Below are 123,246 nucleotides of genomic sequence, written 5' to 3' on the forward strand. Positions count from 1 at the left end.
CAGGGGCCTAATGCACTAATCAGCAGTAATATTGCCATGCAGAGACCGTGCACGGCAATATTACCGCTACTACACTCTCGACATTTTCACTACCACTCACTGGCTGCAGGGAGCACAAGCTGCAGAACTCCAGTAACGTGAGGACTGCTAATAGCGTAACTCGCATTTCTGGCGGTAGTATTAGTAATATAGTCAAGTGCTGTCTCCGCACACCAATATCACTACTAATTAGTGTATCAGGCCCCATGCATAGTGAAATATGATCAATATTGAGTAGTGCAAGGCAATAATCCAGGGGTTTGTGTGGCATCTTTACAGAAAAGATGTAAAGCCTGGGGCCCTTATGCAATTAACTTTTTCTCCAGAGTTTTCTCCTGAGTTTTCTCCTTGGTGATAATTTTTCCACTTCTTTTTAAAATAACTTTTCAGCATTTGCCAATGGAAAAAGTACCAAAAAGTAGCTAAAAAAAGTACTATCAAAATTATTTTGAGTATGTTCATGCTTGCTGGTGGCTTAAAATGTAGTTTATTGACAAGTTGTGAAAATATTACCTAGAAGAAAACTCAGGAGAAAAAGTGAATTGCTTATGGCCCAGAGTCTTTGCAGGTCAGAATATTGCCAGAATATCAACACGGTCCAAATCTACGTCAATTATGGCTGAATTAGCATATTAATGGCTGTCCTATCATTGTAAAGCTATCCAGACCTCCTTTGTTCTGCTAATCATCAATGCTCATTTATGTGTTAAGATTACTTATCACCCCTTTCCAAATTGAACTTGCACAGTGTGCTTTGTGGTTCCCCTATTTGTTTATGCACTTTACCCTTCATTAGTTAATCCCTCTACTTTTTTTTTCATGTTTTCTGTTTAAAAGTCCACCACTAATAACCTCTTATTTAGGTGTAGCATAGATGTGGAGTCTGTTTGGGTAAATATTCATGGTGGAAATAACTGTTACCAATTGCTTATTGGGGTGTGCTACAGGCCACCACGTATTTACGAAGCTGCAGAACTGCAATTACTACAGCAGATTGAAAAAGCTGCAAGTAAAAATGAGGTCATAGTTATGGGTGACTTCAACTTTCCAGACAATCACTGGAGTATTGAGGCTACCCATTATGGTAAAAACGGCAGATTTCTGGCAACACTTCAGGACAGTTACCTGACTCAAATGGTAAGTGATCCAACTAGGGGAAATGCTTTACTGGATTTGATCATTTCAAATAGACCAGATATTGTATCAAATGTGCAGGTTCAAGAACATTTGGGAAATAGTAATCACAACATGATAACGTTTGCTGTAGCCACGCCCCTTGAGAAAGCCGGAAGCCGGCGAAACGTCGGGGAGGCTACAGGCCTACTGCATGAGACGCCACGCCGTCCCGACCCCGCTCTGACCACACACTGAGGCCCTTCATCTAGGTCTCTGGATCCACAGCTCGGCCGGTGAGATCAATCCCTCTGTGGATATCATCCAGCCAAGGACCATAAAAGGCTGCACTGACAAGAACAGGCATATGCCAGCGTCTATGTGACCATGCCATTTGAACTGCTCCTATGAGATGTTATGGTGACATGGGGAGATTCAACATCCTGTTACGTTTGGAGGTGGTGAGATCCAACCTATGCTGACAACCTTGAGCATTATGTTTGCAACATGAACAGTGATCCCATATGTGATATTTGGCATATGGCAGCCATCTAGAGGAATAGAGAATACTGCAGTGTTTATGTGCAAGTTGGGATAGTCACCAGAGACTGGGACTTATTGTGTGGTGCTCGATGTGATACGCTTGGATGAGCTATTCAAGCTTACTGCTTCCTTTTGGACTGCTGCACTTCCTATATGCTTCTACTTACCTTAACTGCTGCTTGCCACATGCCTTTCGCATGAAGCGTGATGTCGCTTGCTGTTCTGCTCACTGACCTCTACAGGGGACCATGCTTACCAGTCTATCCCCATATCTTTATTAAGACATCATCATAGTTAGATGCCGGTGTATGCATGTGGTACTGCGTGGTGTGTCAGGTGGATGTGTCATGACGGGGTGGCCATCCCATGTGAATTTTAACTATTGTTACGGATACTGTTCAATAAATTTTGATATTACTTTTGCTAAATTGTTAGAGTTGAGATTTGTTTATTGCTTCTTTAGTGTGGTTATATGAGTAGGGGTTGTATGTCCCACCATTTTCAAATCACTGCCGACCCTTGTGATTATTATATGATAACGTTTGATCTAGTGACAGGCCGCTGGGCAGCGGTACAACTAAAACTATGAATTTTAGAAAAGCAAAGTTCAATCAACTCAGGCAGGCACAAAGTTTGGTGAACTGTGATAGTGTACTACAAGGGAAGGACACTATAGGGAAATGGCAAACTTTTAAAATTATTCTCAGTATTGTAGTAAATATATCTCATATGGAAACAAAACATCTAGGAATAAAAAAAGGCCTCTGTACATGAATAGAAAGGTTAGAAATAAAATGAAGCAGAAAAAGACTGCCTATAAGGTCCTAAAACAGGAGTGGACCAAGGCTGTATTAAAGTGAACCTCCAGACTAAAAATCTACTCAGCAGCACTTAAAAGGCTTGGTGTTTCTTTAACAGTTTCATAACATCAGAAGTTTGTTTTTCTTATCAAAGCCTTAATTTTAGCTGCACAGAAGCTAAGCTCCACACTATCAAAGAAAACTGTCCGGGCATTTTTCCCCTGATGCTGTGCAAAGCATGATGGGATTTCTGATGTTGTGTTCTCATTGCCTAGCAACTGGGAGGGGTGATCAGGACACAGGGCAGTTGGAACTGTGTCTCATGCTCCCTGTCACTTCCTTTCAACCAAAAAGATGGCTGGCCTCCTAAAATCACAAACATTTGCCTGTTCTTTTAAAGCAGGGTGGGTAAGAGATTATATTACCTATCTATTTTAATTAACATAACTAATGTAACTTAATGACAGTAGTTTTGTTTAGGCTGAAGTTCCTCTTTAAGCAATTATAATAAGGAGTGCAATAAAAGTTGTAAAAAATAAATTAGGCTGGCAAAGATTGAAGCTGAAAATCAAATCACTAGGGATATCAAATCTAACCCAAAAAAGTTTTACAAGTACATCAACTCTAAAAAAAAAAAAAGAAAGGTTGACTGTACTGGACTCTTAAAGGATGAGGGTGGGAATTCAATTGTGGATGACCAAGGTAAGGCGGAGTTATTAACCACCTTAGCAGTAATGACGAGCTCAGCTTACTGACGCGGTGGATTTTACAAAATTTTCGGAGGAGGTGCAGCTAGCACTTGGCTAGCTACATCACTCCTCCGATCACCGCCGCCCCTCTATGATCCCCCGATCGCCGCTGATTTATACATACCCCTCGGAGCCCGCACAGCCTCTCCATAGCCTCCAGGAGTCGCTATGGCGGCGATCGGAACTGCGCATGATGTCGATGACGTCATGCCCGATCATCGCAATAGCAACGCCTGAAGCTACGGCGGAAGTCTCGGCCATCGCGGGATTGCGGCCAGGTAAATATCACCGGCGGCGATCAGAGGGGGGTGGGGAACATTGCCGGGGGACTTGGGGGGGGGGGGGTAGTGTAGCTAGTCTAGTGCTAGCTACACTAATTAATTTAAACCAATTTTTTTTTTAAAAAGCCATGGAACGCCAAGGTGGTTAAACGCTTTCTTTGCTTCTGTCTTCACAAGGGAAACATCGCTGTTGCAAATTACAGATGCAGAAGAGTCTAAGGCTAATTTCACACCAGGACGTTGCGTTAGAGGGGGCGTTAAGGTCGCATAACGTCCCCCTAACACAACGCCTGGTGGTGCTGGATCTGGACGTCAGAGTGAGCCGCGTTGTGCAGCTCACTCTGGCGTCAGTGATGCCGTGATGCGCACTCTTGTGCGCATGCGGCATCACATGGTCCCGCCGGCCAATCGCCGCACAGAGCGGCCGCTCCAGGAAGTAAACACTGCACGTCACAACGTGCAGTGCATATTAATTAGCCATGTGCCTGGCCGCTCTCCACTCCTCCACAACATTACTGAGCATGTGCAAGCAGTGTAACGTCTAAAGTACTGCATGCAGTACGTTGTCTTGTGACGCAGCGTTACAATGTAACGCAACGTGGGCACTGTGAACAGCCCCATTGATTTTTCATTACTGTGCGGTGGGCTGCGTTACAGGCTGCTCTAACGTGCGCCTGTAACGTCCCACTGTGAAACCAGCCTAAATCTTCGAATTGTAATTTTAAATACTTAAATGCAGGAAGAAGTGAAGGCAAGACTAAATAAATGAAAACTAGACAAGGCACCTGGCCCGGATGGCATACATCCTCGGGTCCTAAGAGAATTAAGTTCAGTTATCGATAAACCCCTTTATCTTATCTTTTGTGACTCTTTTTTTAACTGGCAGAGATCCAGTAGATTGGTGAACAGCCCACATTTTCCCATTATTTAAGAAACGCAAAAAATCAGATCCAGGAAATTTTAGACCTGTAAGCCTAACGAGAGTTGTGTGCGAACATTTTGAGGGGTTACTAAGAGATACTATACAAGACTTCATAGTAGAAAATAATCTTATTTCTCAGCAAAGGCATGGGTTTACTGAAGACAGGTCCTGTTTGACTAACATGCTCAGCTTTTATGAAGTAGTGAACGCTAATGTGGATATTGGGAATGCTGTAGATATTTTGCAAAGGCCTTCAACACTGTTCCCTACAAAAGTCTTGTGCAAAAGTTGAGGATGCAAGGACTGGGGAAGAGTATGTGTGCATGGATAGGGAACTAACTAATTGACAGAAAACAAAGAGTTGTGATCACTGTATCTTATTTAAAATGGGTGACTGTTAGCAGTGAGGTTCCACAGGGGTCAGTACTGGGTCCAGTACTCTTCAATTTATTTATTAATGACCTAGTAGATGCAGTAGAAAGCAATGTTGCTATTTTTGCAGATAATACAAAATTGTTCAGAATCATCAACTCTCATATTGCAACAGGATCTGGATAGGATGGCTATATGGGCACATAAATATTGAAAAATGTAAAGCCATGCATTTTGGTCGTACCAGTGGTCTAGCACCATACAAAATAAATGGGATACAGATGGGGACATCAAACTTGGAGAAGGACTTAGGAGTACTCATCGACAACAAGTTAAATAATCGTACTCAATTCCAAGCCGCTGCAGCTAAAGCGAATACAATTTTGGGATGCATTAAAAGGGAAATAAAACTCGAGATGCTAGCATAATATTGCCCCTGTTTAACTCTCTAGTAAGGCCACATCTGGAATATGGAATTCAGTTCTGGGCACCACATTACAGGAAAGATATTGCAGTTTTAGAGCAGGTGCAGAGACGGGCAACAAAATTGATACGAGGGATGGAAGGTCTCACTTACCAAGAAAGGTTAGATAAACTGGGTTTATTTAGTCTAGAGAAAAGACGCCTTAGAGGGGATCTAATTAACATGTATAAATACATCAGAGGGCAATATAAAAGCTTGGCGGATGAGCTTTTTGTCCCAAGGCCTCCACAAAGGACTAGAGGACATGATCCGCGCATGGAGGAAAAACGTTTTAGACATTTATTTAGGAAAGGGTTCTTAACAGTAAGAGTAATTAAGATGTGGAATGCATTGCCACAGGAAGTAGTTAAGGCAAATTCTATATCTGCATTTAAAGGGGGCTTAGATGCTTTCCTTGCGTTGAAAGAAATCCATGGCTATAATTACTAGGTAATATCCAGTTGTGTTGATCCAGGGATTTTATCTGATTGCCATCTGGAGTCGGGAAGGAATTTTTTCCCTTTTGGGGCGAATTGTACCATGCCTTGTAAGGGTTTTTCACCTTCCTCTAAATCAACCGTGAAATGTGAAAGAACAGGCTGTTGTTGTACTTTATTTTCTGGTTGAACTCAATGGACGTATGTCTTTTTTCAACCCAAATAACTATGTAACTATGTAACTATCAACATGCATAAGCTTGCATTTTGTAATCTTCTAGTGTTATTCTTTGTTTTAGGACCAAGAAAAGCAGAATGCTCAAATAGGAATCACCCTTGAATTTGCATTAGCTCTAATGCAGAAGTTAGATGGGATCAATAGACATTCCTTCAATAATTTCCGGCTTCGTGTTGGTGAGTTGCTATGTGCTACTGAATCTTGACATTACAAGTCACTAGCTACATTGGTGCTTGAACATATGAGAACCCGTTAACATAGACTATATATTTTTATGAAAGTCACCTAAAACCTCATCTGATTTTCTAAAAGTAGATGAAGGCAACATGGTTGACAAATTAAATTAAAAATATTTCCGTATATTTGGTTATGTACTGTATTTATTTAAAAAAAATAACATACAGTCAGGTCCATAAATATTGGGACATCGACACAATTTTAACATTTTTTGTTAAAGTTATTAGAATCTAAAATAGGGGTGCCCACACTTTTTCGGCTCGTGAGTTCCTTTGAAATTTGCCATGACCAAGAGATCTACCAGTACAGGTAGCTAAGTATAGATGCTCAGTATAGGTAAGTATAGGTGCCCAGTATAAGTAGCTAAGTATAGGTGCCCAGTATAGATAGCTAAGTATAGGTGCGCAGTATAGATAGTTAAGTATAGGTGCCCCCAGTATAGATAGCTAAGTGTAGGTGCCCAGTATAGATAGCTAAGTATAGGTGCCCAGTACAGGTAGCTAAGTATGGGTACCCAGTATAAGTAGCTAAGTATAGGTGCTTAGTTTAGGTGCCCAGTACATGTAGCTAAGTATAGGTGCCTAGTATAGATAGCAAAGTATAGGTGCTTAGGATAGGTGCTCAGTAAATGTAGCTAAGTATAGGTGCCCAGTATAGATAGCTAAGTATAGGTGCTTAGTATAGGTGCCCAGTGCATGTAGCTAAGTATAGGTGCCCAGGCAGTACAGGTAGCTAAGTATGGGTGCCAAATACGTACAGTAATCACTTACCTCCATCCAGTTCCAGCGTTTGTGTCTGCAACCTGATCTCTCCTCCTTCAGGCACGTCTCCTTCTACACAGAGGGCAGACAAAACATCGGCCATTCGTTCCAGTGGGTGTCAAATGTGGCTGCGTCCCATCAGATTCTGCTGCCGCAGGGAAGGGATGGGGAAGGGAGATGCGCGACTGAACAGAGAGGCCCTCCCCTTTAGCCACACATCTCCCCTCCCCATTCCTTCACTGATTAGCCGCGTGCAGCGGCAGCAGAATCTGATGGGACGCGGCCAAACAGCTGCGATCTACAGCAGCCTGCTGCCAAATTATATGGGACGCAGCCACGTGGCCGCGATTTACTCATCAGTCGGTCACAATCTACCGGTAGATCGTGATTGACCTATTGGGCAGCCCTGATCTAAAACATGAAAAGACGAAAAAAAAGCCTTTGTATTGCTATTTGCTAGTAATTACTGGAAATATATGCAGCATTCAGAATTTTAGATAACTTTGATAGTTGTCTTTTAACTCTGCCATCCCAGAACATTCACCTTATTGTCCTTTATCCATTCTTTGCTAGAGCAACTTGCATTTTTAGGTAGAGATAGCCCGAACGGTTCGCCGGCGAACTTCCGTGGTTCGCGGAGAGCCGCAAACATTTCCCGAAGTTCGATTCGCCCCCATAGTGCATCATTGGGTCAACTTTGACCCTCTACATCACAGTCAGCAGGCACATTGTAGGCAATCAGGCTACACTTCCTCCTGGAGCCATCCCCCCCCCCCCCCCTTATAAAAGGCAGGCAGCATCAGGCATTGGACTCACTCGTGTGCCTGCAGTAATTAGAGAAGGGAGAGCTACTGCAGACTCTCATAGGGAAAGCTTAGTTAGGCTCTTGTAGGCTTGTTAGCTTGCTCCTTGCTGATTCTTATTGTTAAAAAAGCACCCCTCAACAGCTCTTTTGAGAACTAATCTTGTTCTTGTGATTTGTTTGTTTGTTTTTTTGTGTGTGGCCCACTTGCATTATACACAGCCCTGTCAGTCAGTCGCAGCTGGCCTTTGGCCCCTTGGTGGTAATTACTACTGTGCCATGTGCAGATTTGTAATACCCATCACTGCATATAACTATCTGTTGTTCACAGTGCACCCACCTACCTACGTGAGCGCACGCAGTGTCACTGTGCCTGTCTGGTACCTGTCTGTGTGTGACAGGTGCACATTATAATACCCATCACTGCATATACCTACCTGTTGTTCACTTCAGTGCACCCACCTACCTACGTGAGCGCACGCAGTGTCACTGAGCCTGTCCGGTACTCGTGTGTGTGTGTGTGTGTGTGACAGGTGCACATTTGTAATACCAGTCATTGCATAATTGTTCACAGTACCTGTGTGACCGCACGCTGTGTAATATACCACTCCGAGCATACCTTTTAACTGCCCCTGTGTGACAGCTGCACATTGTATTGTAATACCAGTCACTGCATACCTTTCACTGCATCTGTGACTGCACATTGTATTATACCTGGCAGTCAGTGCATACCTTTCACTTAAATGGATGGCAGACTTGCCCTCCATAACAGATTCTCGTTAAAGGATTTAAAATGGATTCATCTCATATACAGCAGGGCTTCGAAAGTCCTCCTGTATTGTTATTTTTTGTCACTACCTCGGGACTTGCATGCCATGCCTGCTGCCTTCCTTGGATGTGTGGTGGTAGCTGTTTATGAGGCTCCAACTCCGGACCGGAATTGAACCCTGACTCCCCGGCCTTACGCTTTCTTTAACAATGATAGAGAAAGAACCATTGACAGTATGTGCAGCGATGGATTACTGGGTGCGCAGGCTTGACCCGTGGCCAGAGCTGTCACAATTTGCCATCCAACTTCTGTCTTGCCCTGCCTCAACCGTCCTGTCAGAAAGGACCTTCAGCGCAGCTGGAGGCATTGTCATTGAGAAGAGAAGTCGCCTAAGTCACAAAAGTGTTCAGTACCTCACCTTTATCAAAATGAATGAGGCATGGATCCCGGAGGGCTACTGCCCGCCCGAAGACTAAGTCAGTCCCCACACACAGCATCTCTGCCTGCACGCCGTGTGGCTGCCTGCCCTAAGACTAAGTCACTCCCCACACAGCATCTCTGCCTGCAGGCTGCTTGACTTCCTTCTCCGCCACCACCAAAAGGGTCAAGGACTCCAGGCGGATTCCTGAATTTTTAAGGCGTCTATCCCACTCATCCATGCAAAAACTCAGATGTTAGACCCCTTGAAACATCTTTTCCTCACTTTTCTGGCCAGCATAAGTGTTTCTAGTTTTGAAAGTTCGCCTCCCCATTGAAGTCTATTGCAGTTTGCGAAAGTTCGCGCGAACCGAACTTTCGCGGAACTTCGCGTTTGCGGTTCGTGAACCGAAAATCGGAGGTTCGGGCCATCTCTATTTTTAGGATCTTTGAGTCCTGTGGAAGAAAAGCGCTTTACAAATGTTATTGTATTGTATCATTGTCCTGCTGTGTGATCCACTTGGCCCTATGCAATTCCCTAACTATTCCCTAAAATTAGGCAACGTTCAAATCCACTTAGCACTTGGTCAGGTGGAAAAGAACTCGATTGGGCAATTTTATTGCCCAGTGAGTTCTCTCCCCCCTTTGCAATTCAATGTTTTGTAAGCGAGGAAGTGATGCTTTGCAAGAACTGTTCTCCTGCAAGAACATGGGCAAGAACTTTTCTTCTGCTCAGAGCAGGTGAAAAGTCTCTATCGTCCATGTTCTGCCGGCTTCTTTTGGCATCTGGCTGTCTCTTTTACTAAAGAGATGGCACATGTCCATCTTGTGAAAAAGTAAAGGTAGCCATATTTGACTCCCTACCTATTTAGTGAAGAAGAAAAAAGAAAAATCAGTACTACTTCTGCTGTGTTGCCAGGCACCCCGGCCCCATTGCTCCTGCAGTGCTGCTCTTTTGCTGAGGCACCTTTACTACCACTAGGAGCGGACGACGGGTGACAGTGGCAAGCAATAAATCTTCCCAGGGAGTAAGGCAGCGGTGCCATGGTGCTGAAGGATAGAACAATAGCACCAAACCTTGCTACACATCGCCTGGCATATAGGAGCATCACTCAGGTGAATGGCTATTATTTGCCTGAGTAATTCTCTTTACACTCGGACAACGCTTAAGGCTCATACACATGTCCAACATAATACACAACCAACCGCACAACAAGTTATTTAAACGTCAAGTACATACACACACGCCAACCAGCTAAACAAACAATTCACTTAAAGGGAACCTAAACTGAGAAGGATATGGATTTTTCCTTTTAAAATAATACCAGTTGCCTGACACTCCTGCTGATCCTGTGTCTCTAATACTTTCAGCCACAGCCCCTGAACAAGCATGCAGATCAGGAGCTCTGACTGAAGTCAGACTGGATTAGCTGCATGCTTGTTTCAGGTCTGTGATTCAGCCACTACTGCAGCCAGAGATCAGCAGGACTGCCAAGCAACTGGTATTGTGTAAAAGGAAACATCCATATCCCTCTCAGTTTAGGTTCCCTTTAAATACTATGCGCGCAAGCGACCGTATTTTTCGGACTATAAGACGCACTTTTTCTCCCCTAAAATTGGGGGGGGCATTCAGTGCGTCTTACAGTCCAAATGTACGGACCAGTGCCTATGTTTGTTATAGTCCCCCTGTATCTGGCGTCCCCTCCCTTTGTGTGGTGTGTCCCCCTGTGTGCGGTGTCTGCATGTACCATATCACTATCTGGGGGTCTTCTCCTTCACTGATGTTAATGGTACATGCAGACACCGCATACAGGGGGACACAAAGACACAGGGGGACAGAAAATGACCCAGGGGGACACCAGAGGACACAGGGGGAAAGAATGACATGGGGGGACACCAGATGAGACACACACAAAGAATGACACAGGAGGACATACAAGGACACCAGAGGACACAGGGGGACAGAAAATGACAGGGGGACAACAGCAGACACAGGGGGATAGAGAATGACACACGGGGACAACAGAGGACACGGGGATAGAGAATGACACAGAGGGACACCAAAGAACACTGGGACATAAGAGGACATGGGAACACCATAGGACACAGGGGGACAGAGAAAGAATGACACGGGGACACCAGAGAACACATAAGGCACAGGGGAAACATAATGGGAGGGAGGAAGGGCCATAAGATGCCCCTGCATTATAGACGTTCCAGGTTTAGTATATATATCTTTTCCCTGGATTTTGTCAGGTGCGTCTTATAGTCCGGAGCATCTTAGTCCGAAAAATACTGTAAATGATAAACAGCACAACATGTTTGCATTCAAAAACAACAAAGTTAATCAAAAGACTTATACACACATTCCAACCTGCATGATAGTTGGGTGTAAAATACTATTCACTTTGATTTTTCATACTTGAATTATATTAAAATGACTTGTTATATTTTCAGGAATAAATCATGGTCCAGTTATTGCTGGAGTTATTGGAGCCAGGAAGCCTCAATATGACATCTGGGGCAATACTGTGAATGTGGCCAGTAGGATGGAGAGCACTGGAGAGCTTGGGAAAATTCAGGTAATTCTTAAAACTAGGAATAATCTGTGCTCAGGATTGTTAAAGGCAGAATACAGGGAAACATAGGATACATTGAGATCTGTGCCAACTTGTCTGTTCTGTCTAGTGTCTGTTGCAGTAATGCAATGCATAGTCCCGACCTGCACGACTTTTCCAGACACCAGGCGAAAGTTGGACATATATGATGGCTGATGCAATGGAGATACTATGATGAAAGCATTCCTGCCGTGGGTGTGCTTTCACCAATAGGTGCTGGGTGAAGCCATTAGTTAAATATTAGTAATGTGCATTACCAAAATTTTACTATAGACTTACCTGGCCCCTGTTCTCACACTATCCCCCCAAATGCCTAACACTATCATCTCTTGCCCGAACAGCTGAAAGTACGGTAACCAAACAGCTAGAAAGAGTCTACAAATACTTACCCCTCTTTGTGCCATGTGCCCAAATCACCAACTCTGCGCCCGTTATTTGCATTGGTGTCCACAAGATGCCTGCCATAAAGGGTGTCCAATCGACCTGATCTGGTGGTCCGAGCATAACTGTAGTCCCCAATGGATGGGCAGACATTTGCCCAGATCATCCATCCTTCCCTTTCTATTGAAAATGAAAGACCTCCTGAGCACAAACAAAGAGCTACAGATGAGATTGTACACTGTGCTGGGTGGCGATATATTGTTAACCAATCTCACGCACGCCTCCACTGTGGATCGCAATAAACTCTTGGGGTGTTCCCCCGTTCAACATATGTCACTAGGGCAATAGCCAGTAGATTGTGATCAAATATTAGAAAAAGTCAATGTTAATTGGACATATAACGTCCTGATCCCAGAGTCATCAGCACTGTCCAATTCCACTATGTGCTATTTCTTCACTCCAAACTATCAGTATAAACCAGTATTGTATTGGGGTCCCCCCGATACAGGGTGACTCACCATTTTGTTGGACTCTTGCCCCATTTTGTTAGGGCACTTGTGGAGGCCCTCAGACCTTCATCGATCATAAGACCTCTCGTCCAGCAGCATACCAACAATTTCAAGCAATGGGCACTTTAAAGAGAAGGGGCCTCTTATAGTGTAAGTCCGTTTTATTAAGTAAAAATACATTAAAATCAAAGCTAAAATCCAATTGGGCATAGGCGGTGTTACACTTTGGCAATTATCTGTGGCAGAGAACAGGCAGCTGCGCCCCGGGTGCCGCTCCAGCCCGCCTCACGCAGTTCAGACACGTGCATACACCTCCCGTCTATACTTCCTAGTTCCTGTTGATGATGTCAGCCTGTAGCTCCACCCTACGCGTTCTGTTTCAAATGAAACTCATCAGGGGCTCACGGGTGCGTCATCTCCTGGCTCTAAAATAGTGCAAGTAACCCCCCCAATACGCTCGGCTCTATTGCCCATAGTGCCCATACTTCACCATATTAGCTACTGGCATCTGGGATGCAGCTACCTGCCTTTAACAATAAAAATCAAAATCCCTCTCTCCCCCAAAAAAGGTGCACAATCTATCTAGCACACATTCAGTTTGAAAAGAGCATTTTAAAAAAGCATTATCTCATGTAGGTTGTGTATACTATCATGTTACATTTCTCTCAATTGCCATCTTGGGGCAAGAAAGAAGAATACTATCCTAGCATGTTCATACACAAACTTCTTAGGAGACACTACATCAAGACTATCAGAAATTCACAGGGGATAAATAAGTTATACTAAAAATGCATAAATTCTAAAATAAAATAAAATGAAAATGCAAAAAAAAAAATAATCATGGAAACCCTTAGAGCCGTAAACCATATTTATTTATTTATATAACACCAACACTTTATGCTGCGCTGTACAGAGTATATTGTCATGTCACTAACTGTCCCTCAGAGGGGCTCACAATCTAATCCCTACCATAGTCATAGGTCTATGTATGTATCGTGCAGTGCATACATCATAGTTTAGGGCCAATTTAGGGGGAAGCAAATTAACTTATCTGTATGTTTTTTTTTGGGATGTGGGAGGAAACAGGAGTGCCCGGATGAAACCCACGCAGACACGGGGAGAACATACAAACTCCTTGCAGAGGTTGACCTGGTTGGGATTCGAACCGGGGACCCAGCACTGCAAGGCGAGTGCGCTAACCACTACGCCACCATGCTGCCCATAAATAAGTAAATAAAGCCTTTCTTTAAGTGATCTAGTGGTCCTGACAATATACTGTAAACCACAACTACACCATAATAGAGAGGTTACAAACTTTGTGGCACATGTAATGAACTCCTTGATTTTAAAGTTATTTCCATTGGTAAATGAAGTTACACTATTCACCCTCTTGATAATTCCTAATTTACACTGGTTACATCCCCTTCATGGAAAAAACCCGGTTGTTGCCAGGGATTACTAATCCTAGCAGGGGGTGACACGCAACTCGGTCATAGCTCCCAACTGTCCCTCTTTCGGAGGGACAGTCCCTTTTTGGGAGCCCTGTCCCTCTGTCCCTCTTTCCCCCTCATTTGTCCCTCTTTCAGGACTTTGTCCCTCTTTCTATATAAATATATATAATTCTATACTAAAAATGTGTGTGATTGATTTTAAACTTTATTCCCATCCTTTAAATATATATAATAATAATTTTAAAATGTTACTATGAAGGAAAATGAACCAGGATAGAAAGGATCAGTGGGGTTTGAATTATAAAACAACATATTTTTCTTATGAAATCTTTATGGTATGTGTGATTAGGGGCATGGCCAGGGGTGTGTCAGGGGCGTGGCCTAAGTGTCCCTTTTTCTCATATTAAAAAGTTGGGAGGTATGAACTCGGTGCCAGTAGGTTCTTAAGGTTGGGGGCCCTACGGTAAATGAAATTCGGTTTGTCGGGAATGTGGTTTTTGAGTACACCATCTTCCTGCAGTATAGGCCAATACTGATATATAATACGTTCTAGTTGTCTAATTCAATACAACCAGTCTACTTGGCTGTTGTAGTTAGTGATAAAAGACAGTGTAGGGGCCCTGTTTACGGACCCTCTACTTTCTAGTAGCCTAGATCTATTAATATTGCTGAACTCATTTCTTAACCTCTCAAGGTGTTCAGCCTTATATCCCTTTTGCAACAATCTTTGCGTCAAGACCCCAGACTGAAAGTCAAAATCCCCCAGTTCACTACAGTTGGAACAAGTAATGTGAGCCAATAAATATAAATAATTGGATCCCTGGATCTATAAAACCAATTATCTACAAGAAAATATATCCATAAGGCAAAACTAATAAAGAATCACCAGAAACTCCAATATAACAAACAAATATCAATCCTTATTAGTACAGGGATGTATCCCATAGTCAGCATGCACAGATGGCTAACATATGAAAACTATGTATACAAAAATCAAATATAAATCTCACAGGACACTATGGTGAGCATATACTGATAATATTCCCTGCTACTACACCTGCATCAATCTAATGGGAAACAATACATGCTGTATGCAATCCATATAAGATAATAGTCAAAGAGGAGGGAAAATAGAAGTAAGATGCCTCCCATGAATCTGCTGTCCAGTACAGATAATCTAGTATAGCGCAAGGAGCCTCTAAGGATGATAAAAGATAAACTGCAACTCACCACCGCAACCCAGCCGCCGGAGAGATACGCTGATAGCGCACTTCTCTTGCGTCAGACCAGGTATCGGTAACGGAGAAGGCTGAGGATGGCGGCGTGGGAGCGATCCGTGCGTATGGGGCTGGAGGAAGCCCCAGGTATGTATAAGACTTTTTTCGTTTTTTTTTAGTCTCTGGTTTCCTTTAAGATCATTAGCATTCAAACTGTCAATAAACATGAAAATCTCATACCTATCTCCTTTCCATACTGAGAAAAGGGATCATCTGTGTACCTCCTTCATTGATGCTCTTTCCCATCCTTGTTTTGTTCCAACACCCCCTCCTCCCACCTAGCCATGAAGAAATTTGCCAGGGAGGGTGCAAAGCCACCCCCCATAGCACAACCTCTCTTCTGCAACTAATATTCACCCTTATGCCAAAAGTAGTTATGAGTGATAGCAAACAACAAAAGTTTCAAAGTGAAGTCCACCTGTTCCTCACATAAGTCAGTTTTTCTAAAAAAACAACTGGGGAATGGGGAATGTTGGAGGGGCAGACATTTGCATAGATTATCCAACATTCCTTTCTATTGCAGGGGTATCATCACCTGAAAACAGGCAAAAAGATCAAATGGGAAGTAACTAGCTAATAACAGAGTTGTCGGCATGTTTTGTAGTTTATGAAGAGGAGCAGCTTCCCAATTCACAATGCAAAATAATTGATTCAGAATAGGGAATATGATACCCCCCTCCCCCCAAAAAAGGAAACTTGTCTAAGAATTCATTAGGCTTACCCGAAATCCTAATGTCAGGCAGTGAAGTTGGATGGAAGGGGTAATGAACATATGAATATATAGTCATATGTCTAATAAGTATAAGATTAAAAGAGCTGTGCCATTTTCTACAGTGGAAAAAGATGGGTAAAAGGAAAGCAGGCAGCAAGTTCAGTAATGCCATGTACATGAGCAGTAGCAGTTTGCATCAGTAGTATCCACGGTTATCAGAATCAGAATCCATTTATTTCGCCTAGTAAGTTTGCTCTTACAAGGAATTTGTCTTGGCAGTTGCTTAAAAAACACAAACAAAAGAAATAGGCAAGGATAATATGTAAGTATAGTGGCAGTAAGCAAGGTGAGAATTGTTCATTTTCAGTTCTGTGCTGATTACTTTCAAGTCCTAGCAGCTCTAATGTGGTTCAGCATTAAGTATGGCTACTGCCTGAAGAAAAAAGCTTTTCCTGTGTCTAGAGGTTTTAGTTGCGATTGACTGGAATCTTACTCCTGAAGGCATGAGCTGGAAGATGGAGTGAGCTGGGTGAGAGGAGTCAGAGGCAATTTTGGTTGCTCTGTTTCTGCACCTGCCAGCGTAAAGATCCTTCAGGGAAGGTAAGCTACAGCCAATTATCCTCTCCGCTGTTCGGAGGCTGTGCTGCAGCCTCCCCTTTTCTAATGCTGAGCATGAGCCGAACCATACAGTCATAGATGATGTCATGGTGGATTCAATTTTTTTTATGGTATCCACTATATCAAAGGCTCAAAAGGGGAACACACACGGCCGGCCTTTGACCTGAGCGACCAGAGCGGTCGTTTAGGGCGCCAGCTTCCAGGGGGGCGTTCTTGCCGTTCTGGCGAATATGTACTTGTCTGCGGGCTCTGGCAGGTCCATCTTCCGTGGTAGCTCCGCCCAAGTTCGTACTCAGTGTTCGTCAATACTGAGCTGCTGATTAGCAGTAGAAGGACCAGTGCCCCGCCTACCCCTCCTCCTGCTTCCTCCCCCCTTGATGTCTCTTCAGCTGCGTGATGCGTGTAGCGTTCAGCAGCTACTGTGGCGCGAAATTTGTACTAAGAGGAGTGAGGAGCAGTGGAGGAAGACGAGCACTGGGAGCTGTACCAGGAGGAGAGAGGAAGATCAGAGACGCAGGCAGACCCAGCCAGCAGCTGTACACGAAGGGGGAGATCGGAGACAGATAACAACTAGATACTAGCCTGCAAGCCATACATGGAGGTGGGAGCAGAGACACAGCCAAACTGAGGGACACTCAGCCAGGGAGGAGGTGATATATTCTGGCTGCCTATTTCTGTCATTTGATCTCTAGTCTTGTGTCCATCTCTGTCTCTATCCTGTGTTCACCCTCTCTCCCTGTGCATTTTTCTGTGTGACTACTCTCCTGGCATCCTACTGTGCCCACCTTCCTTGCATGCTGTGCTGTGCCCACCTTCTCATGCATCCCCTGTGCCCACCTTCTCCATGCAGCCCCCCTGTGCCAACCTTCCATGTATCCCCCCTGTGCCCACCTTCCATGCGTCCTCCCTGTGCCCACCTTCCATGCGTCCTCCCTGTGCCCACCTTCCATGCGTCCCCCCTGTGCCCACCTTCCATGCGTCCCCCCCTGTGCCCACCTTCCACCCTCTTTGCCTAAGTCTATGTGCATCCCTATAATGTCCTACCATATTATTATTATTATTATTATTATCATCATTCATTTATATAACACTGACATGATCTTCTGCAGCACATTACAGAGTACATAGTCATGTCACTGACTGTCCTCAGAGGAGCTCACAATCTAATCCTACTATAACCATAGCCCAATGTCATCCCATATTATTATGATGTATTTATATAGCACTGACCTCTCCTGCAGCACTTTACAGAGTACATAGTCATGTCACGGACTGTCTTCAGAGGAGCCCACACTCTAATCCTATCATTTTTTTTATTATAAATTTTATTTAGTGCTGACATTTTCGGCAGCACTGTACAGAGTACATAGTCTTGCCACTAACTCCCTCAGAGGAGCTCACAATCTAATCCCTACCATACTCCTACTATGTCTATGTATGTATCAGTGTAGTGTATGTATTCCTGTCTAGGGCCAATTTAGGGGAAAGCGAATTAACTTATCTGTATGTTTTTGGGATGCAGGAGGAATCCAGAGTGCCCAGAGGAAACCCACGCAGATGGGGGGGGGGCATACAAGCTCCATGCAGATGTTGGCCTGACTGGGATTTGAATCAGGGACCCAGCGCTGCAAGGCGAGAGTGCTAACCACTACGCGACCGTGCTGTTCTAACATAGTCATAGCCCAATGTGCTACCATTTATCATTTATTTACACAGCACTGGCATCTTCTGCAGCACTTTACAGAGTACATAGTCATGTCACTGTCCTCAGAGCAGCTCACATTCTAATCCTACCATAGTCATAGTCTACTGTCCTACCATATTATTATTATGCATTTATACAGCACTGACCTCTCCTGCAGCACTTTACATAGTACATAGTCATGTCACTGACTGTCCTCAGAGGAGCTCACAATCTAATCCCCACCATAGTCGAAGTCTAATGTCCTACCATATTGTTATTATGCATTTATATAGCACTGACCTCTTCTGCAGCACATTACAGAGTACATAGTCATGTCACTGACTGTCCTCAGCGAAACTCACAAGCTAATCCTACCATAGTCATAGTCTTGGATCTGCCTATATACACTAAAAGAGGATCTGCAAGCCTAGCCTATACATACACTAAAGGGGGTTATCTGCCTTTATATAATAAAGGGGGGATCTGCCTACGTGTGTGTGTGTGTGCGCGCGTGAAGAGGATGAATGGGGGGGCACCAAAATCAGGTTTCGCTCAGGGCGCCGTGAAACCTAAGGCCGGCCCTGGGAACGCACATCCCTATTATAGCAAACTGTTAGGTCAAATAACCTAGTATTCTCTATAACTAGTATTCTCTATAATATAAAGAAAAGTCAGCGCTTCCCAGTCATGGCCCACTCTTGCCCCACACCACAAAACATTACAGCATCATTGTCAAAGGCAGCCTAGGCTGGTGGGACTCTGCTGGGGAGAGGGGTGTCTGTGTTTTCTAGGGAGAGGTCTGCCTTCCAGGGCTGCTTCTGATTATAGTCAGTTAAGCACCACTTCCTTGCTCAACAGCCTGTTAGTGCCCTGTTACAATAGCCACTGCACCTCAATAGTCACTGCACTGCATCCTCCCCTCATATTTCAAACAGCAGAGCAGAAGCTACCTGTTCCAGCTTCCCTGACAACACTACTTCTTATGCCATTGGGACTTATAATGTGGTGCACTTAATACTGAGAATACTAATCATAGTAGCACTTGGTACACAAGGGCATACAATAGAGTGACTTGTTAAATGGGAAAAAATAATGGGGAAGCAAGTTATGTGGGGGCATATGAACACTTGCTATATGGGAGGGGGGAAAAGCAGAGGCACTTATTAGATAGAGTGGACCTAATGGGAATGAGGAGGCATAGTGGATCCATTGTTATATGGGAAATATTGGGGCTTTAGAAAAGGGAACAAGGGTGTCTCTTTTTATAACTGGAAATGTTTACACTTCTTATGGTATATGTACATATTTTAGTGTCACAAGAAAACAGGGGCCCATTACTGGGACATTGGAAAACGGGGACACACTACAGGGGCTCTACTACCTTATTTATTAACCACTTTATACCATGGGCTGAAGGGTATAAATGTGTGTGCATGTGCGCTCTCGTGACGCCCGTGCACTTTGGTGTGTACATGCAAGTGCGACACTTCTTCCAAGCAATGGCAAACAACTGAACTAAACCTCTGATTAATTTTGAGAACTTAGCACTGAGTTCAGGCCCTAGGCATCTAATACCCCTGATATATCGTATGCTTATTCTTGCTAATTGGCAGGGTACTACTAGGTTTCAGAAGAGAAATGGGACTGAGACCTGGGACAGACATTTGAGGGGGAACGGTGGCAGAAGGTTCTCCTCCTTAACCACAAGGGCTCTCTGAATACTAATACTAAAGAGTTGGGGTATAAATCCTATCACATTGGTATAAAACCCTGTGAGTTATCCACAATATGTTTCCCCTTAGTTTCAAATCAATGTTGGAGGTGTGGAAGTACGGGAGGCTCTTTTTTGCATATTTTTTGGGACTGTCTGAACATTCAACAATTTTGGAGACAGATCCAGAGATTCATCGAACAGATCTCCAAGGAAAAGGTGCCGCTTAGTCTGGGTAGGTTTCTGCTGCATGCTTCCTCCATGAAACTGTATAAGGGGTCTCTTATATTACACATGATTAATGCTGCAAGGGCTCTTATCCCTGTGCATCAGTAATCACCTGATCCTCCATCGACACTGGAATGGTTTTGTAGGATTGACCTTATTGCTGACCTGGAGGAATTGGTTCTACAGTATCTGCTTAGGATTGCCTAGACCGTTAAAGGGGAACTGAAGTAAGAGGTATACGGAGGCTGCCATATTTATTTCCTTTTAATCAATACCAGTTGCCTGGCAGCCCTGCTGGTCTATTTCTCTGCAGTAGTATCTGAATAACACCAGAAACAAGCATGCAGCTATTCTTGTCAGATCTGACTTTAAAGTCTGAAACACCTGATCTGCTGCATGCTTGTTCAGGGGCTATGGCTAATAGTATTAGAGGCAGAGGATCAGCAGGGCTGCCAGGCAACTGGTGCTTAAAAGGAAATAAACATGGCAGCCTCCATATACCTCTCTCTTCAGTTCCCCTTTAAATACTCACATGGTCGGTGTGAGAGGATTTAGAAGATTCTGATACCTATCATGGGCTCTCTTATTTATCTCGCTACTTCATTTTTTTTCCTTTATACTGTTTATCATCCACACTCTGAGGGAGATGCACAGGTGTGGACAGGAGTTCATAGAAACTTTGAGACCTATAGTTATAGTCCTACAGATAATGTAAAAACTGCTAAATGAGGTTGTTCTATCTACTGCTAATGATAGGTCTGACCTGAAGTTGATGTTACTTTATTTTGTGTGAAATTGTATGCAGAGATGTTTTACTGCTCAGTCTTGTGACATGATATCCACTGTTCATTTGATATGCTAAAGAGCTGTATGTATATCTAGAAGCATTAGCCGTATGTTTATTCTTTGCTTTACCACTTGAGTTGATTTCATTGACTCCTGACCCTGTGATCTCATAGTGACGGCAGAGCGAGTGGGTTACAGCGGCAGGGGAGCGGCGCGATCGGTGGTAGCGGCAGGTCCATGCAGGGTGTCAATTGAAATCTATGCCCTGGAAGGGATAACAGTCCCAAACAGGGAATAGATTTCAATTACCAAGGTCCAGCAGCAGTTAATAAAGCAGTAACAGTAAAAAACAAAACCAAAACAAAACAATGATGCTTTGATGGAATATCGTTTCCCTTGTGTGCCAAATGGCCAAAGGCTCTTAGATAACTGCCTTTTGTAAGCTCCCAAACTGCTGTGCTTCATCTTTTTTAGAAGAGACACACGATTGTGCTTGCTTTTGTCATATCTTTTAATGATCAGTTGTGAAAAGTAAACCCTTAGCTAAAAACAACTTCAATAAGACATTTCATTTATCTGCATATTGGTCTCTGGAATTGATTGGAAGGGTTTCTCCTCACTACACTTTTCACCTGTGAGATGTTTGAGGTCTTTCTTGCATGCACAGCCAATATCTGATCAACCCAGAGCATCTTGTTCGGATTTAGCTCTTTTCTTTCACTTGGCAATTCCAAAGCCGAGCATTCCCTTTTCATAGCCATTCCTTGGTGGATTTACTGGATGTTTAGGATCATTGTCCTGTTGCAAGGACCACTTTCTTTCTAGTTTAAATTTTCTAATGCAAAGGTGTTGAACTCCTCGACAGCCATATCTATGCCTGTGTTTAGGATGGTGTGAGAAATGGAGTTCTACTTGATGAACCCCACCTTTTCTGATTCAGTCCCATTGTAACGGTCTTGTGTCGTAGCTCAGATGTCCGATTATGTGGTGATCTGCAGAATCACCAATAATGCAGACGCTATACCTGATTATGTATGATCTACAGAATCACCAATAATACCAGTATAGCAGACAAGGAGCTGATTGTGTAGTGATATGGTGCAACCGTAACTTTAATAGTTTAATGAGACCTCACCAGAGGGGCTGGTGAGGTATATCAGTACACTGACTGTGCACTAAGGTACAAGCTCCAGCAAGCTGGAGAAACAATACTGAAGAGGATGAATCTCCCGAGGAGCGGGTGATTCAGAATGTACTGCAGCCAAGTGAACACCCGAGGAGCGGGTGATTAAGGCTGTACTGCAGCCTAGCAGATCCGCTTCACCAGAGGAGCTGGTGGAGCTCACACCTCACCAGTGGCGAGGACCCACCGGTGAGTAGAGTGGTCAGGCAGGCAAGGTACGGCAACAGAGAGGTAAGTATCGGTACAGAATCGTGAGGCGGGAGAGTAAACGGTAATCAGGCAGAGGTTCAGCAACGAGGAGGCAGATAGGCAAAAGTACAGGATCAGAAAACAGGATCAGGGTCAGAGTAATAGCTAAGAGTCATACATAGGAGATCAATATAATAAGCAATATCCTAGTCTAGATGTGAAGTCCTTGGCATCAACACCTCGGAACTAGCCTAACAAATAAACAGTAACAAAGTAGCAATATCCTAGACTAGGTGTGAAATCCTTAGCATCAACACCTGGGATCTAGTCTAAGGTCTGAGCGCTAACACGCAAGTATTTACGACAACAGACAGCGTGTGAATGAAGCCCGGAGGCTTAAGAAGCAGAGGAGACCCCACTGGCACGCCCCCTACCATCAGCCAATCCTGGGTGCCGTGGGACTCCTCTGACGTCAGCCGACCAGCAGGTCAGCTGACGGGCTTCCTTCCCTCATAAAGGTCCCGTCTGTGCGCGCGCCCGTGCGAGACGGCGACCCCCTGCACGATTGAACGTTCCGTCTTCGGCGTCCTAGACGCCGGACGGATGGATAGCCGCATGGAGGCAGCTGCGGCGGTGGTGCTGTTCGCCGCAGCTGCCCCGTGTATTACACCCATCAATTAATTTGAGCCATGCCAAAAATGTGTGAGGACCTCAGCCCTGCATACAGCGGTGGCTCCAGCTTCAGATTTTTGGGGGGCTCAAAAGGGGCACAATGGCTGGCCGACGGGGCTCACGGGGGAAATTTGCGGCGTGCAAAAATGGGCGTGGTCATGATGTCGTGTGGGCGGGGCTAACTGTAATGTAGTTGTACCAGCTAATGTAGTTACATAAAAAAAGTAAATGCACATAATGACAGACAGCGTTTCCCCAGTAAATGCACGTAATGAGAGACAGAGTTTCCCCAGTAAATGCACGTAATGAGAGACAGCGTTTCCCAGTAAATGCACTTAATGAGAGACAGCGTTTCACAAGTAAATGCACGTAATGAGAGACAGCGCGTTTCACCACTAAATGCACATAAGAGACAGCATTTCACCAGTAAATGCACGTAATGACAGACAGCGTTTCCCCAGTAAATGCACGTAATGAGAGACATCGTTTCCCCAGTAAATGCACATAATGACAGACAGCGTTTTCCCCAGTAAATGCACGTAATGAGAGACAGCGTTTCACCTCTAAATGCACATAAGAGACAGCCTTTCACCAGTAAATGCATGTAATGAGAGACAGTGTTTCACCAGTAATGCACATAATGACAGACAGCGTTTCCCCAGTAAATGCATATAATAACAGACAGCGTTTCACCAGTAAATGCACATAAGAGACAGGGTGGGCTGGGCGGAAGGACTCAGGCCTGGCTGTTGCTGGTGGGCTGGGGGCCCCAGGGCAGCTCAGGCCCAGCTGTTGGTGATGGGCTGGGGGCCCCAGGGCAGCTCAGGCCTCGCTGGTGGTGGTGGTGGTGGGCTGGGCGGAAGGAAGGACTCAGGCCATGCTGGTGGTGGTGGGCTGGGGGCCCCAGGGCAGCTCAGGCCCTGCTGGTGGTGGTGGTGGTGGGCTGGGCGGAAGGACTCGGGCCCTGCTGGTGGTGGTGGGCTGGGGGCCCAAGGGCAGCTCAGGCCCTGCTGGTGGTGGTGGGCTGGGGGCCCAAGGGCAGCTCGGGCCTGGCTGGTGGTGGTGGGCTGGGGGCCCCAGGGCAGCTCAGGCCTTGCTGGTGGTGGTGGGCTGGGCGGAAGGACTCCGGCCTGCCTGGTGGTGGTGGGTTGAGGGCCCTAGGGCAGCTCAGGCCCTGATGGTGGTGGTGGGCTGGGGGCCCCAGGGCAGCTCAGGCCTGGCTGGTGGTGGTGGGCTGGGGGCCCCAGGGCAGCTCAGGCCTGGCTGGTGGTGGTGGGCTGGGGGCCCCAGGGCAGCTCAGGCCTGGCTGGTGGTGGTGGGCTGGGCGGAAGGACTCCGGCCTGGCTGGTGGTGGTGGGTTGGGGGCCCCAGGGCAGCTCAGGCCCTGCTGGTGGTGGTGGGCTGGGGGCCCCAGGGCAGCTCAGGCCTGGCTGGTGGTGGTGGGCTGGGGGCCCCAGGGCAGCTCAGGCCTGGCTGGTGGTGGTGGGCTGGGGGCCCCAGGGCAGCTCAGGCCTGGCTGGTGGTGGTGGGCTGGGGGCCCCAGGGCAGCTCAGGCCTGGCTGGTGGTGGGCTGGGGGCCCCAGGGCAGCTCAGGCCTGGCTGGTGCCAGCATCTCATCACATGTAAAAAAAAAAATCATTCAAGTTGGCTTGACTGCCCACCCCACCCACCTTGAGTCCTCGTCCTCCTGCTGCTGCCTGCTGAGCTGTCTATGTCTGTGGCTGGCTGCCCTCGGACACTTGGGTGCTGTCCAGAGTGACACAGTCTCTGGTGGTCTGGTGGTGGCTGCAGAGTCCCCAGTCCCCACTTTGCTGCTGCCAGCCTGCTGACACAACGGCCGTCGGAGCGGCAAGCCTCTCTGAAGCTGGGTGGGCGTGCGGTCCAGGCGCGCTACATACTGGCTGCATGCGTGTCACGTGACGGACGTTGTTTAAACGCCAGGCAGGAACGTTCCCTTGTTGGATGCTCTCTGCCTGCGTGGCTGCCCGTGTCTCTGACTCTATTACCTGAGGTGGGGTTATGTCACGTGACTGATCTGACAGCCAGGCCAGCCCTCCTCCAGTTCCAGTCCTCCTCCTTCCTTTCTGAACTTGTGGCAGCCGCGTCCCGCAGCCATGGGGGGGCTGATTAGTTTACAGCTGAAGCCTGGGTACGCCCCAGCGTGACACCGCCACTGCCTGCAAACATTTGAAATCAGAGCGGGAAGACTTGGGCGCAGGATACAGATGGTATATGGCTGATCCTGCTGCTGCACAAGTCCTGGCCGTGTTAATTACTATTCCCCCTCCAGGCCACCATGGATGGTGGGGAATTATATAATTCGGCTTCCAGCAATTGCTGGAGGCCAAATTATTGTGGTTTAAAAGCAACTTCAGCTCCTTCTTTTGACGGCGCCGACGTTGCTCATTGAGCGCCGCTATAGATGTAATTCCTATTATAGTCTATGGTGGCGCCGGCTTCGCCCCAACTCTTCCTGCGCTGAAAAGGACTGCTCCGTCAGCCCTAGAGGACTGGAGTTCAACATCCCTGTTGTAATGAATAATCTCATATTATCCCCATGCACTAGTACAATAATGAACATTAAAGAATTAATAGTCGATTCTACAGCTGTAGGTAGGGATGGTCAATGAGATGCAGATAATTCAGAGTTTATGAAAATGTAATCGTGTGCAAATGTTTACAGCTTGAATGTGAATGTAAACCACTGAAATGCAGCAGCAGTGTCATTGTTACGTCTTATTCTCTCTCTTTTCAGGTAACAGAAGAGACTTGTCATATTTTGGAAGGATTAGGATATTCCTGTGAGTGCCGAGGACTAATCAATGTTAAAGGAAAGGGAGAGCTGAGGACTTACTTTGTGTCTACAGACAAATTCCAAAGCACTGCCATGAACTAAACCTGCTCTAGAAAGAGACTCAATTCCTACTCCAGATATTAACAAATGTGTTGATGAAGTTCCTGCCCAACAGTATTGTAGGACATCCTGTCTTACATGTAGTGCCATTACTCTGCCTGCTTGTATCAGAATACATACTGAGCGTTTTCATGCAGCAGACATATGGAGAACGTGCAAAGAAGGCCATGAGTGCCAGAAGATGAGCTGGCCCATAACATGAGTCTACTCGGAGGGACATTGAGCTATGTATCCTGCAAAAATGGACAGTCTCTACAAAATGTGCCTCAGGTGGTAAAAAAGCAGCGATGGAGGCATAAAAACTATAATGTACTGCCACCAATACCACTGCTGTAACCAGAAAAGATGCCTGAAAGTGTAGATGAATCAGGAAGATGATAAAGATATTTGTTCTCCAGGCACTATAAACAGAAATGACTTATTTCTGCAATTGTGTAAGTTTTGTACACAAGTATTACAGAAAACCTCTATTAATTCATACAGTATAGTAATTTGGCTATAGCGCTGTCAGTGCTGAGGCTGCTGTGTGCCTTCAAATTTATTTTTTGTACATCCACAGATAAACTGAATTCCTCAGACACTTGTGATTCGGACTGTCTATTTGTATTGCATATGTGACATTCAAAACACAGTTGGTTAGTACAACTGCAGAATACATTTGGCAAATAACACTCTAGCAGGGGTCCCCAACCTTTGCCGGCCTGGGGACCTCTTTCTGACCAAATTTTCATCCGGGAGGGGGGGGGGGGGGGTGGAGGTAGAGGTGCGCAACCTAGTGGACAGTGTTGTGCGCAGCGGGTTACTGGGGGGGGGGGCTGGGGTGCGGCAGCATAGTTAGCATAGTTGCCCCAGTATAAGGAGTTTAGTTGCCCCAGTATGGCTAGTATAGTTACCCCAGCATAGCTAGTATAGTGCCCCAGTATAGCTAGCATAGTGCCCCAGTATAGCTAGGATAGTGTCCCAGTATAGCTAGTATAGTGACCAGTATAGCTAGTATAGTCCCAGTATGGGTAGGTAGTGCCCCAGTATAGCTAGTATAGTGCCCAGTATAGCTGGTATAGTCCCAGTATGGGTAGGTAGTGCCCCAGTATAGCTAGTAAAGTGCACAGTATAGCTAGTATAGTGCCCAGTATAGCTAGTATAGTCCCAGTATGGGTAGGTAGTGCCCCAGTATAGCTAGTAAAGTGGCCAGTATAGCTACACCCCCCAAACCGTCCCCCCCTCCCCCCCGCGCGGCCGCCACTCCAGTTAACTTATGAGCGGGCGGCCGCTTGTTCTCTTATATTCCCCCATAACCGCTCTCCTCTTAGCAGCACCTCGTATTACAGCTGCGCGTATTGCGGCTGCTGTAAGGAAGTGAAGGAAGCGGGGCAGCGGCTTCCTGTAGCGACGATATGCATTGCCGTTACCATGGGAACCGCTGCCCCGTTTCCTTCCCTTCCTTACAGCAGCCGCAATACGCGTAGCTGTAATACGAGATGCTGCTAAGAGGAGATCGGCTACGGGGGAATATAAGAGAACAAGCGGCCGCCCGCTCATAAGGTAACAGGAGGGGGGAGAGGGGCGAGATGGCAGACCCACCGCGGCCCGGTGGAAAACTGCCAACGGACCGGCAGTGGGCCGCAGCCCGGTGGTTGGGGACCCCTGCTCTACAGGATAAAGTTAAAGTCTATTATGGATTAGTCACTGAGTCACTCACCTGTCCATGATCCAGCACCACACCTCCCTGCTCTGCCGCATAGCGTCCGGTTTCCATGGTCACTGCCGGTGCCACTTATGTCATGAGAGAGACGCCGGCTGTGACCATGGAAACAGGATGCTAAAGGGCAGAGCAGGGTGATGCGGCGATGGATCATGGACAAATGAGTGACTTAGTGACCCATCTATTTGCTCCACTTGCGACAGTTAGCATGGGAGCCAGGAAGGGGGCTGGAGCATTTGTTCTGGATGGGCGGCTGTGGGAGGGGGGCCAGATTTACTGGGCGGACGAGGACACGCTACGGCGTATCATCACTAAAGTTCGGGGGGCTCACTGCAGGACTTCAAGAGACCCCGGCAGGTCCCCTTTCGCAGGACATTCCCTTGGGCCCTAGGCATGAAATTCATTTGTGTGTGTCCTCTCTCATATATCCCTAACTTTGCCTTGAGGGTAGAGGTAAGTTCAGTGGTGGCTCCAACTTCAAATTTTGGGGGGATACATTTGGGCGATTGAAATCAATGTTTATATGGCGATCTTTCCCGTTCGTTGATCTCTGCCCCCCGCAATGATCAGCTGCTTCTACGAGAAGCATCGATCATTGTGAGAAAAAAAACAGTGTCCCAGCCTCCTAACTCTTCCTGCAAGCGTACTTCCTGTACGCTTGCAGATCGCATAAACAAAAACTCACTGTGGCCAAATAGTAAAACTACACCCCAAAGCATTTTTCATATACAAATACATTACTTTTACACTAAAAATTAACTCATTACCTCCTACACTCCCCAATTTTTTCTTTTTTGTAATTAAAAAAAAAATTACAATTAAAAAAAAAAAATACATAAATAGTTACCTTAGGGACTGAACTTTTTAAATATTTATGTCAAGAGGGTATAACACTGTTACTTTATAAACTATGGGCTTGTAATTAGGGATGGACGCAAAACTGAAAAAAATGCACCTTTATTTCCAAATAAAATATTGGCGCCAAACATTGTGATAGGGACATAATTTAAACGGTTTTATAACCGGGACAAAATGGCAAATACATTTCATGGGATTAATTACAGTAGCATGCATTATTTAAACTATAAAGGCCGAAAACTGAAAAATAATTTTTTCCCACATTTTATCCTATTTTCCCATTAAAACACATTTAGAATAAAATAATTCTTGGCATAATGTCCCACCTAAAGAAAGCCTAATTGGTGGCGAAAAGAACAAGATATAGTTCATTTCATTGTGATAAGTAATGATAAAGTTATAATGAATGGAAGGAGCGCTGAAAGGTGAAAATTGCTCTGGTGCTCAAGGGGTAAAACCCCTCAGTTGTGAAGTGGTTAAGGACCAGAGACTGCTGATACAAAAAAACAGGGCTTCCCGACGTCACGCCGCATGAACCCGACACTACTGCCGATCATGCCGCTCTCCCGTTGCTAAACCTCACTCACTCTGCCATCACTATGACAGCAGAGCACTGTGAGCCGGGTCTGTGACCAATGTGAGCCAATGAGATTGGCTCACAGTGATCACTAGAGGTGTACCGAACGGTTCGCCGGCGAATGGTTCCAGGCGAACATTGGGGGTTCGCGTTCGCCTGCGCCAGGCGAACTTTTCCGGAAGTTCGATTCGCCCCATAATGCACTATGAGGGTCAACTTTGACCCTCTGCATCACAGTCAGCAGGCACATTGTAGCCATTCAGGCTACAGTAAGCCCTGGAGCCCCACCCCCCCTTATATAAGGCAGCCTCCGGCGGCCATTACAGTCACTCGTGTGCCTGCTAGAGAGAGGAAAGGGACAGCTGCTGCAGACTTTTTCTCTTAGGGACAAATTAGTTAGGTTCTAGGCTGCTTTGCTTGTTCCTGACTGATTAATATTGCTTTTAAAGCACCCAGCAACAGCTCTTTTCAGAGCTCAACCTGTACATTTTTTTTTTTCTGACACTTTTGTTGCATGCACAGCCTTGCTAATTGATAGTGTGTGTGCCACTGCCAGCAGCCCAGCACATTCAGTGACTGACTGCCTGTGTGTGTGACAGGGAGCTGCACATTGTACTACCCAGTACTGCATATACCCCAGTACCTGTTGTGTTTACTTAACCCACCTCATCACTGCATATACCTAGCGTTGTGTTGAGTGAACCCAGCTCACTGCATCTAAGTCTAACTACCTGTTGTGTTGAGTGAGAACCCACCTCACTGCATTTTAAGTACCTTTACTGTATACTGTTCAGTGAACCCAGCTCACTGCATCTAACTACCCAGTACCTGTTGTGTTTACTTAACCCACCTCATCACTGCATATACCTAGCCTTGTGTTGAGTGAACCCACCTCACTGCATCTTAAGTACCTTTACTGTTGAGTGAACCCAGCTCACTGCATCTAACTACCCAGTACCTGTTGTGTTTACTTAACCCACCTCATCACTGCATATTCCTAGCCTTGTGTTGAGTGAACCCAGCTCACTGCATCTAATTACCTGTTGTGTTGAGTGTGAGCCCACCTGGCCACCTCACTGCATCTAACTACCTGTTGTGTTGAGTGAGAACCCACCTCACTGCATCTTAAGTACCTTTACTGTTTAGTGAACCCAGCTCACTGCATCTAACTACCTGTTGTGTTGAGTGTGAACCCACCTGGCCACCTCACTGCATCTAACTACCTGTTGTGTTGAGTGAGAACCCACCTCACTGCATATAGCTAGCATACCCCCGAGATGGACAAAATGGACAAACCAGGTACAGGAAGAGGTGGAGGCAGACCCAGAGGAAGGCCACCAGGCACCGGCAGGTCTGTGGCTGTGCGAGGTGGTGTTGCTGTGATTTCATGCGGACCTGCCCCAAAATACAGTGCTCAGAAGAAGGCACGTGCCATCACTTCCCAAAATCGTGAGGAGGTGATTGAGTATTTAACACAGAACACCTCATCTCCCGCAGCCACCAGCGCTACAACAAGCACCACATCCGCTGCATTTGACACTTCGCAGGAGTTATTTGGTGGTGGTGGTGAAATCACTGATTCCCAGCCACTACTGCAACAACAACAAGAAGGCGCAGGTACACCACCTCATACGTCTGAGTTAGGTGGCGATAGTATGGACGTAACGTGTGTGGATGGGGATGATGGTGGACCACCTGAAGTTGGTGCACTTGAGGAGGTGTCTGAGGAAAGCGCAGCTGGCCAGGAGGATTATGATGACGATTATACGGATAGCACATATGTTCCCGGTAGAGGAGATGACCAGGGGGACAGTTCAGAGGAGGAGTCAGAGAGGAGTAGGAGGAGACGACTCCATGATAGAAGCAGAGGGAGCTCGTCCTCAGAAACAGCTGGGGGCAGTGTCCGGTGCCATGTATCGCCAGCTATGGCCAGGGAGCACACATGCCCTTCAATGTCAGCTGCTGCTGATGCCACCGTAGCGCCATCACCTCAGGGGGCCTCAGCGGTTTGGAAATTTTTTCACGTGTGTGTCTCAGATCGGAGCAAAGCCATCTGTTGTCTCTGCCAGCAAAAATTGAGCCGTGGAAAGGCCAACTGTCACGTAGGGACAAGTTCTTTACGAAGGCACCTGGAGAGAAGGCATAAACAGCTATGGCAAGAACACCTGAGGAAAAGAAGCACCCCTCAAAAGACAAGCAGCGGAGAACAACCGTGGCAGCCGTCACAGGGGGCTTCTGCTGCTCCACGTTCCCATGGTATTGTTCGTGGCTGGGGGGGAGGAAGAATGGATACACTTTTAAACAATTTAAAAATACAACCATCTAAACTTTAAAACAATTTAAAAATACAACCATCTAAACTTTAAAACAATTTAAAAATACAACCATCTATCATTTTCAAAAAATTTAAAAAAAGGGCAAAAAAACTTGCCCTCTGTAAAACATTCTTGGCAAATGCTTTCGACTTGGTTTGTCTTCCGCTGGCTCAAGGGTCCATCTGACCACAGATGCCTGGTCTGCAAAGCACGGTCAGGGCAGCTACAGCATGGGTCTCAGCAGGCTCCCACTTCGGGCCGCAATCCAACCTTCATTCCCCGCGGCGACAATGGCAGACTTGCCCTCCATAACGGATTCCCGTTAAAGGATTTAAAGTTAATTCATTTCAAATACACAGCAGGGCCTCGAAAGTCCGCCTCCTGTATTGTTATTTTTGATCACTACCTCGGGGCGGGCGTGCATGCCTACCTGCTGCCCTCCTTAGATGTGTAGTGGTAGCCGTTTCTCAGGCTCCACACCGGATTCCATCCCTCATTTCCCGGCCATTACCCGGGGTCACAAATGACAGACTTGCCCGCCTCCATATGATTCTCGTGAAAGGAATGTGGTGTCATCTTTGCCCGCCATAACTGGTTCTCGTTAAAGGATTTAAAGTACATTCATTTCAAATACACAGCAGGGCCTCGAAAGTCCTCCTCCTGTATTGTTATTTTTGGTCACTACCTCGGGGCGGGCGGGCGTGCATGCCTGCCCGCTGCCCTCCTTGGATGTGTAGTGGTAGCCGTTGCTTAGGCTCCACACCGGATTCAAACCTCTCATTCCCCGGCCATTACCCGGGGTCACAATGGCAGACTTGCCCGCCTCCACAGGATTCTCATTGTAGCGGTACTGAACAAGTACACAGCAAGTAGAAAATGTAAATTAAAAACAAAACGTAAGCTTTTTAACAATGCCATGGAAAGTTGAGAAGGAAGTCACACATTACCTGACATCACTGAGTGAGGAAGAGCAATCACGCCATGTTGCGCAGTAGTCCAGCATGGCCGTCACTACACAAACAGCTGTTTGCGGTGCGTTACACAGTGAGTTTGGTGTGTCAGTGTGAAGCAGTACTCTAATTACACTCCCTGTTTGATGTATACACATGCAAGATGTTGTAAAGCACTTTATGCCTCCAATTTAGCATTCAATGTGATTTCTGCCCTTAAAACGCTGCTTTGCGCCACATCCAGATTTTTCACCGGGACTTTTGTCATGTATCCCACTCCGCCATGCCCCCCTCCAGGTGTTAGACCCCTTGAAACATCTTTTCCATCACTTTTGTGGCCAGCATAATTTTTTCTATTTTTCAAAGTTCGCCTCCCCATTGAAGTCTATTGCGGTTCGCGAATTTTTCCGCGAACCGAACCTTCTGCGGAAGTTCGCGAACCCGGTTCGCGAACCGAAAATCGGAGGTTCGCGACATCTCTAGTGATCACTGGGTCATTGGCTCCTGACCGGCTAACTGAGCTCTGCTGCCATACCCACAGCAGGGGGAGTGGGCTGCAAATCTATGACCTGGCAGGGATAACAGGTCCCAAACAGGGTGTAGATTTCAATTAGCGCGGTCTGGAAGCAGTAAATCAAGCGCTCACTGCAAAGGGAAATACAGAGGCTAGAATGGAAATTGCAAGGAAAACGGAAGTGAGAGGGACATGGCAGCTACCATGTTTATCTCCCTTTAAACAATACCAGTTGCCTGGCAGCCCTGCTGACCTTTCTTGCCTCAGTAGTGTTTCAATCACACACCTGAAACAAGCATGGGGCTAATCCAGTCAGACTTCAGTCAGAATCATCTGATCTGCATGCTTGTTCAGGGTTTGTGGCTGTGAGTATTAGGGGCAGAAGATCAGCGGAACAAGCAGTCGGGTAATTAGCATTGTTTAAAAGGAAATAAATATGTTGGCCTTTATATCCTTCTCACTTCAGGTGTGCTATTTATATGATGAAAACATCTTCCCAGTACTTTCACTGAGTATATAGTCTTGTCACTGTCACTCAGTGACAAGACTATATACTCAGAGGGGCTCACAATCTAACCTCTATCACATTCATATATCTATCATAGTCTAGGGTCAATTTTAGGGGGGGAGCCAATTAACTTATCTGTATGTTTTTGGGAGGAAACCCATGCAGACAAGGGGAGAACATACAAACTGCATGCCGGTAGTCCCTGATTCAAACCAGGAACCCAGCGGTGCCAGTCAATAGTACTTTCCACTACACCACCCATCCACTAAGCCCAGAGCCGTAACAGAGGGGGCCCCAACTACTACTTCACTACCTCCCAGAAAGGGGTCAATTCTTCAGATCGGGTGTTTTTGAGGCTATGGGTGTGACAATTATGATGTCCACACTTGTTTAATGGCCATTATAAGATGGGCCTCCAGGCTGCAAGGACCACCAAGGGAAAAGATGAGAACATTGAGGTAGCAGCTAAGGTTTTGGTGGCCCCAAGCAGTCCATAACTTGAGGCCCCCATCCATGAAAGAAAAAGCGCGCCGCGGCGAAAAATGGGCGAAAAATGGTCAAAACAAAGCGTGGTCAAAACATAATGTGAGTGGAGCCAAATACTAGCAGTTTCTAGGCTAAATTGCACCCAGGGTGAGGGCGTAAAATGCGCCCCCAAGGTGATGACAGGTAAAGGTACCCCCAGTATAGGTAGCCCACATGGGCATAACAATAGGGGGGGGGGGTTCCTGCTCAGAATTTCTGCAGGGGGGCCTGGCGATTCCTAGTTACGCCCCTGGTAGCCCATATAGTTGCTCCCAGTATAGGTTAGATAGGTAGGTGCCCCCAAGTAGGTTAGATAGGTAGGTGCCCCCGTATAGGTTAGATGGGCAGGTGCCTCTAATATAGGAAGCCAGTATATTTGCTCCAGTATAGGTTAGATAGGTAGGTGCCCCCATATAGGTTAGATTGGTAGGTGCCTCCTGTATAGGTTATATAGATAGGTAGGTGCCTCCAATATAGGTAGCCAGCATAGTTGCTCACAGTATAGGTTAGATAGGTAGGTTCCCCCCCAGTATAGGGTAGCTAGTATAGTTGCTCCCAGTATAGATTAGATAGGTAGGTAGGTGCCCCCAGTATAGGTTAGATAAGTATATGCCCCCAGTATAGTTTAGATGGGTATATGCCCCCAGTATAGGTTAGATAATTAGGTTCTCCCAGTATAGGTTAGATAGGTATATGCCCCCAGTATAGGTTAGATAGGTATATGCCTTCAGTATAGGTTAGATAGGTATATGTCCCCAGTATAGGTTAAATAGGTATATTCCCCCAGTATAGGTTAGATAGGTATATGCCCCCAGTATAGGTTAGATAGGAATATGCCCCGAGTATAGGTTATATAGGAATATGCCCCCAGTATAGGTTAGATAGGTATATGCCCCAAGTATAGGTTAGATAGGAATATGCCCCGAGTATAGGTTATATAGGAATATGCCCCCAGTATAGGTTAGATGGGTATATGCCCCCCAGTATAGGTTAGATAAGTATATGCCTTCAGTATAGGTTAGATAGGTATATGTCCCCAGTATAGGTTAAATAGGTATATTCCCCCAGTATAGGTTAGAAAGGTATATGCCCCCAGTATAGGTTATATAGGAATATGCCCCCAGTATAGGTTAGAATGGAGGCTGTGTGCAGCGCCGGGGGGAGAGAGAAGTTTACACTTACCTGCCTCAGTCGATCCTGCACACAGCTTCTATCCTCAACCTCTCCTGGCGCGCCTCGCATCGGTAAGAGCTCCCCCTGTGATGACATGCGGTCACGACATCACAGGGGGTGCTGTTACCATCGCGACAGACGTCGGGACAGCAGTGTTGCCAACTTAGCAACTTTGTCGCTATATTTAACGACTTTTCAAATCCCTCTAGCGACAATTTTTTTAAAAAGCGACTAGCGACAAATCTGGCGACTTTTTCTTGTGTTACTGGAGACTTTTGAAGACTCTGATGTGTCTGTACTGACTTCTTAACTTGCCACAGCAGCAGCCGCTGCCGGCCCCTCCCCCTTTCCAAAGCACTCACAGACAGGCCCGTCCTCTCGCAGGAGCCCCCTCCCCCCCCCCCCCCCCCCCCCCAGCTGCAGTTCCAGCAGGAGAAGAATAAACTCAATGTTATGAGATAAAAGTCGAAATCTTACAAATGGGTTTGTCCGATACAAATACGCATTCTTACCATATTTCAAGCTTCCAATAAGTGTCACATAACTTTATGAAAGCCATATGACAGAATTGTCTCTTACTTTCGGTCTCTGAATTTGCAAATAACTTGCATGTGTGCAGCGTGCATTATGCAAATTACGTGATTATTATTATTTATTGTTATTATTTATTGTATTTATAAAGCGCCAACATATTACGCAGCGCTGGACATTAATTTAGGTTACAGACAATATTTAAAGCGAACCTTAAGTCACCTAAAAAAAATGAGATGAACTCACCTGGGGCTTCCCTCAGCCCCCAGCAGACGATCGGTGCCCTCGCAGCTCCGCTCCGATGTCCCAGGACCCGCCGGCGACGACTTCCGGTTTCGCCGTCACCGGCCGACAGGCATGGGAATGCGAGTGATTGTTCGCGTTCCCAGCCTGTATATCGCCCCCTATGCTGCTATTGCGGCCTCCTGGTGTTCGCTTTAACGGTGAAATACAGCAATATGACAATACAGGAATACAAGAAAACCAGATCACACAGCACAGTATGAGTACAAGGTAATGCTTAGTCAGTCACTGGATGGAGCATGGAGATTAGGCAAGTTAGGTTCACTCAAATGCATAGCATGGGTGCACAGTAATGGAGGTGCATGATCAGGTAGGATCATCTAGCGACTTCTACGACAGCCAATAGCTACGTTCCTTACTGACGAGTTGGCAACACTGCGGGACAGAAAGTACATAGAAGCTGTGCAGAATCCAGGCAGGTAAGTGGAAACTTCTCTCTCCCCCGGCGCTGCACACAGCCTCCTGCCGCTCCGCTTGGTGGCCGCACACCCGCCACCAGCAGCAGAGCGAGGCCCCCTGCAGTGTGAGTCCCCAAGTGGTGGCGTGCCTCGCCTGTATGCTGGCGGCGCTCATCAAAGGTTTAATAGCAAAAGAGTGCAGAAAACGGCACTACCTGTGATCGATGTGTTTCATATAAAAGGCCTGCTTCCAGCAAGTGTGCTCAATACTGTGAAATGACAGTCTGTATATCACATGAAGAGAGGCATGCACGGCACTCCTGTAAAATGCAATGTATTATCCAAGGGTACATTGGTGAAGGACATTCTGTTGTGAACAACAGTGTACCTGCTGGGTGTGCAAGTGGGCGGTGGATGCAAATGTTACCTGCCGGCAGCATCTGTGCCCTGCACCCACCACCTGAACATCCAACAGGTTTGCAGAGGGGACCCATGATTTGTTCTTCAAACAGTGGATTGCAAGGAAGCATGTTTCAGTCTATAGACTTGATTCACAAAGCCGTGCTAAACAGCATGTGAAGTGCCGCTTGCGGACTTTTGCGCGCGCAAAAGTCCGTGAGCACCACTTCACGTGCTAACTGTTTAGCACGGCTTTGTGAATCAAGCCCTTTGTGTCCAAAATAACAGTTATGGACCGAGTAGAATTCTACTAACAATGCAATGCGAAATCATTATTTAGTTTAACTGGAGCTTTACTATAAATTGGAACAGTTTATTTTTGAATGGCTTGTGCCTGGTACATAACATGCAATTTCCCATCAGATAGACGGGTTGAATCGATTATTTACGACAGGTCCAATCTGATTTCTGATCGTTTTTCTGATCAATTTCCCAATCACTTCTATACAAAATCGATCAAAAAAAACAATCGGAAATCAGATCAAACCTGTGGGAAATATCTGAATCAACTAATCTATCTGACGGGAAATTGCATGGGTGTATCAGGCATTATGCTAGGCATACACGGCTAGATAGTGCGCCGGTATCGACCCACCGGCTCGATGCCGGCGCGTCACCGCTCGTCCGCGCCTGCGCGTGGTTCGATTCCTGCTTGTCCCCGCGGGCACTTTCTCATCAGCGCTTCGTTTTTTCTATTGTTCTGCCCGCCGATATCGAGTGCGGAATCGATCCGACGGGCAATCGGACCTGTTGGAAATTATCAATCGAGCCATCAGGGGCTCGATTGATAAGACAAAACGAGACGTGTATGCCCAGCATTATGCTAGGTACACACCATACAATTTTCAGTTAAATTTACCTGCCAGATAGATAATTTCCAACATGTTGGAAATTATCTATCTAACCATCTATCTGTCTAGCAATTAGGCATTATTCTACTCAGCAGGAGATGACCAGAAGACAATGCACCAGAGATAATGACCAGTTTCTATCAGTACTTAAAGGGAACCAGAGAGGAAGCACCCTTGTGTATTTTACCATGTATATCAGTAAGAACATTAGAGAAAACACTTACCATGCTCTCTGTTTCCTCCTCACTGCTAAAAGTGTCTGTTAACAGCAGTCACAAGAATCCCAGACTGAGCAATTAAATCTGGCTTTGCTGGGAATGATTATTGCTGAGTCATTATAGCAAAGCCACAAGGGGGCAGGCTTGGGCTTGAAATAACACCACAGAAGACAGACTTAGCTATAATCTTTCTGTAGCAAAGCTAGACGGAGCAGCCTGACATCTCAGTTGGGGATTCTTATCAGACGTGATAACAGTCAGATTACACAGAGAACAATGAAACAAAGGGCAGATTAGGTGTTTACTGTCATGTTCCCACTGATTTATAAGGTAAAATACAAGAGGGTGCTTCATCTCTGGTTCTCTTTAACAGAAAATAATCTAACAGAAAATTGTATGCTATGTACTAGGCATTATGTGGAGCTTGTAAGATTTCCTAGGTTTAGGGGTGACACCTAGTGGTGTTTTAAGAGTATACACCTTTCATCACTGACCTTGTGTGTATCAGGTATCAATGATACTGTATCATGCTTGTAGATGGGAAGTAAAAGAATCCCTGACTAGGTTTCATTGCCATCCCCCAATTCTTGTCCCTGAGACTACCAATATTTTTAATAATAAAGGGGCAATGATGGATCCCTAAAACATTTTTTACCCCAATATCTTCCCATTGCTGATAATAAACAATTGGGGCAAATCATGCCCCAAACCTAGTGAAACTTTGATGGTGCCCTCCCAATGTTCACTCCCCTTTGTGTCCTCCACAGCCATGGATCCATCTCACTAGGGTCATAAAACAAGTGTGGCCATCATGATCTTCATACCTATAACAAGTGTAGCCACAAAAACACCTAATCTGAAGCATTGTTCCCTGTATCAGAGGAGGGGAAGGTCAAGGTTCACAGGCAAAGAACTAGTCAGGAAAATACCCGACCTACTAAAGAAGCCTTTAGAGGCAATCCGCATGCAATAATATCATCTGAGCTGAAAATCTGATTTGGAGCTACAGAATGCCTTCCATCTCCCCGGCATCACACATACCAGAAAGAGCACTACTTGTAACTGCTGACATGATTTACTGATCTGCGTAATAGGTAGAAGGCGCAGCAGAGATCCTAGTCACACATAAAATACACACTACAGACAGAGCAATGTGAGGCCCGCTTCACACGGGGGCGATTGTGGGTCCTTTTTCACCGGCCATGGCATTCGTCATTAACCACTTAACATCTCAGTCGTTTTCAGCTTATGCATCCGAGCAATGTTCACCTCCCATTCATTAGCCTATAACTTTATCACTACTTATCACAATGAACTGATCTATATCTTGTTTTTTCCGCCACCAATTCGGCTTTCTTTGGGGGGTACATTTTGCGAAGAGCCACTTTACTGTAAATGCATTTTAACAGGAAGAATAAGAAAAAAAATGAAAAAATTCATTATTTGTCAGTTTTCGGCCATTATAGTTTTAAAATAATACATGCCTCCATAATTAAAACCCACGTATTGTTATTGCCCATTTGTCACGGTTATTTCACCATTTAAATTATGTCCCTATCACAATGTATCGCGACAATATTTTATTTGGAAATAAAAGAGCATTTTTTCCGTTTTGCATACATCACTATTTACAAGCTTATAAAAAAAAAATAGAGAGAAATATTTCATCTTTACATAGATATTTAAAAAGTTTAGACCCTTAGGTAAATATTTGTTTTTTTTTTTTATAGTAATGGTTTTTTTTTGTTTTTTTTTTATTAAACATTTTATGTGGGCATTTTTGGGAGGGTGGGGTATAAAAGTGTTTAATTTGGGGAAATATTAGTGTATTGTAATGTTTTTGAGGATTTTCTTGTAGTTTTACTTTTTGGCCACAAGATGGCAATCTCGATTTTTTTTACATGACGTCACTCTAAGCGTACAATGTACGCTTAGAGAGACACAGCTTCAGAAAGAGCGAAGCTTCCGAGAGAAGCTGTCGCTTTTTCAGCGGGGGAGAGGAATCAATGATCGGGCTCCATAGCCCGATAAATTGATTCCGTGGCTACCGTCTCCGCGGCCGGGAGTGCGCGTGCACGCGCGCGATCGGCCGCGGGAGCGCGCCTGTCCTCCTTGACGTTTTTATACGTCAAGGAGGACAAAGTGGTTAAAGTACTGTCCTTTCACGTGAGGAGGCAGCGCCTGTACTGTAGTTTGCTACCGTTTACTGTTGTTTGCACGAATGCTGCATTCTGAGGGGAGGAAAACCACTGAAAACTGCATTTGTCCGACAAGCCGGCAGATGACCATGTGAACCGGCCCTAACAGAGCAGCTACACTAGATGGCTGACAGGAATACAACATCCAGGAAACTACTCACGAAACTCAGGTAAAATGGGCCTTAGGTACGCCTGTTGATTTGGACGCCACCACAGTCCGATTGCGATTTGCGGTTATAGCGGCGGCGAGTATGTAATTTGGGCACCAGCTATGTGGTGTGAGGATCTCCAGTTATTTAGCGGTGTTTTTTCTCTAACTCTAGTGGTAGTGCATTGATATAGTTTAGCCTAGCGCTGTTCAACTCTGGCGCCTATGGTTTGGTTGCTATAGTACAGCTAAGCACTGGGGATGGGCAGGTTGTGGAGATATATTGGGGTGCTGATGATGTTAGGAATACAGGAACATATTTCTTTCATTTTTCTGTCTACTAAGTCTGCTAACAGCTAGGCTGGCTCTTGAAGGTGTCACCTAGCTCCAGGAAATGGTTAATGGGAGCCTGTATGTACATGTAAATTCTGTATGCCTGTTACAAGCAATTCTGGCTTTGGGGAAAGCTGTGTGTACTATAGGACAATAGGAAGGGCTTTTGAGTCTGTATGCAGTTCCTCTGAGAGTGGGTAACTGCTAATTGGGTTGTCTGCATAGGTTCTGAACTCTTTGACATGGAGACACCCAATTGTCCCAAAAGACAATCGGACTAATTGAATCTGCCAACTTCATAGGCTATCAGGAAACTCGGTAATTTACATAGCACAGCCTGATGCAATGTTGAAAAGCCTCACTACAATCTTGTGATGTATAGACTTTTTTACCTGCGGGAATGTTGAGGAAGCGTTAATCAATTGTCACCTGCCGTGGGGGAAGTCCTTTTTGATGATCTGAGAACTGAGACAGGAAAGGATATGACGCGCGTTATGTAGGAAATTGAATTATTCCTGGATATGGACATGTGAGTGGCCTCAGGCCATCCAGGGGACTATATAATCCCAGCTTGGGGCTGTCACAAATCGTAGTTCTTGGAGGTAGCTCACACGGCTAGAACTAACCTGGTTCCTGACCAGAAGTGCGTACCCCCCGCAACAACGCCAGATCGATACGCTGGTACGTTTATTTCCTCGTTTATTTTGGTAAGCAAAATCGCTTTGTGTGTATCTTTGTAACTCTTAATTTTGTAACTTTTTTACTTTGTTTTTTGGAATCTTTTGTATATATTCTGTTCTGCATTTTTCCATGTTTTTCTGGAATATTAAATTATTATTTAATAAGCTTGACTTCTGCCGTACTAAACTAACACTCATAGCCTAGAGGAGACTGCAGTGTAGCTGTGTATAAGTCCGTGCCTAATTGTATGTTTGAGCAACATTACCATATGAAATTGTAATTGCATTGTGTGTATGGGGCACTTCTGCGCTCGACAGCCGAGTGGGAAGTCTAACGGTATCGTTTGGAACGACTGTTAGTGGTTTTGCTGCACGACAGTGTAACTTGCATTACAAATCATTGTCTGATTGTGCTGTGTTACTGTACAACTGTACTGTGTGTGTGGGTGCGTGGCGTTCTCGTATCCGGCCTAAGCGCAAAGCTGACCTAAATACGAAAATGCAGATTGCGTGTTTAGCCCTCGACAGCTGAGGGGACGTGTCTAGCAACGCTAGTGGTGGCAGTAGGAAGTGTTTGAGGGGTTCCAGCCTTGTTTGTAGCTTGAATAAGGCTGTTCCCCGCTTAATCTGGTCAAACCCGCAGTCGGGAACCGTATACGCAGGCGTGCGGCGGGCCGGTTCCTGACACAGGTGTTTAGTTTGGTAGCCGGCATCTGTCTGCAGTGGACACCAAGCCTGATATTATAGCTGTGGGCACTCGGCAATAATATAGCTGAGCGTCGAGAGCAAAGTTACTAGTGTTAGGTGTAAATAGGGGGAGCTTAGTGTTTGGCATAGGTAGGGGTGGTTAGGGTTAAGGGTAGGTACTGGGGAAATTGGTGTGAGTTTCTGTTAGAGAAGGTTATAGTAAAATATTGGTGGCATTACCAATGTTCTACTATCTTGTGACCATTTTAACAGGTAACCTTTTAAATGTATGCAACTACTCACTCTTAATCCTCATAGTCAACCAGTATGCGATATATCATTTCTGACTACACCGCCTTCCATGTCCCCTGCCATCATACATGCCAACGAGAGCACCATTACTGGCTGCTGAGATGCTCTTATTAATCTGTATGAGAAATGGATGGCGTGGTAGTGCTCCAAGCCACAGCTAAAATCAAGACTCCTGGTAAAGTAGTGAATCCGGGCCACTGAACTGACATGAAACTACCCACCATTCTGCTGAAACATTCACAGACCACCAGCATGTAAGCATGTGGTTTCAACTTCACATTTCACTTGAAGCTACATAATGATTTCTACTTCCCTTCACATGACTCAAAGCAACTATACTGGCTGCTGAGCTGCTCCTATTCCTTTATGTGACAAGCTGAGGAGGAATATAATTGCAAAAGCATCAATGTTTCTCCCCATTCCTCACCCCATCCTGGAAAGTTGAAGGACTTCACAGCTGATTCCTAGCAGGCTTACTGAGCCTAAATCACTACCTCTCATACCCTTAGAGAAGTTAGCATCTCAGTAGCTTCAGGTTCCCAATGTGTTCCCACATGATGACGCAATGATGTCATTATGTGCAGTGAGTCCCCGGCTGTTCATGTTAGCAAAAAATAGGAAAAAAGGGTGCATGTGGCAAGTGGTCTAGCTGGGTGGCGCCATAGGCACCAATACAAAATATTGGTATTTAGTTGTTGGAGAGGACATTTGGGTGCCCACTATATATCAGTAATGCGGGTGCCCAAATGCCAATATTTTGCAGCGCCTGACCAATATTAAAGTAAATGTAGCTAGGCTGTAATATATCGATGTGTTCTGTCACTTTGAGGAGGGCCGGCGGAGTGGTGCGGTGGAGTGGCAAGAACAAAGCTCTAAGCTAGCAGTTGGCCGAATCAATCTGCCTGGCTGGTCGCTGGCTAAAGCCTTGGGGCCTACTGTACACACGCTATATTTTCAGTAGAGGCGGTCGTTATCAGGTGAACCTGATGGGCAAACTTCTTGTGTTGCAGTTTTCTGGCCAACCAGCAAACTTGTGAGCTACTTTACAGCGTTGGTGTGGTCATCTCCATGTGGCCTTCAGTTCTCTGGCTGTCACCTTTTTGCCCTTCCCCTGGCTGGTGGGACCGTGTTTCACTCACCTCACAGTTGGTCTGGGCTGGCGTCACTGTCGGTGGAGCACTAAGACTGCAAATGAGCCAATCAGAGACTCTGCTACACACGATCCTGTCCACCCATCCAGCTTTTTATGTGCCCTCGGTGGTGACGTCAGCCCTGCACCACTGTGAGGTGAGTAACAAACTGGCATACCAGCCAGGGGCAGAGAGGTGCTGGCTGGAGGTGGAAACAGCTAACATACTATGGCCTCAATTCACTAAGCTTTATCAAACACTTCATCGAACGTTTGATAATTTACCTCATGGCTAAAATCTAATTTTGAATTCACTACGGTGTTATATATATATCGAATGTTTTATCGATAAAACGTTCAATAAATCTATAACACCTTAGTGAATTCAAAATTAGATTTTACCCATGACGTAAATAATGAAGCGTTGATAAAGTGTTTGATAAAGCTTAGTGAATTGATATTGGTATGATGGGCAAACCCACAATCAGAGACAAGTACCTGCCAGTCTCGACGAAGATTCAGGTTTGCAAACTCATTCACAGCAGCAAGCACCAACACTGAAGGGAACTTTTGAAAGAATCCTTTAGAGAACCTTTACAAGCTGTCTGAAGAACTACAGTTACCAGCATTTTCATGTGAACATGAGCTACAATGCCATACATGCCACATATTAATCACATGATGGTACCTGTAGTTCCCCAGTGTAGTTTATGATCGTTACAATGCTCCTTTCACAGATTCCAGAACCAAGGGACCACAATAAAGTTGGTGGGCCCGGGCTGGCAGACAGCTGGTGGGCCCTGGGTAATTTCCAATGTTGCCTTTATGTAAGCACTTCGGATTCCTTTTAATCATGTTCATGTTAATTTACATTTTGTTTTAAAGCCAACCAATAGAACTATACACATTCAGTAGACTCGGCTGCAGCAAGGCACCCAGTAATGGTAGCGTGCCTTATTCCATGCTTTAGAACCATCTGAGATCCTCTATTTTGCTAGTAATTTACAGCTAGGGATATGGATTGCAAGATATAGGTCTTACCCATCTTGCTGCAGCATATACACATTCCTCAGTGCTGCAGCACACCATTACTCCATTATATTTATAGCCTCAATGATTCCTTTCTAAAAGAGCAACTTTACCGAATACAGTGAATACATTTGCTTATTTTTTTATTTTTTTTTACCAAATCACACTGTAAGTTATTTAGTCAGTGTTTGTCCATTTTTAAATCTTTCATCACTCTAATTCACTTTCTTAAATTTTCTCACAGGTGGCCACATTTGTACTGCTTGCAGGTGCATCAAAATAGAATGGTTGTTTGCTGTGAGTTCCGAATCCATCAGAAAAAACACCTGGCCCCATATGCAATTACTTTTTTCTCCTGATTTTTCTCCTAGGAGATAATTTTTCATCTTTAAATAATTTTGAAAGTTCTTTTTCAATTGCAAAGTGCTGAATATTTACTATTTTCTTGCTTGCTGGTGGTTTAAAAGGCATTTAATTAAAATTAAAATATCACCTAGCAGAAAATTCAGGAGAAAAAGTGAATTGCATATGGGCCCTGGTCTTCCAAAGTGCTCTGGGAGGAGAATTCTGCATAATTAACAGCCTAGGCCAAACATCACTGGGATGTTTGGCCTAGAAGGGGGGCAGCGGGAGGAGCCAGAGCCGAGGAGCCGGCTTCATTTCTCACATTGCCGCACGGAAATCTAATTCATTTATGCCGCCGGTAATCCAGTAATATAATTCACTCTGCCGGATGTAATTCATTTCTCACATTGCCACCGGAAAATCGAATTCATTCATGCCGCCGGGAATCTGGTAATGTCATTAATTTCTGACATTAGCCGCAGTGAGACGGACACTTCTAGTTTTGACCGGCCAGAACCCGAAGTTCTGGCCATAACATATATATTTATTGTCGTAAATGCATGCTAACCTGTCTCCCCCTCAAATAAGCCCTACTGTAAAAATAAGCCCTAGATGCTATTTAGGGCATGCTTGAAATATAAGCCCTACCCTGAAATTAAGCCCTAGTGGTGCAGCGGTGCAGTGCCGGTCAAGCACTGGTCCTGTCATCCCGGGACACAGAAAGCTTACCAGTTGTGTACAGGGGTGTCTGATCTGTACCATATAACGCAAGAGGTGGCCAGCAAGCGGGTACACACCGGTGCAGTGCGATCGGGCACCAGTCTTTTCATCCCAGCACACAGCAAGGTTATCAGGTTAGCAAGGTTCATAGAAATACAAGACACCCTCTGAAAATAAGCCCTAGCACAGCGATGGCGAACCTATGGCACGCGTGCCAGACCCGGCATGCATAGCCGAATCTGCTGGCACGCCATCGCTGCTGCGCTATGTCCCATCCGATTGCATGAACTGGCCGCGGAGTCTATCAGACGCCACGCCAGTTCATAGCCCGCAGCCCTGCTCCAGCCTGCATAGTCTTCCGGCAAGCATAGCAGGGCTACGGGAAGATGGCGTCTGAAGCCCTGTACTGGAGACTATTTGTGTCTCCAGTACAGGGCTTCGGGCTCCATCTTCCCGTAGCCCTGCTATTGCATTCAGCGTGAGAGATATGCAGGAGCAATATCTCCGGGGGAGCTGCGCGCCAGAGGCTGGCCGGGAGAGGAGACTTCTGTCAGGTGAGTAAATTCCTTTTTTTGCAGGTGAAATGTTGCCCACTGCATTATTTTCTGCTGAAATGTTGTCCACTGCGTTACTTTCTGCTGAAATGTTGCCCACTGCGTTACTTTCTGCTGAAATGTTGCCCACTGCGTTATTTTCTGCTGAAATGTTGCCCACTGCATTATTTTCTGCTGAAATGTTGCCCACTGCGTTACTTTCTGCTGAAATGTTGCCCACTGCGTTACTTTCTGCTAAAATGTTGCCCACTGCGTTACTTTCTGCAGAAATGTTGCCCACTGCGTTACTTTCTGCTGAAATGTTGCACACTGCGTTATTTTCTGCTGAAATGTTGCCCACTGCATTATTTTCTGCTAAAAAGTTGCCCACTGCGTTATTTTCTGCTGAAATGTTGCCCACTGCGTTACTTTCTGCAGAAATGTTGCCCACTGCGTTACTTTCTGCTGAAATGTTGCACACTGCGTTATTTTCTGCTGAAATGTTGCCCACTGCGTTATTTTCTGCTAAAAAGTTGCCCACTGCGTTATTTTCTGCTGAAATGTTGCCCACTGCGTTACTTTCTGCTGAAATGTTGCCCACTGCGTTATTTTCTGCTGAAATGTTGCCCACTGCGTTATTTTCTGCTGAAATGTTGCCCACTGCGTTATTTTCTGCTGAAATGTTGCCCATTGCGTTATTTTCTGCTGAAATGTTGCCCACTGCGTTATTTTCTGCTGAAATGTTGCCCACTGCGTTATTTTCTGCTGAAATGTTGCCCATTGCGTTTTTTTCTGCTGAAATGTTGCCCACTGCGTTACTTTCTGCTGAAATGTTGCCCACTGCGTTACTTTCTGCTGAAATGTTGCCCCTGCATTATTTTCTGCTAAAATGTTGCCCACTGCATTATTTTCTGCTGGAATGTTGCCCACTGCGTTACTTTCTGCTGAAATGTTGCCCACTGCATTACTTTCTGCTGAAATGTTGCACACTGCGTTATTTTCTGCTGAAATGTTGCCCACTGCGTTACTTTCTGCTGAAATGTTGCCCACTGCATTATTTTCTGCTAAAATGTTGCCCACTGCATTATTTTCTGCAGGAATGTTGCCCACTGCGTTACTTTCTGCTGAAATGTTGCCCACTGCGTTACTTTCTGCTGAAATGTTGCCCACTGTGTTATTTTCTGCTGATATGTTGCCCACTGCGTTACTTTCTGCTGAAATGTTGCCTACTGCATTACTTTCTGATGAAATGTTGCCCACTGTGTTATTTTCTGCTGATATGTTGCCCACTGCGTTACTGTCTGCTGAAATGTTGCCCACTGCGTTATTTTCTGCTGAAATGTTGCCTACTGCGCTATTTTCTGCTGAAATGTTGCCCACTGCATTACTTTCTGCTGAAATGTTGCCCACTGCGTTACTTTCTGCTGAAATGTTGCACACTGCGTTATTTTCTGCTGAAATGTTGCCCACTGCGTTACTTTCTGCTGAAATGTTGCCCACTGCGTTACTTTCTGCTGAAATGTTGCCCACTACGTTACTTTCTGCTGAAATGTTGCACACTGCGTTACTTTCTGCTGAAATGCTGCCCACTGCTTTTCGCAGACCTATGCTGTGGAGCGGGCTAACGGAGTGCCAGCAACCCCTTTACCACCAGGGCGCCCTGCGACACTTCCTGGCTAGACTCCTCAAAAAGCGGCGTTGCTAGCCCTATTTTAGGGGGGCCTGTGCCCCCAACATGTCAGCAAGTGCCCCCAATCTATTTGCAGGGGTGCCCGCTGCTCCCCGCTGGCCACTGCTGCTGTCAGACCTCGATCAGCCGGCGACCACTAGTGCGTGCGCTAGGACCTAGCACACCGCACTGATATGCCAAAGTGACATCACTTCCGCATATAGAGCTTGGTGCATCCGTGCGCCCGCTCTAACTGGTCGGGTCGCAGGCTGATACTGAGGTCTGACGCTGCTGCTGGGAGGTGAGTATCTGTCACTACCTAACCTGGGGGGCGCCGCCTGTCACTACCTAACCTAAGGGTCCCTGTCACTCACTACCTAACCTGGGGGGTCCCTGTCACTCACTACCTAACCTGGGGGGCGGCTCCTGTCACTCACTACCTAACCTGGGCAGCCCTGTCAGTCACTACTTAACCTGGGGGGTCCCTGTCACTCACTACCTAACCTGGGGGTCCCTGTCACTCACTTCCTAACCTGGGGGGCGCCACCTGTCACTCACTACCTAACCTGGGGGGTCCCTGTCACTCACTACCTAACCTGGGGGGACCCTGTCACTCACTACCTAACCTTGGGGTCCCTGTCACTCACTACGTAACCTGGGGGGCGCCTGTCACTCACTACCTAACTTGGGGGGTCCCTGTCACTCACTACCTAACCTGAGGGGTCCCTGTCACTCACTACCTAACCTGGGGGGTCCCTGTCACTCACTACCTAACCTGGGGGTTGTCTGTCACTCACTACCTAACCTGGGGGTCCCTATCACTCTCTACCTAACCAGGCGACAGCATCACTGCCAGGCCTTTCAGCCCACACATCTTCCCCAATCCAGCCCTGGGGGGCGCCTGTCGCTCACTTCCTAACCTGGGGGGTCCCTGTCACTCACTACCTAACCTGAGTGGTCCCTGTCACTCACTACCTAACCTGGGGGGTCCCTGTCACTCACTACCTAACCTGGGGGTTGTCTGTCACTCACTACCTAACCTGGGGGTCCCTATCACTCTCTACCTAACCAGGCGACAGCATCACTGCCTGGCCTTTCAGCCCACACATCTTCCCCAATCCAGCCAAAAACAGTATTGCCAGGCACAGCAGCCAGTAGAGGAGAATTCAGAAGCCAGGGGAGAGGGTTCTACCATATTAAGGGGGCATTCTGCCTAGTTATGTGAAATGCTGTCTATTTATGTTCCTCATGACTACTGAATTTGGTCTTGATAGGAGCCTCACGATTGCTGAATTTGTCTTAATGGGGGGGCCTCATGATTGCTGAATTTGTCTTGTTGGGGGTCACATGATTGCTAACTGCGAGACTATGGGAAAAGCTGAATCATCATCATATGAGACAATAGCATTAAACCTACTTTTTTAGCTTTTCAAATCAGAAAATAAAACTGGGAGGTTCTAAAAAAAAATGAATACATTTTTCAGGAGTAGGATAGATGAAATTGTTTATCTTCACAGTTTACTTTCAACTTGGATTTTCCATAATGTTCATGTATGAGTTAAAACATTTGTACAGTATTTAGTTTAAATTTCTGTTGCCACTTTGCGATAGATAAGTGACTTTTGGGTTGCAGTTTGGGCACTCGGCCTCCAAAAGCGTCGCCATCACTGTCCTAATCTAATGTCCCACCATTGCTAAGTTCATGTAAATTTGTCTCCACCTGTGACCACACCCACATTCTGGTCCATGGCCGCACACAGTATGTACAGTATAAGCTGTTCTCTAGTGCCTGCACTGTGTGCTGATTTACCTCCAGTGTGTACAGTATAAGGTGTTACTCTGTGCCTTTACTGATTGTAAACCAGCTGTATTGTATGCTGATCCCTGCTACTTTCAGTATGTACAGTATTATCAGTAAAGCTGGGTACACACATACAATTTTGATTAGCCAATTTTAGCTCTGGTTATCAAATTCATTGTCTGGCCCACTTACTGCTTGGGGGTGGTAAAATTGGGCAGTGATTGACCAATCAAAATTGTATGTGCGTATACATCTTTGATCTATGCCTATACTGATTGTAAATTATCTAAATAAAGGACAGGGGGCTCCATCCAATATTTTGATGGGCAGGCCCGTTGTCTGTAGCTTACACCGCTGCTAAGTTCATGTACATTTGGCCCCACCCAAGGCCATGCCCACTCACTGCATGGCAATGCTCATTTTTTTGCTGTGGTGCAAAATGTAAAGCTGGAAAAGGCTTCACTAAGGCATCTTTCCTGATTTCTCTATGGAGTTGCAGAAAATATGTGCATCTTCCATTGAAATTCATTGAAACAGCAATTGAAAGCAAAGGAATATACTTACTCAGCCTGCCTGCAGGTAGTTGATGGAGCAAAGGTCTTATCTTTGCCACTCCGCAATATGCTGCAGATTGATTATCAAACAAGGGACCAATTCAGAGACAGAGATTAACACTTTGCCGTTATAAGAGCACCAGAGTTTGTGTGATTTAAAGCGCCAGATCAACATTTCTGCCTTTTCATTATGTTATTGTAGGTATATTTGTGTGATATTAATATGGAGTTTTGCCTCCAATAATTACAACACTGCTGTAAAGTCTCTCCTGGGCTGTTGCCGGCTGGGACACCCAGGATCAAGCGGTTCCACCAGCTGATATTTCCTAAGCACGCCATACTGCTGGGACTTATTATTTAGTATGGATGTGAGTGTTTAGAGGAGCATGACTCCCACCTCCCTAACACGAGCTGATTTGCTGCCATAGGAGCGGATTTGCAGTGGCAGACAGATTTTTGTCTCCGAGCAAATATTTCCTTGACAAAGGGGCCCTACGTGGTTCAGAAACGTTGGCCATATGCTTTTACATGGAACCAATAAAGATTTTCTTTGGATGCGCCAGCTCTTTACTTTGTTGAATATTGCATAGAGGGTGTCATCCCCCTTTTTTAGCTGTTGCACTCCCTCTAGAGATAATGGGTTTGGTCCTTCAGTGTGCAGGACAACACTAAACCTAGGCGCGTCTTATGGTCCGAAAAATGCAGTAAATGTGAACAATGTCTGCTTGTCACAGTTGCAGAACACTGCTGCTGATGTGGTGAATAAAAAGTACAATCGAAGTGTAGCATCAATGTAAAATGATCCTACAGTCACCGCAAAGCCTGATGGTGTGCTTCAGGATATAGCAAAGTAAGGACTGCTGTTGTATGGAGCGGCAAACTGTATAGTACAAAGAGCAGCGTGCTCCGGTATTTCTTCAAGTAATCTCGATACCTCCTTAGCGAGCGGCAGCTCACGCGTACAGCGAGAGTGTATCCTGGGCCTGTGGCCAGTGCCTCCTGCATTCCACTTGCGTCTTACCCTGGATGAACAGTAGGGGGCCATCATTCTCAGGAGAGTGCTTCACAGCAGACTAAGGGCTGGTTCACATGGGCTTCTGCTTAGCGTTTTGTTCAAATGCTGTGTTTTTTTTTTTTCAAGAATGTCAGCATTTAACAGCGTAGCTTTTGAAGGCTTTTAATGGCTTTCAGGAGAGCGTTGCATTTCCTGGGCTTTTGCAGGAAGTATATGGAAAGGCTGGGCTTTTATGGGCTTTCTTTGGCTTTTATGGGCTTTCACTGGCTTTTGCTGGCTTTCAAACGCCCTCTAGAAGCTGCATGTTGCTTTTGAGATGAGATGAGACGCTGGGATCAACTGCCAGGCTTTCATGAAAGCCTGCAAAAGCTTGTACTAAACGCTCCCATTCACCTGCATGGGAGGGCGGTAGATCCCTAAAAATGTTACTTTTAAAACGCTACGTTTAATGCCAGCAAAACGTCTGTTTGAACCAGCCCTAATTGCTCTGTGGTCAGAAAACAGCTTATAGGCTCAGCTAAGGAGCCCACCTGTGCTCAGGGGGAGAGAACTCCCAAAATGCAGTAGTAGGGATGGGCGAAGCAGGTCCGATCCTCAACAGGCGACATCAGTTGGGCATGTGTATGCACCCTAAGCTATTTGAAGACAGGACTGTGTTCCACTAAGTTGGTCGAATAGCTCAGAAAAGCTCTTTGTCATACATAAAAGTCAAGTGTTTTAACTCTTCCTGTACTGGAAAACCACATGAGACTTTTTTCTTTGCTACTAATGTTCTTTTTGTTATCTGTACTCACATATAAATCATGATCTTTAGATTGTAAGCTCGCAAGGGCAGGGCTCTCTCTCCCCCTTTTGTGTCTTGGAAATCATTATACATTTTATTCATCATGTTACTTTTATCACTGTCATTACCACTTCTGTATTTTGTATTCTGTATGCTGTATCATTTATTGTATTTTGTCACTAATTATGTATCTTGTATATTAGTGTACACCGTTGTCTGTATTATGTACCCCATGTTTGTTTCTTACTTTGTACAGCGCCACGGAACATGTTGGCGCTTTATAAATCAATAATAATAATAATAATAATTATCTCATAATTTTATTTTTGCTTCAAATTGGTTTTAGTTTTCAATATTTTTTATTGGAATTTCAAATTTTTAACAAATATGCCATTGACATATCATGTATAAAAGACAGAGATAAACTTTATACATAACATTCTTTGTTTAACCACCTTAGCGGTATGGACGAGCTCAGCTCGTCCATTACCGCCAGAGGGTGCCGCTCAGGCCCTGCTGGGCCGATTTTGATCAAATAAAGAGCAGCACACGCAGCCGGCACTTTGCCAGCCGCGTGTGCTGCCCGATCGCCGCCGCTCTGCGGCGATCCGCCGCGAGCAGCGGCGAAAGAGGGTCCCCCCAGCCGCCTGAGCCCTGCGCAGCCGGAACAAATAGTTCCGGCCAGCGCTAAGGGCTGGATCGGAGGCGGCAGACGTCAGGACGTCGGCTGACGTCCATGACGTCACTCCGCTCGTCGCCATGGCGACGTAGTAAACAAAACACGGAAGGCCGCTCATTGCGGCCTTCCGTGTTACTTTTGGCCGCCGGAGGCGATCAGAAGAACGCCTCCGGAGCGCCATCTAGTGGGCTTTCATGCAGCCAACTTTCAGTTGGCTGCATGAAATAGTTTTTTTTTAATTTAAAAAAAACCCTCATGCAGCTGCCCTGGCGATCTTAATAGAACGCCAGGGTGGTTAAACAAATAATATAAAATAACCTGTACAAAAGATTATATAAATAAAAAAAAAAAATCTGAATATAAATTACAGAAACATTACTGTAGTATTACCTATATCACTGTCATTAATACAATGATCAGTACTATAAAATTTTGTTGCTCATAGACCGTGTATAAAACGCGTATAAATGTGCGAAAAATGCACCTACAGCGCTTATCAAATTTATTCAAAACGTGTGTGTGTGTGTGTATATGTATATGTATATATATATATATATATATATATATATATATATATATATATATATATATATATATATATATATATATATATATGTATATATCTATCACATAAAACACAGAATAACATTCAAAGCATATGTTCACTTGAAATGATGCGAATAAACGCGTTAGGCCTAAATAGGCAAAAGAAGCCTATAAACTTATCAAAATTTACTTATTTTTAAAACCAGATCCAATATTTGTTGAAATTTGAACAGAAATACCTTTAGTACATGACATAGCTTGAAATAGATACATCATAAATGTAGAGTTTCAAAAAATTATAATTAAACTAGGGGTGGGACGACGAATCCGGCGAATCCACGAATCCCTCGAATATTGAGAAATATTCGAGATTCGTGGATTCGAATCCCGACGCCATTTTTCACTTTTCGAATCCGCCGAATCCCGACGCTGCATCGCCGCATACGCCGCTCCCCCCCCCCGCCCCGCTCCGCTCGCACTCGTCCTCCCCCGACCTCCTCCGACCCCCCCGCGCCTCCTCCATTCGCCAGCATCAACTCACCTGAGCGGAGTGCAGAGCGGCAGACCTCTCGCCGACTTCCTGGTTCCCCCTAGTGACCGGCTTTTACAATGATGTCATCAGTAAGAGCCGGTCCGGCCACTAGAGGGAACAGGGAAGTATCGAAGAGGTCTGCCGCTCTGCGCTCCATGGAAAGGTGAGTAGATACTCATGCAGGGGTGAGCGGAGGAGGCACGGGGGACGGAGGGGGCCGCGGGGGGGTTGGCAGTGAGCGGAGGAGGCACGGGGAGGGGGGTTGGCGGTGAGCGGAGGAGGCATGGGGAAGGCCCCTATACCTACCTACAGGCCCCTATACCTACCTACCTAAAGGCCCGTATACCTACCTACCCATCTACCTGCCTACAGGCCCCTATACCTACCTACCCACCTACAGGCCCCTATACCTACCTACCTACAGGCCCCTATACCTACCTACCTACCTAAAGGCCCCTATACCTACCTACCTAAAGTCCCGTATACCTACCTACCCATCTACCTACCTACAGGCCCCTATACCTACCTACCCACCTACAGGCCCATATACCTACCTACCTAAAGGCCCGTATACCTACCTACAGGCCCCTATACCTACCCACCTACCTACCTAAAGGCCCCTATACCTACCCACCCTTCTACCTACCTACAGGCCCCCCTACCTACCTAAAGGCCCCTATACCTACCTACCTACCTACCTAAAGGCCCCTATACCTACCTACCTACCTAAAGGCCCCTTCACCTACCTACCCACCTACCTAAAGGCCCCTACATCTACCTACCTAAAGGCCCCTATACCTACCTACCTACCTAAAGGCCCCTATACCTACCTACCTACAGGCCCCTACACCTACCTACCCACCTACCTAAAGGCCCCTACACCCACCTACCTAAAGGCCCCTATACCTACCTACCTAAAGGCCCATATACCTACCTACCTACCTAAAGGCCCCTATACCTACCTACCTACAGGCCCCTACACCTACCTACCCACCTACCTAAAGGCCCCTATACCTACCTACCTACATACCTACCTAAAGGTCCCTATACCTACCTACATACCTACCTATACTTAAGGCCCTATACCCTGCTACCTATACTGAAGGTCCCTTTACCTACCTACCTAAAGGCCCCTATACCTACCTACATACCTACCTATACTTAAGGCCCTATACCCTGCTACCTATACTGAAGGTCCCTTTACCTACCTACCTACCTAAAGGCCCCTATACCTACCTACCTAAAGGCCCCTATACCTACCTACCTAAAGGCCCCTATACCTACCTACATACCTACCTATACTTAAGGCCCTATACCCTATATACCTATACTGAAGGTCACTTTACCTACCTACCTATACTGAAGGCCCCTATACCTAGTTAACTACCAATACTGAAGGCCCATATACCCTGCTACCTTTACTGAAGGCCCATATACCCTGCTACCTATACTGAAGGCCCATATACCCTGCTACCTATACTGAAGGCCCATATACCCTGCTACCTATACTTAGGGCCCCTATACCTTGCTACCTATACTGAAGGCCCCTATACCTTGCTACCTGTACTGAAAGCTACCCATATTGAAGGCACCCATACCTAGCTAGTTATACTGAAGGCACCTTTACCTCGCTACCTATGCCTGGGTACCTATACTGCGGGCAACTATACCATGGATCGCACAATTCTTATGTGCAGGATTCGTTAGATTCGGGATTCGAAAGGTTCGAGATATTCGAGAACCTTTTTAGATTTGGATCCGGATTCGGATTCGAAGAAATTGTGGATTCGTCCCATCCCTAAATTAAACTATATCAGACAATTTCCCTTTGGTCTTTTATTATACCCAATATTATATATATATAAATATTAATCATATCTTACATTTATGCTACCTTAGTGTGAAGTGATCCTGTAATGGTGTAAAATTTTAAGATCTTGTTTATAGAGATTTCCCAAGGAACAGAACCTCTGGAGAATGGGGGCATCAACTAGCCTCCCTACTGAGACTCCAGAGGACGCATCCTTGTTCTATCTCCATGGTTCACTTATGTTACAACACCATCACTATATAGATCCAAGACACTAATTCAAAATAACCAATAAACAAGATATGATCCAATAATTATGAATGTCTTATACATTACAAGATTCCAATATTCCTGTGCTATATTCTTACTGAACTAATTTAAACTAAACTAACAAAATTAGACTAAACTAATTTAAACTAAAATGCGCTGTTGTCTTGTGTTAAGTTCTTGGTCTTTATATATCAAGGATATGTATACTTCGCTTTGAATTAATTGGCAAATGATCCTTAGAAAATTACTTCCAGGAGTTTAGAGTTTTTTGAGGTTTAGAGTCATCTTTAATAATACATGAGTTTCCAGCTAGTTATTGGAGTTCCATATATCTATATTTCTGTGTGTCTATGTGAGGAGGCTCAATCAACCCAGGCATTAAACATCATGGAGCCTTGATTCTTTGAAAATATTAGGCCACAGATGTGCTTTTTTTCCAGAAAGCATGAATATTTCCATTTTTTATTGCCCATGACCTTTCGGCCATTAAATTTTCATCAACCTTTCTCAAGATGTCTTCCAAAGTTGGAACATAATAAGATTTCCAGTTGTCAGCTATATTCAATTTAGCCACAACACACACATGATTGAAGATATATCTCTCACTTGGAGGAAGGTCAGATGTTTTTAGATACAATAAAGCCATATCAGGAGTTATAGTAGTGAGAAATACAGGTAATTTTTTAAAGAATGTTTCTATACTCTTCCAGAGATTTACAATTTTTGGACAATACCAGAAAATATGAACCAAGGAACCAACATCGTTACAGTTCCTCCAGCACAAAGGTAAAGTTTTACTGTCAAATTTAGATATCTTTTCCGGAGTTAAATACCAGTGTAAATTGGTTTTAAAGGGTACCTAAAGTGGGCACAAAAAAATAATAAGCCTAACTCGTGTCTATGAGACTTCTATAGCAATCTCAGTGCTCCAGGGTGTGCCAGTCCCCCCATCTGTAATTTTCCAACTGGGAACCAGTCAAATGGAAGCACCAGCTGCCATAGACAAGGACATTTGAACTAGGCATGCATGAGTTCCTGGATTGTGCATGTTCCGTGCACCTTAATGAGTGCATTTGAACTGGGCATATGCAAGTTCATGAACTGTGTATGGCCAGTAAAAGGAAAGCCTCATTCACAAACATTTGCAAACACTCATTGGACCCATCCAATTCACTTTTTCTCCTAGGAGATAATTTTTCATCTTCTGGTTAAAATGACTTTTCAGCGCTCTGCAATTGAAAAAGTACCAAAACGTAGGTGAAAATGGACTGTCAAAATGATTCTTATTTCTTGCTTATGCTGGCTTAAAAGGCATTTTATTGATAAATATCACCTAGGAGAAAACGTAGGAGAAAGAATAGATGGGATCTGGCCACTGGCGTCACAAGGGGGGGGGGGGGGGGGGGGGGTGTGAGGGTGTGAGTTGCACCTGTATGCCACTGCCGAAGGGGTGAAAACCCAACAGAGGCATTTTCCCCTGCTCGGCTGAGGGGGTGGAGCTACGGTAAAAGGGGCGGAGCCACGGGAGAGGGTGCGGAGCCGCGGGTGTGAACTAAGTCCAACAGCCAGCCGGGCAAAGAGGCGGAGTAGCTGCCGAGAGGGCCGTTGTACAGAGTGCAGTGGACATTGGGGGAAGTCACCTCTCCAGGATCGTCTTTCTGTGCATGATACATGATACATGACACTGACAGAGAGCCTAGTAGGAGTAAGAGGATTCTGGAGAGGTGAATTCTGCTTCAGCTGCAAACTCTGGGGTTGGGGGCACACTCTATACTTGGTGGGGGTCACCTGGCTACCTATACTGGGGGGAGGGGTCATCTGCTTACTGGAGGAGGGGTATTTTGGCTAACTATAATGGGAAGGTCATCCGGCTACCTAAGCTAACACCCAGTGTCACCCTCCCCACCCAGTGTCACCCTCCTCACCCAGTGTCACTCTTCTCTAGCAATGTCACCCTCTTTCCACACTCAGTGTCACCCTCCTCCCACTCAGTTTCAGGCACCTACCACCCAGTGTCACCCTCCTCACTCAGTGTCACCCTCCTCCCAGCCAATGTCACCCTCCTCCCCACCCAGTGTCACCTCCCACCAGTGTCACTCTCCCCACCCACTGTCATCCTCCTCCCACTCAATGTCACCTACCTACCATCCAGTGTCACCCACTTACCACCCAGCGTCACCCTCCTCCCACCCAGTGCCACCCTCCTCCCACCTAGTGTCAACCTCCCCACCCAGCGTCACATTCCACACTCAGTGTCACCCACGTCCTACCAGTGTCACCCTCCCCACCCAGTGTTACCCTCCTCCCACCCAGTGTCACTCACCTACCACACACGCAGTGTCACCCTCCCCATGCAGTGTCACCCTCCTTCCACACTCAGTATCACCCTCCTCCCACTCACCCACCTACCACCCAGTGTCACCCTCTTCCCACCTAGTGTCACCCTTTCACCCACCCAGTGTCACCTTACACACTGTGTCACCCTCCCCACTCAGTGTCACCCTCCTGCCACCCAGTATTACCCTCCTCCCACCCAGTGTCACCTTCCACACTCAGTGTCACCCTCCACCCACCCAGTGTCACCCTTCCCACTCCGTTTCATGCTCCTCCCACTCAGTGTCACCCTCCCCCAATGTCACCCTCCCAGCAGCATCCAGTGTCCCCCTCCCACTCCACTCAGCAGCTCCATCCTACCCCACCAGCACCCAGTGGGGGAAACATTTAATGGATTTTGTTTGTCTGAGATAAAATTTGCTGCATTTCATATATGTAGGGTAAAGTATGTGTATTTTGCATATCAGAGGTGCTGTTTGCCGTATTTTACATTTTTGCTGCATTTCATGTGTAGGAGGTAATGTTTACTGCATTTTAACATGTGCGTGAGGCAATGTTTGCTGCATTTCATGTGTTGGAGGTAACGTTTGCCTCTATGCATGTGCGGGAGGTAAAGCTTGCTGCATTTCATGTGTCAGAGGTAACGTTTTCCTCATTGCATGTGTTGGAGGTACAGTATATTTTGCTGAATTTCATGTGTCAGAGGTAACGTTTGCCTCATTGCAAGTGTAAGAGGTGAAATTTGCAGCATTTCATGTGTTGGAGGTAACATTTGCCTCATTGTGCATGTGTGGGAGGTAAAGTTTGCTGCATTTCATGTAATAGAGGTAATGTTTGCCTCATTGCATGTATTGGAGGTATCTTTTGCTGAATTTCATGTTTCTGAGTTAACCTTTGCATCATTGCATGTGTAGGAGGTAATGTTTGCTGCATTTCATGTGTCGGAGGTAACGTTTGCCTCCTTGCATGTGTGGTATGTAAAGTTTGCTTCATTGCATGCAATGGAAGTAATGTTTAGTTCATTGCATGTCAGAGGTAACGTTTGCCTCTTTGTATGTGTCGGAGGGAACATTTGCACACAGTTTCTGCAGATTTATTGTCTGCCCATCCATGATGAGAATCTCCAATTTCACCCCATCATGGGAGAAACACTGCTTTCTTATGTGTTTGGATAATATTGTCCAATTACCATTATGGTCACTTTGCCCAACTGTGTTTTGGGAGTTAGCTCTGCCCATGTTATGATATGGCCACACCCATTTTCACTGCAGTGTGCTGTTGCACTCACTCCTTTTTTTTGGGGGGGGGGGGGGGAGGGGTGTCTGTAAATGACCCGCACCGGATGTCAAATACCCTAGCTACGCCACTCGATCTGGCCCATAGTGTTGCCACACCTGCTGTACCTCTCCCACACTACCCATTTGTCTATGTACCATTTATGTGGTCAACACTGGAGTAAGGCTCTGTTCCCACTTACCGTATTAAAAAAAGTACCCATTCGGTATGTTTTCTAAGCTCTGCTCAATACAGCAAGCAAATTCTAATGTTAAAAATAGGATCCGCTTCCACTTATTAAAATAAAACTGATCGGTTTTCTTAGATTGCCGCCATCAAGCAAATACTCATGTGGTCCCCGGTTTTGTCATTGCTGATTCCTCTGCTTGGGCCCGGGAAACAGATCAGTGGCTGGCAGAAGCATGGGGATCCCCATTGAGTTAAAAAAAGACCAATGGTAATAGTCAAACAGGGAGGAATCTCAATGGTTGCTAGGTAGAATTGGTCTATTATAATCCTATGGAAAGCCCCATAGTAGCCTCCGGTCTTTTTACCGGCTTTGGGGCTGAGAAGAGTCTGCAGCAGCAAAACCGAGGGACACATAAGTATCAGACGGATGGGCCAATGAGCACAGCAGATGCAAAGCAGTCTGCTTGGACGTGTGACAGAACAAAGCACTTACTTCCGGGTTTTGCTTCCGCTGCAAGTGTGAACCTATCCTTAGTGCAACACTGTGTCCATGTACATGCTTGTATGCAGGATATAAAAGTTCAAGGTGATGTCCGCTCTACCTTTTGCTAGGAACAGGGCTGGAACCAGGTGCCTTAATCCCCAATAGACAGATTTAGAAGAAGTGGAGTTCCGCTCAATGTTCCACATGTTTTACTATATTCGTGTTCAATAAAGGCTACAATTCTATGTGGAACATTGAGAGAAACTCCACTTCTTCTCAACTTGTACGCAGGATGTCAGGAACAAGTTGGTGGAAATCTGTCGCTCACAGGTATGGCTGCATACACTATGTTTACTATAACAAGATTGTACTGTGCTGTTTATTCGATATGTACTGACTGTATATTCCATTCTTCAAAGAGTTTAGCGAGTTTTAGGATAATTAGCCTCAAATACAGTGAACCTCTAACTTTGTTTGAAAACTTTCACAAACAATTATCAGTCTAATTATGTCAGGATTGTTGCTACTAAAATCAATGTATTGTTTCCGCATGCAACAGATTAATCAAAGGTTATATTCTGTGATATCTTTGCCTACAAGATTTTAAATTACTGAATAAAAAAATCCTTTAGTTACAGCTCCGTCACTTGGAATATTTTTTCTTAAACCAAGAATGGTACAAAGTCAAATTCCAGTTATGATTTTTGAATGAATACTTCTCCCTTCCAGTGCAGTGACATTGCCTGCAGCTAAAAAGTGTCCTGATCAAGCATGACTCAGCACTATCCTGCCCAGTTTCCTAGGTCAGCCGGATTTACAAGCCCAGCCTAGTTTTGTAGCCCAGCCCAGTCGGTCTTTGTCCCAGAAATCTTATATACTGTCAGAAAAAGCATTCCATTTAAAAATGCACCTGAGTATGAATATTGATTACAAACTAGAGCCTATACAACAGTGGTCCTCAAACTAAGGCCGGCGGGCCGAATGTGGCCCCCCTGAGGCTTTTTTACCGGCCCTCCACACACACAAAATGTATTACTTATAGATACGGTCAGCTACATATTTAAATATTGGTGGTCCGTATATAGAATAGCAGTGATAGCACCACCAATCCACATGGAAGCCAGAAAGCAGTAATTTGCTGGTTTCCACTCAAATTCCACATCAGGTGACACGGCTGTCCAATTGGACTGCAGGTTGTCACCTGGGTATGCTTCACTGTTTGGCCCGCAAAGACTTCTACATCATTTTATGTATACTCCAGCCCCCGAGCAGTCTGAAGTATGTTGACCCGGCCCTCGACCCAAAACGTTTGGGGACCCATGCTATACAAGAATATTTTCCAGCTACAGCTATGCTGCATCATCAGGGTGTTTCCTCCTTATACCATGATTATGGTGCAGAGTGCCAACATTTCAGGTTCTACAAGTCTGGTTTTCCATTCTGATGCCTCATTGTCAGTAGCCAGATCAAATCAAATTTGCCAGATTATAATTACTGCAGCACCATTGTCTATAGTAATAGATTCTCCAATCCTCACTACGTGCCCTCCACAGCCTTATCTAGATCCTGCTCCTGACATGGAAAACGTCAAGACCAGTATCTTCGACTCATCAAGTCTCTAGTACCCCAGTCAGTGCTGTGTTCTGACTTCAAAAGTGGACTCACGTTTATCCAGGACAATTAATTTATCTTTGTGTAAAAGTCAGGGCCGGAGCTACCATAGGAAAAAATGGGCAATTGCCCCAGGGCCCCAGAGCCTGTAGGGGCCCCTAAGGTGTCCCTCCCCAGCTTAACTGTTGCTCCCCAGGGACTCTGCAAAGTCTGTTAAGTTGGGAGGTGATTGGGGGAGGGTCAGCAGCCAGCTCTTGGGCCCAGGAGGAAAATTTGGCTGCAACAAAGGGCCTCTAATGAAGCTTTTTGGTCAGGGGGTGTCTGTTGGGGGGTCCCCAGGCTAATTTTGCCCTAGGGCCCAATTGTTACTTGAACCGGCCCTGGTAAAAGTTGTATCATCTATAACTATTGTCTCCCAAGAGGCGCTATCCGTCATTGTTCTGACCTTTTATCACAGTCCAAATTTGGACCAAAGACAATTCCTGTCAAGTCTACAAACTCCTTTACCTGACTAAGTGTCAGTCCACTGCCAAGTGTCAGTCCACTGCCCAGCATGCCTCTGCTGATTGCCTCTGCAAAGTGTCAGACCACCACCCAGCATACCTCTGCTGATTGCCTCTGCAAAGTGTCAGACCACTGCCCGGCAGCATACCTCTGCTGATTGCCTCTGCGAAGTGTCAGACCACCGCTCAGCATGCCTCTGCTGATTGCCTCTGCGAAGTGTCAGACCACCACCCAGCATACCTCTGCTGATTGCCTCTGCGAATGGTCAGTCCACTGCCCAGCATAACTCTGTTGAAAGCCTCTGCCAAGAATCAGTTCATAACCTAGCATGCCTCTGCTGAGTGCCTCTTCCATTTGTCAGTCTGCTGCCCCGCATATCTCTGCTGAGTGCCTCTGCCAAGTGTCAGTCCACTGCGCAGCATGCCTCTACCAAGGACCTATGCCAAGTGTCAGTCCATTGCTCAATATGCCTCTGCTGATTACCTCTGCCAAGTGACAGTCCACTGCCCATCATGCCTCTGCCATTTGTCAGTCCACTGCCCATCATGCATCTGCGAAGTGCCTCTGCCATGTGTCAGTCCACTGCCCATCATGTGTCTGCCGAGTGCCTCTGCCAGGTGTCAATCCACTGCCCAGTATAGACCTGCCTCTGAATTCTAATTTTGTACTTCACCAGTATTTGATCTCGTGTATGAACCTGTGTTTGCACCTGGCAACCCCTATAAAAGTTTACTGCAGTAGTATGCCTTTTTTTTTTTTTTTTTTTTACAAAAACAGGCTTTATTGTAAAGATTAGGCAATGCAATTGCAACCAGCATGGGGTATTACAAATTGCCGATTAAATACATCAAGCATTGACATAAAAAGAGGCATGGTATCGAATTTTATATAAGTTGTACAGACAACAAGCATCTTGGTACACCTAGGTTTAGCAGGAAAAAAAATACTAAACCTGGTACGTCTATTTTGTAGGGACGCACCCCCCCCCCCCCCCAAAAAAAACCTACACTGACCAGCTACACTAAACTAAACCCTACTGCACCCACCAGCTAAGCTGCACTACACTACACTAATCCCTGCTGCCCCACCAGCAAAGCTACACTACACTACAGACTACACTACACACTACAGATTGCATTACACTAGCCCCTGCTGCACCCACCAGCAAAGCTACACTACACTACAGACTACACTACACACTACAGATTGCATTACACTAGCCCCTGCTGCACCCACCAGCAAAGCTACACTACACTACAGACTACACTACACACTACAGATTGCATTACACTAGCTCCTGCTGGACCCACCGGCTAACAGGGGTGCTCGGATACCCCTTTTCAAAATCCGAATTTATCCGGATCCGGATACCCAGATATCCGGATCCGGATCGGATATCCGAATCCGAACTTTCAGATATCCGCGTTCATGCGGATATCCAAACGCATTATCCGGGCTATCCAGGTGGATTCGGATATCCGGATAGAAAAAAACGGAAGTGCCCTTTAAATTGCTTTAAAAACGTTTTTTTAGGGTAAATGAGGCACGTAGCATCATTATTTTTTAAAGGGGAACACTAATTGATGATGTGGGGACTTAAAATCCCACCCCCCCCCCCTTCCAAAAAAATGGCTGTCAATTAACATTAGGCCTAGGTTCCAGACAGCGGTCGTGCAGCCCACATTGTGTTCAAAGTCCAACCGCACAACTGGGACATGATAGTTTTCAGCCAAGACACCTCCAAAAAATTATGCAGCAATTGTGTTTTGGGTTAAATATAGGTGGTATCAGTGACCTGTGGCACCCTGGCCTGGCGGTGGGAGCTGCACAGGCAGCAGGAGCAGGGCAATGCTGCAGCAGCAGGTGTAACGTGTGTCAGGAGCATGCCGGACGTGGCATGTGGCAACTGGCACTTAGCATGTGGCACTACCGTGTTAGCTTTCTACAGATCTACTGTGCTGTGAGCAGTGCCAGTGTGACAGTTAGTGTGCACTAGTGTCTTCTCCTCTGCTGTCTGACTGTCACTCGGCATGTGGCACTTGCCAAGTGTTACGTGCCACGTGGCAAGTGCCAAGTGCCACGTGACACATAGCAAGTGACACGTGCCAAGTGCCACATGACACGTGACACGTGTCAAGTGCCACTTGCCGAGTGACAGTCAGACAGAAGAGGAGAAGACACTAGTGCACACTAACTGTCGCACTGGAACTGCTCATAGCACAGCAGATCTGTAGAAAGCTTGCACAGTAGTACTACTACTCTAACAACTACTAGCACTGACTGCAGTACTACAGTACTAACTACACAATAACACAGAAATCCTATCCCCTAATCCCTAACCTATACCTAAGGCTAATAGCTGGCCAGCAGGCAGCAGCTGGCCTGGTCTGTGCACAGCACACACACAGACACATAGCAGCTGCCTGCAGCACAGACTCTGGCTGTCACACAAATGACATCAAGCTAATTAATAATTTAACAATAGTGTAGTGATAGTGAAGGGGCTAATCACTGAACAGCTTTCGGTTTATCACTGCTAGGCCATCAGCACTGGAGCACACACTCTGACTGTCATACAATGACATCAATCAAGCTAATTAACGATTTAACAATAGTGTAGTGATAGTAGTGAAGGGGTTAATCACTGAACAGCTTATCACTGTGTACAGCCCTTGATACTAGTCCCAGCAGCACTGGAGCACACACTCTGACTGTCACACTATGACATCAATCAAGCTAATTAACGATTTAGCAATAGTGTAGTGATAGTAGTGAAGATAGTAACTTTGCCTATTGCACAATATTTTTTACATTGCACGTGCACGTTTGGCAATTAATATATTATAAATTACTGCAATATCCAGTTGCTCCTTCCTGCACAAAGGAGTGGGGGATCCTTTACCAGTACAATAGATCACCTGACAAGTATAATGAAGCATTTATACATGTTCACATTCGCAAGGTGTATTTATAATATGTGAGGCTAACACTATGGGAGGTTAGTAAGGTAGTATGCCTATGGGGCCGGGGTTAGGGGGAGCACCATTATTTACCTATGGGGGGGGGGGTCTGCTCCTGTAGCCCCCATGTCCATGTAGAGGGCGCCATCACCTCTGCATTATCGCCAAAACCCCGATGGATTGGTGCACACGCGTGCTCATGCGCAGAAGATGTCAACCCATTGGGGGCCGGGGATACTGCAGAGGCTGTCAGTGTGACCGGGAGAAGACCGGAGCTGCGGCAAGGGACACTTGTGACTCCTTGGGGCTCGAAGAAGCCCCAGGTGCATAAAGATAGATTTTATTACCTGCCTTGGATATTCTTTAAAAGATGCCAGAGCTGAAAAGATTAGGAGAAATGGGGGGAGCAGGCATGTACAGGGAGCTGTCCCGATGGCCACTGCTCCTCTCATTCTCCCCATCAGCAGCCTCTTCCGGAGTTGGGCATCAGTGTGTAGGTGCGGGCCCGACTGCGCACATCCTACAGTGCGCGACCATATGACCTAATAATGATGTCATGCGCAGTGCTGTAGGATGCGCGTGGCCGGCCCAGCACTGATGCCCACTTCCAGGGGGCATTTAGCTACGAAAGGAGAGGGACATAGGAGAACGGGGTGGGGGGGAAGCGGTGACCATTAGGACAGCTCCCCGTACATGCCAGCTCCCCCTGTATCTCCTAATCTTTTCAGCTCTGTTATCCTTCAATGTCTTGTTGCCCTGTGTATTATCTGACTGTTTTCCAGTATAAATAAAAAGCATAAAGAGATGTGCAGTCCATCAGCTCCAGCGTTAGGAACGGTTTCAGCAGGAAAGTGTTAATCCCTTTCCATATCCACCAAGGGTCATGGTTTGTTTACTTTCTGTTATGTGACAGAATAGATTCAGAGAGACATATAAATACAGCTGTTGGCTTGAAAAACGAGTCAGAAAGGCAGCAGACTGTTGCTTTAAAGAAGAGATTGTTTCACCACAGGAGACTATTTCACAAACAGGCAAGAAGAAGCCATGTCTGAATTCAAAATCCACTCTGTGCTGATCACTGGCTCAAGCAGGGGGCTGGGGTTGGAATTTATACAGCAGTTTCTGAAGAGCTCAAATCCCCCAGAAAAAATCTTTGCAACCTGCCGAGATCCAGAGGGGCCACAAAGCAAGGTAACATTACAACTCTCAGGCGCCACATTCACAGGGCTAGGCAATGAGTTTTGTAAAGCAATAAGCAAACAGCGAAGCGCAATGAGTTATCACTATGGAAATTGATCTTTAATTAATAATTGACCAGGCAAAATAAAGATCAAGTTACTATTTGCTTCTCTTTGCATTCCCTTATAAAATTAGTTATTTGTATGTGTTAGCTGTTAAAGAACATGAGAAGAGAGAGGGATATGGAGGCTGCTATATTTATTTCCTTTAAACAATGCAAATTACGTGGCTGTCTTGTTGACCGTCGGCCCCTAATTCTATTAGCCATAGTCCCTGAACAAGCATGCAGATCAGATATTTGACTTAAAGGAATACTGTAGGGGGTCGGGGGAAAATGAGTTGAACTTACTCGGGGCTTCTAATGGTCCCCCGCAGACATCCTGTGCCCGCGCAGCCACTCCCCAATGCTCCAGCCCCGCCTCTGGTTCACTTCTGGAATTTCAGACTTCAAAGTCTGAAAACCACTGCGCCTGCGTTGCCGTGTCCTCGCTCCCGCTCATGTCACCAGGAGTGTACTGCACAGGCCCAGTATGGTCTGTGCCTACGCAGTACGCTCCTGGGGACATCAGCGTGAGCGAGGACACAGCAACGCAGGCGCAGTGGTTTTCAGACTTTAAAGTCTGAAATTCCAGAAGTGAACCAGAGGCGGGGCTGGAGCATTGTGGAGTGGCTGCGCGGGCACAGGATGTCTGCAGGGGACCATTAGAAGCCCCGGGTAAGTTCAACTCATTTTCCCCCGACCCCCCTACAGTATTCCTTTAAGTTTGACTGGATTTGTGGCATGCTGGTTTCAGGTTTCATACGGACACTACTGATGCACAAAACATCAGCAGGACACCAGTCAACTGGTATTGTTTAATAGGAAATAAATATGGCAGCCGCCATATAGCTCTCACTTCAGGTGTACTTTAAGCTGAAAGCATATTTCTGTAATTAGTGCTGTTTCCATACAAAACACATAGCTCCCAGCTGTCCCTCTTTTGGAGGGACAGTCCCACTTTGGGAACCCTGTCCCGCTTTCCCTCTTTCTTCCACATGTGTCCCTCATTCAGCACTGATGTACAGATCTATGTAAATACATATATTTTTACACTTAAAAATGTGTTGACTCTAAACTTTATTCCCATCCTTTTAATTGATATCTTTCTTATTTTCAAATGTTAAAATGAAGAAAAATGAAGTAGGATAGAAAGGACCAGTGTGGTTTGCATTATAAAATAACATATTTTTTTTAATGAAATCTTTATAGAATGCGTGAATAGGGCTGTGGTTAAGGGTGTGACAGTGGCATGGCTTAAGTCCCCTCTTTCTGATCTCAAAAAGTTGGGGGGTATGCAGAGCAGGGACAAGGTCCTCCAGCACCCAAGGCTGAGACACCAAAGTGCGCCCCTCCACCCCTCCCACCCCAGCTGTCACACACTGATTGCTATTAGAGTAAGAGGTGCCACAGGGCCCACAACCTCCCCAACACCTTAATATCTAGTTATCTGGCTTGCAGTCACTGCTATGCATCCCTTTTTCTTATTTATTTCTGCTTCATACACAATTAGGAATGACAGCTGAATGAATTGTGCGCCCCCTCCTACACTGCTCCCTGAGGCTGGAGCCTCTACCGCCTATGCCTCGGCCCGGCCCTGGGGGTATGCTCAACATATTACTGCAAAAGTAGGCATATACACTGTTATCTGGATCAAATAAATGATAAACCTCCACCAGGGAATATCTGTCGTTTTACTGCCTTCTACTCAGTGTTGCCACTTCATCCCTTTAAATACTGACACATATGAAGTATACAGGTCTTGAGGGTAGGTAGATGCAGCTTAGGTACTGATTATGTGTAAGTAGCCCTAGAACCTGCATAATTCAAATGTGTGTGTGTGGGTGTGTGCTTTGAGAAAAGATATTCTTTATCAGTTTCTTATTTACCGTATGTATTGAAAAAGCAAGCTTGCTAGTTCTCCACCATTCAACATATTTTTTCAGTTTAATGTTGTTATCAAATCAAATACCAGGCACAGCATGTACACTCCCTGCATTATGTGGCTGTTTATTATCCTTTTATCTGAAATATTGCTCTCCATAGACATTCTCAGAGGAAGGAGATACAATTCATGCATGTTTTCTCTCTTGGCTATTTCCTCTAACCCCCCCCCCCCTAAAAACAAAAAAGAAAAACATTGTAAGGATAAGAATTTAAAACAAGAATATGAAAGGGGGACAGGTGGATTAATTTCCAAATAGAGCAGTTGTGAGCTTTGTGCCACAGTGACAGTGCTGTCAGGAGGAGACAGGAGTATTCCAGTTCAGTTAAATTGGCCATCTTAGAACAAGAGTTCATAGGTTATTTCGCATTGGACCCCATGATAGTGACGGTCATGTCTAGAACTCATGGAGAAGCATGTGATCAGTTTGGTCAGGTGATAGATATGTAAGTCTCTGATTTGCTAGTCATGATCATGTGCTAAAGCAGGATGTGATCACAGCAAATCTATCAGCTAATGAAACAAATCACATGCCTACCCATGCGTTCCCCATAGACATGACCATCACTACCACATGATCTGGAAGAAGATGGTTCATATGTTTAAATGTGTACATTAGGGATGGGACCAGTGAGGCTCCACATAGTGAGGAGAGTATAAATTCTTCTCATAATGGGTTATTTTGTCTAGAGTTAAACACTTCTCACATTGGGGTTGATTCACTAACAAAAATAGCACAAGTAACCTCCTGTTGAGTGCTAGTGGCCGCGTATTGCGTGTAATTGCCCTCAGTGACAGGAGCGCACGCTATGTTGCGGGTAGTGCAGCATAGCTAGCGCTAGTAACTTACGCCTGCTATTTGCCAATAACGGGTGCTCTACTCGTCCCGCCCTGAGAACCTTCGGGTCCAGTCACTTTAAAGGACGTGATCCCTGCACTTTGGCCCAATAGGCTGCCTATCAAGAATTTTAGTTACGGTAACTTTGATAGTTGTCCCTTAAAGAGACACTGAAGCGAAAAAAAAAAATATGATATAGTGAATTGGTTGTGTACTATGAATAATTACTAGAAGATTAGCAGAAAAGAAAATATTCTCATACTTTTATTTTCAGGTATATAGTGTTTTTTCTAACATTGCATCATTCTATAATATGTGCACATTACACAACACTCAGCATTCAAAATGAGTCTTTCAGAGCAGTCTGTGAACTTATGACCTCTCTAATTTTTTTTTCGCTTCAGTGTCTCTTTAAATATATTACAAGTGTGTCCTCAATACTTAGTGAGAATCCTCTGTTTCTATGCTTGAAAGGAGATTTTGCGTGTTTTAAGCATTACGTTTCCTGAATTGTGATATTTACCTCTTAAAGGACAGAAGAGATTACCATATTTTTTTCCTCTTAAAGGAATCCCGAGGCGAACTCTTATAATCTATTATAATCTATCATCTATAATCTTATAATCTATTTTTACTCACCTGGGGCTTCTTCCAGCCCCTCGCTGCGGTCTCAGTCCCTTGCTGCAGTCCTCCTCGGTGTCCCCGATGGCCACCTGTAATGATCGCGACCAACCGGCGGGGTCGGCTCTTCTGCGCCTGCACTGGGCCACGTCATCTGATGCGCGCTGCGCCTGCACAGTAGTTGTGAATACAAATATTAGAGGCAGAGAATCAGCAGGACAGCCAGGCAACTGGCATTGCTTAAAAATAAATAAATATGGCATATCCCTCTCATTACATTTGCCGTTTAAATCAAAACAATTAAAATTTTCTGTCTGTTCCAATAGATCAGCCTCTCTCAACCTTTTTACTTTGGAGGAACCCCGCGAATAACTGTTGGATCTTAAAGAACCCCTGCAAGTAATTTTTTGATCTCAAGGAACCCCTGCATTTATTTTGCAGGAGGCAACTTCTGCTACCCCCTATCAGGGCCGGTTTACCGACCAGGCAAATCAAGCATTAGCTTGGGGCCCCAGTAAGAGTCTAAGGGCCCCGTCTAAGGGCCCCATCAGCCAACCGAGGAGCCAGCATCTTACATTCTATCAGCCGCTCCCTGGCTGGAGCCCCTCCGTGCCTCAACTCCTCTCTGCACTCTGCTGACGATGCAGCAGCATGTGATCCAGCCAAGACGAATGAGCGAGCAAGCAGCAGCCATTGCTATGGTGATGTGGCCGTGTGCCAGCTCTGCTCACTCCAGCCCAGTCTGTGCAGTCAGACGTAGACTGATGTCAGCAGCGTGCGTCACGCTGCTGACATCATCAGTCTGCGTCTGACTGCACAGGCTGGGCTGGCATGCGGCCACATCACCATAGCAACGGCCGCTGTTTGTTCGCTCGTTCATCTGGGCTGGATCACATGCTGCTGCATTGTCAGCAGAGTGCTGAGAGGAGTTGTAGGGGCTCCAGCCAGGGAGCGGCTGATAGTAGGTAAGATGCTGGCTCCTCGGTTGGCTGCATGTGGGGGAGGGGGCGGCCGGGGCGGGGCCCAGGGGGGGCCCAATCTGTAAGTCCGCTTAGGGCCCCATTCAGCCTTAATCCGGCTCTGCCCCCTATTACACAGCCACTCATTATACTGTCTACTTAGCCTAGTGCTTTTTATTAATGTGCTCATCATAATTCTGACCCCCAATTTAGTGCTTCTTTTTAGAGTACCCTCTATTAAACTGTGCCCTATTATACTTCACCCACGATGCCAAGGAACCCCTTCAGAGTACTCAAGGAACCCTGGTTGAGAAAGCCTACAATAGACTAACCACACTAATATACCGTAATTAACTACATTGTAGGGCCAAACATTGTTAAAAGGGTTAAAAAAAAGTTTACCAGTAGCAAAGTGATGGAGGTTACCTCCACAGAATGTATCTGTATTTTAAAAGAGTTTATTGTAGCTCAGACAATGTGTCTCGTGAGACCACATGGCTACTTCATCAGGTCAAATCAGAGCCAATCAATCATGTGTCGACACACCAAGTGCCTCTATCACACTCCTATAAGCTCAAAAACAATCTGTTTTTTATGCCTGAAAGGGTTTTATTTTTATTACTTTTACTTTCATTTTCTGCTGGGAGCCTTAAGAGTGTTTCGTATCACGTTCTCGAGGCTGCTGGAGGTTGTTAATTTTAACTCTGACTCCAGAAAATAAGGATGATTTTTAGCATATAGTTTAGGTGTATATAGGGATAAGGTGTATAAGGCAAACTAATGAAGAAGCTGTACATTTTAGGAAAATGGTACTGTGGTGCTTTTAAATGGAACTGGATAATACATTATTGTGCAAGATGGTTGCTTCCACTCTAGTTTCTGAGATTGGGTGAGCCCAATCTCATTTGGTCAAAGGCAGGTATTCTAACTATGTAAGCAGTAAGGAACTGGGAGACATGATATTTATCTGCTTTGCACAATAACCTTTGTGAACTGACTTTTCTATCAATAATTGATAATGCGGAACTACTTTTCAGATATTGTACTTTAACACAAGTTGTATTTCTTTGTGAAAATAGCAAAGTCAATATTAAATTGCATATTTTAAAGTGACACTGAAGCGAAAAAAAAAAACAAACGTATGATATAATTGTTTGTCTAGTACGGATAAGGAATAGAACATTATTAGCAAATAAAAGTCTTATATTTTAATTTTCAGTTATATAGCTTTTTTCATATAACATTGCATCATTCTGTCATATTTGCAGTTTACAAACCACACTCTAATTTAAACAAATAAATAATACAACAAATCAGAGCGACCCTTTGAACTTCCCTGCAGTAAAACCTTATCTAAGCTGTCTCTCACTGTCTCTTTGATGTATTTGTGCTTCAGAATACAGAACTGCCTTTGACCCAAATTGGGTCCAGAGTTTAGAGAAGCTCATTTGCATAGATAACAACTGAAGTTTGTTAACTCTTCCTGTACCGAAAAACAATATGAGACTATTTTCTTTGCTACTAATGTTCTTTTTTGTAGCTGTATTACACATATTATTCATTATCTCATAAGTTTATTTTTGCTTCAGGTTTGCTTTAAAATCCATAGATGATAACTGTTCTGTTTCAGGTTTTTTGGAAATGTCCATAAAATGGCATTTAGCCCTTAAATACTTCTATTGTTAGCAGATGTGAATAAGATGAATCTTTAAAATCTTCTTTAGTTTTAGGGTAAGTTCACATTGAATCCATTGCAATGTGCATGCGGCACAAGGACAGGTTACAGAATGTTATGGGTTAACAATAATTGCCCTTTAAACTATATTTTTAAAGAGACCCAGAGATGAAGAAAGGGGCTGTTTTTTTTACTTACCCGGGGCTTCCCCCAGGCCCATAAGCATTAATGCGTCCCTTGCAGTCCCCCCGCATGCCTCTATTAAGCCGCAATCTTCTCTGGTATTCGGCTCAGTGACATCAGCAGGGGGCCTTCTGCGCATGCGCTGACCTTCTGTGCAAGCGCAGAAGACCCCGACTGATGTCCTTCAGTCAGACTGAGCCCGACTGAGCCGAGTACCGGGGGTTGATTGCGGCTGAATGGAGGATTCCTTGAGGACTGCGGGAAGACAGTGAGGGATGCATTCACGCTTATGGGGCATGAGGAAGCCCCAAGTAAGTAATAAAACAGCCCCTTTCTTCATCTCAGGTCTCTTTAAAGCTAATGTTCACTTTCTAACTTCCCTAACTACACTGTTGCGTTCCAGTGCTAAGGTGTCCATTAACGATACAATCTTGATTGTACAAACGTACTGCTTGTACAGTATGTAATATGAGAGACTACCCAAAGTATCAGATCAAAGTGATACGTGTAATGATCTGCTCTGCTGTCTGCAGAGTGCTGCAGGTCCCTGAAAAAGAGACCTGTCTTCACTCTGCAAGTTTCAGAGTTGCTGTTCTGGTAAGGAATTTGCATCCACTTATCATGCAAATTGCTTAGCTGCTTCCTTTGATGGCTTGCAGTATAAATACCATTTCCTCCCAGAATTCCTTGCTGGTCATGATGGTTTGTTCCTGCTAACTTGCCTGGAGTCTTAGCCCTCTGCTCATTGTTGGCTATTATTGCTATCTTAGAGTAGTTATCCTTGGGAGTGCACTAGCATTCCATCTAGCTTAGTGAGGTCGTTATTATCTGTTTTGCCTTGTTCTGTCTTTCTGTTGCGATTGTTCTGTCGCCAGCGGCGGCTGACAGGAAATCGCTCTGTCTGTTTGGATTGCATTAGCGTTAGAGGCGGTGGATCTCTCTGTATTCTGTCTAGGAGTGTAGCCAGAGCTGCGGTTGCTACTGGCTACTCCTTCTGTCTGTCTTGTTGTGCGGATCGCACTCGCTCTTGCGGAAGAGCAGTGGATCCTTTCAGTCCTGTTCCCGTGTACGAATCGCACTCGCTCTTGCGGAAGAGTAGTGGATCCTATCTGACCTGTTCCTGTTGTCTGTTTATCTGTCGGTCTGGAGCAAACGCTTGCTGTTGCCTGAGGTAGGCAATCGATTCGCAAGCGTTTCTGTTATATGTTTGTTTGTGTTTTCTGTGTTCATTTGTTAGTCAGGGTTGGCGCGTTTTGTCTCTGTTGCGCTCCTCGTGTGGAGACCGCGCCATTAACGTGTTTTGTCGCTGTTGCACTTCTCGTACGGCGACCGCGTTTAGCTAGTGCGTTTGTTATTTTCCTTGGCGTTCTTATTATTGTTGTTTGCTGTGTCTTTCTTACTACACCTATGCTCTGTCTTTACTCAGTCTTGTGTCGCTATTAGCAATCGACATTCTTGCGATTGCTTCCCACTTGGTCTTCGCTGTTGTGTGTTCACCGTCGCCAGGTGGCGACTAGATTGGTGGACATACATACATTCTGTCTCTGTGCTCACTCTCTCTCACTAGGGGCTAGCTTGCCTTGTATTGCTTCCCCTCGTACAATTCCTATCTGGCAAAAGTGGCAATGCAGAGGGTTTATTCCTCTGCACTCTACAGCTCCATCTGCTGGTGGGAATTCCCCTCTACAGGTGCATTGCACCAAAGCTGGGTTCTGTTATTCAGACGCTTGTGGAGGATTTCCGCAGTGTCAGCGCACATCTTGTGCGCTGACCACGGAGATAATTCCTCAACGTTACAGTATGACCAGCCAAACCGAAATTCCCAGTGTAGAGGGAATTTTCGATTTGTACGATCTTGTCGATTATGGTTCTTATACCTTTAAGAGGTTTAAAAAAACTAGACTCTGAAACCAAAGAGGACTTCCTGTCTGAAGGTGTAAGATTCTTTCTGAATCCTACTGTAACGATTGTGGAATTCTCTCCGTGGTCAGCGCACTGGACGTGCACTGACACTGCGGAAATCCTCCACAAGCGTATAATTTGAGAGAACCCAGCAAAAGGTGCAAGGCACCTGTAGAGGGAAATTCCTGTTGGTAGATGGAGCTGTGGAGTGCAGAGGAACAGCTCCTCTGCCCTGCCACAGACGCCAGACAGGAATAGTACGAAGGGAAGAAACGCAGGGCAAGATAGCCCTGAAAGAGAGAAATCAAAGTGACAGAGGGTATGTGTGTCCACCAATCTAGTCACCACCCTGCGACGATGAACACACAACCATGAAGATCAGGTGAGAAGGCAATCGCCAGAGATGGCGATTGCTAACAGCGACACAAGACCGAATAAGCACAGATGAGGAATGTATGTATGTCCACCAATCTAGCCGCCAACCTGCGACGGTGAACACACAACAGAGGAAACCAAGTGAGAACGCAATCGCAAGGGAAGCGATTGCGAATGAGAATGAGCACAGGGACAGAATGTATGTATGTGCACCAATCTAGTCGCCAACCCGCGACGGTGCACACACAACAGCAGAAACAAAGTAGGAATGCAATCGCGAGAGAGGCGATTGCCAGAGGTGACACAAGGCTTAAACAAGACAGGGCATGGGAGGAGCAAAGGCACAGCAAATCATACAATGAGAAGATAAGGAAAACAACAAACGCTAACTAAATGCGAACACCGCACTCATTCGCAACAGCGACGGCGTTTACAGCGCGGTCTCCGCGTGTTAAGCACAACAGAGACAAGCACGCCTAACTAACCCCCACCACACAAACATGAAACAGAATTAGCAGGATCCACTGCTCTTACCACCAGAGCGAGTGCGATCCAAGTATAGAAACAGAGCGAGCTGGATCCACTGCTCTTTCCGCCAGAGCAAGTGCGATCCAAGTACAGCAAGAGAGTTGTAGATCAGAAGGATCCACAGCCGCTACCGCTAGAGGCTAGTGCGATCCAAGCACGACAGACAGATGAACAGAAGGGCCTACCAGTAACAACCGCTGCTCTGGTTAGCACCCCTACAGACAGACAGAACAGGCAATACAAATAATACAATCCTGACTGCTCTAGCAAGGATGCCTAGTGCAGTCCCCAGAATTACTCTAAGCTAATCTTTAAACAATAAGCATGGCTGACACTCCAGGAGTGTTTTCACAGGACAAACCCTTATGACCAGCCAAGGACTGTGGGTGATCCCAACCTTTATACTGCCAGCAGCTAGATGATTTGCATAACCAATGTATGCAAATCCCTTAGCAGCAGAGCAGGTCTGGAACTTGCAAGACAAAGCCAGGTCTCTTATCCAGAGACCTGCATCCCTCAGACACAAGGAATGGTCAAACAGCTGGCTGCCTGTGCAGCCAGCTGAGCGGATCATTACACCTACCTTTCAAATTACTGATCCGTCCACAAGGGCTCTCCAATTGGCTTGTGTTCTATTGCAGGGGGATCTGTTTTCGTGGGCTTATTAAGTTTTGAAAAATCATTCCTGGAATGATAATCCTTATCAGTTTCTTACATTGATTTTTTCCCATTGGTTTAAACTGCCTTGTTTGCCATCTGTTCTTGATGTGTGTACCTGCTAATCAGTCAGCTGTTCTATCCCTTCCATGCAAAACCATTCAGTGTGACAATCCGTTTAATGTCCCTGTATCTAAAGCAACTGAATGTGATAAATCCAGAGAGACTTCCCAGTCTCAGGTTTTGTTGCCCCAAGCAAAATCATATGTGGATCCGGTGATAGGCAGAATTATTCAGTATATTAACCTTCCTGGCGGTAAGCCCGAACTGAGTTCGGGCTATGCCGCCGGAAGGCACCGCTCAGGCCCCGCTGGGCCGATTTGCATAATTTTTTTTTTGCTGCACGCAGCTAGCACTTTGCTAGCTGCGTGCAGTGCCCAATCGCCACCGCTACCCGCCGATCCGCCGCAATTCCTCTCGCCGCGGCCGCCCCCCCCCCAGACCCCGTGCGCTGCCTGGCCAATCAGTGCCAGGCAGCGCTATGGGGCAGATCGGAGTCCCCTCTGACGTCACGACGTCGATGACGTCGGTGACGTCATCCCGCCCGTCGCCATGGCGACGGGGGAAGCCCTCCAGGAGATCCCGTTCTTTGAACGGGATCTCCGGATCTCCGATCGCCGCCGGCGATCGGAGGGGCTGGGGGGATGCCGCTGAGCAGCGGCTATCATGTAGCGAGACTTTGTCTCGCTACATGAAAAAAATAAAAAAAAATTTTAAAAAAAAGATTTGCTGCCCCCTGGCGATTTTTTTGCAAACCGCCAGGAGGGTTAAAGGAGTAAGAAAATCTATGCATGTTCCTGATTCCAACCCGTATGAGTGTTACCTTGATACAGGGTTGTTTGAGCCTCCATTTGCTCCGTGGGAGATTGGGGCTTTGATTGAGGAGTTTGAGATTGATTGGAAGGCGTTTTGCGATTTTTACATCGCAGAAAGCGAAGAGATTCTTAATGCTTGTGTTAATTCTGTGTACACTTTGATTGAATCTGATGAGTGTGACGAATGTTTTGTGGATCCGGTGATTCGTGTGTGGCAGACGATTTTGGATGCACCACCACACACACCAACCAATTGACTCCAATAAAGAGACACCGTTATCAGATGATTGTTCCTGCCTTTCTGGGGTAAAGCAAGTGAGTTTAGACACTGTGCAATCTGAAATGAGTGGGTGTACTACTGTTGTTGACACCTGTGTGAATTCTGAAAGATTCTCGCCTGCTTGTGTGGAGTTTGAATCTGTGCGATCTAATGCCTGTTTCTCAGGCGTTCCTGCAGATTATGATCAACATGAATGTGTCAGTTTTGTCAAAGATGTGTGGGATCACTTGTCATTTAAAAACAGACCCTTTTCTCCCAGTAATTCTTTAAGATCTTCCATCTATGATCCTGCTATGGGGAAAATTCCTAAACTTTGCAGCCTCAAGAGTAATGTTAATATGACCAATAAAATTCCTCATGTTGTTGTCACAACTTCTTCTGCAAATAAATCTATGTCTCACTCTGTACACTCCGTTGAAAGCTCGTTGCCAGATGAAAATTGTTCCAATATTTCTGTCCTGAACACCTTACAGGTTGGTCCTCAGATTGCGGAAGCTTGCACTTTAGAAGCTTCAGCTTCACAACAAAAAACAATGCGCAAATTTTGCGTTTTGACTCCTCGGATTCGACATTGTTAGCCGAGTCTAAGGGTGAGACAGCGCTTTGGTTGTGCGAATCTGATACTGAGGGATCTTTGCTTTGTCCAGAGAATATTTCTGTGAGCCTACCCTGTACCATGAATGAATCTATGATGTCCACTCGCATTGACGTTTGTGAGTCCCTTTCTTGCTCTGAAGAAAGTACTGACTTCCCACCCTGTACTTTGGATGAGTCAATGTTACCTTGCATAAAATCTCCTGCAGAGAGCCCAGAGGCTTGTCTAGGTATTACAACTAGTCTCATCTGTTTTTCTGTCATTCCAGCATTGCAGTCTGGTTTGACTGCTATGAAGGATTCTGCCTGCAGTGAAACTAGACTCAGGGAGTCAGTGTTGGTTTCACTAGATATTCCTGTGCATCCTGTTCATGAAGATGAAATTCAGTCCCAGCGTATGGTAAAAACATCCCTGGGACATCTGCCCTGTCCGCAGAATGTATTTGATATTCGGCCCTTTGTCAGAAAACTTGGGAAATGATGCTCCTGAGGTTTTGTTTGATGTGCTGGAGGTTTCCGAGTTTTTCCCAAAGGGTGCAGAACTTGTAGGAGATGCCTCCTGCCCCACACCGTCTGAGGTATTGCCCACTTCAGTAGGCATTGCTGTTATGCTGACTACTTTTGCAGCTCTTGTGGAGCTTCAGTCATGCGTAGTCAATGATGAGTTCTGGTTGGATGCTATTACAGTCACAGAAACTACTAAGTCTGAGTCCAAGTCTTCTTTTGAAAGACCACTACTCGTGATGTTTCTCTGCCCGGTCCTGGTTTTGGTCTTGTTGTGACTGGCTCTGAGGTTTGCAGTTCCTTGACATGTCCTGAAGTTTCTCTTGTACTAGTGTACCCCGATGCGCTCTGTGAGCCAGAATGCACAAGTGTGTCTCTGTTACCAGCATGCTCAGATGCTTCCTCGGTGGAGACATGTTCTGATATTGCCTGCCTGCCTGCATGCCCAGAAGTGGTCCCTGAAAGCCCTGATTTTGATGGTTGTCCTGGTAATCTTGAATCCGGAATTGTCATGGGTTCCATAGGGGTTCTTGATAGTTCTCCATGTGAGCCTAATGAGCATTCTGGCCTCTTGGGATCTCTGCGGAGCTTCAAAGTGTTCTGGGAGATTCTGGGAGAAATTTTTCTTGGTACCCTGGATGGGATCAACAGTGGCTTTTGTGTTGATAGGGACACTTCGAATAGGTATTGTGGGAGGTTTGGTATTTTTGGACGGTCCCTGGAAGGTGGTGGGTATTGCTCAGAGAGTTTCGATGGGTCCTTCTCTGGCACTCACAGTTCTGATGGGTGTTACGCTGAGGCTTGTAGTACTGATGGGCATGTTTCGGTGGTTCCTGCTACTGATGAGTTCGGTTTCGGGAGGATTGATTCTGGAATTGGGCCTTGTCGGGCTGCCCCGACCTTCATGAGTGTTCAGTCAGATTGTTTTGCTGGAAATATCAGTTTTGAGGGACGTCTGGAAGCCGTCCCTAGAGGGGGGGGGGGGGGGGTGTACTGTAATGATCTGCTCTGCTGTCTGCACAGGCAGACAGCTTTTTGACCATTTTTTAGGTCTGAGTGCTGCAGTTCCCTGGAAAAGAGACCTGTCTTCACTCTGCAAGTTTCAGAGTTGCTGTTCTGGTGAGGAATTTGCATCCACTTATCATGCAAATTGCTTAGCTGTTTCCTTTGATGGCTTGCAGTATAAATACCATTTCCTCCCAGAATTCCCTGCTGGTCATGATGGTTTGTTCCTGCTAACTTGCCTGGAGTCTCAGCCCTCTGCTCATTGTTGGCTATTATTGCTATCTTAGAGTAGTTATCCTTGGGAGTGCACTAGCCAGGGGTCTAGTCCTGGAAAAAGAGGTGAGTGGACTCACCCTAAAAATGTTTGCGCCAGTATATGTAGCCAGGTGTATAGTGGCCCCAGTATAGCCAGGTGCATAGGTGTCCCCAGTATATGTAGCCAGGTGTATAGGTGTCCCCAGTATAGCCAGTCTATAGGCGTCCCCAGAATCGGTAGCCAGGTGTCCCCCCAGCTGGAGGGGAGCAGAGCAGTGGGGAAGGGCGGACGTCTCCCCCCCCCCCTTCCCTCACCTTGGGGCTCCTCTTCCTGGCTCTCCCCTCCAGAACATTTGCAGCGGCGGTGGCTGGCAGCGGGCATCAGTGGGCGGGACTTGCCTCCTCCTCGTTTTGGCAAGTGGAAGCTGTGCGTGCCGCTAGTCTGGTCTAGTGAATACCAGAGCACAGCTTTAACTCGCTGGAACGAGGAGGAGGTAAGTCCCGCCCACTGATGCCCGCTGCCAGCCACCGCTGCAAATGTTCTGGAGGGGAGAGCCAGGAAGAGGAGCCCCAAGGTGAGGGAAGGGGGGGGAGACGTCTGCCCTTCCCCACTGCTCTGCACAATGCTCCTCTCCACTGCGCTGCTCCCCTCCACATATGCAAGGGTGGATGATGTCCACTCTCCAAAAAAAGTAAGTGGATGTCGTCCACCCGCGTTCACGCAGGACTCGACCCCTGGCACTAGCATTCCTTCTGTGGCGGCTGACAGGAAATCGCTCTGTCTGTTTGGATTGCATTCGCCCTAGCGTTAGAGGCGGTGGATCTCTCCACCAGAGCTGCGGTTGCTACTGGCTACTCCTTCTGTCTGTCTTGTTGTGCGGATCGCACTCGCTCCTGCGGAAGAGCAGTGGATCCTTTCAGTCCTGTTCCCGTGTACGGATCGCACTCGCTCTTGTGGAAGAGTAGTGGATCCTATCTGACCTGTTCCTGTTGTTTGTTTATCTGTCGGTCTGGAGCAAACGCTTGCTGTTGCCTGAGGTAGGCAACCGATTCGCAAGCGTTTCTGTTATGTTTGTTTGTGTTTTCTGTGTTCATTTGTTAGTCAGGGTTGGCGCTTTTTGTCTCTGTTGCGCTTCCCGTGCGGAGACAGTGCCATTAACGTGTTTTGTTGCTGTTGCGCTTCTCGTGCGGCAACTGCGTTCAGCTAGTGAGTTTGTTATTTTCCTTGGTGTTCTTATTATTGTTGTTTGCTGTGTCTTTCTTACTACACCTATGTTCTGTCTTTACTCAGTCTTGTGTCGCTATTAGCAATCGCCATACTTGCAATTGCTTCCCACTTGGTCTTCGCTGTTGTGTGTTCACCAGGTGGCGACTAGATTGGTGGACATACATACATTCTGTCTCTGTGCTCACTCTCTCTCACTAGGGGCTATCTTGCCTTGTATTGCTTCCCCTCGTACAATTCCAACTGGCATATGTGGCAGTGCAGAGGGTTTATTCCTCTGCACTCTACAGCTCCATCTGCTGGTGGGAATTCCCCTCTACAGGTGCATTGCACCGAAGCTGGGTTCTGTTATTCAGACGCTTGTGGAGGATTTCCGCAGTGTCAGCGCACATCTTCTACTACATAGATTTTATAAGACTGTATAATCAAAATAGTTTTATTTATGGACACAATGGGGCTTCTAGTCTGGTGTCTGTTAATGTGTAGATGGGTCACTTCATCATCTCAGCACATACATTGAAAATGAGTCCCTAAAGAATATGGGAACCGGGAATTTCCGCAAGTAGTATATTGTACCATGGATCAGAGGGTTTTTCCAACAGTAAAATATCAGTAATTTTTACCGATATTTTACTATAGCCTAACCTTAACTTATTCTCACACTGAGCCCTCCCTCTACTGATTCCCAAACCTAACCCCCCCCCCCCTCTACTGATGCCTTAACCAAACCCCTCCCCCACCACTTTCCCCACAAAAAACCCCTCCGAAGCGAAATTTTAAATACCCGCCTCCCTTCCGCTGATAATATAGGTGTCGCCATAGGCAGGGGCGCCTTTACCTACTGACCACCCAGGCAGCGGCTCGGAGCGGCTTTGATGGGGAAGGCGCAATAAATTACTGTCAGTCCAAGGGGAAATAAAAATTCCTGTCCTGAAAGACCGTTGTAAGGGACTGGAGAGAAAAAGATTTCCTTCTGTTTTAAGAAGGCAAATTACACCAAGCTTTGCTTTTTTAGTAGGAGGGCATTTGGTTCCTTTTATCCCCCTATATATTCCTAGTAGCTTGGGTCACCCTGAGCTGCTTGGTTACTCTGCTCTTTTCACAAATAGCCTTCTGCTAAGTCACTAAGGAATCATTCAGAGTTCAGAATTATAGATACTCCCTAAAAAGGTGTCTCTGGCTTATAGCTGTTCTCTGCCTCTCCACAGAGGAGACAGCGACAGCGCCCTACCCCCAAATGTTACTGAGTCTGCAGAGGGAGTGGGACAAACAAACAAACAGTAAACTCTGCAGACAGCTGTGTGCTCTGCTAGAATGTCTGCATGTCTAGATGTCAGGAGGATCGCCATGACTAGCTATGGATCATCTGATCCTCTCCCCTACACAGCCTGCACTTCTCCCTGAATTCAACAGGACAGTGTTTGAAGTGTGTAATGGACACAGTGGGGGTTGCAGGTTTTGTCTTTCATTGTGCGTGAGTGAATAGGAGAGCAGCATCTAAAGCTCAAACAATGATAATGGACATGTAAGCAATGTGTGTAATTACATCCGTCACTACTTATAATTGAAGATGGCATAATAATGTATTTCCATTAATGCTGTCTGTTTGCCCTCTCTCTAATGCTATGTACCACCTCACGATGTTTCCAACGATTTTCCCGATGTTCATCAATTTTTTTTTTTGAGCGACAAGTAGTCATTTACACGATGTCGTGACATCGCTTAGCGTTGTGTGGTGAAAAGTGACCGTCACTGAGGATCAAGTAAAGTACTGAGGTCGCTTGACTTCTTGTTTGCGCCCGTCCTGTAATGTCACGTGACATCTCACATACCCGCTGGCAGGAAGATGAATCGCTGGACGCTTGTCATGAGGGACACCTCGCTGGATCCATCTTCCTGTGTTGTTGCAGTCACTGTGGTGAGTGTGGAGCTTAACTTTGCTTGCCTTGCCCTCACCCTCTGCTCATGCTCCCTCTCCCACTGTCTCTCTGACCAAACAACTGCTACTTGGGGAACAATGTGCACAACTATGTACACTAGTATGAGCACTCTTCAGGGGAGCCAGTAGCATTTGGAACTATTATTGTGTATTTATGTAGCACTGACATCTTCAGCACTTTACAGAGTACATAGTCATGTCACTGACTGCTCACTGGAGCTTACAATTTCATCCCTACCATAGTCAAACTGTAATGTCCGACCATATTATTATCATGTATTTATATAGCACTAACATCTTCTGCAGTACTTTATATAGCACTGACATCTTCTACAGTACTTTACAGAGTACATAGTCATGTCACTGACTGTCCTCAGAGGAGCTCACAATCTAATCCTACCATAGTCATAGTCTAATGTCCTACCATATTATTATTATGTATTTATATAGCACTGACATCTTCTGCAGCACTTTACAGAGTACATAGTCATGTCACTGACTGTCCCCAGAGGCGCTCACAATCTAATCCTACCATAGTCATAGTCTAATGTCCTACCATATTATTATTATGTATTTATATAGCACTGACATCTTCTGCAGCACTGTAGAGAGTACATAGTGATGTCAATGACTGTCCTCAGAGGAGCTCACAATCTAACCCTACCATAGTCATAGTATAATGTCCTACCATATTATTATTGTTTATTTATATAGCACTGACATCTCCTGAAGCACTTTACAGAGTACATAGTCATGTCACTGACTGTCCTCAGAGGAGCTCACAGTCTAATCCCTACCACAGTTATAGTCTAATATTTTTAATATAGGATTGTTTTGGGGTAAACCAGTTGACTTATTAGTATGTTTTTTAGGATGCAGGAAATGTCTGAAGTGTCTGAAGACAGAAACTCCATGCAGATTTTGCCCTGGCCAATGTTCAAGCCTAGGACTCAGCACTAAAATGCAGTAGTGGTACCCACTGAGCCTCTATTCTACTCATAGATATCTGCTCATCCATGTCATCAATTCTGACCCTCCACTACCCTTCCTCCCTCCATTCTACTTCTCTTCTCTTGTATCACTTACACTACAAACACACTGTGCTTATCTCCAGAATGGATTATGAATCAAACTGTTAGGCCCAGTGCACACCAAAACCGCTAGCAGATCCTCAAAACGCTAGCGGTTTTGGAGCAGATTTCAGAGCGATTCTAGGCATGTTTAGAGCCATTTTCAAAACATGCCGAGCGTTTTTGTGAAGCAGATTACAAATATTGTTACAGTAAAAGCTGTTACTGAACAGCTTCTGTAACAAATACGCCTGGAAAACTGCTCTGATCTAGCGGTTTTCAGAGCGGTTTGCATTTTTCCTATACTTTACATTGAGGCAGAATCGCTTCTGCAAACCGCAAATGTGCAGCAGGAGGCACGTTTGCGGTTTGCTAAAAACCTCAAACCACTGGTGTGCACCATCCCATGGAAATACATTAGCCAAGCGTTTTCACAGACAAATGCGGTTGGCGGATCGCTGCTAAAACCGCTCGGTGTGCACTGGGCCTTAAACGACCTTACCATATCAGCACTTCAATGTCATGATATACCCACTCTAGTCCTACCCTAACAGGTGATAACATATTTGCATATCTCATAATGTTTGTGAAAAATTATTTTGAAAGTAAGAATGTCTTGCTTGATAATCCAATCTTGCAATGTGAATGCCATTGGAACTTGTAGTGTGGATGCTGTATTTATTTGAGGTGCATACTGGCAGCATGTGCTGTATGGCATACAATGCTGATCATCCACAAGGCAAACTTAGGCAACTGCCTAGGGTCTAGAGAGAGTTTAGGGGCCTGGTGGTTGCTAGCCCCCACCAAATCTAACTAAATAAGCCAGGTGACCATCAGTGGAGGGCAAAGTGTTACCTTGCCTAGGGCCCCATTTCATAGTTATCCCTCTCTGATGGCTTATATCATGTGTGAAGTGTTCTATAATGTATATGATTTTTGTTTTATTTTTTATGGGGGGGGGGGGGGGCGAAACAGGATTTCTTGCCTGGAGTGACAAGAAGGCTAGAGGCGCCCCTGGCCATAGGCAGGCGTTACTAGCATTTGCACCTTCTATTTGTAGCTGCAATTTGCATAGCGGGAGGCAGAGCTGGGACAAGGTCCTTAAGTACCCAAGGCTGAGACACCAAAATGCGCCCCTCCATCCCTCCCACCCCAGCCGTCACACTCTGATTGCTATCAAACTAAGAGGCGCCACAGGGCCCCCAACCACTCCAACACCTTAATCTCAAGTTATTTGGCTTGCAGTCACTGCAATGTATCCCCTCTTCTTAATTTTCTCTTCTTCAAACACAATAGGGGAATGATAGTAAGTGAGTTGTGTGCCCCCTCCTACACTGCGCCCTCTTGGCCTCGGCCCGGCCCTGGCGGGAGACCCCGACAGCCGCTATTTTATCGAGCACCTTAGGCACCCAAATTACCAGTAATAGCTAATTACAGCTACTAATATAGGCCCATTTTATGTGGACGCCTCCGGCCCCCAGAATTCACTGCATCGAACACCGCTCGGAGACTGAAGGCTGAGCTCCGCCTTCCAAGCAGGAGATGCGCGCGCAGCCTGCACGCGATCTCCTGCTAGCCCCATAAACGGCTGTTCATGCCAATCGGCGTGGAGCGGTCCTGGTGCTGCCGCGCTGCTCACGCCAATTGGCATGGAGCAGTCGGAAAGTAGTTAATTGATAAGATGTGAAAATATCACCTAGGAGAACAGTGAATTGGATAATTTAAGGCCCTTTGAGTCTTAAGGGAGAAAAGCATTTTACAAATGTTATTGTATTGTACTGTATATTGTCTTGTACATTTTTTACCTGTATGTAACAATTTTAAAGAGACTCCGTAACAAAAATTGCATCCTGTTTTTTATCATCCTACAAGTTCAAAAAGCTATTCTAATGTGTTCTGGCTTACTGCAGCACTTTCTACTATCACAGTCTCTGTAATAAATCAATGTATCTTTCCCCTGTCAGACTTGTCGGCCTGTGTCTGGAAGGCTGCCAAGTTCTTCAGTGTTGTGGTTCTGCTATGAACTCCCCCTTCCAGGCCCCTCTATGCACACTGCCTGTGTGTTATTTAGGATTAGAGCAGCTTCTCTCTTCTCTCTTCTCTTTTACAAGCTGGATAAATCGTCCTCTGAGCTGGCTGGGCTTTCACATACTGAAGAATTACAGACAAGGGCAAAGCTGTTTTCAGGAAGAAACAAGCAGCCTGAAACTTCAGTGCATGAGAACAGGGGGAAAGAAACACACAAATGATCTCTTGAGATTCAAAAGGAAGGCTGTATACAGCCTGCTTGTGTATGGATGTATGTGTGGACATACTGTACATCAACCTACTTCCTGTTTTGGTGGCCATTTTGTTTGTTTATAAACAAACGTTGAAAACGGTTTTTAACCACTTTTAATGCGGCGAGGAGCGGCGAAATTGTGTCAGAGGGTAATAGGAGATGTCCCCTAACGCACTGGTATGCTTCCTTTTGTGCGATTTTAACAATACAGATTCTCTTTAAACAGATGTATGTATTTTTTTCTTTGTTTAGGAACTGAAGAACCTGGCTCAAAAACACCCAAATGTCAAAATCGTTCAGCTAGGTCAGTATGATTGTATTGTTTTGTGATTCCTTAAAGGGAACCTAAACTGAGAGGGATATGGATATTTCCTTTTAAACAATACCAGTTGCTTGGCAGTCCTGCTGATCTCTTTGGCTGCAGTGGTGCCTGAATAACACACCTGAAACAAGCATGCAGCTAATCCAGTCTGGCTTCGGTCAGAGCACCTGATCTGCATGCTTGTTGAGGGGCTGTGGCTAAAAGTATTAGAGACACAGGATCAGCAGGAGAGTCAGGCAACCGGTATTATTTTAAAAGGAAAAATCCATATCCTTCTCAGTTTAGGTTCCCTTTAAGTTGTGCCTCCACTTCCATTAAAAAAGTATGATACTACATAGTGAATTGATACTAAGACTTTCATAATTTAATGTACCAGTACTTAAAATAACCTTTCCAGTTTAGCCTGTGGCCAGACATTTTTTTGAGACATGCTTCCTTGTTGGCATATTCACTTTCTACAGTTTCTGCAAATATCCTCTTGAAATTTCTATTTTACCTAACCAGTGTATGTACACTACTTTAACTTACTACTTTAACTGTTTGTTAGAAAATTAACCACTTCGGTACCAGCAGCCTCTGCCCTCTTAAGGACCAGAGGCTGCTGGTACACTAAAGCGCAGCATCCCGACGAATCGCCACAATAATCCGTTGCTCCCGCCGGTCACGCCGCTCTGTCCCCGCCGCAGGCTGCTCTCTCTGCATTCTCTATGACGGCAGAGCGCTGTGCGCCGATCAGGAGCCACTTTCATTGGCTCCTGACCCTGTCACTCAATGTAAGCCAATGGGATTGGCTTACAGGAATGACAGGGCCAGGAGCCAATGAAAACGGCTCCTGCCCGGCTCACAGTGCTCTGCCGTCATAGAGGCAGCAGGGCAGCACATTGCGGCGGGGGCAGAGCGGCGAGAGCGGCGGGAATGGGCGGGGGCGTGCGGTGAATGGGATGTAGAGTTTACGTCCGGTCAGAACTGCAGCGCCACCCTCCCGACGTAGATTTATACTGTGGCAGTCCGGAAAAAGTTAATAACTCTGCAGCAGCAGCTATACAGCGAGGGGATGCATTCATAACTCTCACCACTTGGAGGACTCCTAGGCTGTTACTAGGAAGCCTATGCTTAAAAATGACCCTGACTCTAATGACATAGCATTTAAATTGTAGATATTTGCATTTATGTGCCCATTTTATAGAACCAAATGTAACAGCAGATGACTCACTGGCTCTAATGTTCCAGTGATGATGTCATTTCTCCTCTGCAGTGCGCCCAGCATCCTTGCCTTGTTATCAGCTGTGTCTTGTGTCACGTGAAACAGCTGCAGAGGAGAGATGACATAATCGCCGGAACGTTGGAGCTGGTTAGTCTTCTTTTGTTAACATTGCTGCACTCCTCTGCAGAAGGAGGGAAAGAAGCGGGGCACTTAGGGTGGCCAGCAAGCTGCCTATCATGCACTTGGAGGAGGTGTGGTGGTTGCACTGTGTGGTGCCCGGGGACATATTCCCCCCCTTGCTCCCCCATAGCTACTCCTCTGTGCCTGAGCTTATTTCCTTTCATCATCCCTGCATTAGCTATTTCCTGTCATCACTCTCTGTTTTAGCAGCACATGATCAAGCCCAGCAAATCAGAGCCCTAGACATCTATCACCTGATCAGACTGATCACATTGATCACATTTTACCATGCTTAACCTATTAAATCACTTTAACCACTTAAGGACCGCAGTCTTTTCACCCCTTAAGGACCAGAGCCTTTTTTCCATTCAGACCACTGCAGCTTTAATGGTTTATTGCTCAGTCATACAAGCTACCATCTAAATGAATTTTACCTCCTTTTCTTGTCACTAATACAGCTTTCTTTTGGTGCTATTTGATTGCTGCAGCGATTTTTACTTTTTATTATATTCATCAAAAAAGACATGAATTTTGGCAAAAAAAATGATTTTTTTAACTTTCTGTGCTGACATTTTTCAAATAAAGTAAAATTTCTGTATACATGCAGCGCGAAAAATGTGGACAAACATGTTTTTGGTTAAAAAAAAACCATTCAGTGTATATTTATTGGTTTGGGTAAAAGTTATAGCGTTTACAAACTATGGTGCAAAAAGTGAATTTTCCCATTTTCAAGCATCTCTCTCATTTCTGAGCACCTGTCAGGTTTCATGAGGTGCTAGAATTCCAGGATAGTATAAATACCCCCCAAATGACCCCATTTTGGAAAGAAGACACCCCAAAGTATTCACTAAGAGGCATGGTGAGTTCATAGAAGATTTTATCTTTTGTCACAAGTTAGCGGAAAATGACACTTTGTGACACAAAAAATAAATTAAAAAAAGTTTCCATTTCTGCTAACTGGTGACAACAAAAAATGAAATCTGCCACGGACTCACCATGCCCCTCTCTGAATACCTTGAAGTGTCTAGTTTCCAAAATGGGGTCATTTGTGGGGTGTGTTTACTGTCCTGGCATTTTGGGGGGTGCTAAATTGTAAGCACCCCTGTAAAGCCTAAAGGTGCTCATAGGACTTTGGGCCCCTTAGCGCACCTAGGCTGCAAAAGAAATGTCACACATGTGGTATCGCCTTGCTCAGGAGAAATAGTATAATGTGTTTTGGGGTGTATTTTTACACATACCCATGATGGGTGGGAGAAATATCTCTGTAAATGAGATTTCTTTTGATTTTTTTACACACAATTGTCCATTTACAGAGATATTTCTCCCACCCAGCATGGGTATGTGTAAAAATACACCCCAAAACACATTATTCTACTTCTCCTGAGTACGGCGATACCACATGTGTGACACTTTTTTGCACCCTAACTGCGCTAAGGGGCCCAAAGTCCTATGAGTACCTTTAGGATTTTCACAGGTCATTTTAAGGCATTTATTTTCTAGACTACTCCTCACGGTTTAGGGCCCCTAAAATGCCAGGACAGTATAGGAACCCTACAAGTGACCCCATTTTAGAAAGAAGACACCCCAAGGTATTCTGTTAGTAGTATGGGGAGTTCATAGAAGATTTCATTTTTTTTTTCACAAGTTAGCGGAAATTGATTTTTATTGTTTTTTTCACAAAGTGTCATTTTCCACTAACTTGTGACAAAAAATAAAATCTTCTATGAATTCCACATACACCTAATTGAATACCTTGGGGTGTCTTCTTTCTAAAATGGGGTCACTTGTGGGGTTCCTATAATGCCCTGGCATTTTAGGGGCCCTAAACCGTGAGGAGTAGTCTAGAAACCAAATGCCTCAAAATTACCTGTGAAATTCTAAAGGTACTCATAGGACGTTGGGCCTCTTAGCGCACCTAGGTTGCAAAAAAGTGTCACACATGTGGTATCGCCGTACTCAGGAGAAGTAGTATAATGTGTTTTGGGGTGTATTTTTACACATACCCATGCTGGGTGGGAGAAATATCTCTGTAAATTAAAATGTTTTGATTTTTTTTACACACAATTGTCCCTTTACAGAGATATTTCTCCCACCCAGCATGGGTATGTGTAAAAATACACCCCAAAACACATTATACTACTTCTCCTGAGTACGGCGATATCACATGTGTGACACTTTTTTGCAGCCTAGGTGCGCTAAGGGGCCCAACGTTCTATTCACAGGTCATTTTGAGGCATTTGGTTTCTAGACTACTCCTTACGGTTTAGGGCCCCTAAAATGCCAGGGCAGTATAGAAACCCCACAAGTGACCCCATTTTAGAAAGAAGACACTCCAAGGTATTCCGTTAGGTGTATGGTGAGTTCATAGAAGATTTTATTTTTTGTCACAAGTTAGTGGAAAATGACACTTTGTGAAAAAAAACAATACAAATCAATTTCCGCTAACTTTTGACAAAAAATAAAATCTTCTATGAACTCGTCATACACCTAACAGAATACCTTGGGGTGTCTTCTTTCTAAAATGGGGTCACTTGTGGGGTTCCTATACTGCCCTGGCATTTTAGGGGCCCAAAACCACGAGGAGTAGTCTGGAAACCTAATGCCTCAAAATGACTGTTCAGGGGTATAAGCATCTGCAAATTTTGATGACAGGTGGTCTATGAGGGGCCGAATTTTGTGGAACCGGTCATAAGCAGGGTGGCTTCTTAGATGACAGGTTGTATTGGCACTGAAGTGCAGGAATGTTCTCAAATCGTGACCTGGACATGGCAATTAAGTCGTACCAGCAGTGATCAGAAAAAAAATTTCTGTCACTGCGGTGGGGCGGGTGAGGGTTTGGCCGGGTGATCAGAAGCCTGCAGGGGGCATATTAGGGCCTGATCTGATGGGTAGCAGTGACAGGGGGTGACGGGGTGGTTGATAGGTGATCAGTAGGTGATTACAGAGGAGAATATATGCAAGCAATGCACTGGCGAGTTGATCAGAGGGGGTCTGGGGGGCTAATTGAGGGTGTGGGCGGGTGATTGGGTGCCCGCAAGGGGCAGATTAGTGTCTGATCTGATGGGTAGCAGTGACAGTTGGTGACGGGGTGATTGATGGGTGATCAGTGGATGATTAGAGGGGAGAACAGATGTAAACAATGCACTTTCGGAGGTGATCTGAGGGTGGGTCTGCACGCAATCTGAGGGTGTGGGTGGGTGATCAGGTGCCCACAAAAGGCAGGTTAGGGTCTGATCTGATGGGTGGCAGTGACAGGTGGTGACAGGGGGTGATTGATGGGTGATTGACAGGTGATCAGTGGGTGATTATAGGGAAGAATAGATGTATACAGTACACAGGGGGGAGGGTCTAGGGAGGATCTGAGGGTGTGGGGGGGGGGGGTGTTCAGGAGCCCCCAGGGGGCAGTTTAGGACCTAATCTAAAAAATAGTGTTGAGATAGTGACAGGGAGTGATTAATGGGTGATTAGGGGGGTGATTGGGTGCAAACAGGTGTCTGAGGGGTGGGCAGGGGGGGTCTGATGGGTGCAGTGGGTGATCAGGGGGCAGGATCAGTGTGCTTGGGTACTTACTAGGCAACCTGCCCTGGTGGTCCCTCAATCACTGGGACCACCAGGGCAGGAGGCAGCCTGTATAATACGCTTTGTATACATTACAAAGCGTATTATCCGCTTTGCATGCGGCAGATCGGGGGTTAACAACCCGCCGCCGCTGCTAATTGGCTGGAGGGTTGACGTCGCGGGTGGGCACATCCAGCGTGCGATCCCCGGCCAGCTAGTCCGCAACGAGCCGCCGCCGATCGGCGTATTGCGGTCGTTGCGGGCTCCACTTTCCAGTAAAATATATATAGATCTATATATATATATATATATATATATATATATATATAGATCTATATACATATATAGATCTATATATATATATATATAGATCTATATATATATATATAGATCTATATATATATATATATAGATCTATATATAGATATATATATATATCTATATATAGGTGGTTGGGAGGGGATCAAGGGATACATGGGGGGGAGATCTGGATTTTTTGACACTAAAATCGCACAGCCTGTCACGGCTGCAGGCTGTGCGTCTCTCCCTGTCACACAAGATCCACAGTGACAGGGAGAGGGAGGCGGAGAGGGAGGCGGAACGGCAACTATGTTGCCTTTCGGAGGGTGATCGCTGTGATTGGCTCACAGCGATCACACGGCAGGGAGCCAATCAGTGACGGCTCCTGCCGATACCCGGAAGCCTTAGCTGTCATAAGACAGCTAAGTGCAGCCGGTTCGGTGCGCGCGATCGCGGCGGGGAGCGGCGGCGCCGGTGATAGAGATCTACGCCCTGCCAGCCAGGAGCCCATCAAAACAGGGCGTAGATCTCTATCACCTCGGTCCTTAAGTGGTTAAAGAAAGAATGCTAGTGGATTAAATTGTGCTTTGTATCAACCTTTAAATTTCACAATTACAAATGGGCAGTGGTCTAGTTTTTACCCCACCTCCCTAGGCTTCACTACCAGTACTGCAACTGGTATGTTGCACTCCAAGTTTTGAGAATTTTTCCGAAACCGAGTGGCAGTGCTGGAATGCTGAACCAGCAATTCAGGCTAAATCAAATGTGCAAGGTAACAATAATCCTGAAAACTCAACCCACTGGGACCTGATGAACGCAATGGCACTCGTAAACTCCTGTACTACTATGCTCAGTGTTAACCTTTTCCAATCCTGTTTCTGGATCACCCATGAAACTAATCCCCCCCCCCCCCCCGCCTTTCTTTTTTCCAGTGTGTGCGCGGGGGGAAAGGGGGGATAAGGGCAAAGGGCAATCTAGTGAGTGTTGCAGCGGCAGGGATTCAGAGGGTCTCTAACTCCTCACACTAGAGCAAGGCGGCAACACAGCATCAGGGGTAGGAGGTGGGGCCGGTGACAACTTGCAATCTGCAGCTCCACCCCATCACAGGCTAGGGTAATTGCATAACTACGTTGTGCAGCATGGTGTTAGAATGGATCAAAGTGTAGAATTTTGTCTGACACTTTGCTCCGCATCTGGTGAGGTCCTGCTGGACCAGATCCGGCAGCGGTGCCCCTAGTGACAAGCCCACATAATATTTAAATGACATGGTGCAGCGCCAAAAATGGGGCTAGCGGCACATTTGATATAAAGCAGGGGTCCTCAAACTTTTTTTGTCAAGGGCCGGATCAAAATATTTCAGACTGCTGGGGGGCCAGAGTATACATAAAATGATGTAGAAAAACATTACATTGAACCAAGGTATTGCAGACAGCACCTACTAATGTCTTAGTATGTTCAGATAGTATGCCCCCCCTCCCCCCATCTCAGCATGTGCAGTTATTATGCCACCAACACAGCAAGTGCAGATAATTGTGACCCTAGCATAGCAAGTCATATGTGAGCCCTAATGTCATCCCCCCTCCCTCCAAAACTACCCCATCTCCAGTAATTGCATGAACTACAAATTATCCACCCCTACACATGGCTCTGGGCACACACATTCATGCGGTTCCTAATGAAGTGTTTGTGCACCAGACAGTGAAGCATGCCTAGGATTGGAAGCCAGCGAATGACTGCTTTTTGGCTTCCATGTGGAAGGGCAGTGCCAACTCTGCTATTCTATATTCACCAATATTTAAAGATGCAGCAGGCCACATATATGTAGTACATTTTGTGTGTGAAGGGCCGGTAAAAAAGCCTCAGGGGGCCGCATTCAGCCTGCGGGTCTTAGTTTGAGGACCACTGATATAAAGGGACATTGTGCTGGATTTTAGTAAGCAAAAGCGCCACCTGGCGGCAGACATTTTACCTCTGACAGTGGATGTATAGTTCACCATAGGATTGGAAAGGGTTAAATCCTTGCATGAATGAGAAAGCTTGTGCATTTTATTCATAATGCTAATTTACATCTGATAATGTTTCCATTTGTGTCTTTTTGCCGCACTGCAGATACTACAGATGCTGCAAGTGTCAAAGCTTCTGTGAAGGAGGTGGAGAAGCATTTAAATGGACAGCGTCTTGATGTTTTGATTAACAATGCTGGAGCTTTCAACCACAACAGCCTGGAGACGCAGACCGCTGAGGATATGATGTGCATCTATAATATAAATGTAGTCGGACCAATGTTGGTGTCCCAGGTAGAGGACCAATTTACGTAGCTCTGTACACCAAACTTTTTCTCATTACTTATAAATCAAGTAATAATCAGAATAAACTTGCCTCTGGGCCATGTATGATTCCGTTTGCAGCCTCTAGTAGCCAGAACTATGCACTTTTTTTTTTTAAATTGTGTCAGTGCTCTCCTTAATAATACATTTAAATTTGAAATCTGTGACCAAAAGAAATCCCTTCACACAAAGCAACGGAGAAGCTATATGCAGTTCTATTTGCGCACTGGAAAAAAGCAATGTTTGCTCTGGTCATCTAGGTGCGTGTGACTCGTTAAAGGTTTATTAAACACACAGCCCATATGCAATTAACTTTCTCCTAGGTAGTATTTTTACACCTTTTAAATAAAATGCTTTTGAAACCACCAAGCAAAAAAATACTAAGAATAATTTTGATCGTGGTCTACTTTTGGGTACTTTTTCAATTGCAAAGTGCTGAAAAGTTATTTTAAAGAGAAGGTGGGCATCACGGTAGCGTAGTGTTTGGCACACTTGACTTGCAGTGCTGGGTCCTCGATTCTAATCCCAGCTAAGGCACTATCTGCATGGAGTTTGTACGTTTCTACATTGGTTTCCTCCCACATTCCAAAAACATACAGATAAGTTACTTGGCTTCTACCTAAAAATTGGCCCTAGACTATGATACATACACTACATACATACATAGACATATGACTATGATAGGGATTAGATTGTGAGCCCCTCAGAGGGACAGTTAGTAACACAACTATATACTCTGTACAGCGCTGCAGAATATATTGGTGCTATATAAATAATAATAAGTTGAAAAAGTATCTCTTAGAAGAAAACCCAGGAGAAAAAGTTAATTGCATATGGGCCCTGGTAATAAGACGCTTGCAGAGTGCGAGGTTCTTATCACCTGATATCACTCAGGATTTACCAGAAAATTCAATCTCTTGCTTCACCTGAGCAACGTCTGAGTGTTCAACCACTGTCGGAATATGTCAGGAGTTCCTCAACTAAATACGCATCCATCAGGAATTATTAAGTCCTGCAAAACGCCAAGGGAGGCAGTAAGAGCCGCAGGTGTGTAACAATAAAACAATCTGCATCTCAGGACTTCCACCTATGTAGGTAAATCAGTCTGCAATTAAGGACTACCACCAATGTTGGTAAATCAGTCTGCAACTCAGGACTGCCACCTATGTAGGTAAAGCAGTCTGCAACTCAGGATTGCCACCTATGTAGGTAAAGCAGTCTGCAACTCAGAACTGCCACCTATGTAGGTAAAGCAGTCTGCAACTCAGAACTGCCACCTATGTAGGTAAATCAGTCTGCAACTCAGAACTGCCACCTATGTAGGTAAATCAGTCTGCAACTCAGGATTGCCACCTATGTAGGTAAATCAGTCTGCAACTCAGGACTGCCAGCAATGTAGGTAAATCAGTCTGCAACTCAGGACTGCCACCCATGTAGGTAAAGCAATCTGCAAGTCAGGAGTTGCAGGAGTAAATCAAGCTGCTACTCTCTTGGACTTTGGTTTAACTAGTAATACCTGCATGCCCACGGCTCTTTTAGTAGTTCAAGGACAAAGCAGGTCATTTGGGAGCTTAGTGTCACCTGGTAAAAAAGGCGCCTCATAGATCGCAATGTTATTTGCGGTGATAACGGCACCCAAATTACCCCTTATTCCTGTATATTGGTATGTAGGCCTGCCCTCCTAGTGATGTCACAGCTTAGGCTATTTAGCTATGAGCAGTTCACCTCTAATTCTGGGAGACAAGGTATTATTTCTGTTGGCTTTGCAACGCACAGTAAACAAACATTCTGCAGTGATGTCACCATGTTTGATACATTTCAGAATGTAAATCAGGGAGCGGAAAGGGTGACTAAAGATTTTACAATGTCAAACACTTACTGACTACATAATTTATACATTAATATTGTAAAGAAGAAAGAAATCAATTTTATTATTGACGTTATTTTCACTACAATTCTTCTTTAATATGTTTCATGTATTTAGTTGTATTGTTGTCTACTTACTTAGGCATACCACCCACTAATAAAAAGAGAGAAAGGTTCAGGAAAGGCAGCCATTGTCCACATCTCTGCTTTACTTGGTTCTCTGGAAGAAGTTCCCGAATTGTTCAGTGGATTTCCTGTTATTTCTTACCGCTGCAGTAAGGTAGGAAAGGAAGTGTTATGGGGACATGGTAACTGTATTTCTTTTATCACAATCCTGATGTGAGCATTCAGGGCCGGTTCTCTTATGAAGCAAGGTGAAACATTTGCATCAGGCGCAGAGATTTTAGGAGCAGCATTTTTGTACTATGTGTACCTTCCTGAGGAGGAATGGAGTGGCTGAGGATGAGCAGTTTGTTTGTCACAGACTCACAGCCAGCCAGTGTGCTATTGTGTTGAGCAGCAGCATGTCACGTGAGATCATTAAATAAGCAGAGTAAACTGTCAGGTGCTGTGCAATCATTAGGGTGGGGGTGGGGGGCGCCTCCTCACAAGTTTGCCTCAGGCAGCAAAAAGTCTGTGAGCATTTTATACACTTATAAATATGAGAGGGGGTGACTTGACACCTTAAAAAGAAGGCACAGAGACAACAGGAGCCCACATAGCGCAATATGCCACAATAAGTGCGCTAAAGAAATAATAAATTACTCACAAAGGTAGGTTGCATGAGGGGCAACCAACCACGTGATGCAGGTGGAGAGGCACAAACTGGACTCCATTTGGTTGTCCAGAGAAACCTAGACGTAGTCCCTCTCTTGGGAAAAATATAAGTGGCACCAGATGTGGCAGAGCACCAACACCAATCCATAGGAGGATGAAAAGCACAACTGGGGGTAAGAGACGCCAGAGGTATATAAAATTGAGTTAAAAAAATAAAAATAACAAAAATGACAGGTGGCTTACCTCAATAATGAAGACTTTATATAGCAATGAAATGTATTATGCACTGGCAAAGCAGAGTGGCCACTAACAGTCCTTTCTAGCGAAAAATCGTTAGAGTGATCAGAAATTCTGATCAGTAGAAAAATCGTTCACTACACCATAAAAGAACCGATCTTTGCTTCCTATCTATCACAACTAACAAGAAAATCTAAATTTTGGTTTGACAAAAATCTAATCGGACGACTATTTTTATAATCGTTCATAATCGATTGTGCCCATCAACTGAGATTATTTACAACCAATCCGATCGGAATTTCTGATCGTCTCTAATGATTTTTCGATAGAAATTAGACAGTTAGTGGCCACCTTAAGCCCACATCCTCAGACCAATTGTAGTGCCACAGGAATCTGTTAAGCTGAACAATAAGCGCTTCTCTTTATGCGTGCGTGCGTGTGTGTGTGTGCGTGTGTGTGTGTGCGTGCGTGTGTGTGCGTGCGTGCGTGTGTGTGTGAGTGTGTGTGTGTGCGTGTGTGTGTGTGTGTGTGTGTGTGTGAGTGTGTGTGTGTGTGTGTGCGTGTGTGTGTGTGTGCGTGTGTGTGTGTGTGTGTGTGTGTGCGTGTGTGTGTGTGTGTGTGTATGTATGTGTGTGTGTGTGTGCGTGCGTGTGTGTGTGTGTATGTATGTGTGTGTGTGTGTGTGTGTGTGTGTGTGCGTGCGTGTGCGTGTGTGCGTGTGTGTGTGTATGTATGTGTGTGTGTGTGTGTGTGTGTGTGTGTGTGTGCGTGCGTGCGTGTGTGTGTGTGTGTGTGTGTGTGTGTGTGTGAGTGTGTGTGTGTGTGTGCGTGTGTGTGCGTGTGTGTGTGTGTGCGTGTGTTGAAGAATGGGGCGGGCAGAGTGAGCCTTGTAGTTGTTTTATGGAGCTGTGGCAAGCATGATGGCTGCACCTGTTATGTATGGAGTCATGATGGCTGGCTGCATATGTTATATATGGGGTCATAGGTGTCACTTGTTATATATCAAGTCATGATGGCTGGCTACACATGTTATATATGGTGTAATGGGTGGCTGCACTTGTTATGTATGGGGTCATGATTGTTGTATGTGTTATATATTATTATTATTATCATTGATTTATAAAGTGGCAACCTGTTCCATGGTACTGTACAAAGTAAAATATATGGTGTCATGATGGCAGCACTTGTTATATATGGGGTCATGGGTGGCTGCTAGGGATGATTACTTCTTAGTTTATGCAAATTTATGTACATTTTATGCAAATATATGCAGCTTGAAAATGGACCAATCAACTTAAAGCGAGGTAATGCTTGGTGTACAGAGGCGCCAGAGTAGAATAAAAACGTTTAAAAACCGTCTAAAAGAGGGGGATGTTCAGGTGGACTTACCTCCCTCAAAAATATAAAACTCAATTGAGTCACAATATATCAATACAAAAATATTTTATTGAACTCCACTTAGTGCAACGCGTTTCACAGGTGTGGTCCTGCTTCATCAGGCAAACAGGAGTATAACTCAATGGGTCTAGATGCAGAAGTGAGCGCCTGTGAGCGCTAGATGCAGAAGTGAGTGACAGAGGCGCTCACTTCTGCATCTAGACCCATTGAGTTATACTCCTGTTTGCCTGATGAAGCAGGACCACACCTGCGAAACGCGTTGCACTAAGTGGAGTTCAATAAAATATTTTTGTATTGATATATTGTGACTCAATTGAGTTTTATATTTTTGAGGGCGGTAAGTCCACCTGAACATCCCCCTCTTTTAGACGGTTTTTAAACGTTTTTATTCTACTCTGGCGCCTCTGTACACCAAGCCTTGCTGAAATCTTGAGTCCACCCTCGGTGGAGGGGTGCTACCCCGTTTCCTATCTACAGAGAGCGACATCTTAAAAACCTGAGTGGGGTCAGGTTCTAATACTCCCCACCTGCACTTGAAGTGGTTGCCTATGGGTAACCCATGTTTGTGAGTATATCTAAATATTTAGCTTTTAACCACAATCAACTTAACAATACTACACCATATCGGGCTCTCGATTTCTCTTTGTTCTTCCAAGCATATTCCTTCCTCTACATCACACTTGGGTCACGTTAGAGCGACAGATCGATTGCAGTCCCGATATGGAGTTTATAGAAGACCGAGCCACACACAGAAACTGCCTTCTGGCACAGTTCAAAACACACACATCTGTTGATACTACCGATACCCCTGCTGAACCGGACAACAACCCAGCAATCCCGAATATCGACTTAAAACCTTTATTTAAAGAACTAGAAACTGCTCTAAAAGACAAATTCTTTAACTTGGCCGACATTGCCATGCAACAGACATATATTGAAGAAAAAATATCACCGGATGGCATCAGAATCAAAACTCTCTCCAACTTTCCCAAAGACCTTGTGTACAGTGACGAGTGGTACATTTACTTAGAGGTGTGCACAGGGGGGATGATGGAGAAAATTATTGCTAAAAGAAAGACCATTGTTGCTGGCTTACAGCCTACCATCAATAGCCTCAAACTTACTATTGCCCTTCACTCAAAAAGCAAGCAATACCCAGCACTCATGTCCAACCTTGTATCCAAAATAAAAAAATTTGAAATTGAAACAATAGACACAAAACTTAAGAAATTGAATCGAGATAGGCTGGCCTATGCAGAGCATAGAGAAAGGGAAAGAAAATCCAGGTTCCCTCCAGCCTATCCGACACCTTCACCAGCACCCCCTGCACCTTCACGTCCGCCACCTCTTATGAGTCTTTCAGTCTCGGTACCCCAATTACGGATTTTCCCACCCTACCCACCTCCACATCCAGTACCACCACCCACATTCCCACCACCCACACAGGCACCAACCACACCAATTCCGCCCCCACCCTCTTACAATCCCCCTAGGTTTAGTTTTGCCCACACCACTATGTTGGAAAAAACGCTTTTCAAAAAAGCGCCTATGGTAGACGTCCCCACACTGTCCATCAATAATATTTTGCCCTCTGCGGCTCCAACTATCTCAATTCAAGATCAGACTCCACCTCCAACCAACCCACTTGTGGCCAAAGCCAAACCTCCAAGGAACACCAAAACCAAAAGTAAAAAAACAGCGGGCCTAAAGCCCACAAAAACTATTTTCAAAATCAATGAACTCCCTATGTACAAATTTCTCAATGGCGCCCCCCCAGATTCTCTCTCCCAAGGTCACAAACCTACTGGTGGAGCAGAAACCTGCAACACTCCTCAAGTCCCACATTCAAAGCCCCCAGATGATTTAAGAGCCTCCCAACTGAGCATTTACGATTCACAAACACAAGCCCAGGACAATATGTCCTCTCCCCCACCAGTTGTTCTTGGCCCCAACACTCCTGTAGTGGATACACATCTTGGGGCTGACATCACTAACAATCAGCTCAATGCAATTCATGAGACCAGTAACACCTCCGGGGGGGACGGGAATCTTGATACAACCATCACAGCCACGGCCTCTTTTTTAGACCTTCCCTCTACCCTCTCCCAGAACTCCCTACTGCTCCCCATGCCCAGCCCCACAGGCAACAGGGTCCTCTTGAAACCAAGGTTTACCCTGAAACGCCCCCCCCCCCCCCCCCAAGCCCAGAAAGAGAGGACGCAGAGGAAAAAGGAGAAAAGAGAAACTGATTCTGAACTCAGATAACCCAGGCAATAATATGAAATCTATATTCAATCTGTCTACCCACATTCTCACCTCACATGAAACTTAAATACTCCAGAAGGGTTTGTCTTTCTGTCCCACCAACAATTCAAGCATGTCAGAACTTTTTTCAGACTTGAATGCCTATATACGGAAACTGACATTAAAGCGGCATTTTGCTATAAAAAAACAACCTGTTCTTGATCCCGATACAGCCCTTATCATCACCAACAATGAGAACATACCTACCTGTACCCTAGTCCAAGGTGAACTAGCCCTAGAGAAATATATCACTACTCAACTGAAAGGAAAGTCTAGATTTTATCCCACAGCATCCAAAGGCAACTTCATCTCTACATTTTATTCTCTGGTACTTGAGGATCTACAAAAACTGGACCTTGAAACACCAATCCATACTTCCAACCTTAATCGCTCAGAAAACAGAGCCCTTAAAACCCTCCAAAACAATCATGACATAATCATCAAACCAGCAGACAAGGGCGGAGGAGTGGTCCTGCTCAATAAATCTGATTACCTAGAAGAATCATTTAGACTACTCAACAATACCGACCATTACACACCCCTCGACTATGACCCTACCCTGGAATATAACAACAAACTAAAAACTTTCATCAATACAGCATATCTCAACGGCATTTTAACCAAAAACGAAAGAGCATTTATCATAAACCAACACCCCAAGATACCGTTTTTCTATTACTTACCTAAAATCCACAAAACACTCAACAAAGCACCAGGTCGACCGATCATCTCCGGAATAGAATCAGTCACCAGTAATTTATCTCAGTTCCTAGACAAACACCTACAAACCCACGTACAGACCCTTCCCTCATACTTAAAAGATTCACAACATCTCATCCATCTACTGAAAGATATAAACTGGCAATCAGACTACATATGGTTGACTTGCGATGTAACCTCATTATATACCAACCCCTTTGGACTTACAGCACTAGAATTCTTTTTAAAGAGCAACCCCAACATGCCAACAGCACAACAAGCCTTTTTGATAGGTTGTGCTGAGTTCATATTGAAGCACAATACTTTTGCTTTTTCAGATAAATTTTATCAACAAACAGGTACAGCTAGGGGAAGTTCTTTCGCACCCTCCTATGCCAACCTAGCAATGGGCTATTTAGAGTATTTAAAATTCACCCATAACAACCCCTTCTCCTCCAATATAATCTTCTACCGTCGATACATTGATGACCTGATATTCATTTGGCAAGGCAATCCATCACTCATAACCCAGTTTGTAGAATTTTTGAATATAAACCCAGCAGGACTACTATTCACCTTCCAATACAGCCACACTTCCATAGAATACCTCGATCTCATCCTGTTTACCGATTCAAATATCATCAAGACCAAAACACACTTCAAGAAAGTCGACGCTAATAATTACATTCATTTTGACAGTCATCACCACCGCCCCTGGACCACCAACACTCCATATAGCCAATACAGACGAATATTTCGCAACTGCACAGATAGGAAAGATTACAATGAACAATCAAAAACACTCACAGAAAAATTCAGAGAACGCCAATATCCACGTAAACTAATCAGAGATGCCAAACACAGAGCCACCATCCCCAACCCACCACCCACATCACAACCTACTCAAACAACCACCTCCTCCGCCCTCTTTCCAAGATTCATTACAAAATTCAGCTCCCAACATAAGATCATCAGAACCATACTCAAATCTCGATGGGAAATACTGCTACAGGACCCTTATCTAGTGAAAACTATTCCCAAGAATCCCACATTAACCTTTAGGAGAGCCCCCAATCTCCGAAACCTACTGGCCCCAAATAGATTAAAGAACCCTCCTTCCAACACCCCAGGACAATCTACCAATCCCTCACGCCCAGGATCTTATACCTGCAAAAAGCCCCGTTGCCAAGCTTGCACCTTCATTACACAAACAGACACTTTCCAATCATTCACAACCAATACCCAGTACACAATAAAACAGACTATAACATGCGAAACAAAGAATGTAATTTATTTAATTTCATGCCCGTGTAAGTTACAATATATCGGACGTACTACCCAGACCACCAGGAGCCGCATTGGGCAACACAAGAGAAATATAATCAACAACTATGCACTGCACAGCGTGTCTCGCCACTTTGGTACCCATCACCTCAAAAACCCCCACTTGTTCACGATCACCCTAATAGAAGCCCTACCCACCAATACCACCAATGCTTTTGAGATATTGCGGCATAGGGAGATGTACTGGATCCAAATTCTGAAGACCTTAGTACCCATGGGGTTAAATGAGGTTCTTGAGAAAATCTTCTGATCCAACCCCCCATCTAATTATATAAAATACCTGATTTTTAGTACTCACAATTTTATACTGTTTTAATGGTCCTCTCTTTTACTTTATGATCTTATCTTCTCCCATTTAATCTGTTTAATAATATTTTATATAATTTTATAATTGTCATTTTAACTTGTGTTTGTTTCTTATGTTGCTTGTATCAAATTCAGAGCTCTTAGTATCACTTTTATCCAGCATTGTACATAACCTGGGCTATCATATATACTTTCACCACTAGATAAAAGAAAAAAAAAAAAAAGACAGAGGCGCTCACTTCTGCATCTAGACCCATTGAGTTATACTCCTGTTTGCCTGATGAAGCAGGACCACACCTGCGAAACGCGTTGCACTAAGTGGAGTTCAATAAAATATTTTTGTATTGATATATTGTGACTCAATTGAGTTTTATATTTTTGAGGGAGGTAAGTCCACCTGAACATCCCCCTCTTTTAGACGGTTTTTAAACGTTTTTATTCTACTCTGGCGCCTCTGTACACCAAGCCTTGCTGAAATCTTGAGTCCACCCTCGGTGGAGGGGTGCTACCCCGTTTCCTATCTACAGAGAGCGACATCTTAAAAACCTGAGTGGGGTCAGGTTCTAATACTCCCCACCTGCACTTGAAGTGGTTGCCTATGGGTAACCCATGTTTGTGAGTATATCTAAATATTTTGCTTTTAACCACAACCAACTTAACAATACTACACCATATCGGGCTCTCGATTTCTCTTTGTTCTTCCAAGCTTAAAGCGAGGTAAGACTTGATTGTTCCAATTTCTAGTTGCATATATTTGCATAGGAAAAAAGTGTCACTAGGTGGTACTTACCTCGGGAGGGAGAAGCTTCTGTATCCTAACCAGAGGGGATCCAGTGGTGGCTCCCCCGAAAATTCCCTTGTAGTTCCCTTGGCTTTCTGTTCGGGCTCCGGCACTAAAAGCTCACAGCTGTCTGCGCCTGCGCAGTAGAGAGGACCCGATCCGGCTTGGCTATTTCCGCCAGTGGCCGAACGGAACTCTGCTCATGTGCACAAGTGCACCGCTGTAAGAGTTGTTGTTTACATTTTGGGAACTTGGCAGCGCTAGAACGGAGGGATGGAAAGGTACTGGGGAAGCCTTATTAGGATCCAGAGGCAAGTTTTCTTTGAGCAGCAAATGAACAATCAAATCTTCTTGTGTAGAATGTGTTCGTACATTTTCCCTGGGGGAAAAGGGGAAAGATGTGGGCAAGTGTGTCACTAGCTGAGTGATGATAGTAGGAGGAATGCTTGACTCGTAGCTGAAAGCTGATCTTCTGGCTCGGAAGATGGGAAAAAATGGGTGTGTGTGTGGTTGGGGGATGGGGGGGGGGGGTATCATATTTACCACTCACTGTACAGGAAATCAGGAAATTGGTAATAGTTATGGAAATCTAAACTAGGTGTTTTGGTAGGTTAATAGTAAGACTACTGTTAGCTCAATTTCATCGGAGGCAGCTACAAGATGATATAGCAGAATCCAGATCTGCAACCCAGGTTAAATTTCTCCCCCTTCCAAGTGAATACTCTCTCTCCAGCTGGGAGACACAGAACCACAAACACTCAAGTTGGTGGAACAGCATCTAAAATCTTTATTTACAACTGAATCTTATATACACACTGATGATAGGGGAAAACCAGATTGAACCAGAGTGACCATGTGAATTATTTGAGACAATAGTACACAGGGTCGGACTGGGACACTAAGGGCCCACCAAGGAAGTTTCAGCCTGGAGTCACCAGAAAATCGTAATATGGGCAGCAGACACCTGAAAATCGTAATATGGGCAGCAGACACCTGAAAATCGTAATGTGGGCAGCAGACACCTGAAAATCACAATGTGGGCAGCACGCACCAGAAAATCGCAATGTGGGCAGCAGACACCAGAAAATCGTAATGTGAGCAGCAGACACCAGAAAATCGTAATGTGGGCAGCAGTGACCTGAAAATCGTAATGTGAGCAGCAGACACCAGAAAATCGTAATGTGGGCAGCAGTGACCTGAAAATCGTAATGTGGGCAGATTGGTGCAAATGCAATCAGGTTGGCAGCGGGCAAAGATCGGCAGGGTGGGGCGGAAGCCACCCCCCTCCCTCACCTAGGGGCCCCCCCTCCAGAATTGCAGCCAGCGGCAGTACCTGGGAAAGATTCGCTTACCAGCATGACGGAGATCCGTAGCTCTGCGTGCCGCTGGCAGGTCTGTCTACTGAACTGACTGTCCAATCACGCTCTCGCAGTACTTCCTGCGAGAGCGTGATTGGACAGTCAGTTCAGGAGACAGAGACAGACCAGCCAGCGGCACGCAGAGCTAGGGATCTCCGTCATGCCGTTAAGTGATTCTTCCCCGGTGCTGCCGCTGGCTGCAATTCTGGAGGGGGGGGGGAACCGCGGAAGGGGGGCCCCTCGGTGAGGGAGGGGGGGGAGGCTTCCGCCCCTCCCCGTCGATCTGTGCACAATGTCCCCCCTTCCTGCGCTTAGCCCCCCTCCTTTTTAGCACTGGGGCCCCCAGGAGGGGGGACGGTCGGGGCCCACCGATGGGACCATCGGTGGTTCGGTGGGCCTGTCTGAGGCTGATAGTACAGACAGCTTAGACAATAGGGTTTGTTTTTCTGTACACAATGGCAGAGGTAGACTTTGTTACATGTGTTAATTTTCAACACCCCAGGTCCTGCTAAATCTTCAGATCCCTATTAAAGAGCTTTTATGGTAATATACCAAGTGGGTATTCAAATACAGGTTTGTCTCCTGTATGGCACAAGAGTGTGTTTCTGGCCACACAAGAGACAAAATGAAAATTTGATGTGCTGTATATCTTTTATTTTAATACCAGGGTGGTTCGAGTAGCACATTAATAAATCCTTTCAACTACTATAGGCATGTTTCACAGTTTAAATTCACATCAGGTACACTTTAAAATTTAGCTCAGGGCTTGTGTGATTTGAGGGCAGCTTTGTACGCATCGCCTACTGTATGTCTGATATGTCTCTTTCCTGACTGTGATCTATCCTTAGGCTGCTTTAAACATGCTCTCAAGATGCCAATATGTTGGGTACAAGGAAGACGGTATCATTACTATTGCTATACATCCAGGCTGGGTGAAGACAGACATGGGAGGCGATCAGGTAAATGAAATAATGTCTTGCCAAGGCAATGAATTTCCGATTTCAACTGATTAATTAAAAAAAAGGTTGTTTGAGATCAAAACTACAACAATGGGGAGTTAGCGTCTTTGCCTGCAGCCAAAGGAGAGATTGGCCAGTACATTTATTTAAAATCTAAACTTTATCTAGGGAAAAATTTATATATATATATATATATATATATATATATATATATATATATATAAAATGATGTGCTTTTTATTAAAACACAAAATAATGCAAAAAGAATCCGAGATATGCAAGGAAGAAAAGTATTTGCTGAACATTAATGTCATATAAGTAGCAGGACAGCACTGTACGCAAGTTGAACCAATGGTAGCGTACCTTTGTATCTGTGCTATTGGCCTTTGGCTTTGTATACACAGTCGGCCAACCATAGTCCAAGACCAATTTTAGCGGGAACCATTTCGTTTATCAGAATATTTTTGGAATGTGGGGAGACCCCCAGTAACATGGGAAGATCATACTGTACGAACATCATGCAAAAACAAGAGTGCTATTCTATGCCCTGTGAAAGATGTAGAGGTTGCAACTGCACTGAGGCCCACTAAGGGCCCTTCTTCAGTCACTGTATTAGATCTTCAGTGGTAAATGATCACCTCTGCACATGCTTTGAGTGATGGTAATCCTCAAATATTTCTCCTCCTTTGCATAAATCTCTCTATCATCGTTTCTGTTCTTGGCAGGTTTTGGTGCTCCATGTCAATAGTTGTGTATAAAGTGCCCAGTTTAACTTAACTAGGGTTTCTAGCTCCCTGTAGTTCTTATGGCCCCTCGCTGTCGTTCAGGTCCAATTCATTCAGCGGCTGTCTCTTATGAAAGCTGCATGTGTGACCCCGGACAACGCGCCTCCTCTTGGCTTGGACCCTTCTGCGCTTTGTGCAGTTCATAAAAATTGCAACTGCATACGTGCCAAACACTACCAGCCAGGGGAGGGTGATCAAGTAGGCATGGGGCGAGGCCAAGCATGCTCACTAGCCTGTGACTGGCTCAGTCAACCAACTTTCAGAGGGGTACAGCTGCTGAAAGGATTAGAACAGAACAACAGCGAGGGACCTGAAGGACTACAGGGGGCTGTAAGAAGCCCCAGGTATACTGGCCATCTCAGGGCCTGTCTCCACTAGTCAGTTTTTCTGCACATTTTCTGCACAGGAAAACTGCAACCAATGTTAATAAATGGGCTAGTTCACACTTGAATGCATTTTTCACATGCAGAAAAACAATTAACAGCAATGCAAAAACTGTCAGACAACTCATGCAGAAAAACTGACGAGTGGCGACAGATCCTAAATTACACTATGTACAACTTGCTCTGAGGCCCATTGTTAAAATGCTACTGAAGATGTCTACATTGTAAAGGTAAATAACAACAATAATTTATTCATGTGCAACATATTTATGTGCAAAATATGTGTATCTTTTAATATAGGCAACACTCACAAAGGAAGAAAGTGTCGGCTGTATGATGAAAATCATCCAAACGTTGAGCGATCAACAGAGTGGCACGTTTGTGGACTGGCAAGGAAAAACCATCCCATGGTGAATCCAGTGAATAAGTTAGGGCCCATTCACACTGGACAGATCAAAAACTGATCCAAACTGACTGGGCGTCAGTTTTTGATCCGTGAGCCTCTGTTCCATTAGCACGCAGTGAATGTGACGGGTCCATTGATCTGGAAAAGTGGCTCCCCCCCAATCTTTCAGACTGTTTGGTGGAACGGGCCAAGCGGATCCGTTCCAATGGAGCAATGGGAACGGATCCTATTGATTAACATAGGATCTGTTCATATCCGTTTGGATCAGTTCCGTTACGGTTCGTTAAACGGACCATTTTTTATGCCAATGTGAACCGGGTCTTATAAAGGATTGCACCACGATTACAGAATTAAAACTGTTTGTATAGATGTTTAAGCATAATAAAATTAATACTTATAGAAAATGTATGTATTGTGTGTAATTTAAAAAAAAAACCCAAAACACAAATTTGTAAACATTTTACACAGGACTAAAGATTCTAAATGATTGCATCAGAACAAGCTGTCATGGGCCCATATGCAATTCACTTTTTCTCCTTAGTTTTCTCCAAGTTTATATTTCACACCTTGTCAATGAAATGTCTGTTAAACCCCGAAAAAGCAAGAAAATACACAAAAACAATTTGATAGTACTTTTTCTAAAACTTTTGGTATTTTTTTAATTGTGAAATACTGAAAAAATTTGCAGAGAAGATGAAAAATTATCACTTAGGAGAAAACGTAGAAGAAAAAGTGAATTGCATATGGGCCCTTATCTCTCAAGGAAGCAGAAATGAGTGCGTTATTCCGTGTGTCCTCTCTTTTTTGGTATGATTTTGGTTATGATGGTAAAGAGAAGTGGTCTTCAGACTTGCCTTTGGATATCTATCTTGTACAATGATTTTATATACTATTATTATTATATAGTGCCCACATCATCCATAGCGCTTCTAATACCTACCATAGTCATACGTCCATTGCAGTCTAGGGCCAATATAGGGGAAAGCCAACTTATCTGCATGTTTTTGGGATGTGGGAGGAAACCAGAGTGCCCGGAGAAAAGCCAAGCAGACATGGGGGGAACATACAAACTATGTGCAGATAGTGGCCTGGCTGAGATTCAAACCAAGAACCCAAGGAGAGCTTGCTATCCACTATGCCACCAGTGTGCCCCTCTGTGTCACCTCTGTTCCCCCGTGCCTTCAGTGACCCCCCCTCTGTGCCACCTCTGTTCCCCTACTGTGTCACCTTTGTGCCCCCAGTGTACTAATGTAATTTTACTGATGTAAGAAACATTTTATCTTTGAAATTTTTTTAAATAAATGTTCTGAAATACTAAAAGGTCTTTTTAAAAATATTTTTGTTTTTTTTACTTCTTTCCACGGAATAAAATTTCACATTTTCAGGCCATTACATAACGTTGGTGTCAATAGACAAGACATCACCACGTACATCTTTAACTACCGGTATTACTTTTTTATTTTCATTTATGACATACACAGTTTTTGCACTTTGGTGAAGGAGAACCCCAAAAATAAAATCCAAACAGACTACATTCTCTTTCATGTGACGTTCACGGCCTTGCTAAAGAAACAATGCCTGAGGATATGGTATATAAGAAACAGGAAGAGTGCGTTGGTGCACTTGCAATGGAAAAAAGACAAGCCCTCCAGGAACACACTAGACAAGGGTTAAGCTTATTAGTGTTTGCTCCCTTTGCACACAGAGAAGAACATCGATTATGGGTGGGGAGGAAGTGATATTTTCCCCTTCTCTCTGCCTGTCCTTAGGAACACTCCCCTCACTTCCCGATATACTGTTAATGCGCGTAGGAGAGCTGCAATATGTGTGGGCTTGTGGAGATTGAGCCTGGAGCGATAGTGTAACTAAATGCTGTATTAGTTACACTATCGTTCCAAGCTCAATCTCCACAAGCCCACACACATCGCAGCTCTCCTGCGAGCTGTGTGCAGTAACCGTATATAAGGAACCATAAGCGGCGAGTGAAGGGGGCATTCTTAAAGGGACGATCCGAAGTAAAAAAGAAAGTTCTACTTATTCTGGGCTTCCTCCAGCCCCTGGCAGCTGATATATCCCTCACCACAGCTACGCTCCCAGTCGGTGGCCCGGGGTCCCCTCTGTTGGAGATGCTGACCTCGCCAGGTCAGCATCTTCTGCGCTGGGTCGCGCCGCTCGCAGTCACGCTCACATGGCTTGGAGTGTTCTGTGCAGGTGAAGAGGCCTGTGCAGAAGTGAATAGACTGCACTGCCTGATGTTCAGACTACATGCGCTGCGATGCGTTGCGCAGCACTGTGATGTACTATTGCACTGCTGCATGCATTTTTTTGGCTGCCTACAGCGAATGGGATCAGCAGCGCAGCGCACGGCAGCACAGATGGCACGTGATCATGGGCATTGCGTTGCGTTCTGACCGTAAGGCCATCTGCATTGCCTAATGTGAACAAGGCATTATTTTTTTCCCCACAGTGGAAAAACACACATTTCTCTCTCTGCACTGCAACTGTAGTATGGGAAGTATTATGTCTGTTTTCCCGTGCTTTTTCGCTTAAAACGGCTGGGATTTTGGCAAGTGTGACCCCAGTTTCAAAATAAAGATTGCAAAAACTATTACTGCCATACCGTTTTGCAAGCTGCAAAGAATTAACAGCAATTGAGTCACCCCTTTTACTCCCAGGCCTGTTACATCTGTCATGACAGAGATTGAAGAATCTATAATTTTGTTGCAAGAGAGGTCGAGTTTACAAATCATAATTTCATCTTGTTGAAACAATTTGTAATTCCTAAGCAGTGTTGTTTATTGGAATGCTGCCATCTAGCGTTACTCACAAATATTGCAGTTAACTCTTTGTCATGCCCTATTGTATCTAAATAAAGTTATTGATGAAGGGAAACACTTTCAGTGCACTTGCTCAAGAATCAATTGCAGTTAGTTGTAGCTCATAATAGTGGAATGAGATGCTGCCGGTGTAGCAAGGCATAGCATGAAGGCTCATGTGAAAGTGTAAGTTGCTTTAAAACTGCTGCCCTTTATTTTTTGTGCTTTTTTTAAACATATTTTATTGGCATTTTCAGGAAGATGCAGAAAACATAGCATATGTCAATGTGTCCCTTTTGATGACTATTAACCTCACTGCTGGCTGTAGATAAGGGGGCTCTTTACAGTGCATACACAGACAACACTGAACTCTTGGCATACTTGAACCAGCTATATCCATGTAATCAATTAAAAACTGTCATTTCCTCTCATTTAACAGTTGAGATAGCGTTATAGAAATGTTTTCCCCTCATTTTTGCTGTGACTGATTTGGTTAAGCCTGAAGCGAAAAAAACTTCAGAAAAAGTTAGACGCTTACGCTTACCTCTTTTCAGGGAAAGCTGTGGATAATTAAAAGGCTTCCCCCGTCCCCCTCAGTATATTGTTACAGCCCTGGGCTTGTCGAATAGCATTGCGCTACCTGCTCCTGTCTGTATACAAATGCTGTTGTCTTTGTGCACAAGCGGCTCCGTGCTACTGCACAGGGGCGGTCTATCATTGCGCCGGCATGGTGTGCCGTCACTCGTACACAGACAGGAGCCTGAGCGTGCAGAAAAAGAGGATCCTGTCGAGAAGCAGTGGGCTCAAGAAGGATTGCAGAAGCCTTTGGATCATCTAGTGGCCTCCCTTTAGGCTTTGTTCACATCGTTGGCGTCAGCGATTTTCGATTTTGTGAGTGTTTTTGTTTGCCCCTCCCGGCGCTTTCCGCCCCCTCCCCCCCTAGATTTTTTTGTAAAGCGCTTTTCTAAGTGCTTTTGCAGAGCGTTTGTTTGTTCACTTCCAGACGCAAGAATGGTACAGGCAGCGCTTTGGTGAGCGGATCGGCAATCGAACCGCTCAGATGTGAACACTCATAGGGAATCATTGCACAAGCGCTTTAAGGCCCCATTCACACCTAAAACCAGTAAAACCAGAACAAGTGGACTGCAATCTGAAAAAAAAGCCCCAGTTTTGGGTTACTCCCCCCTTTTGTATACTCCTATTTCTTATGTTTTTTCAGATTGCGGTCCACTTGTTCTGGTTTTACTGGATCATTTGTCCCATATTGGTAAGATTAGTGTATTTAGATGGGGATTCCCCCAGATTGTACGTTATGCAGATATCTGATGAAGGGTAGGTGTACTGATAAAATATTTTTTGTATGTATTATATGTTTTTAACAGATTGAACACACTTGTTTGCCTCTGAGGAAGCGGCCTTGTGCCGTGAAACATGTGTCAGGCATTGTTGGTGTTGGAATTGGATACTCTGTCCATGCGACTACAATCAATATGATATACATAATATTTATAAAGAATAAAATAATGTTGCTGTTCCTCTAAAGCCCCATGTGTATAGCCTTGTGTATATTTAATGTGTAAGGTGGGGTGGAACTGATTGGAGAGTTTTATATCTGTTCCTGATTTTGTTTTAAAGCTTACTTACTAATGAACCTGAGATCTATTTATATGTTAGTGCTAGTTAGGGGCAATGGCTGCAGTGAGAGTAATCCCATAGGATCACTTCTGCAGTAGCACTTTGCTGATTGCCAGCGATCAGCAAAGTGCGAATCGTGGGCACACAGCGCCAGGTGTGAATGGGCCCTAAAGTCTGGATCTCTAGTGGCAAGCATAGAGCTGGGAGATGGCTGCCTGGAAAAAGTAGACAGTGAAGCCTGGACCTCTTTCAGTAAATACAGAGCTACAAGGGAAATTGAGAAGATGGCCCCCCAGAATGAGAAGACAGTGAAGCCTTGAGCTCTACGGGTCAGTATAGAGCTGCAAGGATGGGGAGACTGCTGCCAGGAATAAGAAGTAACTACGTACACAAGCACGTGTCCAATGTGCACTCTTGTACATGAAGAAAGACTATAGGGATACATTTGGTGATTAGATTATAATCGGAACACATTATTAGGTTTTTTGAGGGGCGAAAGTTGGGAGATCAGCCTATACACGGGTGGGCTTATACTTGGGTATATATGGTATAAGTGGCTCAGCACTGGGTTTTTCATATCATTAGTTGCAGCTTGTTTTTTTGTCGTTGTCTTTTTAATACAAATTATGTGGATAATATAATTTGCGTTGCACAAAGTTTTTTGCGTTGCATATAAACCATCTGAGTATTATTAATTTTTTTATTAGCTTGTTTGCTTTTTTTTTTTTTACTATCTTCCTGGGTGAATGTCAGATGCAACTTAGAGCTAATGGCAGTCTGTGAACAGGCCAGAATCCTCCCAATCCCATCATTGAGGTGTATACACACAGTCAATTTTGATTTACCAATTTTAGAATTTTAATACGAGGAACAGATTGTGTAGTTAAGCTCCCATACTACATGGAAGTGGTAAAATTGGCCAAGAGAAGGGAGATCTGATGAAGGGGCGCACAAGGAGCGTCACAGAGTAGGCGAGGTGTGTGAGGTAAACAATGCTCTCGAGACGTGCTGGGCCTAGATGGTTTGCTGGCAGAAGCATTGGGGGCGGCTATACTTCTGCTGGATTCTAAGCAGGAGCAAAGTTTTATTTAGTGTGTGTACAAGGCTTTACCACTTGAGGACCGGCTGACATTTGTCAGATCTGTGCTGCGTGGGCTCTTCAGCCCACAGCACAGATCGTGTAATTAATTTGAGCCATGCCAAAAATGTGTGAGGACCTCAGCCCTGCATACAGCGGTGGCTCCAGCTTCAGATTTTTGGGGGGCTCAAAAGGGGCACAATGGCTGGCCGGCGGGGCTCACGGGGGGAAATGAGAGGCGTGCAAAAATGGGCGTGGTCATGTCATGTGGGCGGGGCTAACTGTAATGTCGTTGTACCAGCTAATGTAGTTACATAAAAAAAATATAAAGTAAATGCACATAATGATAGACAGAGTTTCCCCAGTAAATGCACGTAATGACAGACAGCGTTTCCCCAGTAAATGCACGGAATGAGAGACAGCGTTTCACAAGTAAATGCACGTAATGAGAGACAGCGTTTCACCACTAAATGCACATAAGAAACATAATTTCACCAGTAAATGCACCTAATGACAGACAACGTTTCCCCAGTAAATGCACGTAATGAGAGACAGCTTTTCACAACTAATTGCACATAAGAGACAGCGTTTCACCAGTAAATGCACGTAATGACAGACAGCCTTTCACCAGTAAATGCATGTAATGAGAGACAGCATTTCACCAGTTATTGCACATAATGACAGACAGTTTTTCACCAGTAAATGCATTTAATGAGAGACAGCGTTTCACCAATTAATGCACATATTGACAGACAGCATTTCACCAGTAAATGCACATAATGACAGACAGCCTTTCCCCAGTAAATGCATGTAATGAGAGACAGCCTTTCACCAGTAAATGCACGTAATGAGAGACAGCGTTTCACCAGTAAATGCACATAAGAGACAAGGTGGGCTGTGCGGAAGGACTCAGGCTCAGGCCTGGCTGGTGGTGGTGGGCTGGGGGCTCCAGGGCAGCTCAGGCCTGGCTGGTGGTGGTGGGCTGAGGGCCCCAGGGCAGCTCAGGCCTGGCTGGTGGTGATCGGCTGGGGGCCCCAGGGCAGCTCAGGCCTCGCTGGTGGTGGTGGGCTGGGCTGAAGGACTCTGGCCCTGCTGGTGGTGGTGGGCTGGGGGCCCCAGAGCAGCTCAGGACTTGGTGGTGGGCTGGGCGGAAGGACTCAGGCTCAGGCCTGGCTGGTAGTGGTGAGTTGGGGACCCCAGGGCAGCTCAGGCCTGGCTGGTGGTGGTGGGCTGGGGGCCCCAGGGCAGCTCAGGCCTGACTGGTGCCAGCATCACATCACATCACATGTAAAAAAAAAAATCATTCAAGTTGTCAATGGCAGTTGGCTTGACTGCCCACCCCACCCACCTTGAGTCCTCTTCCTCCTGCTGCTTCCTGCTGAGCTGTCTCTGTCTGTGGCTGGCTGTCCTCGGACGCTTGGGTGCTGTCCAGAGTGATGCAGTCTCTGGTGGTCTGGTGGTGGCTGCAGAGTCCACAGTCCCCACTTTGCTGCTGCCAGCCTGCTGACACAATGGCCGTCGGAGCGGCAAGCCTCCCTGAAGCTGGGTTGGCGGGCTGGCTAGGTGCGCTACATACTGGCTGTGTGCGTATCATGTGACGGACGTCGTCACGTGACACAAATTTAAACTCCAGCCAGGAACTTTCCCTTGCGGGACGCTCTTTGCCTGCGTGGCTGCCAGTGTCTCTGACTCAGCTCTATTACCCACGGTGGGGTTATGTCACGTGACTGATCTGACAGCCCTCCTTCAGCTCCAGTCCTCCTCCTTCTTTTCTGAACTTGTGGTGGCCATGTCCCGCAGCCACGGGGGGAACTTTAGGGGGGGCTGATTAGTTTACAGCTGGGGCTGAAGCCTGGGTATGCCCCAGTGTGGCGCCGCCACTGCCTGCATACATTTGAAATCGGCGCAAGAAGACTTGGGCGCAGGATACAGATGGTATATGGCTGATCCTGCTGCTGCACAAGCTGGCCGTGTTAATTACTATTCCCCCTCCAGGCCGCCATGGATGGTGGGGAATTATATAATTCGGCTTCCAGCTATTGCTTTTGACGGCGCTGACGTTACTCATTGAGCGCCCGCTATAGATGTAATTCCTATTATAGTCTATGGTGGCGCCGGCTTCGCCCCAACTCTTCCTGCGCTAAAAATGGACTGCTCCGTCAGCCCTACAGGACTGGAGTTCAACATCCCTGTTGTAATGGATAATCCCATATTATCCCCATGCACTAGTACAATAATGAACATTAAAGAATTAATAGTCGATTCTACGGCTGTAGGTAGGGATGGTCAATAAGATGCAGATAATTCAGAGTTTATGAAAAAGTAATCGTGTGCAAATGTTTACAGCTTGAATGTGAACCACTGAAATGCAGCAGCAGTGTCATTGTTACATGTCTTGTTCTCTCTCTTTTCAGGTAACAGAAGAGACTTGTCATATTTTGGAAGGATTAGGATATTCCTGTGAGTGCCGAGGACTAATCAATGTTAAAGGAAAGGGAGAGCTGAGGACTTACTTTGTGTCTACAGACAAATTCCAAAGCACTGCCATGAACTAAACCTGCTCTAGAAAGAGACTCAATTCCTACTCCAGATATTAACAAATGTGTTGATGAAGTTCCTGCCCAACAGTATTGTAGGACATCCTGTCTTACATGGAGTGCCATTACTCTGCCTGCTTGTATCAGAATACATACTGAGCGTTTTCATGCAGCAGACATATGGAGAACGTGCAAAGAAGGCCATGAGTGCCAGAAGATGAGCTGGCCCATAACATGAGTCTACTCGGAGGGACATTGAGCTATGTATCCTGCAAAAATGCACATTCTCTACAAAATGTGCCTCAGGTGGTAAAAAAGCAGCAATGGAGGCATAAAAACTATAATGTACTGCCACCAATACCACTGCTGTAACCAGAAAAGATGCCTGAAAGATTAGATGAATCAGGAAGATGATAAAGATATTTGGTCTCCAGGCACTATAAACAGAAATGACTTATTTCTGCAGTTGTGTAAGTTTTGTACACAAGTATTACAAAAAAACCTCTATTAATTCATACAGCGTAGTCATTTGGCTATAGCGCTGTCAGTGCTGAGGCTGCTGTGTGCCTTAAAATTTATTTTTTGTACATCCACAGATAAATTCCTCAGACACTTGTGATTCAGATTGTCTATTTGTATTGCATATGTGACATTCAAAACACAGTTGGTTAGTGCAACTGCAGAATACATTTGGCAAATAACAATCTACAGGATAAAGTTAAAGTCTATTATGGATTAGTCACTGAGTAACTCACCTGTCCACGATCCAGCACCACACCTCCCTGCTCAACCGCATAGCGTCCGGTATCCATGGTCACTGCCGGTGCCACTTATGTCATGCCGGCTGTGACCATGGAAACAGGATGCTAAAGGGCAGAGCAGGGAGATGCGGCGATGGATCGTGGACAAATGAGTGACTTAGTGACCCATCTATTTGCTCCACTTGCGACAGCATGGGAGCCAGGAAGGGGGCTGGAGCATTTGTTCTGGATGGGCAGCTGTGGGAGGGGGGCCAGATTTACTGGGCGGGAGAGGACACGCTACGGCATATCATCACTAAAGTTCGGGGGGCTCACTGCAGGACTTCTAGAGACCCGCGGCAGGTCCCCTTTCACAGGACATTCCCTTGGGCCCTAGGCATGAAGCTTCATTTTTGTGTGTCCTCTCTCATATATCCCTAACTTTTGGGGGATACATTTGGGCGATCGAAATCAATGTTTATATGGCGATCTTTAGATTATTCTTTTTGCTTAACTCAGGTGATAAAATTAAGGCTAATTCTGGGTATACACGGTTGGTTTTTGAGGTGATTTGATGGTTCGATGTCCGATCTCCCTTTCGATCCTTTCGCCGCTCGATTTCTGATAGAAGTGAACGGAAAAAGATAAGAAAAACGAGCAGAAGATAAGACAATCGACTGCAGAATCGAGCGGCAAAAACGATCGAGAGGAGAATCGAGCGCCAGAAACGATCCGTGTATTCCCAGCATAACTAGTTTAGCAATGATAGGAACCAAATGTAAACATCACAAACAAAACCCACAGACTTTTGAGCAGAACAAATTCTCCAAATGATGGTGCTATTATGGTGGAAAAGTTACCTACAGGTGTACTTGGCTAGTTGGCTGGCATAATCCTTACTCGCTGGTAAACTGCTCCTGTCTATGGACCACAAAACTAGATTCAAGTGAACCAGAGATGAAAATAAACTAATGAGATAAACAAATGGATCTGTCGTCCTACTCCTAAAAATGACTGTTTTAGATATCTCAAAGCAGATTTAATGTTTCATAGATTTAATGTTTCATAGTTCTATTTACCTCTCACAGTAAAATGCCCAGGTATCTACTTAGGACATTGTTTTGTAGCTGTAATTTGTTATCAGTGAGCCGACTGAGGCCTGACTGGAGAAAAACTATCAGTTCCATAGCTAATTATAAACTCTTTCAGGCAGGGAAAAAATAAAAAGGAGCACAGCATAAGGCTCAGTTCACATTAGCGTACGTTCCGCTTCGAAGAGCGGAACGCAGCAGCGGAAGCAATGCTTTCCCGATGGGAAAGTTCACATTGCTACGTTCCGCTACGTTCCGCTCCCTGCGTTCCGCTCGCCGGAGCGGACGTTCCCGACCTGCATGATCCTTCCGCTCCGCTTCACGGAGCAGAATGCAGCGCATGATCAGTGTGCTGCTCAATGTGAACCAAGTCTAAGTGTCTGCTTGCCACTGTATATACACATGTCTATCTCACCATGTCACATGTCATCTCTGGTACACTTTACGCTGGTAAAATTGGTCAGTAATTGGCCAATCATAATTGAAAGTGTGAACCAGACTTTAGTATATTCTGTGCCTTAAATAGACTCAGAGCTGCAAAAAGTAAAAAGATTCATACATACCTGGGGCTTCCTCCAGCCCCATCCGCTCAGATCGCTCCCACGTCGCCATCCTCCGCTGCCCCCAGCTTCGGGGACCTGGTCCCGTCACTTACATCAGTCGGAGCCAGTCTATGCAGGAGAAGTGCGCTGTTTGCATAACTCTCCAGCAGCCGCTGGAGAGATACGTAGAGGGCACACTTCACCTGCGTAGAGTGGCTCCGCGTATGTTAAAAAAGGGCGCCGGGAAAAAAGGGCGCAGGGTTTTAAAAGATAATCATGAATAACGTTTAAAAAAATTTGTGTTATATTTCGTTTAAAAATAATGTTTTATAAAGTTATAAATCATTAAATAATGTGTATAAAATCGGCAATTTTAAAAACGTTAATCTTCCCTGTTTAAAAATTGAAATTTATAATAACGTTTTATAAAACATTAATAAGAATTTTACTAAAGCTATACCTAACCCTACTCTCACACAGAACCCTCCCTGTACCTATCCCTAACCCCTAGACCCCCCTGTTGGTGCCTAACCCTAAGACCCCCCTGGTGGTGCCTAACCCTAAGACCCCCCCTGGTGGTGCCTAACCCTAAGACCCCCCTGTTGGTGCCTAAACCTAAGACCCCCCCGGTGGTGCCTAACCCTAAGACCCCCCTGTTGGTGCCTAAACCTAAGACCCCCCTGTTGGTGCCTAAACCTAAGACCCCCCTGTTGGTGCCTAAACCTAAGACCCCCTGTTGGTGCCTAAACCTAAGACCCCCCCGGTGGTGCCTAATCCTAAGACCCCCCTGTTGGTGCCTAAACCTAAGACCCCCCTGTTGGTGCCTAAACCTAAGACCCCCCTGTTGGTGCCTAAACCTAAGACCCCCCTGTTGGTGCCTAAACCTAAGACCCCCCTGTGATAAGCATTAATAAAGTTTTAAAAAAATATGGTGCGGTTTTTCGTTTAAAAATGTAAAAAAAAAAAAAAAAAAAATTGTACGGTTTTTCGTTTAAAAGTAATGTTTTAAAAAAATATTGTACTGTTTTTCGTTTAAAAATAATGTTTAAAAAATTATAAATCATTAAATAATGTGTAATCATGAGAAACAGTTATAAAACATTAAAAGTCTCCGGGCGCCGCTTTTAAAACGTTATTTTTCTCCGGCGCCCTTTTTTCCTGTTGGGCGCCGATTAAACGATATTTATTATGGGAGTGAATGGCGGCGCCCTTTTTGTCCACCTGCCTCATGCGCCCAAATTTCCTGCTTCCGACTGGCTCCGTCCGACTGCCTTAAGTGACAGGAACCAGTACCGAAGCTGCGGGCAGTGGAGGATGGCGACGTGGGAGCGGATGGGGCTGGAGGAAGCCCCAGGTATGTATGAATCTTTTTACTGTTTGCAGCTCTGGTACACTTTAAACCTGGTACCCACCTTCAATTATGATTGGCCAAACACTGACTAATTGTATCACCTACATGTATGGTAGTATGAGGATCAACAGATATTGAATACTATGATGTAAACCATCATGCTACATGAAGGTGGTTAAATTGATGAGTGAGTTGCCAATCATAATTGAAAGTGTGTACTAGACTTAAAAGATCTTTGACTATTTAAAGTTTAGCTACACTTTCATGGAATAAGTAAAAACAATTGACTTTGGACCAAATGGTGCACTGAAAAAATCTTATTGAACATTTCTAAACATTTCCTGCTGCTCTGTCTCAGCTTCTGTAGCCCAAGTAAAACTGGACTGGGTGTGTCTGTGCAGACATTTGGCTAATACAGTATATTCCCTGCAGTTGTGAGCCCAATGACTTACATGAACCACTTCTGTACTAGCAGTTTCTGGTCCCTAAAAGAGGAACTGTCGCGCAAATCTTAAAATTTAAAACGCATGCAAATGAGAAGTACATTTCTCCCAGAGTAAAATGAACCATAAAATACTTTCCTACACTTTCCTATGTTGCTGTCACTTACAGTAGGTAGTAGAAATCTGACATTACCGACAGATTTTGGACTAGCCCATCTTCTCATAGGGGGGGTTCTCAGGGTTTTCTTTATTTTTAAAAGTACTTAGTGAATGGCAGGTTCTCCATCCAACTGCCAACATAGTGAACATAGTGTGCTGTGAGCAGGGAGGCTGGCCAGCATCTTTGTATTAATAATTTTTAGGGAGTGTCTTTATAAAGAATAAAGGCCATGCTGAGAAGAGATGGACTAGCCATACAGGCGAGGCACGCCCCCGCTTGGGGACTCACACTGCGGGGGGCCTCGCTCTGCTGCTGGTGGCGGGTGTGCGGCCACCAAGCGGAGCGGCAGGAGGCTGTGTGCAGCGCCGGGGGGAGAGAGAAGTTTCCACTTTCCTTGCCTCGCTCGATCCTGCACACAGCTTCTATCCTCAGCCTCTCCTGACGCGCGTCGCATCCATAAGAGCTCCCCCTGTGATGACATGCGGTCACAACATCACGGGGGCGCTGTTACCATAGCGACAGACTCCGGGACAGGAAGTACATAGAAGCTGCGCAGGATCCAGGCAGGTAAGTGGAAACTTCTCTCTCCCCCGGCGCTGCACACAGCCTCCTGCCGCTCCGCTTGGTGGCCGCACACCCGCCACCAGCAGCAGAGCGAGGCCCCCCGCAGTGTAAGTTCCCAAGCGGGGGGGCGTGCCTCGCCTGTATGCTGGCGGCGCTCATCAAAGGTTTAATAGCAAAAGAGTGCAGAAAACGGCACTACCTGTGATCGATGAGTTTCATATAAAAGGCCTGCTTCCAGCAAGTGTGCTGTGTGAAATAAAACAATATCATAAATGGCTCTCATAAAAATAATGATTACAAACAATATTGCTGAACAACAACACCCAGCCAAAAAGGGAGGAGCGATCCCTGCTTAGTGTGATGAGCTGGAATCTGTCATGATCGCTTCTGCAGTATGTACTGCTGGCTGCAGAGGTACTGCAGCCAAGCAGTTCTGGTTGCTTTGCATACATTTGCTGGCATAGTTCTGCATGCATTGCTTGTGATAGTCTGTCAGCTAGGGAATGGTAATCAAGCCAGCCTGCTTGTGACTGATTACCATTCACCTGTGTGGAGATTTGCATCTCTGCTCTCATTGGATGACTTCAGTATAAAGGTTTGCTTCCTGCAAGCGTGCTCCGCCCATCATAGTTTCAGCTCACACTAGGCTGTTACTGGGTCTCTGAACATTGTGAAATATAGTTCCTTGTATTGCTACTTTGTAGTTCAGTTTCTTGTGGAGTTACGTTATATATTTCCCACAGGGACATATATATACGTACTCCTTCTAGTGTAGAGAATTGTAGTATTGGAAGTATCAGGAAGACTAGCTAAATCTGGAGCAATACAGCAAGCTGAGCTAGGCAATCCTAGCTCAGCTTGCTGTATTGCTCCAGATTTAGCTAGTCTTCCTGATTTATGTTATATATTGGTTCATCACCAATATATACATATTCTAGTCAGCGTTTATTTTTCTAGTCTTGCATCATATATTGGTTCATTGCCAATATATACGCATACTAGCGCGTTTGTTATTTTCCATATTGCGTTCGCGGATTATTGTATCACATTGATAGCTGTAATTGTAAATTCTTTGTGATACTCTTGTGTGATTTATCTGTGCTCTTGTACTCTGCCTTGTGGGTTGCGCCAATCTCCTGCGTAGGAGCGGCGAATCCTTCCAGTCCTGTCCTTGCGAAGTAAGCCATTGCTGCGGTCACGATTGGCTGCTTCATTACAGTCCTGTCCTTGCTAGGTAGCCATTGCTGCGGTTGCTATTGGCTACCTCACTCCAGTCTGTCCTATATCTGTCTTTATGTTTATTATTGCAGGAGCAGCGCAACATCGCACTGCGCTGCCATTGCGTATTATCGGAAGCCCAGAGCTGCAGTCGCTCTGGGCAGCCTGTGTAGCCTCACCCATTATCCAGCTCTTAGCTTTATTGTGCTGGGTGGTCAGACAGTATGCTCCCCCAGCATTACAGAATCAAGTAATAATGTATAGGGTACAGCGCTCAAAGTTCAAAGTCTCTCTTGCTCAGGATCTTCAGCTCTCACTTTAAATAACATGTGGGGAATAGTAAGCCACAAGTCTCCCCCCGTTGTGGAAAGACTCGTGGAAAGACTCGCCGAATCCACTGGCCAAGTGGGCCCGTCAGCGCATCAGGGGTATCGGCCACCCCTCAGCCACCACGGCAATCACAGCTGGGCTCTTGCAGATCCGTGCAGGTCACCTCCAAAAAAGACGCTTATCATAGTGTAAAAGTGTAAGGAAACTTTCCCACGTTTACTAAAAACTCATAGGTAAAAACAAAGGACAGTATCCTGATGCGGACACGCGGACATATATATATAGATGGGGAGGCGTGCGGCTCTGTGGATGCGTACCAGCCGCAACAAAATCCGCCTTAACCCTTACCCCAGCAATGCACCGCAAGTACAGCAGTCCATGTGCTGACAGTTGCCCCACTCCGGTGACGTCACACGCAGCGCCGCTCCGTAGCTCCGCCCAACGCGGTTTCATTACTATGGTAACTCATCAGGGGAACAGTTTATTTTTGAATGGCTTATGCCTGGTACATACCATGCAATTTCCCATCAGATAGATGGGTTGAATCGATTATTTCCGACAGGTCCAATCTGATTTCCGATCGTTTTTCTGATCGATTTTCCAATCACTTCTATATAAAATCGATCAGAAATCAGATCAAACCTGTGTGAAATAACTGAATCAACTCATGTATCTGACGGGAAATTGCATGGGTGTATCAGGCATTATGCTAGGTACACACCATACAATTTTCAGAATTTTCAGTTAATTTACCTGCCAGATATATATATATCGTGTTATGGTATATGTGTATATATGTATATATATGTATATATATGTATTACTTTGGCCAGGGGGACTGGTTGCGCTGGCCAAAGTAATACATACATACATATATACACATATTCCGCGGAGGTTTGTTTACAGGAGGCAACTGCTCTACTATGACGTCACGCTGATGCCTCGAGCTTGTGACCTGATGGGACTCGCTGTGCAACCAGTGGGCGATGGGAGCCTCCCATCACGTCACAAGCTCGAGGCATCAGCGTGACGTCATAGTGGAGCTGCTTCCTGTAAACAACCTCCCGCGGACACACTAGCGGGGACAGGCGAAGGAGCTGGACGTGGCTGAGGCTGGAGCGGAGGGGACATCTCTGAGTAGCAGCCAGCGGCATCACGGAGCAGCCAGGAGCCCGCATGTCAGCAGAGAGGAGGCATTACTGTGCCGGAGCGCCCCCTGCTGGACCTGATAAGTAACGTTACTGTAACATTGTCTTAGTGAATTCCCTGGAGTACATATCGGGGATGCAATTGAGTTATGAGCAGTGAAGCGATTTCTCAGCCTTATTTCTGCCTTATGGGAAATCCCATACAGAAGGCTGCTGAACACAA

General features: G+C 45.4%; 2 protein-coding genes and 1 long non-coding RNA gene across 7 annotated transcripts in view; all 3 read left to right on the forward strand.

Annotated features, from left to right (window-relative positions):
• The window catches only part of ADCY7 (adenylate cyclase 7), a 257,372-nt gene extending 230,918 nt beyond the window's left edge, over positions 1-26,454 (forward strand). For all 5 annotated transcript variants that reach the window (XM_068259628.1, XM_068259630.1, XM_068259629.1 and 2 more), the window contains 3 exons: positions 6,019-6,133; positions 11,401-11,525; positions 25,718-26,454. In XM_068259628.1, coding sequence (XP_068115729.1) covers positions 6,019-6,133; positions 11,401-11,525; positions 25,718-25,858 — 381 coding nt within the window. In that variant the 3' untranslated portion in view covers positions 25,859-26,454. The remainder of the gene's footprint in view (positions 1-6,018; positions 6,134-11,400; positions 11,526-25,717) is intronic.
• A 39,341-nt stretch (positions 26,455-65,795) lies between these two features.
• LOC137538026 (C-signal-like) lies at positions 65,796-107,774 on the forward strand. Its single transcript, XM_068259958.1, has 6 exons — positions 65,796-66,080; positions 86,129-86,180; positions 93,550-93,737; positions 95,776-95,913; positions 105,686-105,796; positions 107,265-107,774. Exons 1-6 carry the CDS (start codon positions 65,934-65,936, stop codon positions 107,376-107,378), a joined length of 750 nt encoding a protein of 249 aa, XP_068116059.1. The 5' UTR covers positions 65,796-65,933; the 3' UTR covers positions 107,379-107,774.
• A 2,318-nt stretch (positions 107,775-110,092) lies between these two features.
• LOC137538116 (uncharacterized) lies at positions 110,093-115,893 on the forward strand. Its single transcript, XR_011024687.1, has 2 exons — positions 110,093-110,372; positions 115,314-115,893. It is a non-coding gene; the product is annotated as an uncharacterized lncRNA (long non-coding RNA).
• The last annotated feature ends 7,353 nt before the right edge of the window (positions 115,894-123,246 follow it).

The sequence above is a fragment of the Hyperolius riggenbachi genome, chromosome 11, assembly GCF_040937935.1.
Source record: "Hyperolius riggenbachi isolate aHypRig1 chromosome 11, aHypRig1.pri, whole genome shotgun sequence".
NCBI lineage: Eukaryota > Metazoa > Chordata > Amphibia > Anura > Hyperoliidae > Hyperolius > Hyperolius riggenbachi.

Coding starts and splice junctions, on each gene's coding strand:
- LOC137538026 (XM_068259958.1), top strand. CDS start 65,934: ATGTCTGAATTCAAAATCCACTCTGTGCTGATCACTGGCTCAAGCAGG. Junction 93,738..95,775: donor GACCAATGTTGGTGTCCCAG/GTAGAGGACCAA, acceptor CTACTTACTTAG/GCATACCACCCACTAATAAA. Junction 95,914..105,685: donor TTTCTTACCGCTGCAGTAAG/GTAGGAAAGGAA, acceptor ATCTATCCTTAG/GCTGCTTTAAACATGCTCTC.